We start from the raw sequence: 144,179 nt of genomic DNA, 5'->3' as shown, positions 1-144,179 counted from the left end.
CTGACCAGGGCCAACCCTGCTTAGCATCCGAGATCAGACAAGCGTGTGCAGGAAAACAGCAGGAAAACAGCACAGCGCTCGAGTGTGAACCGAGCTTGTGCTTTCAATGAAGCACTGCAACAGGGAAAATGGGTGAGAGTGAATAATCACGTTTTAATGTGAGAGTGTTTAACCCGATGGGACACCGAATTCATTGTGATGGTGGGCGCAACGCAGATCGGCCCTCTGTTTCAGTAGATCAGATGGAATGTTCTTGGGCAGGAGTGGAACTGGAGGAAAAGATAGTGTTATTGTTGTTCAGTCGTTCAGTCATGTCTGACTCTTCGTGACCCCATGGACCATAGCACGCCAGGCCTTCCTGTCCTCCGCTCTCTCCCGGAGCGTGCTCAAGTCCATATTCATTGCATCAGTGATGCTATCTAGCCATCTCATCCTCTGCTGTCCCCTTCTCCTTTTGCCTTCAATCTTTCCCAGCATCAGGGTCTTTTCCAGAGAGTTTTCTCTTCGCATTAGGTGGCCAAAATATTTGAGCTTCAGCTTCAGTATCTGTCCTTCCAGTGAGCAGTCAGGGTTGATTTCCTTTAGGATTGACTGATTTGACGTCCTTGCAGTCCAGGGGATTCGTAAGAGTCTTTTCCAGCACCACAGTTCGAAAGCATTGATTCTTCGGCGCTCAGCCTTCCTTATAGTCCAGCTCTATTCCCTTTTAACTGTGTTTTTAGGGGAAATCTGCCTCTTTTACTTGGAAAACTGTATGCATTATTATAATGGTGGATATATAATGAGCTCAATTGATGTAAATCTTTCAAGACTTCCAAGGCCTTGCACAGAGAAATTATCTTGCAGAATCGTAAGCTGTGAATAATTTTTCTCAGAATGTTTGATGGTATCCCATTCTTCCGAAGTGGAGGAGGCATGGATTCATTTTTACTGCACAGACATGCAAATTACTGTAGTTCAGTGCAAACTTTGGTAGGTATCGTGAAGATATTTTTTAGTAAGTTGTCATTGCTTGCATTAAGCAAAATCAGTGCCTGCTGTGAAGCTGCTTGATTTCCCATGCATAGATTACTACGGGTATCACTACAACTAGTTTTAAAAAGTTTTGTGTAGTGGGATACTGTTGTTCAGTTCAGGCACCACACTAAAACATGTTTAAGAGAATGTAACTGTGGTTTAGTCTCATGTCTAAATTTACAAACCATGGTTTGCAAGTGGTCAGTGAACTGAAATTAGAAACCATGATTTATCACCACCACCATCACCACTACCACTTTTAATTTTTAAACTGCTTTTTCACATAATGTGATCAAAGCAGTTCACAATACAAAACAGCAATACCAAAACAAAAATGCATATCAATAAATCAACTGGAATAATATGTCATTAAAATGAGAATGCAAGCAATTTATTTCACTAATGCCAGCCTAACATTTTAAATTAATTCCAAAATATGCAATATGAACCATTAAGACACAATATCAATTTATATTCCTCAGGAATGCATAAGCCAAAGCCAAATGCACCAGACATTTCCAATGCATTGATGCATTAAGAAACACCCAACCAATAACCACTTTCCCCAAAGTGCCAGAAGTAGGAAATAGAAACCAGGTTTCTTACCAGCTGCCACCACTAATCTCTCCCATGGCCCAATCTCTCATTCTTGTACAATTCTGAGGCCTCCAGCAGAGATCAGAGGGGGCAATGTGTAGTCGCTTCCCCTGTGCTCTGGATGTTCCTAGAAGGCCTGTGGAAGCTGCGGGGATATACCCAGCCACTCTGGAGACCAATTTCAATTTCTTAAATCAGAACTCACCCTGCAGCAGATGATCTGTTCCATGCCCTATTTAAAATGGGTTTGTAAACTACAGTTTGTGCCAGCTCTGGTTTGGTGTGCTGTCTGAATTGAGAAACCATCACTATATTTGTTGTTCAGCCTATAGAAGTTTCACTGCTGAGCAGATGGAAAATAAAATTGAACAAATCACTCTAAACCAGGAGTGGAGAACCTCTCTCAGCCTGAGCACCACATTCCATTTTGGAGATGCTCTCGGGGGCTGCATTCCAGTGGTGGGTGGGGCTGGAGGCAAAAGTAGGGCCCAAATCCCAAAAATACAAGGATATTTTTGCTTAAAGCTCTTACTCTGCCAGTAGCACAGCCTTGGGAGAGGCATTTCAACCTTTTAGAGTGGGGAAAAATGGCACAACACCGGGGAAACCACCAAAAGATTAATGGTGGGAGAAATGGGGTGCAGCCTTCTGGGGAATCCTGGAGGGTCAAATTAGTGTCCTCAGAAGGCTGGATTTGACCCTTGGGCTTAAGGATTAGAGGAGGAGTGCTGTAAACCATAGTTTGCCAGTGTATCTGGAAGCTCAGACTTGGCTTTGGGTTCTAAACTCTGGTTAGTGCGAAAACTAAGCCTGTATGTTGTGTTTTCCCATGCAAAAAAAGAGAAAAAAGAAAAGAATAATCTTAATACCTTTAAATGAGTTACTATACATTGGCCTATGAATGCAAGGTGAAATGTGTCATTCACAATTATTTAAAATAGTTAATGTGAAATTTGCAATAATTTACTGTATTTCCTTAGCTTGCCAGCTTACCCTCATCCCAAGAGATAACACTTCAAATCAAAACCCAATAACACTTACTAATTGAAATACATGTGAAAATATTCTATATTGTATCAGATAAAAATGACTCCATACCAGCTTAATGTCAATCATTAAAAGGAAGCTGAAACAAAGTTCTCAATGAATCGTAAGCTGCTTAGCTGTGGACTTTGATCAGCAAATTAAAAACGACGACAACAGCACCATATTCCACCAAGAATGGCACTCCATGGTGTCTCATTACATAGAATCACCTCAGAAGGGGAATGTTGGGAATTGTAGGACTTTTTTTCTGTCTTAACATGCATAGGATTGCATCCTAATTGTTGAAGCGTGGGGAAGTATAACTGCTGGCTTCAGATACTTTCCCATTATTTGTTACTATTTCCTTGTTGTTAACTGATACTCAGTTTTATTGAGTGAGTTTATATCACAGCTTAGGTAACAACAATATCAAGCAGAAGTGAAGAGGGAGAAGTTTTTTGAAATTTTATAATATAGGAATAGGGTGTTATCTCTAAGACAGTATTTTTAATGTCAGTGTTTGGCTTGATTTATAGCTCCTGAGGAAGGAAGTATTCCGAAATGTGTTGAGCACAATAATGATAATAAAAATTTCTTGAGCACTGGAACCTGTCAACCTCTTCTTCACCAACAACAATATCAAGCCTTTGGTTTGGTCACTAATTATTATCTACAGAAATGATGTCCATTTGCTACAAAATTCTATTATTGAGGTAGTATGCATTTTCAGATGTTGACAAAAAGACAGTTTCTCTCCCCTTTGGGATTTGCATGGTTTTGTCAGTTTGTTTGCTATGGTTTTGTCAGTTTTTCAGGTTTTATTTCTACCATACTCTAAACATGCCAAGTCTCTTCCTTCTGGATTAAAGTTATAAACTCTATTCAGTCACCCCACATGTTCAGTGTGTGTGTGTGTGTGTTTGATGGGATTGTGCCCACTGCCCACAGCCCCTGGCAGCTGTATTAATCATAGTATGAAGGGTACTTACATGTGTATATATGTACATACACAGGGTTCTTTCACACAGGTGGAAACCATGGCCAGTTAACATTCCCTATGGAGCAGGCTTTTGCATACCACTATGTGCATATAGGTCCTCTTCACATTGTGAAATGTGCAGCCACCAAGGTGATGTGTCCAGCAGGTGTGGAGTTGGGGTGTGCATAATGCATATTGAACTTAGTGCCATGGAATATATTCACTGAATGCAGAGTGAGTAAGTGTGTGTGTGTGTGTGTGTGTGTGAGAGAGAGAGAGAGAGAGGGACAGACAGACAGACAGACAGACAGACGAGAGTTACAGTGATATGGATTCAGGATAAAGGTGATATTCCTGGTGTCACTCATGCCTTTCATCAGTCTGATGATGTCAGTCAGTGTATGAATGGGATTTGTTCTACACCTGTTCCCATTAGGCCAAGTTCTGCATTAGGCCAAGTTCCCATTAGGCCAAGTTCTGCATTCTTGGGGGCCACTGCATTTGGGGCCTGGAAATGCATAATACATGTTATCTTCTTGATCAGGCTCTGTAGCTGGCATTATATATCCACATAGACTTCATAGTTATGGACCACGTGCTGTCAGGTGTAGCTAAGCACTATCTGCAAAAAAGAAAAAGGTAACCTGGTTTGAAATATTTATATATTGGTGGGGTATATAAGAGTATTCCTTCTTCTAGGTTCAATCCTGGCATCCATTTGACAAAGTATTCCTTATTTCAAGTAGCAGCAAAGTTAATTGTGTTTCAGACATTGTGACAGAAAAAAATAATTATTTTTAAAGCTTTCTATATCACCGTATTGACATAGGAGGATTCTTATAGCCTCTGAGGTTTTAATTTGATGGGGATCAATATTGGATGCTTGAAAAACATGTATGTAATAGCTCTAATGTCATGAACCTAGGTCAGTATGTCTTTTATATAGCAGGTTTCAGATTGCAGGTGTCCGCTTATAGTACAAAGTTGAATTAAAACATTGATTTTTCTTGTGTATAGACTCCATTGAATTTAGTGATGGGTGAACTCATCAGGCTTAATTTGAATTGGAGCCAACAATTAATGAAAGTGGGGAGCACTTGGGCTGGGGGAAGCCTTCCTTTCCCCCCTGTTAAGAGTTCTAAATCATTTGTGATGTAATATGGCTTAGCTGTCACTGTGCTATGAACTTCAAATATACCTACTTACCTAGTGATGTAAAAATTTCCTGAAATTTTGAAGCCATAGGGAAAAAAGCCCTGTTTTTTTTCTGGGAAAAAACTGAAATTTGGGGTGGGGGGACTGCATTAATTGGCAGCTACAGCATCTAACCAGAACAGGCCCAGAAACACGGGGAAAAGGTTTAATTTGTTATGTCTTGGCCATTTCTCTACAGATTGTTCTGCAATTTGGCCCTAGTATGTTTGCACATACTTAGCACACACAGTGACCGATTAAAATAAAGATCTAAACTTAAGTTTTCCAAACAAAGCCACATAATCTTGCATCAGTGAGAATAATATTTCCAACAGGGTTTAGAAACATATATACTATAACAAGCTTGGAGAAGGCAGATGTAACCCTGGGACCTTAATTAGGTTGTAGGCCAAAACATCTGGAAGGCCTAGGAGGATGGGGTTTCATCCAGGGTAAGCCAGATGATTTATTCATCCCCATATATCCTCAATTTTTTAAAAAAACTTTTAAAACTTGGAAATTAGGGAAGCTGCATGATGTTTCAACATTTGCTTCACTGAAATAAGAATTAAAAAACAGATCAGTAAAATGAAAGAGGCACTACTTTATGTGGGATAAAAACTGAAGTCTATCTATCTATCTATCTATCTATCTATCTATCTATCTATCTAAAATTATTTCTAGTCCACCTTTAAGGGTGTAAAACCCTTTAAAGGTGTAAAACCTGTAACAGTGAAAAACCTGTTACAAAACCCCAAAGTCCCATTCTGCGGAATCCCTCCTGAAAATTTGGATAAGGTTTATATATAGATCACTGCTTGATACGTTTGCGCAACTGTCTAGGGGTGTGTTCTCCAAACTTAGAACTTCCCCTCTGTACTGCGACCCATTGTGCAGTAGCAGTAAAAAAGAAAAGAAAAAAAAAGAAGCCAATCCGATGCCAGGGTTTATTTTGAAAGGGACTGAAAATAAAGCTGCTGGTATCATAATGCTGTTATATAAAAGTATGGTCTGACTACTGTGTGCAATTTTGGTCACTACATGTATAAAACTAATAACTCTAGAGCTGGAAAATGCTTGGAGCACTTTCCCTATACCAGGGGAAATTATAAAATTATACTGGGGGGAAATTACCGGGGGAAATTACCGGGGACTTATTAGTTTAGAAAAATAATTAATTTAGGGCACAATCCTATGGCCGCTAGTCAGTGGCTAAAGACAGCCATAGGATAGGTCAGTTCCCAGGAACTGATCTCGGAGGCAGCGCGGATCAGCCCCTCACTCCAAGCTTGTAAAAGCAGAGTGGAGCAGTGAAAACAGGGCGTTCCCAGGGGCGGGCCAGGGCGGGGAAGTCAGAAATGCCGGTATGACACATCCTATGTGTTGTCTGGCTGCCGCTTCCCACGCTCCAAGGTCCCGCAGCTAGACAGCTGAAATTGGCTGTATAGCCGTGAAAGCAGGGCAGGGGGAGCGAAGAGGGGATCCACTCCTCCCACCCTGCACTGGATAGGTGGTCGCCCCCAAGGTCGGAGGCGACCGTCGATATCAATAGGATTGCTTCCTTAGACTAATGAGGGCATGATAGGGGTTTATAAATTTATGCATGATATGGATAAAGATGTTTCTCTCATAGAGTTAGAATCTTGATACTACAAACTGAATGGTAGGAGATTCAAGACAGTCAATGCAGTGCCAGCTCCAGGTTTTTGAGGGTCCTTGGGCAAGACACTCTCAGTGGTCCCCTCCCTTAGTGAGTCTGCCTGCTCACCAATATTGTTGTCACCACCTGCTACTGCTCCTCATTTGCTTTCTCATCATTGACACCACTTGCTTGCTTGACAGGCAGGGAGCCAGTGAGCAAGTAGGCAGTGGCATCTACTGCTCCTTCTAGCTACCATCATTGTCTGGGCTGGAGTGACAGGCAGGTAAATAAACAGGTTGCATGGTAAACATGGTGAAGAGGAGGAGCAAATCCAGGGGGGTCTTTTCACTGGGCCTCTTCTGGGGAGTTAGCCCTTGGCAGGTGCCTGACCATGCCGACCATGGACCCTACTCCTGGATAAAAGCCCTGTTCAAGTGTTCTATGATGTACCATACTTACACCCACAAGCAAGGAGAGTGAGAATGCACATGCTAGCCCCATATCCCCTCTGTTCCTATTCTCATTCCCCTCCTCATGTTCAAGGTGCCATCTTCTAGCTGAGGATACTCTGCACAATGTAGAACTCTGATTTTCCAGGGTTTTAAATCATATGGAGAAGAGGCTCCCCAATTCAGAAATTTGCCCTAAACATAAGGAAGGTGATGAGAACAGAAACAGAGGGAGGTGGGTGCTAGTGTGCTCATTCTTGCTCTCCCTCTAATGTGTTGGTGTAAGTTTTAGAATGCTTGGATAGGGCCAAAAAGAAGTACTTCTCCACACAACAGATACATTCTGCATAGAATTCACTGGCTCAAGATACGGTGATGACTACTAGCTAAAATGCCTGAAAAGGGGGATTAGAAATATTTATGGTGGAAATGTCTATCAATGGCTACTGGTCATTATGACTATATGCAGCCTTCAGGTTCAGAGTCAGTATGCCTCTGAGCACCAGTTGCTGTTGCCTTTTATCTCCTGTTTGTGGGCTTCCCCAAAGCAACTGGCTGGCCACTGTGGAAAAAGGATGCTGGGTTAAATTAAGATTTGGCCTGATAACAGCACGAGTCTTTGTATGTCCTTAGATATCTGTGTCTCTGAATAAGAATCCATGTGGTTCAGGCAAATTATAACCATGTCCAAATTATAACCATGTCCAAATTATAACCATGTCCAAATTAACCATGAAAATAGAATAGAATAGAATAATGAATGGCCAACACAATTGTGTCCTTGACAACACAAATATGCCCCTGATGCACATATATCAGGCTGCAGTTCTGGTTACTGAAACCATGGATGCCATAGCTTCTATGGTTGAAAAATAACTCATCCCTAATGTTTGGGTATGGAAACAGAACCACTACAAAAGGGGAATGTGTGTAGTCGACACATAGTGCATTTCTGGAGCCCGATCCATGACACGTTTCCTCAGAAGTAGATCCCACTGTTTTTCAATGGGTCATATTCTCAAATAACTGTGCATAAGACTGCAGTCTTAAGCAGGTTATATCATGACTTTTTATTTTCTAGCTTTGAAAAGATAATGATAAAGGCCAAGTAGTTTATCACTAATTGGACCATCTTATATAAAATTGCTTCAGGAAATGAATTATGATCAAAACATTCAAGCCGTAACAGGCTCAAAACATTTCTGTGGCCAGGAGCAGAACACACACCAACAATATAATGATGAGGATGATAATCCCTCTCTTGCTCCATTAAGGGACATTTGTAGGTGCAGGAAATAAATAAACAAATAAACAAATAAATAATTGACCCATCTTTTATTCTGACAGGAATGGCTTCTCCTTCTCTATAGAGGCAGATTGCTGCACCAAGCTTTCCTTCACCTAGGCGAGAATGTTAGCAGGAGCTAATAACATCATAGATTTACACAAGTGCCTCTAGGCTTGGTACAGACCTACTGGGGAGTGGGACTACTTTGCAAATGCTTTCTTGATCTGAAGCAACTTCATGGACACCATAGTTGAAGTATTGCACATCCTTGTGGGAAAACCGTATAATTCACCACTGACATCTCTGGATTTCAGCAGCAGTTCTAAAATGTCTGACAGATTTTCCCATTTTTATGTAGCTCAAGTTTGATCAGGACAACTGTTTATGGATTTTAGTGTTTACTACTTAATGTATACAAGGAAAATTATGACAAAGCCACAAACATGAATGTTGGGCTGGTTCCCCTCTCTAAGAATTTATTGGGATTAGCAGTTTCTTAAGGTCTCTGGGCTCTAATTTTGTTATCTTTATGTAGTGTATCTAGTTCACAGTACAAGTGTGAAACAATTATAAAATCGTTATATTATGTATTTTGTTACTATAACATTAACTGAGAAGTCCTACTAGTTCTGTATGAAACTACTCTCTGAAAGATTTTAGCACATGAAAAACTTAGTTCTTAGGAATCTATAGAATCTAATAAGTTTACATTGAGCAGTGATCAGGAGCTTAGTGATTGGCTGAGCTGTTGTGATGTCAGAATGTTCACAAATATCCTGACTGTTGAAAGGGGCTGTACTTGGGAATATCAATTAACAGGACAGCTTCAGTAACAGCTGAGAAGGTTTTTCTGGTAAAATCCTAAAACAGGCCCTAGGGAGTGAGTGGGTGGACTGTGTTCTATTGCTAGGAAGAATGGAAGGAAATACAATATTCATTACGATATAGTATTACCAACTCTTTACTGCTTTTAAATGTTAGGAGAATACATTTTTGTTGTTTAGGGGGTTGCAATGCTGACACACTCACATGAGCACGAGACACTAAAATGGAAATAAAAGATTTTGAAAACTTTTATTCATAAAATTTTGTTTTGCTGAGATAAAGTGTTACAAAGCATTGGCTATACACCCTTGGGGACTGGAGCAACATTCTTTTCTAAAGTAAGAAAAACCTATTGCACAGAAGGGGGTTTTCTTCCCTTATCAGACATTCAGCTGTGGTTATTTTTCAGCGTTTCAGAAATGGATAAACAGTTCAGAAGCTCAGTTAGGCACACACATAAACTCTTCCCTTTTCAAACAATTACATTTAACTAACACGTACTTAGTGTTTTTCTAAGGACAGAGAAGCATGTGCTGCTGGTCCACCATGTCTCTTTTAGTGAACATTGGTATTTGAAGAGAATATTGTGTCTGTATACCATGAGAACAGAGAATACGCACATGCTCCTCTTCATATTTTATGGGTATGCAACAGAAGATACATAGCTGATAAACAACAAGCTCATCTGTTGCATAAAATGGGAATCAGGCAGTTCTAAGGAGTGGTGAACAGCATTCTTATGTTGAGCAGCATTCTCTGTATCTCATAATTTACTAGTAATTCTTATTTAGCTATAATTTTCTTATGGTTAAGAAACAGGATCAGTAATGTCATTGATATTCTTAATTCTTAAGTTTGGAATACAAACCTCAGCAACTTGTAATGCTTGCCTTCAGAATGAGTTGAGCATTACAGCCAAGGTTCTGCTTCAGGTCAGGAACTCTTCTTTCCCAGCACCCACTTACCCAGTTTTATGATGGCTGCTGTGGTTATGGAAGAGGCAGGGGAAGGAAGTTGGGAGGCTCTATGACACAGTAGGAGGGAGGGTGGGAAGGGATTTTCTCCCCCCGCTCCAGTTCCAGTTGCCAGGAGCCCTGAGAATTGTATTTTCTCAGGGTACCTGATGCCTATACTAACGTTAGGTGCCATGGGAAAATTGCATTTTTAGTATGAAATAGAACTGTACTTTGTTGTTTGCCTTCAGCCTAGAATGTTCAGTACCTCATACATCTGAGTTATTTTCTTCCGGGGAGGGGGGGGATGGTGGTGGTGGCCTAACAAGGATTGAAGATGTGGAATTAATCCACATTGTTATAGTTTATTTAACCCTGTGGCAGATAAGGCCCAGTGTGTAGGAAGGACATCCTGAACTCTTTTTGAGTCATTTCAAGAATCTGGTAAGATTTCTACTCCACCCTCAAATACTTTCTCCATTTTTTCTTTTCCAAAATTTTCTACCAAAATCTTCCTTCTGTCCCCAAATTAGGTTCATCTTAACATGTTATTAGAGTAATTTTTCACCCTTGATGGATAGCACAGTACTTCTAGCACAGTACTACTTTTACTGCTTGTTGCCTCGCTATCAAGCAGTATAAGGAATCAAGGTGCCATCAGATGAGTTGAGAGAGCATGTGTTTCACAACCATGAGAAAACAGAACTGTGAAAATAAGATATGCATATTTAAATCAGCTAAAATCCAGACCAACCCCCTCCCAAGAAGTTCTGTGGAAAGTTTAACAGAAAATGTGTCCTTGAATACCTGTGTTTGTTTGTTTGTTACATTTGCATCCTGCCTTTCCACTACAATTAGTGCTCAAGGCTGCTAACAATAAAATATAAAATCAAATGCAAATGCAAAATAATAATTAAAATAAAATAAATTAAAAACACAGCAGTAAAAAGAAATAACACCCAACTGTTAAAACCTACTTCAGCGAACAAATCTGCTTAAGAACCCCAAGACTGCCTCAATAAAACTATCCTTGTTGTCCTCCCACCAGCAGGCAACGATAGAATGTTAAACATGACCTTTAAACATGGTGACTGATTAAGGGCATGCAAGTTTAGACAGAAAATTCCTACAACTCCCAGCATTTCCCAGCCAGCCATGCTGGGAGTTGTAGGACTTTCCTCTGTCTAAATGTGCATAGGATTGTGTCCTAAATAAATGAGATTGGCTTTAGAGACTTCCAGCCCTTTTACCTGATCATGCTGTAGTACACATTGGTAAGGTTTCTCAATTTTGCATTTTTCTTTTTGATATTTAAATTCTTCCATGTCGTGATTCTGTAATGGAGTGTTTTGCCACTGGATATTTTCTAAACACAAAAATCATACTGGATTTAACTGTGCTTGTCTACCTATACACAAAAATTGACATATTGTCTGAATGTTCTTTGAAGTAGACAATTGGTGTTGCTGCCGTTAAAGAAAATGACAAGTTCCTGCCTGAAGAACTGCACTCTAAATAGTCAAGGCTTATGAGGAACAGGGAGGAAGGACAGAAAGAGAGGTTAGAATATGCAGTATAAATTAAAGCACTGCACTCATAAAAATGGGCAATCCAGATAACAAATACATGGAAATGACTACTGGATTAAAAATAAATTAAATTTATTTAAAAATAAATTGCCATTGTAATTAGTTCTCAGAATCAGGGAATGTAAACAGTGGAGTCGTACAAGAATCTTTAATGAAACTCTTGCTTTTTAACTTGTTCATAAATAATCTTGAATTAGGAGTGAGCAGTGAGGTGGCTGAGTTTGTTGATGTCACCAAATTATTTAAGGCGTTTAAAACAAAAAGGAGTCGTGAAAAGCTCCAAAGGGGACTTTTCAAACTGGGGGAATGGGTATTAAAATGGCTCAGTGTATGCAAGTGTAAATGATGCGCATTGGGACAAAAAATCCCAGCTTCATACATACTGAGCTAGCAGTGACTGACCAAGAAAGAGATGTTGGGGTTGTGGTGGACAGCTCGGTCAAAATGTCGACCCAGCGTGCAGTTGCTGTGAAAAAGACAAATTCCATGATGGACATAAATAGAATCATAGAATCATAGGGTTGGAAGGGGCCTACAAGACCATCAAGTCCAACCTCCTGCTCAGTGCAGGAAGCCTGATTCTGAGGCGGTCGCCCATCCAAGTACTAACCAGGGCTGACCCTGCTTAGCTTCCATAATCCCACTCAGCTATGAAGTGCCTTGTATGATCAAGGAACTGAAAACAGAACTACCAATATCATACTGCTTATACAAATCTATGATGTGATTACAATGTCTGGGACTGTTTAGCTTAGAAAAAAGATGAGTATGAAAGAAGTGTACAAAATTATGAATGGTGAGAAGAAAGATAGGGAGAAATTTTTCTCTTACCTGGGGTCATTTCATGAAGATGAATGGTGGGAGATAATTTTAGTAATTTACAGCAGGAATTATGAGTGGCTCCTTCATGGCTGGGGTAAAGTTTTTAATCAAAGCACATGGAAATGGGGACTTTTTGAACGGGACCCAACTATGGAAGTAGCAGCTTGCAGTATGGATAGTGCCAGTTTCAATGGGGAAAAAAGATAATTCATGTAATTGAGCCATTTAAAAGTTATCTCAGCTGTTCGCGAACTGGTCATGGGAAAAGAGCTCTCACATGGATAGGGTAACAAAAGAGCTCCTAAATGAAGGCTGTGCATTAGATTCTTGTATTCATTAGTAAAAAAGAATGTATAAGGAAGTCAAAAGTGTGATTTGAATTTTCATTAACAAAAGCAGAGGGGATTTCATTATCTGATGAAGCAGAGAGCAGGGAGTGGAGGGAGCAGGTATGAATGGTTCCTCTAGACATGCAAAGGAAAAGCAGAAACCCAAAGCAGCAAAGAACAATAACTGGGTGAAAGTCAAAGCATAAAAACAACAAAGCATACAGTAAATGAGAGGATTGGCAGGATTATTGAAAGAAGCTCAAGGCACTCTAGAAATGTACTGTAAATGGAGCAAAAGGAGATAGTGAACATGAAATAGCTAAGCACAGAACATCTTCCTCAAAGGCTTTTTGGGCCAGCCAGTATTAGAAGAATGACAGACTTTTTTGGAGCTGCATGTGGGAATTGTTCAAAGATTGAAGCTGCTTTACTATGTCAAAAATACCACAAGGTTACTATAAAACAGGGAATGCAAGTAGGGTTTTTAAAGGGAAGAAAATAAAAGCTGATTTTTAAATACATTTATATTTTTTACGTTTTGGATTGGTTTGATTTATTTGTACATTACTTTGGGCCATAGCAGCAAAAATAAATACAAGAACATATATTGGCATAAGCACAAAACAACACAAGATTGCTTTGTACAGAAACTGTACAAAGCAGTGCGAAATAACAAACTTGTGGTTATCTAGATCAGCGAATATACATGAAAACTCCATGTGATGGACACAGAACACAATATGTGATGCATCTTTAAACCTGGCTCCAAAGTCATATTAAAAAGCAAAACATAAGTACTGAACAAACGAAATAACCACTAAGCTGGCATTTCTTCTTACCCCTCACAAGTTTGAGAACTGGAAATTCCAGAGTTGTGATCTACAAACTTCAGTCGTATTTAAATAAATCACTAGTTCTTCACACAACAGGTTTGCTTCTTAAACTCCCCCCCCCATTTAATTATACCACTACTGATAGTGCTTGTGCTAAGGATAGCTAGAAAAGTGGTATAAGGCTAAAAGTGAAAATAAGTCCTGCTGTCATTATGGGAGGCTATATTTTGTTAACCTTAGGGGCCAGTTCACACATGTATATATAATTATTCCATCTCTCATCTCTTAATTGCAAATTCTGAACTCCAGAGCAATGTGAGCATCTGCTCTGCTCATACATTAGAATGTATTAAAACTTCTCCTTCCAGGCAGCAGGCCCCACACTCCCCAAGGAGTCCCCTCCCCATAGTCAAGGGGCTCTCCAGTGTGGCAACCCCTAAGCTTCAAGAAGCTGCTCTTAGAAGGAACTGTTTCCCCTTTCTTCATACAGGAGTGGAAGCACTTTCTGCTTGAACACAAGAGTCATATAGGAGTGGGGTTAGATTTCAGGGCTGGTCCTACCATTAGGCAGAGCGAAGCCTCAGGGAGCAGATTTTGAGTGTCATGGAAGGACAGCAAATTATTAGGTAATTTTTAAAATTAATATATATTTCCTGCCAGGACAGAGAAGAGGTGCTTGTGAGATTTTTTGTCTCAGGTGCCAAAATAACTTAGCCAGTCCAGGGTATTATGCACCTTGTCTTTAAGAAGTGGGCACCATTTGCTGTTCTGCATCAGGAAGCAAAATGTCTTGGACTGGCGCTGCTGGATCTATAGAACACTATGGTGAGGCAGTTGAATATATGAATTTTCTCCTTTGAAAAGTACTGTATTTGAAAAGATGTCTGGTGATGCTGATATGTCAGTCTGTGGCATCAGGAAAGTTTCCTCTTTCATGTTTTAATTATGAAAAATCAAGAATACATAATGTTTGGTGAAATCAATGAGCTTCCGCCATGCATTAAAAACATGGTTGTTCAGGCAGGCATTTGGGGTGGGTTAGGGTATTTTATAAAATGTTTTTACTGTAGAATTTTGTTTTAAACTGTTTTATTATATACTTTGTACATCGCCCAGAGTGGCTGGGTGACCAGCCAGATGGGCGATTAATAAATTTAATAAATAAATAAATAAATAAATAAAATAAAATCAGGGCAATTATCTTAGGTGTACATACAAAGGGAATTGAATGCAATAAAATCATTGCTGCAGGAACTGGATTCTAAGGCTGCAGTCATATATCCTCTAGCCTGGGAGTAAACCCCACTGAATAGGATTTACTTCTGATGAGACATGTATAAGATTGCACTGTAAAAGAACCGTTTAAATTCTGGTAAATTTTCCTAGCTTCTCAGGTATTAGTTTCTTGCTACTAGCGATATATATATATATACATATATATATATATATATTCAGAGCACATTAAAGATATTTCTTGGAAGCAAATTTATTGTATGAGTGCTGCTTTTTCAAAATGTTTGCTATTATACATTTCTAGTAACAGTAATTCTGAAGCACTGGAAAAGTTCTAGTATTACCTTTATTGAAACAAATTTGTGGTGAAAAAGTTGTATAACCACTGTAAGAGAAAGAATTTAAGGATAGTAAATCTGATTAAGCAGACTTTCCATTTTCTTGTGACAGGCTTTTACTTCCTGTCTATATCTGGGTTCCAAAATATATGATTTTCCTGATGTTGAGAAGGACTGAGTCATTCACAGACACCACAGTTACTTTATAAATAGATGCCCATAGATGATATTTTAAAACATTTATTAACAAGCAAATGTATTTAAGGCAATTATAGAAAGAAATTGATAACATGTTATTTGTTGAGAAAGGTTAAAACAGGAAAAGAGAACAAGATGAAGTTTAGTGCATACATTACTAACACAGCTTTCTGCTTTCTGCTAGCAGAGGTTACCCCCTGCCAGGAACGATCCCACCCTGTACCTTCCCTTTACTTTACTTGAACTTGATACTCAGCCTGTTGATTCTCTTGGACCTCTCAGTGGCTTTTGATACCATCAACCAGGGTATACTTCTGGGCTGGGATTTGGAGGTACTACACTGCAGTGCTTTCACATCTACTTGGATGGCTGATTTCAGAAGGTGATGCTGGGGAAATATTGCTCTGTCCCTTGGCAGTTATGCTATGGGGTGCCACAGGGCTCTACTTTGTCCCCCAAGTTGTTCAACGTCTACATGAAACCACTGGTGGAGGTTGCCCGGAGATATGGGCTGAGGTGTCACCAATATGCAGATGACACCCAGCTGTATCTCTCTTTTTCATCAAACCCATATGAGGCAGTGGGCATTCTGAATCAGTGCCTGGATGCGGTAATGGACTGGATAATGGCCAATAAACTAAGACTCAATCCAGACAAGACAGAGGTACTGTTAGTGGGTGGTTTGTCTGCCCCAGCTAAGTGATGTTCATCCTGTTTTGGAGGGGGTTGCACTCCTCCAAAAGGATCAGGATTGTAGTTTGGGGTTGCCCTTGGATCCATAAGTGTCACTAGAGGCACAGGTGGACTCAGTGGCAGAGAGCACCTTTTATCAGCTTAGGCTGATATACCAATTATGTCCTTATCTGGACAGAAATAGCCTAGATATAGTTATTCATGCTCTGATAACCTCTCATTTGGATTACTGCAATGCATTACATGTGGGGCTGCCTTTGAAAATGGTCTGGAAACTTCAGCTGGTCCAAAATAGGGCAGGGAGATTGTAAACAGGGACTGGCCAATATGACCATATTATCCCAGTACATTTCCATCTGCACTGTATGCCTGTCCATGTCTGGGACCGATTCAACATGCTGGTACTAACATTCAAAGCCCTAAACAGCTTGGGACCAGGTTACATGAAGAATCATCTCTTCCCATATAAACCTGCCCATACCCTATGATCTTCATCAGCAGTCCTTCTCCTGGAGCCCTCTCCAAAGGAAGTGAGGTGGGTGGCTACTAAGAAGAAGGCCTTTTTTGCTCTGGCACCCAGTTGTAGAATGAGCTTCCCAGAGTTTCATTGTGCTCTTTCCAGCGCCAGGTGAAGACCTTTTTATTTTCCCAGGCATTTTAGTTTTTCAATTTCTGTTTTATATCTGATATTGTCTTTTAAATATGTGCACTGCTGCTAGCTTCTATTTGGTTATTATTATTATTATTATACTGTAGTTTTAAATTTTTTAAACTTTGATATTGTATTTTATTGTTTTGTATTTTATGCTTTTAATTGTTGTGAACCGCTCAGACAGCTTCGGCTATTGGATGGTATAAACATGTAATAAAATAAATAAATATTGACGTGATTGCTCCTTTTAATTCTGCCTCTTCATATTTATTAATATTTGTTTGTTTTACTTGTACAGTTCTGTAAAAGTTTCCCAATGTGTTCTCTGTGGTTTAGACTTGCTTGGGGCATAAACCTTATTAAGCAAGAATTTTTTCTCATAATGTCCTCTTTTCCTCAGGTCAAGCTTCCTGCCAGTACTAGGTCAAAAACAAACTTTGGTTGAGACAGCCTTTTAAGCTAGGGCTCTTTGGCATGCCTGATATGACCTCTGCCTTAAAATTGCCTACACTACATTCAGTTGCATATCAGAATATTGTCTATTATAACATTTTTCATTATATGTCTGTGATTTTCAGCTTTTCTCCTCAGTCCTTGTCCTGGGTTGTATACGTCTGCTTAAGGACCTCAGCAACCTCAAGAGTTTTGACTTTTCTTTTCTTCCTTATTTCCACAGTGGCAATTAAAGTCCACTGTGTTTTCCTGGGTGTCAGCAAGTGGAGCCTTGGTTTCTGGGACTGGCAGTAACATATTGTCAATGTCACTATTCATCTTTGGAACACTCTTCTCTTCTGTATTCATCAAAGCAAGTATTTGGTGAGTTACAAATCATTTGGCTTTCTATTCAGTCACATTTTGGAATAGGCATTCATTTGTCCCCAGACATGTGAAGGAAGACAAGATTTAGCTTTTGAGTGTCCAGGTAACATGGCTAAACTATAAAGTACAAATTCAGTTTATAAAAGTAAAGCAGCCATCTGTGGGTTACTAACATATATCCTCTAGAACAGGGGTGGGTAACCTGTGGCCCTCCCAATATTGTTGGGCTACAACTTTCATCATCCCATTAGCCATGCTGTCTGGGGCTGATGTAGGAATGGATGGATTTGGCAATGTCATCCTGAGAGTGTCAGGGTTTGTTTGTTTTTTAATCAAGCTTGTTCTGTCCAGTTTCTGCATGAACTTAAGGTTATCTTTTAAAAAGTCCATATGGAAATTCACATGCATTTTTTGTAATGCACACATTAATGCACATATTTTTGTGCTCATTTCAAAATGTAGCATTTTTGGTCATATGTACCCATTGATTAAAACATGTCTGTGCACATTTTAGAAATGTACACATTTTCCTTCGTGGGTTTTTCAAATTTGTGCATGTTGTCAAACACAGTTTTGTTTTGTTTTGCAGAATGTATTGCCAGCTCGGAAATGTATGGATTTCTGGCTGCAAATTGCGATTGGATCTGTGTTGAAGTCTGGGAGTTGCAAATTGTGTGTATGCATAAAGAAAAAGACCTCAATGGGGTGAACTCCTAATGTATCCCTAGGCTCATGGGAGTTGGAGTCCAACAACATCTGGAGGGCCACAGGTTCCCCACCCCTGCTCTAAAATTTGCCTGCTTTCTTCCATCACCACCATTCCCTTTCGACAAATCAACTGTACTGCTCCTGAATGGTCAGGTGGTGGTAGTGGATAGGAACACCTTTGCCCAGGAAACAAAGTCCTGGGGAAGGTGGATCTGGCCTCACTGATCCATGCCTTAATCACCTCACATTTAGGTTACTGTAATCCACTCTACATGGGGCTGCCCTTTTGATAGTGCTTGGAAACTACTGTCGGTACAAAATGTGGCGAGTGGACAGATAGTTATCTTTACAGATCTTATATCAGTGGCCTTGAAACAGCTATACTGGTTTCCAGTTTGTTTCAGAGCCCCATTCAAGGTGCAAAGCCCCAAATAGCTTGAGGCAGGGATATTTGAATGACTGACTCGTCCCCTGTGAACCTGAACAAAATTGACAGTCGTAAGCTAAAGCCCTGTTGCATGTCCCACCTCCTAAAGAAGGGAAATTGGTGGGCACATGAGACAGGGCTTTTTGTGTAGCAGCATCCTGGCTGTGACACTCCCTACACAGGGAAGATATTCTAGCTCTTCCCCTATTGTCCTGTAGACTATTGGTTAATAAACATTGTTTACCTGAGCCTTTAACGGTTGATGCCATTCTTCAATTTTTAGTGATTTTATTGGATTGGTTGTCTGTTGTTTATTTATTTATTTATTTTTGCAATGTTTAAATACTTTTATTATTTATTCATTCATTCATTACATTAATCAGTTTTATACCACTTTTTATGTACATCAGCTCAAGAACACCTTGAGTACAGGTGATTAAAAATATTCCAAATAAATAATTCGTAAATATACTGTAACTTCATACACTGTAACTTTAATAGCTCCTTGCTTGAAATTCTTCTTTGGTGTATTTCAGTTCCATGTCTTAGAGATATCAATAGGCTCCCTAGAAAGACTACCAAGCTGTGTGTGTGTCACACCAGCAATGCCAAACTTTATTCAATGCTGCCCTTTGGAATTTCTTTCATTTTTGGCAGCTGCTTCCTGAATTGTCTACAGACTACAGCAGATACTAAAAGTGAAAGTCTATGCATGTTTCGACAGAAGAAAGTTCTACAAATTCAAGCATTCCAAGTTTCCAACTTATCCCAGGGCATAGCGTGAAGGCACAAGAGGCAGCCACCTTGCTGAAGATAAGCAAGTTTTGGTCTGGTCAGTGCTTGGAGGGGAGACTACCTGGGAACCACATGTAGCCACCTTGAGTTCCATGATGGAAGAAAGGTGGGATATAAATGTAATAAATAAACAAATAATAACTATTATTTTTGTATGTATGTATATATATATATATACACACACACATACACTGTGTATATATATAAATGTTATGTTACAGCATTTATATCTTGCTCTTCAACTGAGAAGATTTACAATCTTAAAAAATAAATAAATTAACATTGTATCCTAGAATAATTGCTCACATTGAAAGAGAGGGAAAAATGTGACAAATTGATAAGACAAATTTTAACCAATTTAATGTCCACACTGTAAAATTAAAGATGAATGAGTGGTATGCATAATCCTTAATTAAGGGATTCAGAAAATGGCCAAATTCCATTTCAGAAAAGCTTTTGAGGTTCACATTCCAGTGATGGGTGGAACAATACAAAAATATCAGCATATTTCTTACTGCCAGTAATAAGGCCTTAGGAGAGGCATTTCAACCTTTTAGAATGGGGAAAATACTTCATAAAATCCCAGAAACCAGCAGTTAATTGGTGGCTAGGGGAAGGGGGGCATCTAAGGTATCTCAGAGGGCAGGATTGGGACACCAGGAGGGCTACAGTGGTCCTAAGGCTGGGGCTTTGATCCCGTGCCCTAACTGTTATAGCCTAGGCCCAGAAACAGTCTTCACTGTATACCATTGGAAACTGTCCAAGTGATACCAAACTGTACAGAAGTCTTTAAGGAATAGAAAAAGTTACTTCCTGTCTTCTCCCTTCACAAAACCTTATACACAAATGCACATTTTATTTCAAGTATTTAGTGTATATTTGATACATTTTGGTAATTAATCTTGATAAGAACTTCATAGTATTTTAAAAAAATCTGTTTAGTGCAAATAAAATGAGAAAATATATAAAATACAAAAGTGTGTTAGTGATTTTTCTCATTTTTATTTCAACATATATTCTTCATTTATTTCCTAGTCTCCTAAATCCCAAATGCCAGTAGATGTTGTGTGCTGGTTGAGCTTGAAGGATATGATTCAGTGGCAAGTTTGCATAGTGAACCTGAGTTATTTTAGATTGTGTTTTACCAATAACTCCCCACAGCATACACCCAAACTGCTGCTAAGTAAAGTTGCATACGTAGGCAGTTCTCTTGCATAAATAAAGTCAGTGGACGTACAAAAATCCTATGATTTATGAGTGAGATTTCAAAAAACAGATTGCCAGGTTCCAGAAAACAGTTTTTCTCTTTCTTTTTTAAAGAGACTTATGGTGCATTATATTAACTTCCCACAAGTGTTCATATAAAAGCAGCAGTTGAAAGCATGCCAGTTAGTAGCTAACATATGCAAAGAGAAACTGAAGCTATCATAGATGGATAGATAGATAGATAGATAGATAGATAGATAGATAGATAGATAGATATATTCTGGGGAGGTAACACAAAAAAGAAGGCTGAAGCCAAGGCATTCAAGTTTCACAATAAACAATGGCTTATTATGATGGGAATGAGCCTATCCTCCCCTGGGCACATTCATGCCCTCCTTCCCTCTTCTCTTCCAGTGCAGCCATGAGGACAAGTTCAGAACCTTTTGCTTCTGATGTCAATTAACCACAGTTTAGCATTACATCCAAACACTAAACTGTGGATAAATTGTAACTATGACTTGATTAACCACAGTTTGTTGAATTCAGATGTCATGACAATCTGTGGTTAATCAAAAAGGGAAGGAAACTCCTTGTGGCTGCAACAGAGTAGTAGTAGTAGGAGTGCCTTGAAGAGGCTAGGCTCATGTCCAAATACAGCCATTCCACCCCCCCCCCAAAAAAGGTGCCTCCCTGTTCCCAGTGGAGAAGCAACAGTAATTCACAAGGATGGTTCAGTTCAGCTAATGTTTAACTGATGTTGTTTTAACCAATTAAGTGGTTTTGAATGTCATTTAAGGCAGAAAGGCAGCACAACGACCTTTCAGATAAATAATTAAAAAAATGTACATGTTATGGGTCTGTAAACTGCAGACTTTGCAAAGGATATAATGCCTGAGTCCTATTCTTTCCCGAGCTTTTATTGATGCAACATTCTCTGAAGAGTAGCAATCGTATCCAATTTACATCCTGTTCTTCCGCTAATTTTGAAATATATTAGATAATTATATCTATCACTTTATTAGAATTCTCCTCCTGCCTTTCGGCCAAGACAGTCATACATACCTTAAGCAGCTAGCCCACTTTGGATCTGCAGTTTCTATTCCAAACTGAATTAAGTCCAGGAGCAGTGGGTTCTTGCTGTTTCCAGGAAAGCCAGCTGTTTGAAGTGCTGATTGGCGGGCCTTTGTGGCAGTCACAAAGCTATTCCTCCTTTTGCTCAAAGATATGCTATGTTAAATAGATAAACATGCCAGAAAAAGCCTGGGTTGAAAAAAAAAGCCCTTTGGCTGGTACATGTGTCTACAGAGAAGCAAGAGTGGGCAGATGCAGAGTTCACCCTGCACTAGGAAACCTCCTTCTTCTCTTGGAGGGAGGTTCATCTTGGCTCTTTGTCTCTATTATCTTTCCCCCTCCCTTCATTGTACCATTCAATTGCCCTCTCTTTCCATTTTGATCCAGGCTGCAATATCATGCACCCGCAAACCACCCCTCCCTCTTGCCCCTCCCTTTCTCCACTGTCTACTCTTAAGAAGGTTTTGTTTTCTGTATCATCTTCAGAGTATTCCCACACCTTCACAAGAGGGTCATGAAAGAGAGAAATATGCCGAGCAAAATGTGTTCCCTTGTATTTTGCTCCAAAGAATTCTCTTAAATGACACAGGAAATTATACGGATTTAATTCTGCTTTCAAATGATCCAATAACTCACAGATGTGATAACATCACAAATTACCTCTCTATGGCATCTAGCATACAGCTGCCTATATTTCATTTTTAAATCAGTGAAAGAGTGGTAGCTGTGCAACAGATATCAGGGTGGATGAATAGTGATTCCTTATGAGGCATTCAGCAGAAAATGTCTGTACTTATATCTCATACCTAGCTACCCAATCTGAGTAGTCTTTTGAGACTTTCTGCTTTTTTTGTCTTATCCCCTTAATGCTTCCTTTGGCAGTTGTCCCTTATGAATGCATCGTTCAGCTTGGTCATTATATTTAAACCCAGACTCTATTTAATGGACCAAGTTTTATCCCTCAGATCTCTTTTCAAAACTCAAACATTTCCTGTGTTAAATCAACCTTGTGAACTGCATGGACTAAGAAGCAGCAAATCCCGGTAATGCTGAATGGAAGCCTGTTGAGGCTAGGATCATGCCAGTACAGCACCAAGACCACTGGAAACAAATGGCCACACTTAAAAGTTTAAGCAAATCTCAGATTTCTTAAAATGTTTTGTAATGGATGGGGCATGGCCAGTTCAAGTGAAGCAGGAAGCAACAAAGGCAGTGTCAATGACACTGCAGATAGACATCCACTTGGAAGAGGGACTCTCCAGTAGGGATTTCTGAGAAATGTGTTTGTTTTTTATCAGGATTTGCCCAGTTTGCACCTTTGGGACAAACACGAACTTGGATGCAAACTCTGGTCAAAGTCTGTACTTTGAATGTGTACTTTGAATGTGATTTGCAGATTAAAAAAAAAATGTGTTTGATAGCATGTGTACATTTGAAATATGTGCATGAAAAATGCATACTTCTGAAAAATGTGCACAAATACACTATAACCAATGGAAGAAGAATGTGTACATTTCAAAGATGCAGAAAATTGATTCATACATTTGGAAAATTATGGACAAAAATATACACAGATGTTCATGTGAAAAGAAAAGAAACAAAGCTCACTATCTGATACTCAAATTGGAATGAGATTCACAATGGAGTTCAGTGAGCTCGAGTTTCACTGATTCGCACATCCCTAATCCCCAGCAACTTAAAACCACTCAGAACAATTTTGAAATTATAGTCTCAGTTTAACTAGTTTGCTGAAATCAAGGCATCAGTGAATTTCATACTGTGGGTTGGATTCGGACTAGATTAGCCATACTTGGATTGCATTTGAAATCAATGTTAGTCATGGCTAACTTAAGAAACTAAGAACATAAGAAAAGCCATGCCAGATCAGACCAAGGGTGCATCTAGTCCAGCATTCTGTTCATACAGTTGTCAACCAACTGTCAACGGGAAACCACAAGCAGGACATGAGTGCAACATCACCCTCCCACCCATGTTCCCCAGCAACTGGTGTTCTTAGGCTCACTGCCTCTGGTACAGGAGGTAGTCCTGCTGATAGCAATGGGAACTAACTGCAACCTACTTGTGTTTTTTGAAGCTATAATTCAATTTCCTTGTCCCATAAGAAGACTATGTTGAACAGGACTTATTAGTAAAGTATATCACCACCACCTCAACTCCAAAGGGTCTTGCAGAGGCTGCTTTATTATGTACTATGTAAAGCATTTTTATCTTAAAGCCACATAAATAGGTAGGTAAGCAATTACCCATGGTTGGAACATTTTCAAGATCTGATATTTGAAATTAATGTGCTTCTTGAAATGGGAAAAAATGAACAGGAAATCCCCTTTGCCATGTCATATGCATGCATTTCCTACCTTGGTTGATACTAGAATAAGCATAAGGCTCTTTGCCTTTCCATCTCCAGAGGAAATCCTCAATTTCATAATGCTGAACAAAGAAAAGATGGAGGTAAATTCATGGAACTGAATAAAAGTCTCCCAAGTATGTCTTTGAAAGGCATGAATGTTGGTTCAGTGTGTCTTATGCAAGCTGTAGTTAACTAGGTGTTAAGTAACCATGCAAAGTTCAATTTATTTTCCTGCTTATAATAATCTCCCATGAATGCTTCTTGTTCTGTGTACTCATGAAATATCACCCACTACAATATGTAAATATGCTTGTATTTAATTGGTTAATTTGGATGAATACCAGACAAACATATTAAATTGGCTAGCAGTTCTAGTAGTTTTCTGTATACTGACATTTAAACAAATTTACATTTTAAAACAGTGTCCTATTTAACCTTTCCAATAGGTAACTGCACCTATCCTGCCATGACATTTTGTATATGTCATAAAGTAACATACTCATATTATCCACTGGGTAAAACCTACTGTAGAAACTTAATAATTTTTTTAGTCATTCAGTTTTACTGTCTTGGAGAACTATGATGCATCATATTACATCATTTGTATGCCAGAGCCTCGCAACTATACTATTATTATTAATAATATTAATATTAATAATCCCACACATCTAGATTAAAAATAAACATTAAAGTAATTTTTAAATTCCCTTTAATTTCATACATTTCATAATTTAGACATACGTTCTTTTTGTGTGTTATTTGTTCTGTGTTATTATGTAAATGGTTTTATATTTTATATAATGTATTTTAATGGTTTTAATTTTTATGAACCACCCAGAGAGCTTTGGCTATGGGGTGGTATAGAAATCTAATAAATGAATGATTTTTTTAAAAAATGAATATCACTAAATGTGACATTTTCTAATCAAGCTGTTCTGGATTAAAGCATTAAGAAAGCAGGAAAGAATCTAAGTATGGGAGGACCGTGTAAAGTCTGCTTTGTCTGTGTTTCGTGAATTGTCAGGCATGTTTTGTTCTGTTGTCAGCTCACAGACAGATAAGTCTGTCATGCAGAAAAATACGCAAATAATTACATAAGAGGTTTCATAACAATGTACATAATTTACCTTAGTATGTAATATTTAGCATATTGTCCTCCATTCCATTCAACTTTTCCTCAGCAGAAACGTTCATATTTTCCTACAAAATAATATGTGTAAATTTCAGGAAAGTAAAAAACCATTTGAAAGTCCACAGACTCCACGCAGCCTGAGGGGGTCACTCCGCAGCATATTCCGCAGGTCGTATTCCTAGAAATCCCTAAAAGAATCTAAAGAGAGGGATTCTTTTAGGGATCTCTCTAAAAGTAAAGTGTTTTTACTTTGAGAGTTTTAGTTACCACCAGCCGAAACTCTTAACAGTGCTATCCAAGGTGCCGAAAGGTGCCATCCAAGGTGCCCAATCCTACCCCCAAACTGGGCCCAGCACCTTGGATAGCACCTTTCAGTACCTTGGACAGCGCTATAAGAGTTTTAGCTGTTAGCAAATAAAACCCTGAATGGAATCACAGCCCTTCCAGAACCGGAGTCACTAGCTGCCACTGGAATGTATGGACCCTAATTTCTGAAGGGCACTACCGTGTATTTAATAACAGTGCCAAACACATGCAGTTTGTCACCTTAAACATTAAGGTTAAAAGCCACCTTGCTCTTTTATCTTCTTTCTCTTTTTCATAGTCTAACAAAACATGTCCATTTTTCTTCTTTACAGTTTTCTGCCATGTTGATTCTCCTTTAGTTTGGTTAAAATTAAAACACCAACATCTGTTAGTCTGTTCACATCGTGGTATGTGCGTGCATGCATGCGTGCGTGCATGCATTTTTAAATGTCACTGTTGTATTGGTTAACATTTTTCCCCACCTGCACACTAGTTAACATAATAAAAACCAGTCTGGATTTAGCTACACCCTTTTTACCATGTACTTTTTTTCAAGTCTCCACTTGAAAACCAATGTCTGGCTGGTAAATTCTGACATTCTGTGCCTAAACAGCGGATTGTTGAAAAATCTCTCTCCCTTTTGTGTGTCTCTCCACCCACCTCATTATCTCCTATGCTGACTCATATATTTGTTACAAAGTTTCACTGCCTGAAGCACAATACAATACAAAATTGATTAGAAGGAATTATAGTACATGCATGGACTACCTATCCGTTTAAAAAGAAAACATGACAAGTGTGGGAGATAGTTGCATTTGTTGTTTAAATAGCCCTGTCTCACGAACTTGCATTGAATCAATAGAGGTCTATGAAACAGACACATAATAAAATATTACATATGTTACAGTGAAAGGCCAGAATTGGACATAGTTGACATTCATCAGTGAACGCTGAAAATCATCTGCTCGAGATAATTTAACTAGCACTTGCAGGTAAATGTGAATTTGAAATGTTGACTTTCACTGAAACATCTCAAACTGGACATTTCAGGGGGCTTTAAAAGTATTCAGATAAGCAGACACTGATAAATAAGGGTGTAATATTAACAGAGGTTAATATTGATATCCATTCCACAGGAAAATCTAAAGTGTGGATGTGTTTTTATTTGTTCTTATTTTAAAATTAAGGAATCAACTTTCAGACCAATTTGGGTCCCCAAGGTGATTTACAATTAAAATGTGAAACAACTTTTAAACTATTTTAAAAACAATCTTTAGAACAATTTTAAAATTTACAAGAATTAAAACTTTAAAAACAATTTTTAAAGTCTAAAACATCACTGCTAGCAGAATGTAGAACAGAAAAGAATCTTAAAAATAGAGTGAGGAACTAATATATTTAAAATGCTAAAAAGCCATTCAGAACAAAAAAAAAGTTTAACAGCTCACCGAAAACTGAACAGTGGAGGGGCCAGCCTAACTTCTTTTCAGAGAGAGTTTCACAGGTGGGGTGCTACCACAGAGAAGCCAGTATCCCGTGTTCCCACCAGCTATGCTCTCTTGGTGGTAGGTCATGCAGAAGGGCATCCAAAGAATATCTTAAGCTATGGGCAGCTTCATATGGAAGGAGAGGTATTTCAGATATCCTGGCCCCAACCTATTTAGGGCTTAAGGTCCAGCACCTTGAATTATACCCAGGAACAGACTGGCAGCCTGTGCAGTTGATACAAGTTCAGTGTAATATGGTCAACAAATCACACAGCAGAAAGCATTTTGTGCTAGCTGCAGTTTCCAAACACTCTTCAAGGGCAGCTCCATGTGGAGGATGTTGCAATAATCTAAACTGAATTATGTTTTGGCATTTTATTTGTTTTTTATGATGGCCAACATCCCAGTAATGTGACTTAAATGGGCAATGTTAGGAAGGGCAATTGCTTTTGTAGATTTCTTTTGCATGTTTGCTTGTGATGGAGGAGGGGATTTTGTGGTGGATTTTTTACTTGGAGGCTGTGGTACAGTTTGTTCTTAGTGACAGTATCCTGACTAAATGAACCAGTAGTCTTGCCCAATATGGCAATTCCTGAGTTTGAATTTTGAAGGTTTCAATTGGTTGCTTATCTCAACAGCCATATGGTTTGGAGGTAGAGGAATTATTCATGGAGAAAGACACATGGAAAGCTTAAATAAGATTGCTGCACTGCTAGCTAATTTCCTGTGTCACTTTGTAAAGGAGATGAAAACTCCTAGCTAGCTTGCCGAGGTGTGGGTGGAACCACCCTTGAATGCATCAGAACCACTTCTGTTTCAATAAATAAAAAAGATAAAATCCAAACCAAGATCTCTTCTGACAAATTTTGTGGTCTGTGTTGGAACAGAAAATTAAACGAAAGATGGATGACTGAAACCAATATGGCATTTTAGCCTCCAGGGCACGGTACCAATTTTACTGTGTATTCTGTAATTAAAAGCTCAGACAACATCTCAGTGAGTGGAAAGAGAATTGTGTTAGTTTAGGAAAGAATTGTCTGGCTTGTAACTCACAACTGAAGTTAGCAAGGTCAATCAGAACTCACATCTCTACATACCTGTAGTCAAGAGTAATGTTTAATTTGAATTGCTTAAACTCTAAAGTAAATAAAAATGTACTTGTGAATGTGCTGTAACCATGGACCTGTGGAGATCCTTATACCTGAACCTTAGTATGGTGTTATATTATTTATTTTATTTACACAACACAGGTTAGTCAGAATAAAAACAAGTAAATAAAATAAAATGCAGAATCAATGAACAAATAACAATGATAGAACTAGCGTAAACACCACCAGCAACAAACATTTTAATGTGGGTTTTTAAATCCCAGTAAAACCCCAACCCCACCTGAAAGACGATGAGGTCTTGGTACTTCAGTATTAACAACGTTGCCTAACCCGCTACAGAATGTGCTATGAATTTGCTCAGAAAAATGACTGGAGTTTTTCCAGGGTCTTTTTCTGGGGAAACGTGTATAACTTTAGAAAAGTCTGGAGAGTACACCCATCTCTGTTAGCTGATCCACAATTGAAAATGAAAGAATAATGTTGTGAAGCCTCTCAAAGTAGGTGTGTTTTCCTCTGTTTCCCTTTCAATGTGCACCACTTTTTAATGTTCTTGTCAGCATCAGATGACGTCTCTGTTGACAAGAAGACTGATTGTTCTTAAATTCTCAGAACTAGAATCACTGAGAATAAGAGGACATATGTTCCTCCCAATATACTAGACTCAAACCAGAAAGGTTTAAAAGCTGCCAGAAATGAACAAAACACTTTGAACCTGAACAAGTTATATTACTTAAGAACACTGTCCAGTATATATATGGAATGTGTACATACCACTTCAAAATACATCGATGTTTTGCATAAAACCCAACAATCACTTATTCATTACCTTGGTTTCTAAGAGCTGAACTACATATTCAGAAATAGCATGTTAGCAACCTTTCCTGGATCATGTGTAGTTCCATCTTGCCTTCCATGGTATTCAAGTTGTACATAAACCTGCTGGATAAGATCATCTGGAGATTTGGGCTAGAATGTCATATGTATGCAGCTGTATTGTTGTTGTTGTTGTTGTTGTTGTTGTTGTATTTCTATTTCCTGACCTGGGTAGGCAGTGGAAGTTCCAAACTGGTGTCTGTTTTAAAGTAGATGAGGGTGAACAAACTTATGTTTAATGCAAACAAGAAGGAATTACTATTGGTTGAGGGGTTTGGAAATCTTGGGAGTAGGTGTTCAGACTGTTTTACATGGGGATGCCCTCTCCTTTAAAAATGGGGTGCTCCTAGATCTAGCAGGATGGCCAGGCAGCAGTATGGGCTAGGAGTGTCTACCTGCTTCAGGACAGCTCCTGTGTCAGCTTTATCCTTTCCTGGAGAAGCAGGACATGGCCATAGTCATTCATGCCCCAATCACTTCCAGGTTGTATTACTGTAGCGCACACTACATGGGGCTGCCTTTGAAAATAGTCTGGACTCTTCAGCTGATCCAGCCAACAATATGTTACCTGGAGGTAGCAGATCAGAACATACAATGCCAGTATTATATCATCTGTGCAGACTACCAGTCTGTTTCTTGGCTCAGTTCAAATTGCAGGTCACACACACTTTTCTATATTTGTTTGCCATTTGGATATAAAACTTGGAGATCGTTAATCCCACCAAAGGGGTTTTCCTCTCACTATTCAAATGTGTAATGGAAAACAAACTCAGTCAACACATCTATGCTAGGTTAAACATTGTTTTTATTGTTCATACCCTTGGTGTTTGGTTTCTGTTGCCAAAACACCATTCTCAATACCAGACCTGTCTACTTCACCCACTAAAATGAAAATTAAAATAGCTCCCAAGAAGCCTTGTATCCAATTACAGAATTTGCACAATGCCACCATCTGCACAGAGTTAATATATTTGGAGATGATAGATGATTGATAGATAGATAGATAGATAGATAGATTTGTTTGTTTGTTTGTTTGTTTATCGTATGGCACATTTACATCACATTACAATAAAAACATAGAGCATAATAAATATGAAATGTAAAATATAAAATATAGACAGGAATATTACAAACGTATGTCTAGGTTACAGATATAGTTTTTGACTTCTGTTGTGATAGCCAGGAAATCAGCAAAGTCTCCATTGTAGGCTCGGTTTTGACACTCTATCACTATATGTTGGATAGTTTGTTTTTCAACCCCACAATCACAATTTGATGATGTTGTTTTGCCCCATTTATAAAGGGCATCTGCACATCTACCATGACCCGTGCAAATTCGGTTCAAGGTTGTCCATATCGCATGGGGCTGGTCAAATCCAGGTAGTTTTTCCAAGATGCAGGGCAAGCTTCGGCATTGTGGAGGGCAATTTCCTAGCCACTGTTGTTTCCATGTGTTGTGGATATTGAAATCATCTTCTAGAAGAGCTTTAGCAGTAGAAATGGCTGGATGTCTCGATCTTAACCTGTTTCGCTCCAAGTAGGTTATGTCATTTAATTAATATTTGTAGCTGGAGAGTGTCAATAATCTTCCGGTATTCTTGAAGAAGGGCATTCTTTCATCTTGCATCCGGAGGTGGTATATGGCTCAAAACAGGCAGCCAATATGTGGGAGTAGATCGTATCGTCCCACTAACAATAGCATTGACTCATGCAGTTGTGTATCGATCTTTCTCGTGTGCAGACTATTAAGCCACACTGGGGCACAGTACTCTGCTGCAGAGTAAACCAGACTGAGTGTGGTCGTTCTTAGCGTATCCACTGTCGAACCCCAGCTAGTGCCGCATAGTTTGTGTAGAATGTTATTTCTGCTTCTCAGTTTGGCAGCAGTCTTCATCAAGTGTTCTTTATAGGAAAGTGTCCTATCCAGTGTGATATAATGATAGTTAGATATAACGGTGGGATAAAAATGCTGAAAATAAACAAGTAGTTGTTTGTATGCTTCCCCATGTCAAAGGCTTCCTGCCTGTGGAAAGATAGGGAGAACAATTCTGGCCTTGACGTGCTGCTAGTTTTCTGTATGCAGGAAGGGCATTCAGAGATGGGAGGTCCAGGTGGGAGGTCCAGAAAGGGCTCTCCAATGTGATGTTTTTGAACAGGCCAGTTTGGATGATGTTTCCTGGGAATGAGTGTCAGGTTCACATACTTCTCACTTGCCCTTTCCTTTCTCTGTTATCCTCATGTACTGAATACTGGATTATTATCCTGGTTAGTTAACTAATGTTACACTAGATTTCCCCAGTTCAAACATAACAGGGAACTTGAATTTAATGCAAGCCAGAAATGAAACACCATGGTTGGCTTGTGAGGAGAATAGGGAAGGGGCCAGGGAGGAGCATGTGAGCTCAGCATTGGTTCCCAGCATCATATACCATGGCTTATGTGGCTGCAAAAGATCTCTGAACTGAAACAATGTGTAGTACAGCTTTGAGTGTTCTTCAAAGTAAATGTGTTTAGAATCAGTGAGTTTATGCTTTGTTCCTTAAACAGCTGCAAACATTTAAATGTAGATGTCTGACTTATTTATGGGAGTTTATTTATCAGTATGGGCCTCCACTTTTCCTATACAGGAATTTTCAAGGTTTTCCAGATTTAACAATTCAGGGTATTTTGCAGTTAACCTTTGCAAGCGGAGATTGGTAATACAGAGATGGACACACATGCTTGGATGCAAATCGGCCCACATTTATTGGAATATCTGCAAAGGGGGAACCCAGGACAGGCACTAAACTGTGCCGGCTGCTAGCTGATGCTGAAATGGGCAAAAACATTCACAGCCTGTGGAGTGGAGCGTCCACATCACCACCCCACAGGGCTACCCCTTTGGGGGAGCTAGGCCTTCCCCTGTCACCCCCACCTGGGCCACACAACACTGGGTGGGTGAGGTGAGTTGGCCTCACAGGCAACCCTTATCCCCCCGATGGGCTGCAAAGCCCAGAGCGGGAGGCCTCAGGTGTCACCTGTCACCAGAATGGTGCCTCTGAATGCTCACCATCCCTATTCTCATCCCCATTGCCCATCCTAGCAACTACTGGGAGTGACAAGCCTATTGCTTAGTCAAACATCCCCCAACCTTGCTGAAGAACTTCTCACAGGCCCTTTGCAGATCCAACAGAAATATGTCATTACATAAATCAGACAGGTACGTGCCATCCTGTCTGTAAAGCTCCCCCCGCATCTGAATAATTTCCGGATGAGCAGTGATCCCATTGTCGTTCTGATATAGCCCTAAGGCTATCTCCCAGTTCATTTTCTGACAGGACCTTTCCATGGCCCTCTGGTTCCGAACATTCCTCCAATTAATTCTAGGAAGCAAACAAGAACACACAGTAGTTATCCCTGGCCAACGGTGCAGGATAACCTGAAAATTGGCCAAGGCCTGCAGGATGACGTCCTTCTCTTTCAAACAACCCAGGTCATTCCCCCCTAGATGCAGCACCAAAACCTACAGGGACACACACACCAAACCTCGATGGAATAATGTGGGAAGGAGGCGCTCCCACTGCATGCCACGTCTGGCAAGCCACTGACACCGGCATGCCGGGATGGTCCGAGCTGGGATCCGCAGCCTGACCTGTATGCCCTCCGACCAGCCCAGAACACCATGCTGTTTCCACAAATGAGCACACGCACAGGTTCACATCCATTCCATCGATCTAACGGAAATAAAGAGAACAGTAAGAACACGAAAGGGAGGGACTAGTCGCTGGTATCAAGGGAAAGCCTGCACATAAGGCTTGAAGGCCTTGGAGTGCCATCTACCCACCGCTTTTATCTGATCAAGTGAAAAACCCAAAGACATGGCTGTAGAAGCAGCCCTAATTTGAAATGAATGTGTACCAATTCTGTATTTACCTAGACAAAATGCATCCAATGCTAGTTTCGTAACAGCCCAAAATTGATATTTAGTTAAAGGGGACCTGTCAGAATGACAAAATAGTGGGCCATCTACCAGCGCCCTTAGGTCCAAGAAAGCTGCTAATGCCCTGACAGGGCATAACTCCTCCACTTGTGCAGGGAGGAGGGACACCATTTCACCCTGACCCAACTGGTCAGTCTTGGATCTCCTGAGTCGAATCCGGACAATATCCAAATGGGCTTGGATGTCAGAATACTTGAGGGTCCTCCCGGATACATCGCCTTTGGATGCCCATACCAGTTTGGAAATTCTGAGGCCCCAAAGAAAGCCATCAAGGCAGCCACATGAAACAATGATAAGGGGAGGCACATAATCTCTGGAGTCCTAAAAGGATATCCAGAGAAAGGAGGTGCCTGGAGTCCATTGCTGCAGGTGATAACCTGGCCCAGCCCTGAATGGTACAACACACCCTGAAATCTGTAGTATTATCAGTTACACTCTTGAATTTGGATCAGAAGGCCAACACAGCCAGCTTATTGCTTATGGTCCTGGCCGAAAGCCCCCTGTTCCTGGAATATACACAGAACTGTAAGAGGTGATCCACAGGAATGGGCCACAATTGCTGTAATTGCAGTTCACAACGAAAAGCAAGGACCTCCTTACCTGCCTTGTCATAAGCAGCTCTAGTGCTGGGAGCTATGGAGGCCATCATGGCATGTTCTGCTTCAGTCTGCCAATCTCCCATAGTGCGGCTGGCATGGGGTCTGGCAATGGACATGCCCAAGGGGCCAACTCCCGGAACCTGTTGACCTGGTTACGCGACAAAGCATCGGCATTTGGATTGTCCTGGCCAGGTATATGCTGGGTGCAGAACCAGATATTATGTCGCAGGCAATGAATCGTGAATGCTCTCACCAATGACATAACTCTGCAATTTCTGGAAGACAGGGTGTTAATGACATGGATGGCGGCCTGTCTTACCAAACATGAACTACCGCGCTGGCCATGTGGTCAGCCCAAATATCCACTGCTACGTATATAGGGAAGAACTCTAGGAAGTTTAGAACCTTTCAAATTCCATCTGCTATCCAACTTGCAGGCCACTGCCCCGTACACCAACGATCCCACCAGATGACCCCAAAGCCTAGGGACCCAGCAGCATCCAAATGAATCTGTAGGTCAGCCTCGAGGAGCAACTCACAACTCCAGAAGGATATGCCATTAAACTCCTGTAAAAACTGCAGCCAAACCCCCAGATCCCGACACATGGCAGAGGTAACCCTGGTTTGGTGATGGAGCTGCTGTAAACCCTGCATAGCCCAGCATAGCCATCTCAGAAAGGCCCGGCCTGGGGCCACCACCCTACAAGCAAAATTTAAATGCCCAACCACTTCCTGTACCGTATGTAAGGTGACTTTTCGGGAACACGTATCGCTAGAATTTTTTCACCCAGGGCAGAGAGTTTATCCTTTGGGAGCCGGCAGCACTGATTTACAGTGTCTAACTCAATTCCCAGGAATACTAGAACTGCAGATGGACCCTCTGTCTTCTTGTGGGCCAATGGAACACCGAGCTCTTCCACCAATGCACAAAATTCTGTCATCAAGTCGGTGCAAAGAGTGGAATCCCTGGGGCTGGCAAACAAAAAATTGTCCAGATAATGGACCACACTCTGCTCCCCAGTCCTATCTCTTACTGCCCACTCCAAGAAGGCACTAAACCTCTTGAACATGGCACAAGAGATGGAGCACCCCATGGGAAGGGCCCTGTCCAGATAGAACCTACCTTGGAAACAAACCCCCCAAAGGTCAAAATCCAGTGGGTTGATGGTTAAAATGTGTAAGGCAGATTTTATATCACATTTTCCCATAAGTGCCCCATGCCCGAAAGCCCAGACCTTAGCCACTGCAGCATCAAAAGAAATATAGTGCACCGAACACAAGTGGTCCGGGATCTCATCATTTACAGAACTGCCTTTGGGGAAGGAGAGGTTATGAATTAACCTGTACTCCCCCAAAGTCTTCTTAGGAAAGATACCCGGGGGGAAACCCGCAAGTTAGGAATTGGCGGAGTGGCAAACGGACCAAGGACCCTACCCATGGTTACCTCTTTATCAATTTTATCTTTTACTAACTGCTCCATGCAACAAACAGAATTCTGATTCTTAGAAAATTGGGCCCTCCGTTGACCCTGAAAAGGAATCATAAAGACTTCCAGGAAACCTTGCTCAAGGCAAATGGCCTTTTCCTTTCGCGGGTACTGCCCTAGCAGCTGCCGAAGGGGCCCAATCTTAACTGGGTTGAGTCCCTTTGGGAGGAGGCAGTTGCCTTCCCGGGGTTTCCTACCACCCTAACCATCCTGCAGTGGGCCTCGCCAGCCCTTAGTCCTGGGACAAGAGGTGCATGGGTGCTGCCTTCCACATATAGAACACTCATGGCGGAACCAGCATGGGTTTCAGGAGCAGGTACCTCTGGGAATTTTACTCCCAGCAAAGCCAGCAGTGTTGAACCTCCTGCTCCACATTAGATTAGGCCAAACAGCCAATGCGGGTAACCGTTTGGACAAGATGTGACCACTGTGAGATCTATCGCCAAATCCTGGTCTGGCTGGGGTCATGAACTGAAGCCAGAGGTCCTGATCTTTGAGGTCCTAGTGCATGGAAGCGTCAATGGCGACCCTCATATGAAAGGCATTGTCATAGGCCAGCCAAGCCCCACCCTCATATTCTGTATATGCCTGGTAAATGATATCTATATATTTGGTGAGGATCCACCCATGTTCCGGAAATTTCTGTTGCACTATACCTGAATAGATCAGGAAGCCCGGCAGCCAATTAGTCCAGGTCTGGGCAACCTTCCTCTGCCTGCCTCTATCCTGTTCTTTGTCCCCAGATGTTTTCTTGTCTTTGGAGTCTGGTTCCCGGAAAAACAAGGAGAAAACATCAGTACATTCTCCGTGGAGGATCTTATCCCTCGTGGCAGGTGTCAAATGGAAGCCTATTGGTGTGGAAGTGCCACAGGTGGGTATCGCATCCTTTGCTATGGTAGCATATGGATCTGCCTGTACGGGGGGTGGGAAAGACTGAATTCCCTTAGTGGGTCCCTCTGGGTTCTGCCAAACTGGTGCACAGGCAGCTATCGCTGTCAAGGGCTGCTGTGAGATTGTGTCAGGCAGTGAAACAGCTGACGCAGCTGCCGGTCCGGAGGGGGGGGGAGTGACAGGAGCTGATACCGCCAGAGGTGATGTCAGTCAAGGTCACTGAGGCATCTGGGGTGGGAGTGCCATGGCCACCACCCCTGGTCCCACTGCCACAACGGGTAGGCACCTCAGGTAGAGAAACGGCACTGACCGCCTTCAGGCGAAAATTCCTTATTTAGTCGCTGTAGTCTACGTAAATCTTTACGTAGACTACAGCGACCAAATAAGGAACGGGAATGGCGGCTCCCTATGGGGGCCGCCATTATCCATACGCGCTTTTTTTTTTTTTTAAGTCACCCGTGATAGGCTACGTGACGATTAACGTAGCCTATCACGGCTGACTTTGCAAATCTAGCCGTGATAGGCTACGTTAATCATCACGTAGCCTATCACGGGGGCATTTTTGTTTTGTTTTTCTTTTCTTGCAATGGCGGCGGCGGCGGCAGCCGGTCAAAAGACCGACTGCCGCTCCCGCCGCGCTCGAACACCCGCCGAACCGCCGGCCGGACCCGCTGCCGGGAGGGACATTCGGCGAAGGTAAGTCCCGTCCCGGGGGGGGTGCGGGGTGCGGGGGGGTGCGGAGGATTTCTCCCCGAAACTTGTTCAGGGGGCCGAACACGTTGGCGCTCGGCCCCCTGAAGTTTCGGGGAGAAATTCTCTGCCATCCCTACTCCTAGAAGAGACGGAACCCACAGAAAGAAACTAAACAGGAAATTTACCTCTGGCAAAACTCAACATAGTACAAACCATAAGGAAGGAGACAGATTGGTGTGTGTGTGTGTGTATTCCTTGAATAAGAAGCCATATCCAGTTAGCTTTTCGGAGTCTCTGCAGCTCTGTTTTTGTTTTTTTCCCAATTGTTATGTATTTATTTCCAGGGATTTCTTCACAGGGATAATAACATGATCCAGGTATGCTTGAATTAAAACTACCCAAAAGATTCTGTGATACTGGCTTGTTACATTATCTGTATATGGTTTTATGTGACATAATGAGATCATATTTAACATTCATAAGGAACATACTGCTTTAAAGTAACTCTAGTAAACTGCTGACATAATACTATTCAATAATTTAAAACAATACAAATACACCCCCTGTTTAGCTGAATGTGCAGGAAATGACTGAATGAAAAGAATTCAAGTATCTATATCCTGGATGTCTGCCCCAGTATTGTAAATTAGTCATTTCTTTTTCAATCAATTTGGAGGAGTGGGAATACCTTCTCACTTAATTAATTCCAGTTAATTTTTTTTTAAAACCCTAGAAATGACTATTACGGTTAATTAAAAATCAAGAATAGATATGTTGAGTGCAGAACTCAGAAATCCCAGTCTCAGGTATCCCTGACCTTTGTCTCAGGCCAATATTTGCTTGCATATTGAACCTTCATGTTAAAGAAAGTCAAGAAATAAAAGCACATTTGATAAGAGAAGGTCACAGTTGGACTGTTAATTAGGTATTGGACAATCATTCAGTGTAGAGGTGCTCAGCTATGTGAACTCCCCTCTTTGAATTGCTGCAAGCAAAATCAAAGTGGGCAGAGCCCACTTGAGCAAACCCTTCTCCCCATTTAGTTCTGCTCCTGCCCATTGTTTTGACACTGAGAGGGGGAATAACTTTTCTTCCAGATGTACCCCTATTTTTTACATGTGTTCCCCAGGATAATAATTTCTGATATTCTTGGGAAATATACTCTCTGAGTGTCTTTTCCCTTAGTGGGTGCTGGGGCCCATTAGCTCCTACAGGAAAATCAAAATGTTCTGAAAGCATAATTCCCACTCGATGGGATGTCTCTTCTGATGATGGGTGAGAAGGAGTAGAGGTGGTGGAAGGGTGTTGTTGCATCCTTTCAGCATTAAATAAATGCTGAGAACCCCCTTGAGGGTTTCTGAGGGCTTGACTTTAATATCCAAGTGTACAGTGCATTTTGGGGTCAAGCACAAAGCTACTTGCTTAATCCTGCTGCTAATATTGTAGCTAGTGTGCACATTCTAACATCTGGGAAAGAGATGCAGAAATGGCATGGCATTTCAATGAAGCCCATGTGGCCTTCAGATTGATCAACATTTGTGGCAGAACTGAAACTCAAAGCTTGCAAATATCCACAGCATTTTTAGTTGTGCGAAGTGGAAAAGGCCTTCTCTTTTAACCTTTGATCTGGCACTGCTCCATACAACACAGAACATCAGCAGAAGCAGAAGCTCTGTACCCTTCAAATGTACCTATTTCGTACGTAACATACTTATTTGCTCAATCTGTCTGCATGTTGCTGGTGTATTAAATCTTACCATGTAATGAAGCATTCCAGATACCTTGGGACATAAATGGTTGTTAGGGCTGATTCCGTAGGATCCAGTTCGCAGAACTGTGACACCCTGCAGGTTATTCCTTGCTGAACACACCTTTGTCAGCCATAAGCCTTTCCACTCACCCACCTCAGCTTTAAATGAAAAAGATATTCCTTCAACATAGCAGGTGCCTTAATGGTAGCAGGCATGGGGATAATAGTCTCTGAGGTGTCAAAGCTTTTAAACCAGCATAGAAATCGTCACAACACTAACAAATAGAAGGGATTTGTTATAATGATGTTAATTATAGGCATGCTTTGCTCTTCACATTTTCACCTTATGCGGGAGAAAGAGCATCATGCATAGCATGCATAGCGTGCGCACACACACACACAGCTCCCGAATTGACAAGAAATGAATATTGTTAAGTTGCCTTTGGAGCTCCCAGAACAACTGCCGAGTGGACTACGAGCTTTTCTACATAAAGCTGTTAATCCACTATATCCACTTATAGTTTAATCATAGGAATGAGATCTAAATACTACACAAAAAGGTGTATCTTTTCCTGCTATTCTGCCACATAACCTCTAGGTGGCATCCTGGTACAGAGGAATAGCACAATTACACAAGTGGAAAAAGCATTTTCTTTCACTTTAACAAATAGTTCTGCATTTTTCCTGCTCTGAAAAAACTCGCAGAAAGTGTTCTTTAAAAAGAGAAGTGAAACTGGAGGGTCACAATATCATTTAAAGAACCTGTAAACAACCATGACTACGAAATGATGACCACACAATAAATGCCTCATGTATAGGGAAGTCAGAGAAATCCTCTGCGGATTCAAATGAGGCCGGATTCTTTGGAATCTGGCCTCAGGAATCTGCAGCAGATCGGGACTACTTACCTCTGCTCCAGGAGGACTGGAAGCGGAATGGGACTCGGCTGCTTCTCGCCAGCTGGAGCCGTTCACCTCCTCCCTGTCCCTGCCGATTGCCATGTCTTTAAAAAAAAAGATAAAAGGGCGATCAGGAGGATGTGCCCATAGACTTATATGCAAATAGAGTCATGAATCTTGCGTATAAGTCTATGTGTCCATAGGCTTATATGCAAGATTCACAGCTCTATTTTGCGTATACGTCTATGGGCACATGCAGTCAGCAGGATGTCCCCATAGACTTATACGTAAAATAGAGCTGTGAATCTTGTGTATAAGCCTATGCATACATAGACTTATACACAAGATTCATGACTCTATTTGCGTATAAATCTATGGGCACATCCTCCCAATTGCCTTTTTTTTTTTTTTAAAGACATGGCAATCGGCAGGGACAGGGAGGAGGTGAATGGGTCTGGCTGGCAGGAGGTAAGGTAAGCGCCCCCAAGCCAGTCCCCCGCCCCTGGAGCCCAAGTGGAGTGTAACTGCTCTGGAGGATTCCAGGGGGGAGGAACAGATCGCCTCTCTCCCAATGGATTCCCCATCTGAACAGATGGTGGGGAATCCGTACACCCCTACCCGTGTAGAAAAGCTCTACATAACAAATCTATCTAGTGCAGAAGGGGCAGGCATGTGGTTCAATGCCTTGTGTAACCAGATAGCACTACAGTTAGAGTCCCTCTAGATTTGTGTGAAACCTGTGCTTATACAGTTCACGTGTTAGAAGGGCATTAAGAAAGTAATATCAAACTTTATGCACGTAATGATATCAATCTTTACAGATGAACATTTGTATCATTAGCTGATCATTAGGAAAATCATCAAAAATTCTGTTCAATCTATAAAAGATGTACTTTTATTAACATTTTTTTTCTACAAATAGGTCAAATTTAAATTAGACCCAATGTACCTGTTAGATAGGCACATTTTAATTGTGGACTTGACTTCACTCTCTCTTTCAAAATGATGTTGTTTTGGATAGATTTTTTTTAATATCCATTCAGCACTTTTGGGGATCAAATATAATGACTGTCTTGGTGTTTCTTTATATATGCAAAGATAATCTATGTTTGTTTTTGAATCACTATGAGAAATTCAACCCTCCTCACCTCTCTACATGCCTTTGCATCAGCAGCAAAATAACTCCAGTGTCAGGAATTGGATCATCCTTCCCCTTTACAATCAACACCACAAAGACACAAAGCTTCAGGCTAATATGACTTTATTTTGCTAGAGACTAGCCCTTCTACAAATGTAGATCAAGGAAGCTCTCAGACTGCCTCAGGCCCTAAATGACTAATCTAAGATCTCTAATCAGGGAAGATGAACTGGAAGGTAGTGAAGTTGCTGACAGTTTGCCCATGAACCTCATGGCCAAACTTTCTTTGCAGTGATGCCCTCCCTTAGGTTGGCTCCCTCCTATGTTGGCTTCTAAGAGTGGCTACGTTGGTGGAGCATCTAAGCCCTGTCCCTAACTTTTCCCATTTTGCTTTGTGACATGCCCCAGCATCTCTGAAGTCACACCCTTCCTCCTCCTCCTCCTTGGAAACTTGAGTTCTGTCGGTGGAGGGAGGGGACAGTGACTCAGCCTGGTCCATCTGTTTGTCAAGGCCTTTGGAGGAATCTGTCCCAGAATCTTGGGGCTCTAGGGAAGATTCTTCTCTTGGGCTCTGATCTAGCTGTTCCAATTCTGATTCAGAATCAGAGCTGACAGACATCTCAAGGGGCTTAGACTCATCCCTGACATCCAGCTGTCCCAGGCCCTGTGCAACAGTTTATCCATATGGCCTCCTTGGCTCCATTTCTTTGTTCCTTTGGCTTCCTGTTTTCTTTCTAAGACCTCTAGATTGTAGGGGTGGGTAAAAGGTAGATCTCTAGATGTTTGGGACTTCAACTCCTAGAAGCTTCTGTCAGCATGGCTAATGGGCAGGAATGCTGGAGTTGGTGTAAGAGCTTTTCTACACAAGGCATTTATTGTGCACTTGCCATTCCTCACTCACAGTTGTTTAGGGGGGCTTTTAGATGATGCTGAGGCCCTCTGGTTTTGCTTCTGTTTTTTAAAAGCACTTTTGCAGGTATGTTTAGAGTGGGGAAAAAGCAGTATTATTTGTGATAGCAAAACAGTACAATTTCCCTACTTGTATGATTGTGTTATACAGCTGTTCTGCAGTGCCACCTAGAGGTTATGTAGTAGAAAAGCAGGAAAGGAAAAGCTCTTTGTGTAGAGCTCGAACCTCAATTCTGTGATGAAAGAGAAAGTAGATACAGTGATTAACAGCCTTGTGTAGAAAAGCTCTAAACAACTGCCCTCCCCTGTGCTAGAGCACATATTTGTGTAAGCCAGTTGCATCCTCCTTTTGCTACTAGTTTCCCAGCCTCTTCCATTCTTAGGCCCTTTCCCATTCCTAGGTCATCATACACAGATTCCCAGCCAAACAGATGTTGCTCTGCTCTCTCAGCTGCTCCAGCAATTCATGGATTTCAGCACTCCAAGGCTGACTCTTTCCCCACAGCAGTTAGAATGTTTTGTGACAATTGTTGTAGTTTTATTTAGTTCATGGAGGTTTCCAGTCCTCAGTACACTTTGCCATGACTATTATCTCTACGATGCAGGAAAGCACTTTTGCATTTATATGGTTTTGGCTTATGTGGTTTGGCTTACGCTTGTTAGGACACATTTTCCTTTAGTTTGCTTCCTGGGCTGTTTTGTATAAAATGTAATGTTCTTTTCCTGTGGGTTGTTTCCAAGAAGTTATATATGTAGTTCGAGTTTGCCCATGCCCAAATCTTGCCATTTGAATGCAGTTTTGTTCAAGAAAGGATTTGTACATCGAGGGGAAATATAAACCAGGCAAGGAAAGCAAACTCACATTTGTTTACTGGTTCCATCCATATTTGACAGCTCTGATGGCAGGGCTTGGGTTTAACATGAGCTTTTTCTACAATGGTGTTCTGTTGTGCAGCAAACAGGCAGAAAATAATTTATATTATTCTTGTAACTCTGGAACTACACAGATTCCCATCTTTGGCTTGTGGATATGTCAGAAGTGAATTGTATAATCATAGAATCATAGAATAGTAGGGTTGGAAGGGGCCTACAAGGCCATCAAGTCCAACCCCCTGCTCAATGCAGGAATCCAAGTCAGAGCATCCCTGATAGCTGTCCAGCCTCGTCTTGAATGCCTCCAGTGTGGGAGATCTCACTACCTCCCTAGGTAATTGGTTCCATTGTCGTATTACTCTAACAGTCAGGAAGTTTTTCCTGATGTTCAGCTGGAATCTGGCTTCCTGTCACTTGAGCCCATTATTCCATGTCCTGCACTCTGGGATGATCGAGAAGAGATCCTGGCCTTCTTCTCTGTGACAACCTTTCAAGTACTTGAAGAGCACTATCATATATCACCCCAGTCTTCTCTTCTCAGGGCTAAACAAGGCCAGTTCATTCAGTCTCTCTTCATAGGGCTTTGTTTCCAGTCCCCTGATCATCTTCGTTGCCCTCCTCTGAACCCTCTCCAGTTTGTCTGCATCCTTCTTAAAGTGTGGTGCCCAGAACTGGACACAGTACTCCAGATGAGGCCTAACCAGTGCTGAGTAAAGGGGAACTAGTACTTCCCGGGATTTGGAAGCTATGCTTCTATTGATGCAGCCCAAAAGAGCATTTGCCTTTTTTGCAGCCACATCACATTGTTGGCTCATATTCAGCTTGTGATCGACAACAATTCCAAGATCCTTCTCACATGTAGTGTTGTTGAGCCACGTCTCCCCCATCTTCTAACTGTGCATTTGGTTTCTTTTCCCTAGGTGCAGAACTTGGCATTTGTCCCTATTAAATTTCATTCTGTTGTTTTCTGCCCAGCGCTCCAGTCTATCCAGATCACTTTGAATTTTGTTTCTGTCTTCCAAAGAATTAGCTATCCCACCAATTTTGTGTCATCTGCAAATTTGATCAGCATTCCCTGCACCTCCTCCTCCAAGTCATTAATAAAAATGTTGAAGAGCACTGAGCCCAAGACTGAGCCCTGCGGTACCCCACTCGTTACCTCTCCCCAGTTTGAGAAGGTCCCATTGATAAGCACTCCTTGAGTCCGATTCTGTAGCCAACTGTGGATCCACCGGATCGTTGTTTCATCTAGCCCACTTTGAGCTAGTTTGCTCATCAGGATATCATGGGGCACTTTGTCGAAAGCTTTGCTGAAGTCGAGGTATATTTTGTCTACTGAATTCCCACAGTCCACAAGGGAGGTGACCTGATCAGAAAATGAGATCAGGTTAGTCTGGCAGGATTTGTTCTTGACAAATCCATGTTGGCTTCGAGTCATCACTGCATTGTTTTCAAGGGGCTTCCAGATGGATTGCTTTATCATCTGTTCCAGAATTTTCCCAGGGATTGATGTCAGACTGATTGGTCTGTCATTCCCAGGTTCCTCCTTTTTAACCTTTTTGAAGATAGGGACAACATTAGCCCTCCTCCAGTCATCCGGCACTTCACCCGTCCTCCATGATTTCTCAAAGAGAATAGACAGTGGTTCTGAGAGTTCTTCTGCCAGTTCCTTTATTACTCTAGGATGCAGTTCATCTGGCCCTGGAGATTTGAACTCATTCAAAGTAATGAGGTGTTCCTTGACCATATGCCTATTGATCTCAACCTGCGTTCCTGCCCCTTCAGCCTGTACTTCGCCTTTGCCAGGGGGGTCATAGACCCTCTTTTGGGAGAAGACTGAGCCAAAGTAGGAACTGAGCATGTCTTTCTTTTCTTTGTCATCTGTTATTGTTTTGCCATCCTTATTCAATAGCTGAACCACCATTTCTTTCCTCTGCCTTTTACTGTGCACGTAGCTGAAGAAAGCCCTTTTATTGCTTTTAGCATCCCTCGCTAACCTCAGTTCGTTCTCAGCTTTAGCCTTCCTGACGCCATCCCTGCAGTTCTGTGCTACCTGCCTGTACTCTTCCTTTGTTGCTTGTCCTTCCTTCCACTTCCTACGTGTGTGGTTTTTTGTTTTCAGGTCATCTCTAAGCTTTTTGTGAAGCCACACTGGCTTCTTCTGTTGTCTTCCACCTTTTCTTCTTGTTGGAATTGTTTGTAATTGTGCCTTGAGAATTTCCTTTTCTAAAAGTTCCCACCCTTCTTGGACTCCTTTTCTTATTAGCATCGCTTGCCATGGGACCTTACTGATCATTTGTTCTGAGTTTATTAAAATCATCTTTCCTAAAATCCAGGGTACGCATTTGGCTACGCTTGGCTTTTGCTTCCCTTAGAACCAAGAACTGAAGTACAACATGGTCGCTTTCCCCCAGAGTTCCTATAACTGCTATTTTATCCACTAAGTCATCTCTATTGGTTAGGATCAAGTCAAGGATAGCCAATCCTCTAGTTCCTTCCTCTACTTTGTGTAGGAGGAAGTTATCCGCCCGCCACACAAGTCAGGAATTTCCTGGAGGGGCCATGTTTTGCAGAATTTGCCTCCCAATAAATATCAGGGAAATTGATGTCCCCCATTACTACTATATCATGCTTTCTTAAAACATTGGCTATTTGTTTTTCAAAAATTTCATCCTCGTCTTCGCCTTGATTAGGTGGCCGGTAGTAGACTCCGACCACCATGTTCCTTTTATTCTTTGCTCCATTTATTTTGATCCAGATGCTCTCAATGGGGCTACCAAGCTCATCCTCCTGTATTTCTGTGCAGAGATATGTATTTTTCACATACAGTGCAACCCCATCTCCCTTTCTGTTCCTCCTGTTCTTTTTGAACAAGTTATATCCTTCAACTGCTGTATTCCAGCCATGAGAGTCATCCCACCGAGTCGCAGTTATACTTATCAAGTCATAATTTCCCTCTTGTATTAAGAGTTCAAGTTTGTTCTGTTTGTTCTGTTTGTTTCCCATACTCTGGGCATTAGTATATAGACATCGAAGACTATGTGCTTCATAGTCTGGCTTTCTTCCTACATGTGTCTGAAGACTATTACTGGGCGCTATTAGAGCTGTTCTCTCCGTTCTCTCCCATAAATTCACATTGAATTGTGATTAGTGCACAATAAGGTTCTAGAGCAAACAAGTTCATATTTGAAAGTATGTTCAGTTTAAACTTGTTTACACTTTGTTTTAGTTAATTGACTTTCAGAAGCTGCAATGGGGAGGAGCAAATAATGTTCAGTGTCTTGAACCAATGTTTATTAAGCCAAAGTTTAGCAACTGTTATCTTACTGAGGGTCTATAAAACAGCGGAGTGTGTGGGTTTCCTAAAGTACGATTCATGAGCATACTGGAGTTGCAGACTATATCCATAGGTTTGCGAGTTTTAGGTTTCAGCCTGAAAAGAATGAACACACCAAAGGGAAGGATGAGACTCTGTACATTCATTCCAGTGTCTGCAGAGAACATAGGAAGTGGTATTATACCTGGCATCTCCAATGTGGGCACCAGAGTGGCACCTCTCTTGGTGCCCTCCTGATTTTTATTTTATTTTGTAAGGGTGCAGTCCAATGCATGTTTAGACAGGAAAAAGTCCCACAACTCCCAGCATTCTCCTGCTTTAAATGGCTGGCTTGGTCATGCTGGGAGTTGTAGGAGTTTTTTCTGTTAATCATGCATAGGATGGTGCCCTAAGATGTCTGTCTGTCTGTCTGTCTGTCTGTCTGTCTATCTAAACTGGGAGGATGTCATAGTACAAAGTGCGGTGCTGTCCTCCACCATCATATTTATTTGGGTTCAGAAAAGTGGTTGTGTGTTTTGAAGCTCAGATCCCACCTCTGCCTTGCATTTAGGTTCTTTGGCAGGTTATTTTTCTTTTAGTCTTGCCAGTTTGTGTTCTGGGAAATGACTGTTTTGGCCCACCATAGTAGCCATTTTAAAAATGGGCAAACCCTCCCATGGCAGCCATTTTGTGAGAGTGCCCACAACACTCAAACTTCCAAATGTGCCCACCGACCCCAAAAGGACCTGTGCTTATACCAAGTCTGACTATTAGTCCATCTACTTCAGCATTGTCTACAATGCACTGACAGGCAGTGGCTCTCCAGGTTTCAGACAGGGCTTTCTGACAGACCTACATGGTGATGCCAGGAACTGAACCTGGAAATGTTTTCATGAAAATCATGTGCTTTACTAAACTATGTAATGTGGGAGCTCCCTGGTGACATTCTAATGAATGCACATAGGTCAGTGGTGGGACCTGATGCAATGCTGGCTGCCACTGAACTATAGGCGTTCATTTCCCCAGTCTGAACACCTCCAAAGGGGTTCTGTCATGTAGGAAAAGAGGACTTGTTAGAGCCAAGTAGAAGGAGGAGGATTTGAGAAGGTAGTTGAAGCCGTGTGAATGGCACAGGTGTTGCTGTGCAATAAACTTTCTAAGTATACATAAATACTAATAATTTAGTTTTCATAGTCTGTTAGGCAGTGGTTTAGTTTTAAATAGACTAGAACAGGGATAAGCAACCCGGTGCCCTCTAAATGTTTTGGACTACAACTCGCATCAGACACAGCCAGATAGCCAATGGTAAGGGATTATGGGACTGGTAGTACAAAACATCTGGAGGGCACCAGATTGCCTACCCCTGGCTTAAAATTTCAACATAGCTATACACATTTCTTGAACTACATGAAGCTGAAGTATGGACTTTTAACTACTTTGTTTTTTAAAAACTGAAGTTAGGAACAAAACATATTATGGAACTTACAATGAATTCAGCATTATGTTTAACCATTCACCTGGTCACCATCGGTCAGGGGTCTCCAGCCTTTCTGGACCTGTTTGGGAATTTAAGAAACTGCTCTCAGCACCACCATAAAATGGCTCCCACAGAGGATGTGGCTAGTCACAGAATGGCTGCCATGGGAGCCTGGCTAGTCAAAGGACCAGTATCACACCCAAGAAATTGAGTGCAAGAAGAGGAAGGGTCTGAACTCCAAAGCCAATCTGCATATTAGATCCCACAGGAGCACAACAAAATACCCATTTCACAGAAGGCAAATTAGTGAGGCTGAGACACAATTCATCTCATGTCAGAGATCCTTCGCCCTACTCCACCATCCTCTCTTTCTCACCCTCACATAATTTCTGCCCTCATCTATCCCATCTGTCCTTCCTTTTGAATGATATAATCCTGTCCATGCTTACATGGAACTCAGTGGGACTTACTTCTGAGTAGGCCTACATAGGATTGCTCTGTTCATTCTGTACACACACACACACACACACACACACACCTCTTTCTTGTGCTCCAAAGGAAAGGAAAAGTTTTACCTACCTCAAACCCAGGCTCAGCCACTCCTCCTCTGCAGTCAGAGTACCCCGACCAGGAAGGTGGTGTGTCTGTGGGTAAAGAATGAGAGAAGGGTCTGGAAAGGGAGAGAAAAAGAGCAAGGTTAGTGGGGTGGGAGGAGGACAAAATAGCGAGATAAAGTGGGGAGAGAGAGAGAAAGAGGAAGGCTAGGCACTGGGGGGGGATAACGAGAGAAAGCAAGGCTAGGAGGGAGAGACACAGTGAGGTAAAGGTGTGGGGGTGGGAGAAATAGTAAGGCTAGAGACTGGGAGGGGAGAGAAATAGGTAAAGGATGAGAGGGAGAGAAAGAGCAAGGCTAGGGGCTAGAAAGGGGGAGGAAGAAGAAATGTAGGGATGGGGAAGGGAGAAAAATAGCAAGGTGAAGGGATATGGGGGAAGCTAGAGACTGGGAATGGAGAGAGAACATTCACAAAGGGAAAAGCTCTGTGTGGGTGGAAGAAGTGTGGGTGGAAGAAGTGTGGGTGGGGCCGCGAAGCTACTCTTTCCTCCTCCACAATTCTGTTCTCACTGTGGCCAAATAGATGCCTCTGGGAAGCAGGACATGAGCACAATCTCAGGAGTGTTCCCCAACAACTGGTATTGAGAGACATTCTGCCTCCAATACCAGAGGTAATACATAGTCATCATGACTCGTATCCATTGCTAGCCTTATCCTCCTTCTGTATGTCTAGTATAGGTGGGCTTGTGGTGAAGGTGTGCCTTTATTACTAGGCCAGTGCTTGTCTATGCTGGATGTACAGGATACAAAGCCTCTGCTGGTGAGTCCAGCAAAGAAATGAGTGGGATGGCAGAGGAGTGATGGAGTGCTCCACCAATCCTCCATCAACTACTCTGATGGGTAAAAAAGCAGGGGCGTAAAACTATTTGCAGTCTAAAAATGTTGGGGGCTAATTTACAATGCTGAGTTAATTCATTTACTCTGGTTCCAGTCCTGGTGAGAGCATGAGAGATGTAGGTGGATGTTTCTTTGAAGGCAGCAAGACATGGATCTGAATAAATATTAAATTTTATACAGTTAAATGATACACCTTAATATTCCATTTGTCCATTAGCAGAGGTGGCTTTTTAAAAGAATTAGAGAAATCCATAGAGGGCAGGCCTCTCAATGGTTGCGAGCCATGATAGTTTAATTGAACATCCATATTCAGAGGCAGGATACCTCCTTGGCTAAATAAACAGGGGATGCCTATCTCTATCATAACCTCTTTATAAGCTCCCTGAATTCATATAGCTCACCACTATTGAGGACAAGACACAAATGGTTGAATTCCATCAGGCAGATTTTAATCAAAGGTAGTGGGGTGCCTTTTCATATTGAATAGTTTCATATAACTCTAATTGTATTTCTTGGTTTAGCTGCAGTGTCAAAAACTGTGGCTTGTAATGCTGTAGCAATAGCCCTGTCATATGCCTGGCAAGTGAATCGCAACCAGATGGCTCTGCTCTGCTTGCCAGGAAAACTGCCCTCCCTTTTGCCAACCATTAAATATGGCTGGCATGCATTTGACTGGCCACAACAGCTCGTAAGGGTCCAAAAAGCTCCTATAATGCTGTGAAAGGAGGCCAAAATATTCCCATTCTTCCTTCCTGTGAAAGTCTGTGTAACTCCTCTTAGGGTATACAACTTAAACTGCAATAAGAGCAAGGGTGAGCTGCCTTTCCAGGCGTGCTATTTTCTGCTTCTGTACCAGTAATCAGGTTGAGGGGTCATGCACTTGTATCCACCTGAAAGATATTGGCCAAAATAGCCTGAAACTGCTGTGGATTTGAATTTTCCTTTCAAAGATGATAGAATGTTCCACTCCCCTGGGCTCTTTCCCTATATTTAGCATTTCATAGTTTTGCAAGCATGCAAAATTATCTTGCATGGCAACCATTGTTTTGAAGTGAGCACCATCAATCATATCACTGAGCATCATACTTTGCTTCTTTGTACTCCCCCCACCCTGGCTTTTAATCATCTTGAAAGCCGCACAGCTGAAAAGAGTCCAAGTCTTACAGCAGTCAGTCCTCTACCTAGAATCATAGAATAGTAGGGTTGGAAGGGGCCCACAAGACAATCGAGTCCAACCTCCTGCTCAATGCAGGAATCCCAGTTGGAGCATCCCTGACAGACAGCTCTCTAGCCTCATCTTGAATGCCTCCAGTGTGGGAGAGCCCACCACCTCCCTGGGTAATTGGTTCCACTGTCATATTGCTGTAACAGTCAGGAGGTTTTTCCTGATGTTCAGCCGGAATCTGGCTTCCTGTAACTTGAGCCCATTCTTCCGTGTCCTGCACTCTGGGATGATCGAGAAGAGGTCCTGGCCTTCCTCTCTGTGACAACCTTGCAAGTACTTGAAGAGCACTATCATATCTCCCCCCAGTCTTCTCTTCTCAAAGCTAAACATGCCCAGTTATTTCATTCTCTCCTCATAGGGCTTTGTTTCTGTCCCCTGATCACCTTCCTTGCCCTCCTCTGAACCCTCTCCAGTTTGTCTGCATCTTTCTTAAAGTGTGGTGCTTGGAACTGGACACAGTACTCCAGATGAGGCCTAACCAGTGCTGAGTAGAGGGGAACTTGTACTTCATGTGATTTGGAAGCTATGCTTCTATTAATGCAGCCCAAAAATAGCATTTGCCTTTTTTGCAGCCACATCACATTGTTGGCTCATATTTAGCTTGTGATCGACAACAATTCCAAGATCCTTCTTGCTTGTAGTATTGTTGAGCCAAGTATCTCCAATGTTGTAACTGTGCATTTGGTTTCTTAGAACTTGGCATTTATCCGTATTAAATGTCATTCTGTTGTTTTCTGCCCAGCACTTCAGCCTATCAAGGTCACTTTGAATTTTGTTTCTGTCTTCCAAAGTATTAGCTATCCTGCCCAATTTTGTGTCATCTGCAAATCTGATCAGCATTCCCTGTACCTCCTCATCCAAGTCATTAATAAAAACGTTGAACAGCACTGGACCTAGGACTGAGTCCTGTGGTACCACACTTGTTACCTCTCCCCAGTTTGAGAAGATCCCATTTATAAGCACTCTTTGAGTCCGATTCTGTAGCCAACTGTGGATCCACCTGAGAGTTGTTTCATCTCTCTTTGAGCTATTTTGCTCATCAGGATATCATGTGGCACTTTGTCGAAAGCTTTGCTGAAGTTGAGGTATATTATCTCCACAGCATTCCCACAGTCCACAGGGGAGGTGACCTGATCAAAAAATGAGATCAGATTTGTCTGGCAGGATTTGTTTTTGACAAATCCATGTTGGCTTCGAGTAATCACTGCATTGTTGATTACAATCCCTATGCTTTGGGAGGGGGGAAATGCGTACTTTCTCCCCATCTTCATGGGAAATAGTTACTGAGGATTCCTTTCAGCAACTCCTGCAGGTAGGAATGTACGAAACTCTTACCTGGCTCCACACCGGGCAATCCGCGGTGGGGGGGAGGTGCTCCGTCCCTCCCCCTGGAATCCTCCCCGGCCGGCTCCGATCTGCAGCAATTACTCAGAGCCGCCGGCCAGGGCCACCTGCAGCCAGACATCTGGCCGCTAGGCTGCACAGGGACGCAAATGGCGGCTGCCGTAGCCGCCGCCATTTGCGTCCATGTCTTTAGCCGTGATAGGCTACATAAATATATACGTAGCCTATCACGGCTAAAGACATGGACACAAATGGCGGTGGCTACGCCATTTGCGTCCCTGCCCTGAGCCGTGATAGGTTACGTAGATACTTACGTAGCCTATCACAGCTTGCCAGGGATGCAAATGGCGGCCGGCGTAGTGGTTGGAGCTGCTGGAGCTGCCGCTGCTGCCGGAGGTGCCGCCACCGCTGCCAGAGCTGCTGCCACCGGAGCCACTGCCGCTGGAGCTGCCGCCGCCGCCGGAGCTGCCGCCAGGTAGGCTCCGTTCCGCGGGGCTTTCGCGGGTTGGTGGGGCGGGTTGCTCCGTTCCGCCACTGATTCCGGGGGGCTGAATTCACTGGAATTCGGCCTCCCTGGGATCTGTGGTGGAATTCTCTAACATCTCTACCTGCAGGGCACTGACTAATTGGTGATGTGTAGGGAAAGACATTTCCATGTTCAATACCTGACAACTGAGGTGGTGCATTATTTTCCCCTCTACTGGCATATTGGTGAAAAAATGGGCTCCCATAAAATGCTTGCCTGATGGATGAAACTTGTCTTGCAGCAATGCTATTTTATTATTTCCTTTTGTGCTGGGGATCAGAAGAATCTTTCCACATCTCTGATGAGTTGAAGACTGTTTTCTTTCCTCCCAAGCTAACATGAAATAACACGTTGGAGCTTTTCAAACTTAGGGTCAGACATATATACCTCTCAGCTTATTAAGCCAAGATGTGCATGAGTTTTGTGCCAGCATGCCCCTCTTTGCCCCTTCTCTACCCTTCACAGTGTTGTGCAATGGAAGACCTTCTGGATTAATTAACCATTGTTTCCTGCTACATTCAAACTGGGAAACTGTGGTTACCAGATTCAGAACAAACCAGGATCTTAAACCAACTTCACACCATTTCCTGGAGGAGGGAAGATAGGGTGTGAAAGAGCACAGTGGCACAAGTCTTGTGGATTGCATATCTTGCCTTAAGCAGCTGAGATATGTTAGGTTCAAAATGGATGTATTTCTTGCTTCAGAAACACTTTCATCATGGTGCACCTTGCTAACTCTTTCTGCCTGATATGCACTATAAGGACTATAACACAGATTAATATGACAGGTGATACAGGTGTGACAAATTTTGCTGCACTGCTAGAGTTCAACATTTAATTCCTTAATTCTAAAATACATTATCACAGTGAAAGGAAGCCAGTGAATCAACTAGGTGTTATCATCGCCTTCTTCATCTGCTGCTGCTTCACCAAGTAAGGTCTGGGACCCTTCTTGCCTCACAGAGGCCATTAGAACCAATTTCTTTGTGAGGAGGACAAGAAGAGGAAACCAACAAGGTGAAGTGTTATCTGCTGCTGCTTTAGCAAGCTGGGATTTGGCCCTCTCCTTCCCTCACAAAAGTCCATTAGAACCAACTGCCTTGTGAGCAGGAGAATAAGAAGAGAAGTGTCATCATTGCAACTCTAAATACTCCAAGGTTTTAATCGCATGATTGTTCTAATGGTTGTTATGTTAAGCTGCTCTGAGACTCTTGTCAGCTGCAGAGCAAAATAAAAATGCTGAAGGAGATGGAGAAGAAGTAATATAGCAATAGTAATCTTTACCCTAAACAGCAGAGATTTCCTGTTGATATATAATTTCTAGTCTAACCAGTTCCTTGAAACAGGAATGCCCCTTCTAGTGATGCCCCTTCTAGCCCCTATTATTTTGTCTGTGTTCCTGTACTGTACAGTAGCTTTGCAGAAAGTGTGCACCATCTAGTGACAGTAGCTGCTTTCAGTGCAGCAGTACTGATAGATGTACCTCTGTGCAACATCATCTTGAGTGATACATGATGCAAGTGCAATGTCATGTATGAGGATGCAGTGGAGGCTTAGCGGTCATTGTGCCTGGCCCTAAATGCTGATGATTCATGGATTAGGTCATTAATTTCTTTGTCTGTAGCAATCTCCATTCCCTCTCCTGCCGTACACCCTTCCTTATTTGTGCAAATGAGAAACATTTATTCCTCAATTTCATCAAAGACGAGGAGATCTGAGGAAATGCGGGCAGAGAAAAAGGAGAGAACATTGCACTCTAGCCAGTACTTGTGCAATCATTTTACACATGTTCTTTGAGGATATGCTAGTAGTCGTTGCCAGTGGAGGTGGCTGGAAATGGTCTCCATTCTGATAACACCAGGTAATGTCAGAACGAATACTGTTACAGCCCTGAAAACTGTCATTTCATTTCCAGTGCAACAAAGAGCTGTATATACAGAGTTGTAAGAACTGGACAACAATCTCAGAACTAATATTAATGCATTTGGTTTCCTTCCCTGTGGAGTATTCTATGGCCAGAATCCAGTGAATGGGATCTGTGCATATGAAAATAAATTTGGACCTCTGGCTCCCTGCGAAACACCCCCCCCCCCGCTGTTTATATGGGGCATGTATGTGGAGAAATCCCTTCTATCTGGGTATGATCTGATGCAATAAGAATATTTATTGGTATATTGCTTTTCCTAAGTGCAAGAAGTTGTTTTCATTAATTCTCTCTGTAAACCTGACAATTCTGTGAGGTAGGATGGTATTATCCCCATATTCCAAATGGAAGAAAGGGGCTTACCTAAGGCCCATCTGTGAGTTTATGGCAGAGGCGAGATTTGAGCTTTCCAATAGACGGGTTTATCTTTTAACTGTAATAATTTTTGAGATGATTCCCATCCCTGAAGGAGAATTATTGAATCTTACATAAATTTATAAAGGGGGGGATTGGTAATATTTGTAGAAATGAAAAGAAATGAAGCCTACATTCATTATTAGCATATTAGACATTTCTACAAACCCCAGTGAAGTATGTACTTGGCCTATGTGGAAATATCATAACATAAAGGAGTCTAGTGCTTAATTCAACAGAAGATTGGCTTGAGGCCAAACATTGGATTTCCATTCGATAATCTCATTAGTACATGAAAGCTCCCAGTTCCAAATCCCAGGATCTAAGTGGTCTTCAGCTTGTAGTAATGCAAATCTCATATTCTCATCTTTTATAATTGAAAGAATGAATAGTCATTTTGGACCTATGAAAGGGATTGTGTGTGATTTGTAACTAAATGCGACGCCCATGAGGATTGGCTCAGTTAGATGTGCTTCTTCATAGCAAATGCAAAACCAGAGTAATGGGCCAACACATAAACGCAAGTGAACATTTTCTTCAGGCTGATATTAAGCCATATCAGTGCGAGGCAAGCTGCTGCCACCACTTAGTTGCCTTAGCAGCAGGACACTCTATGCCGCCAGCATCCTGTAGCTCAGGGTGCTCAGCTGCAGGAGCAGGTGCATTTGGAGGTTAATTGGCCACTTAGGAGGAAGTGACTGGGGCAAGAGGCCAGTTCCCAGTAATGGTAAGGATCTGTTTGGCAGCTGAATTCACAGATGTGAGTGAGAACCAGTCTTGGAAAACCAGGTGAAGCCAGTTTGATAGTAATGAACATAGGAGGAAGCAAGAGACACTCACTTTACCAAGCTGTTCCTGGGCCAAGCCATATTGAGCCAAGCTGCACCCAAAGCTGCTGAGAACTCAGCACTAGCTCGGAGCTCAAAGGTATCAAAAAGTATTGCCACCAGCGCTATTTAACATCTGCATGGGAAGCTGCTGGGAGAGATCATCCATAGTTAGGGAGTGCATTGTCATCAGTATGCTGATGACTCCCCGATCTCTGTTTTTGTGGATTCCGGAGCTGCTATCATAGGAACATAGGATGCTGCCTTCTACCGAGTCTGACCATTAGTCCATCTCTCTAGGTATTGTTTACACTGGCAGCAGCTCTCTGGGGTTCCAGATTTGGGGACTTTCCCTAGCCCTACCTGGAGTTGCCAGGAATTGAACCTGGAGCCTGCCACTGAACTATGGTCCTTCCCCAAGGACTGTCTATTCTCTGAGCCAGTTCATGAAGACAGTGGCCAGATGGGTGAGACTGGTTGAAGCAGAATCTAAGGAGGCAGAGGGTTAATGCCCTGGTGGGTTCTGGTTTTTCTGTGATTTGATAGGATTGTGATCTCCCTATAAGAACTGATGTAGAATCTTGGAGGGCTTCTGGAATTGGCACTGCTTTTTGATAAGCAGGTGGCTGTGGTGGCCAGAAATGCTTTTTACTAACTGCATGTATTTCATACACTCCAGATTTTCTTGGACAGTGGGAATCTTTTTTACATTGATCCAAGCGTTTAGTTCAGGCTTGATTATTTTAATGTGGTCTACATAAGACTCCCCTTGAAGATGACCTAGAAGCTTCAGCTAGTGTAAAATGTTGCATCCATGTGAGTACTGGACAGCGTAAACATATTCAGCATGTTATATTATCTGTGATGAGTGTGCAGGTAGTTTCTGGGCTCAATTCAAAGTGGCATTCCAAATACCCATGCAGCTTTTTCCACCAAATGCCTAACCACATTCTTGTTGTGGGTCAGATTAGTGAATTATAGGACATTTTTAGGATATGCTTCTGCTTTAAAGAACATATAAATCACTGGGGGGGGGGGGGCAGCCCTATCCTGTGCAAAGTTAGCTAACCTAAACCTGCTGAAATAAATGGATGTATTCATATCCAAAAAAGCTAAACTTAGATGGCAGAATGTGATGTTCATGGCCTGTTGACATGGGTACCTCCTGGCAAAATCATTGTATCATTATCACCCACCACTTCCACTGCAGCCCCCTGCTCCCTACCATACATTGTTTTGGAGGTGTATGGGAAGGATTTTGGGGAGAGCAGGAGCAGCAGTGAGGAGGGAGGGCAGGAAAGGCCCACTGCACAAGTCCTTTCCACTTGGGCAAGTTCGGAACCATGCCATAATGTCAAAAAAGGGGCCCTGAAAACTGAAGGGGGTGAGAAACATTGTTACAATGTAGGGAACTGGGAGTAGAGCCCTTAAAATAGTCTGTAAAAGAAAAGGTCTTCAAGTGCTTTATTTTAAAAAGGATGGAATGTTCTTTTGCCTATTTGGGGGTATCTAAACATGTTAAACACGCTTATTCTGGGTATATCAGTGGACCTTTTTCTTCTCTCTCTGCCACCATTTTGCAGTTAACTGCATGTGTTGAAATATTTCAGTCCAAAAGCTTTGAGTTCTATAGAAGCCCAGCAGTCTACCTCTGCAAAGTGAATTGAGATCAGTGCCTTTAAATTGCCTGTTCCTCAAAGCAGGAACTGGCTTACTTCTGTGTCTCTTGAGAATGAATACGTGGTTGGGGCTTGCTAAATATTTACTACAGTTCTCTGCATCCTATAGAATTCTGACATCCTTTTGTGGTATGTTCTCTGGCTAATGAAATGCTGAAGAAGAACTTCCTGGGGCCTGTTTCCATGAGTGATTTACTCCAAACAGGCTGCATATGGAGGTCATTAGGGATACATGACATTGTGGCCATCTAGTAGCCAGCCAGGGAAAAATGGGATTTCCTGAGACTGCTTAAAGTCTGATTCTTTTCCTCAAGTTGGGTTCTCCCCGGTATAGTTGCTGTGTGCCCCAACCCCTGCATTTACCTTGGGTATTTTTGCCCTGCCCAGGAGTGTGCCTTTCACTGTTACCTGTGTCAAGGGGTGTTTCCTGTGTGTTTCCCATCCCTGCTCAAAGCAATTAGTGTCTACTCAGAAGTAACTCCCATTGTGCTGAATGAGGCTTGCCCTCTGAATGCCCACATCAGTACTTACAGAGATCGCCCTCAACTGAAATGACACAGTTTAAAGCCCAGTTCCCTAAGTGCGGTTAAGCGCAATCTCAAGGCTCCGATTCTCCGTGGTTTGCTTTATTGCCTTAGGAAATAACTAATTCACAGTTTTGTTATAGAAATCCTGCACAGTGTTGGTTTGGTTAGAAAGGGGGCTGGTTTCCTATCCCTGTGTTCTCTCCCCCCACCTTTCCCAGCACAAGCATATGTGTGTCTACTCAGAAGTAATACCCATTGTGTTCAGTGAGGCTTGGGGCTCGTTGGGAGGCTTGTCTTACAAATGCACACAAGGGGAAGTAACTACTTGGCACCTTCCTTAGGGAGTCTGGAGTGGGGGGAGCTTCTCTTATTGGTTGAACAGCCCCTGCCACTCACATGATGTTCACTCCAACCCCCACCCTACCCAGAAGTAAGTTATGTGAAGCCACTTAGAATGGTGCAATGTACACCCTCACGGAGCCCTGCCCAGACCAAAAGCGGCTCCAACAAAAATGCGAGTGGGCCACTCAATTTCAGTTCCCAGAGAGCTAGTTTGTTTGGGTAATGTATTTTATTATGTCACTTTAAGTGCTGAGCTATTAGTAGTCTACCAATTTTTGTTGGGTGTATAATAAATGTCCCCCACTTCTTCTCATATTTAGCACCAGTGATGTGATAACAATGGAAGTACAACATGATAGCAGACCTAACTACATATAAGCGAAGCATATAGCAGCATAAGTAAAGAGGATAAAATCCTTTGATTTACTTCAAAGTTTTATAGTTGACAAGGGAACTGCTTGATATGGCAGTCTCATACCTATTAGAGTCCAAGACTAAATGCCCAGAGAAACTGCCACCCAATCCTATGGTTTTCTTTCATGTAGAATGGATGGGCCTTGCAGCTCTGAAATATTGCCTGTCAGGAAATTAAATTCAAAGCTTTGTTCCAATGAATAAATAAAACATCAAGAAAACATTTAGTTGTGAGAGACCTCAACAGCTTCATGCTTCCTCATGTTGAGGAAGTAGGCATTGTTTTCTCAGTCTGGAATGCTTTATTTCTAGCACTATTGTCACCATGCCTATTAAAAGACAGCGAATGATGTATTTTTATATTATTCCTTTTTACCACATTTACTTGACTTTCCATAAAATATGATCCAGGTGGCTAACAGTAAAATCTACAGCAAAAAACTACATAACAAATAATATCAAACTGTCAAAACACACACAAATAGAGTGTATGAAAATAGCATCCAGTTAAAACGTCATTAAATTAAAATATAAATTAAATCCTAGAGCAACAGAAATGACAAATCAGCCCTATTTATTTGTAATAGAGATACAAATAGAAATAATTTTCACTCCCCTGCCCCTGAACAAATAGCTTACCAATACTACACTGTTTATATACTATATTACATATATGACATTGTATCTTCAATACTCATCCAACTTTAGGTAGAAATCAGAATTGGCCCCATTTGGACCTTTAGTCTGAATTCTCACATATGTTCATAAAACATGTTCAGTGAGTCCAGATTTTGGAGCCTCTGCCTGTTGCTCATCATCACAGCTGCCTCACTTACTGCATTGTTTCTGTTGCTATTTTGAATTCTCTACAGTGAATTAAAAATGGAATGGAAATATGGTGGGTGTCAATGTGGTAAATGCTGAAAGTGGTAGATAGGGAAAGACTACCAGAATCCTTGTACTTGATAAATTCCTGTGGTCCTATAGGACCCATATTCTAGCTGTCATCATATTGTTTTGTTACCTAGATTTGTTCTTTCCAAAGCTAGCTATAATGGGCTCCTTCCAGATTAAGAGACAAGGATGAGATTTCAAAAGTACACAAGAAGTGGTTTATTGGGGCCCAACACATTTGGAGCTCTTCCTCAGGGGCAACTAACCCAGTTTCTTTAGAGGAGCTTCTGAAGCAGTAACCACCTTTCTGCTTTTAGACTAAAAAGATACTGAACAAAAGCTACCAAACACACATAGAGAAAGGACTTATCTGTGTTACCTTGGGTATTGCTACCTCACTCTACTACCTATTGGAAAAAGTAAGTTGTCATGGTAGATTTTTATTAATCCATTCCTCTGTGTTAATTATGTCCTTTAAAAAAAAAAAAACAACACTCCTCCATCAATTACTGTCAGTTAATATTTTAAGCCTCAAGAGTGTACTAGGATAGAAGTGACATTTCTCTGCAAGTAGTCAATGTACTTTATTAATGGTAAGAACATCATAAGAGCCCTGTTGAATTAGATCAATTGCCCACTTAGACCAACAATTCCAACAGTGTTTGAAGAAGCTCACAAGAGGGGCATGGAGGCAACAGTTCTCAACCACTGTATGTCATCACCATCTGGTATGCAGAAATATACTCCATCTGAATGTGGAAGTTCTGTTTAGTTATTATGGCTAACTGTCAGTGATCATGGCTGATGACCTATCAATAAATTTCCCGAACCCCTTTTTAAAACAAGTGCCTTGGAGACCTTCATTTCCATAAGTTGTGTGTGAAATAGAATGGGCAGTAATATCCTTTACACAAATTTATAGCAGCTTTCCCCAGCGCATCCCCTCCAGATGTGTTGAACTACAAGTCCTAGCATCTGAGAAGACCTGTTTTCCAGATGTTACACAGCGACACTCTGTTGGTTGCATAACAGCTAACAAGGCCTCCTCTGAAGATCTTATGGTTATGGTGGCCTGGGTGCATATGGGAGAAGTGGTCTGCAAGGTATTCTGGTCCCAAATTATTTAGGGCTTTGTATGTTAATAACAGAACCGTTTACATGGCTCAATAGATAATAGGCAGCAATGCAGTTCTTTTAACAGGGATAATGTGTGCATGGCTGGGTGCCCCACGGAACAACTTAGCTAGCTGCAGCTTCCAAACCAGGTGCAAGGGTCACCATAGAGGTAGCACATAGAATAGTAGGGTTGGAAGGGGCCTACAAGGCCATCAAGTCCAACCCCTGCTCAATGCAGGAATCCAAGTCAGAGCATCCCTGACAGATGGCTGTCCAGCCTTGTCTTGAAGGCCTCCAGTGTGGGAGATCCCACTACCTCCCTAGGTAATTGGTTCCATTGTCGTATTGCTCTAACAGTCAGGAAGTTTTTCCTGATGTTCAGCCGGAATCTGGCTTCCTGTCACTTGAGCCCATTATTCCATGTCCTGCACTCTGGGATGATCGAAAAGAGATCCTGGCCTTCCTCTCTGTAGCAACTTTTCAACTTCAAGTACTTGAAGAGTGCTATCATATCTCCCCTCAGTCTTCTCAAGGCTAAACATGCCCAGTTCTTTCTGTCTCTCCTCATAGGGCTTTGTTTCCAGTAAGACTCGTAAAAGTCTTCTCCAGCACAGTTCGAAAGCATCAATTCTTCGGCGCTCAGCCTTCCTTACAGTCCAGCTCTCACAGCCATACGTTGCTACTGGGAAAACCATAGCTTTGATTATACGAATCTCTGTCGGCAAGGTGATGTCTCTGCTTCTTACTATGCTGTCTAGGTTTGCCATAGTTTTCCTCCCAAGGAGAAAGCGTCTTTTAATTTCATGGCTACAGTCACTATCTGCGGTGATCTTGGAGCCCAAGAAAATAAAATCTGTCACTGCTTCCATTTCTTCCCCTTCTATATGCCAGGAAGTGATGGGGCCAGATGCCATGATCTTCGTTTTTTTAATGTTGAGTTTCAAACCAGCTTTTGCACTCTCCACTTTCACCCTCAACAAGAAGCTCTTTAGATCCTCTTCACTTTCTGTAGGGATGTACGAAAGTCATCGTACATGACTTTTCGCAGGGGTGCTTCGCGGTGGGGGGGAGGCGCTTCGCTTCTCCCCTCGAAGTTCAGGAGAGGGAGGGGAGCCGTCCCGCTTCGCCCGGCCGAAATTCAGGCTGGGGGGGGAGGCTTCCCACCTCGCCCAGCCGAAATTCAGGCCGGGGAGAAGCACCCCGTCTCCCTGGCCGCGAAACAAAAAGTAAAAAAAAAAAAACCGTGATAGGCTACGTAATGATTAACGTAGCCTATCATGGCTAGATCTCCAAAGTCAGCCGTGATAGGCTACGTAAATCGTTACATAGCCTATCACGGGTGACTTTGAAAAAAAAAAAAAAAGCGCGTACGCAAATTGCGGCGGCCTATGGGCGCCGCCATTTGCGTTCCTTATTTGGTCCCGGTAGTCTACGTAAAGATTTACGTAGACTATGCCGGTAGTCTTTACGTAGACTACCGGGACCAAATAAGGAATGCAAATGGCAGCGGCCTATGGGCGCCTACCACAGGTGACTTTGAAAAAAAAAAAAAGCGCGCACGCAAATGGCGGCGGCCTATGGGCGCCACCATTTGCGTTCCTTATTTGGTCCCGGTAGTCTACGTAAAGATTTACGTAGACTAAGCCGGTAGTCTTTACGTAGACTACCGGGACCAAATAAGGAACGCAAATGGCGGCGCCCATAGGCCGCCACCATTTGCGTACGCGCTTTTTTTTTTTTCAAAGTCACCCGTGATAGGCTACGTAACGATTTACGTAGCCTATCACGGCTGACTTTGGAGATCTAGCTGTGATAGGCTACGTTAATTGTTATGTAGCCTATCACGGGTTTGTTTTTTTTTTTAACACTTTACCTTGTAATGGAGGTGGTTGCAGCCGGTCAGAAGACCGGCTGCTGCCCCCACCCCCGACGAAAGGCCGACGAACCGCCGCCGAGACCCGCCGCCGGGAGGGACAGTCGCCAAAGGTAAGTCCCATCCAGGGGGGGCGGAGAATTTCACCGCCGATTTCGGGGGGCCGAATGCATTGGCACTCGGCCCCCTGAAGATTCGGGGAGAAATTCTCCGCCATCCCTAACTTTCTGCCATTAGGGTGGTATCGTCTGCGTATCTGAGGTTGTTGATAATTCTCCCGGCAGTCTTAATTCCAACCTGTGATTCATCCAACCTGGTGTTTCTCATGATGTACTCTGCATATAAATTAAATAAGCAGGGCGACAATATACAGCCTTATAGATTCATAGATTCATAGAATAGTAGGGTTGGAAGGGGCCTACAAGGCCATCGAGTCCAACCCCCTGCTCAATGCAGGAATCCAAGTCAGAGCATCCCTGACAAATGGCTGTCCAGCCTCGTCTTGAAGGCCTCCAGTGTGGGAGAGCCCACCACCTCCCCAGGTAATTGGTTCCATTGTCGTATTGCTCTTACAGTCAGGAAGTTTTTCCTGATGTTCAGGCGGAATCTGGCTTCCTGTCACTTGAGCCCATTATTCCGTGTCCTGCACTCTGGGATGATCAAGAAGAGATCCTGGCCTTCTTCTCTGTGACAACCTTTCAAGTACTTGAAGAACGCTATCATATCTCCCCTCAGTCTTCTCTTCTCAAGGTTAAACGTGCCCAGTTCTTCTTTCAGTCTCTCTTCATAGGGCTTTGTTTCCAGTCCCCTGATCATCTTTGTTGCCCTCCTCTGAACCCTCTCCAGTTTGTCTGCATCCTTCTTAAAGTGTGGTGCCCAGAACTGGACACAATACTCCAGATGAGGTCTAACCAGTGCTGAGTAGAGGGGAACTAGTACTTCCTGGGATTTGGAAGCGATGCTTCTATGAATGCAGCCCAAAAGAGCATTTGCCTTTTTTGCAGCCACATCACATTGTTGGCTCATATTCAGCTTGTGATCGACAACAATTCCAAGATCCTTCTCGCTTGTAGTGTGGTTGAGCCACGTATCCCCCATCTTGTAACTGTGCATTTGGTTTCTTTTTCCTAGGTGCAGAACTTGGCATTTGTCCCTATTAAATGTCATTCTGTTGTTTTCTGCCCAGTGCTCCAGTCTATCCAGATCACTTTGAATTTTGTTTCTGTCTTCCAAAGTATTAGCTATCCCTCCCAATTTTGTGTCATCTGCAAATTTGATCAGCATTCCCTGCACCTCCTCCTCCAAGTCATTAATAAAAATGTTGAAGAGCACTGGGCCCAGGACCGAGCCCTGTGGTACCCCACTCGTTACCTCTCCCCAGTTTGAGAAGGTCCCATTGATAAGCACTCTTTGAGTCCGATTCTGTAGCCAACTGTGGATCCACCGGATCGTTGTTTCATCTAGCCCACTTTGAGCTAGTTTGCTCATCAGGATATCATGGCGCACTTTGGCGAAAGCTTTGCTGAAGTTGAGGTATATGATGTCTACAGCATTCCCACGGTCTACAAGGGAGGTTACTTGATCAAAAAATGAGATCAGATTTGTCTGGCAGGACTTGTTTTTGACAAATCCATGTTGGCTTCGAGTAATCACAGCATTGTTGTCAAGGTGCTTCCAGATGGATTGCTTTATGATTTGCTCCAGAATTTTCCCAGGGATTGATGTCAGACTGACTGGTCTGTAGTTCCCAGTTTCCTCCTTTTTACCCTTTTTGAAGAAAGGGACAACATTAGCCCTCCTCCAGTCATCTGGCACTTTACCCGTCCTCTGTGATTTCTCAAAGAGAATCGACAGTGGTTCTGTCAGTTCCTTTATTACTCTAGAATGCAGTTCATCTGGCCGTGGAGATTTGAACTCATTCAGAGTAATGAGGTGTTCCTTGACCATATGCCTATCAATCTCAAACTGCAACCCTGCCCCTTCAGCCTGTACTTCACCTTTGCCGGGTGGTGGTGGTCATAGACCCTCTTTTGGGAGAAGACTGAGCCAAAGTAGGAATTGAACACCTCTGCCTTTTCTTTGTCATCTGTTAACATTTTGCCATCCTTATTTAATAGATGAACAACCATTTCTTTCCTCTGCCTTTACTATGCACGTAGCTGAAGAAAGCCTTTTTGTTGTTTTTAGCATCCCTCGCTAACCTCAGCTCGTTCTCAGCTTTAGCCTTCCTGACGCCATCCCTGCAATTCTGTGCTACCTGCCTGTACTCTCCCTTTGTTACTTGGCCTTCTTTCCACTTCCTACATGTGTCGTTTTTTTGTTTTCAGGTCATCTCTAAGCTTTTTGTGAAGCCACATTGGCTTCTTCTGTTGTCTTCCACCTTTTCTTCTTGTTGGAATTGTTTGTAATTGTGCCTTGAGAATTTCCTTTTTTAAAAGTTCCCACCCATCTTGGACTCATTTTTCTTGTTAGAGTTGCTTGCCATGGGACCTTACTGATCATTGTTCTGAATTTATTAAAATCAGCTTTCCTAAAATCCAGGGTACGCATTTGACTACACTCGGCTTTTGCTTCCCTTAGAACCAAGAACTCAAGTACAGCATGGTCGCTTTCCCCTAGAGTTCCTGTAACTGCTACTTTATCCACTAAGTCATCTCTGTTGGTTACGATCAAGTCAAGCATAGCCGATCCTCTAGTTCCTTCCTCTACTTTCTGTAGGAGGAAGTGATCCACCACACAAGTCAGGAATTTCCTGGAGGGGCAATTTTGGCAGAATTTGTCTCCCAACAAATATCGGGGAAATTGAAGTCCCCCATTACTACTACATCATGCTTCCTTAAAACATTGGCTGTTTGCTTTTCAAAAGTTTCATCCTCATCTTCTCCTTGATTGGGTGGCTGGTAGTAGACCCCGACCACTAGGTTCCTTTTATTCTTTGCTCCTTTTATTTTGATCCAGATGCTCTCAATGGGGCTACCAAGCTCATCCTCCTGTATTTCTGTGCAGAGATATGTATTTTTCACGTACAGTGCAACCTCACCTTCCTTTCTGTTCCTCCTGTTCTTTTTGAACAAGTTATATCCTTCAATTGCTGTATTCCAGTCATGAGAGTCATCCCACCAAGTCTCAGTTATACTTATCAAGTCGTAATTTCCCTCTTGTATTAAGAGTTTAAGTTGGTTCTGTTTGTTTCCCATACTCTGGGCATTAGTATATAGACATCGAAGACCATGTGCTTCACAGTCTGGCTTTCTTCCTACATGTGTCTGAAGACTATTATTGGGCGTTATTAGAACTGTTCTCTCCATTGCAGTGCATGAGCACTGTTACCCCCAGCTTTACGTCTCCCTTCCCCGTAGGATTCAGTTTAAAGCCCTCCTGATGAAGTTCTTCATGCTGTGGCCAAACACATTCTTTCCATCCTTTGTGAGGTGCAACCCATCCCTTGCCAACAGCCCATCTTCCAGGAAGTATAGCCCATGGTCCCAGAATCCAAATCTCTCTCATCGGCACCACTTTCATGGCCAGTCATTCACCGGGAGTATTGTTCTTTCCCTTTAAATTCATCTTTTAACTACCAGAAGTATGGATGAGAAAACTATCTGGGCCCCAAAGTTCTTGAGTTTCCTTCCCAAAGCTTCAAAGTCTGATGTGATTTCCTCATAGCTCTGCTTGGCAGTATCATTTGTTCCCACATGGATGAGAAGAAAGGGATACCTGTCAGTGGGCTTTATGAGTGCAAGCAACCTTTCAGTCCCCCTTCATGGATCACTGCCTTGTTGTGGCGAAGGGGCTTGCATAACTCAGTGAAGCCATAAGCTATGCCGTGCAGGGCCACCCAAGACGGACAGGTCATGGCAGAGAGTTCTGACAAAATGTGGTCCACTGGAGAAGGAAATGGCAACCCACTCCAGTATTCCTGCCAAGAAAACCCCATGGAACGTATCACAAGGCTAAAAGAGATGACGCCGGAAGATGAGCCCCTCAGGTCGGAAGGTGTCCAATATGCTACTGGGGAAGAGCAGAGGGTATTTCCAAGTAGCGCCAGAAAGAGTGAAGCGGCTGGGCCAAACCCGAAAGGACACTCAGCTGTGGATGTGTCTGGTGGTGAAAAGAAAATCCGATGCTGTAAAGAACAATATTGTTTAGGAACCTGGAATGTCAGATCAATGAATCAAGGTAAGCTGGAGGTGGTCAAACATGAGATGGCAAGATTGAACATCGACATCTTGGGAATCAGCGAACTAAAATGGACAGGCATGGGCGAATTTAATTCAGGTGACCATCATATCTACTATTGTGGGCAAGAATCCCTTAGAAGAAATGGAGTAGCACTCATAGTCAACAAAAGGGTGGGAAAAGCAGTATTGGGGTACAATCTTAAAAATGATAGAATGATCTCAGTACGAATCCAAGGCAAACCATTCAACATCACAGTAATTCAAGTCTATGCCCCAACCACTGAGGCCGAAGAAGCTGAGGTTGATCGGTTCTATGAAGACCTACAACACCTTCTAGAACTAACACCAAAAAAAGATGTCCTCTTCATCATAGGGGATTGGAATGCTAAAGTAGGAAGTCAAGAAATCACCGGGATAACAGGCAGGCATGGCCTTGGTGTACAAAATGAAGCAGGACAAAAGCTAATAGAGTTTTGCCAAGAGAACATGCTGATCATAGCAAACACTCTTTTCCAACAGCACAAGAGGCGACTCTACACATGGACGTCACCAGATGGTCAATATCGAAATCAGATTGATTATGTCCTTTGCAGCCAAAGATGGAGAAGCTCCATACAGTCAGTAAAAACAAGACCTGGAGCTGACTGTGGCTCAGATCATGAGCTGCTTCTTGCAAAATGTCGGCTGAAATTGAAGAACGTCGGGAAAACCACTAAACCGTTCAGGTATGACCTAAATCATATCCCTGATGAATATACAGTGGAGGTGAGGAATAGATTTCAGGGATTAGACCTGATAGACAGAGTGCCTGAGGAACTATGGACGGAGGTCCGTAACATTGTTCAGGAGGCAGCAACGAAATCCAACCCAAAGAAAAAGAAATGCAAGAAAGCCAAGTGGCTGTCTGATGAGGCTTTACAAGTAGCTCACGAAAGAAGGGAAGCGAAAAGCAAGGGAGAAAGGGGAAGATATACCCAACTGAATGCAGAGTTCCAGAGAATAGCAAGGAGAGACAAGAAGGCCTTCTTAAATGAACAATGCAAAGAAATGGAGGAAAACAACAGAATGGGAAAGACTAGAGATCTCTTCAAGAAAATCAGAGATCTCAAGGGAACGTTTTGTGCAAAGACGGGCATGATAAAGGACAAAGAAGGCAGGGACCTAACAGAAGCAGATGAGATTAAGAAGAGGTGGCAAGAATACACAGAAGAACTATACAGGAAAGATCTGAATGTCCCTGATAGCCATGATAGTGCGGTCACTGAACTTGAGCCGGACATCCTAGAGAGTGAAGTCAAGTGGGCCTTAGGAAGCATTACTAACAACAAAGCTAGTGGAGATGACAGTATTCCAGCCGAGCTATTTAAAATCCTAAAAGATGATGCCGTTAAAGTGCTGCATTCAATATGCCAACAAATCTGGAACACTCAACAGTGGCCACAAGACTGGAAAAGGTCAGTTTACATTCCAATTCCAAAGAAGGGCATCGCCAAAGAGTGTTCAAACTACCGCACCATTGAGCTCATTTCACATGCCAGCAAGGTGATGCTCAAAATCCTACAAGCTAGGCTTCAGCAGTATGCGAACCGAGAACTACCGGAAGTACAAGCTGGGTTTCGAAGAGGCAGAGGAACTAGAGATCAAATCGCCAACATTCGCTGCATCATGGAGAAAGCAAGAGAATTCCAGAAAAACGTCTATTTCTGCTTCATTGACTACGCTAAAGCCTTTGATTGTGTGGATCACAACAAACTGTGGCAAATTCTTAAAGTGATGGGAGTACCAGACCACCTTACCTGTCTCCTGAGAAACCTGTACGAGGGTCAAGAAGCAACAGTAAGAACCAGACATGGAACAACCGATTGGTTCAAAATTGGGAAAGGAGTACGACAAGGCTGCATATTGTCACCCTACTTATTTAACTTATATGCAGAGTACATCATGAGAAATGCTGGGTTGGATGAATCAGAGGTCGGAATTAAGATTGCTGGGAGAATTATCAACAACCTCCGATATGCAGACGATACCACCCTAATGGCAGAAAGTGAAGAGGATCTCAAGAGCCTCTTGTTGAGGGTGAAAGAGGAGAGTGCAAAAGCTGGTTTGAAACTCAACATTACAAAAACGAAGATCATGGCATCTGGCCACATCACTTCCTGGCATATAGAATGGGAAGAAATGGAAGCAGTGACAGATTTTACTTTCTTGGGCTCCAAGATCACCGCAGACGGTGACTGTAGCCCTGAAATTAAAAGACGCTTGCTCCTTGGGAGGAAAGCTATGGCCAACCTAGACAGCATAGTAAGAAGCAGAGACATCACCTTGCCGACAAAGGTCCGTCTAATCAAAGCTATGGTTTTCCCAGTAGTAATGTATGGCTGTGAGAGCTGGACTGTAAGGAAGGCTGAGCGCCGAAGAATTGATGCTTTCGAACTGTGGTGCTGGAGAAGACTCTTACGAGTCCCCTGGACTGCAAGGAGGTCAAATCAGTCCATCCTAAAGGAAATCAACCCTGAGTGCTCATTGGAAGGACAGATAATGAAGCTGAAGCTCCAATATTTTGGCCACCTAATGCGAAGAGAAAACTCCCTGGAAAAGACCCTGATGCTGGGAAAGACTGAAGGCAAAAGGAGAAGGGGACGGCAGAGGATGAGATGGCTAGATAGCATCACGGATGCAATGAATATGAACTTGAGCACGCTCTGGGAGAGAGCGCAGGACAGGAAGGCCTGGCGTGCTATGGTCCATGGGGTCACGAAGAGTCGGACACGACTGAACGACTGAACAACAACAAACCTTTCAGTCATGTCTCTAATCCGTCCGCCCAGGAGACAACATACCTGGCGAGTCCACGGGTCTTTGCGACATACTTGGGTCTCGATCCCATGCAGCAAGGAGTCTCCCACTACTACCACTCTTCTCTTCTTCTTGTTGTAGGCCTGGGTTTCATTGCCTCTGTCTGACTGACCTTCAGCCTCTTGCTCACTCTTATGTAGGTTCCCCTGTGATTCTTCCTCTACAGGCTGTCCTCCAGTCTCATCCGCAAGTACCTGGAATCGGTTCCACAGCTCCACTGCTTCCACTGGTGCAGAGTGGCGTCTAGTTCTTCTTCACCTAACTTTCACCCTTTTCCAAGGAGTATCATCTACTCCATTTTTCTTCACCTCAGCATTTCGCACTGCCTCAGCTTGCTGTTGCTCTTCAAGCTTCTGGTCTTCCCTTTGCTGCTGTAGTTCCCCCATTCTGTCCAAGAACTCTTCGTGTTCTCTGTCTTATTCCCCGGAGGGTCGACAGTCGCCGCTCCAGTCCACTTACTTTTTCTTCCAGCAGCGTGATCAACTTGCACTTGTTACAGGTGTAGGCCATGTTGTTCTCAGGCAAGAAAACAAACATTGCACACACCTTGCAGGTCTCCACCACTGGAGAGTCTTGTCCTTCCATAGCCTCTTTTCCCTTTTTGTGTCTAGCTTTGTGATTGTTCTAGACTAGCATGTGCCTGTTCCTCTACTCAGTAGAGGTTAAAAGCAGAGTCCCACTGGTGTGGAAGTGTGTGTTACAAGACAAAGGAATGGGAAAAAGTTTGTTAAAAAAGAAAAAGAAAAAAAATGTTAGGGTCCTCCCCCTTGACCTCCCCTGCCAAACTCCTCTGTCCAACTCCTGTTTGCTCCCCCTGTCTGCTTGCTCTCGTTGCTCGCTGTATGGGAGCTTGCTTGCTTCTGTAGTCCCTGGACCAGCTGGAGCAGCTTGCTCTGCTCTGCTCTGCTCAGCTGGGATGCAGGAAACAGACTGAAACTTCCTGCCCCCTCAGCTGCTGAGAGTACTCAGGCCACACACCCCCAATTCAGCTGGAGCTATGGATGCACGAAACTCTTATCGGCTCCGCACCAGGCAATCCGTGGTGGTGGGGGAGTCGCTCCGTCCCTCCCCCTGGAATCCTCCCCATCCAGCTCTGCTCTGCAGCAACTCTGCGGAGCTGCCAGCAGGGGCCGCATGCAGCCGGACATCCGGCCACTGGGCTAGGCAGGGACGCAAATGGCGGCCGCCGTAGCCACTGCCATTTGTGTCCGTGTCTTTAGCCATTATAGGCTATGTATATCTTTATGTAGCCTATCACAGCAATAGGAAGGAACGCAAATGGCGGCCACCGTAGCCGCCACCATTTGTGTCCATGTCTTTAGCCGTGATAGGCTACGTAAATATATACATAGCCTATCACGGCTAAAGACATGGACGCAAATGGCGGCGGCTACAGCAGCCGCCATTTGCATTTCTTCCTATTGCCATGATAGGCTACATATATATTTACGTAGCCTATCATGGCCTCTGCAGGGATGCAAATGGTGTCCCTGCATTAGCCGTGATAGGCTACTTAAATACTTACGTGGCCTATCACGGCCATTCGAAAGAGGCGCACTGGAACGGCCGACAAAGGTAGGCTCCGTTCTGGGCCCATTTCGCGGGGTGGCGGGGTGGGTGGTTTTGTTTTGCCATGGATTCCAGGGGGCCGAATGCGCTGGTATTTGGCCTCCCTGGAATCCGTGGCAAAATTCTCCAACATCCATAGTTGGAGCTCTCAGAAGCACCTGGTGAGCTCACAGCCACTCAGAAGGATAACGTACTACCTACATGAGGTAGTAGGTGCTTGTCAGTGACAGTAGTGTAGTTAGATAATCCTGGGCTCTGGATTTAATGGTTTAATGGGGGTCTCCTCTTTAGTAATGTGTAATAATTCACTTCAAAGTGTGATAAGCTCCTGCTCATACTGTTGAATGGTGTCCTGGACTTATGCCCTAGAGTCTTGCCCTAATGATACCACTGGATGATACTTACTTGGGCAAGATAGGCAGTTGCTGAGTGAAGTGCTGCAGTTGATTTCGCCACCGATGTGTCCACAGAAATCCTCTGCAAACTGTTTAACATTGCTTCTCTGAATTGCTGGCATGAGACTTTCTAGGAAATGGGTACTGGTAGAGTCTGGCTGACTATGCTGTACCTTTGCTTATTATGATACATCCTCACAAATTTCTCAGCTCATTTGTAAAAAAGCTAGTAGTCTAATTCTTTTTGATATTGTATTTAGTATTTTAGGTGAATAAGAATAAGAATAATATCAATTCTACTGGGGGGAAAAGCACTCCCATTTGCACATCTACATCTTGAAAAGGAAATGTTAGACGTTCTACTTCAGTACAGACCAATTGTTTCTTAATGCTATGACCATGAGTAGAGTCAAATCCACATGCATTCCCCTCCCCCACCATACACACAATGGAGGTTAAGGATTATTTTCTTTTGATATGCATAGCATTGATGGCTTCTACTGTGCTTTTCATCCTATCTTATATGTTTAACAGATGTATCCTGATCCATCCGATCTTTTCAACTTGCCTGTAAAGGGTAAAGAAGAATCATGAATGAGAGAGGCTGTGGATGGCTACCAGTTTTCCTCCCCGCACTGCTTTATCAAGTCTTCATGTGGTATGTTGAAGTAGTACAGTTCATCATGAAAGCATTTTTTCTTCCCAAGAACAGCTTGAGTGGTTGGCAGTTTGCCTTTGGTTATGATAAGAATGCTGACAGTTCTGTATCATTTCCCTGATTTGTGGAATGGGGGAATCCTTGATGAAAAATTAAAGCTGTTTTTTGTTCTTGTTTTGCTTTTAAGTAAAAGGCTGATGTGCAGTATTCATTTGAATACAACCAGTTATATCCTCTGTCCATCGTATAACTGAAATGCAGAGCTACAACAAAAATCAGCTATATGATAGGGAGAGCACATCAAGATGATTACAAAATAATTGTTAAGAAACAATGAACACAACTTCAAGAAGAACCTGCTTAAAGCTTCCATATATAATCTAAGCAGCTGCCTAGTTTAAGTCAGTGTTCATACAGCATAATGGGGAACAAGAGCTTAACTTGGTACATGCTGGATACAAATGACCAAAGATTCAAAGATACGAGCAAATACGAATACGAGCAAAGATTCGTATATTTTATAGATATTACCTGTAACTGACAAATATACAATGATGGTTCCCTTTACATTTGCAAAGTAATAATCATTATCATTTCTTATTTATAAAATCACCTAATATAGTGGGCACTGTACAGAAATAAAATGAGAGAGAAAAAAGATTACTTCTTATTTATGGCTAAAAGCTGGACAGAATTGCCCAGCCAAATGTCTAAAGGGAGAGAGTTCCAGGCAAAAGAAGCCACAAGAGAGAGCTCAGGGGAGGAGAATTAGCACAAGAGAGTGGAGGTTTAGTAAGTAAATTACTAATTAATGAATGGAGGAACCAAGGAAGAAAATAGGAAGAAAGCATTTAAATAGTGTGTTTAATTGAAAAAAAGAGAAGCAACTTCAGAGGCAGAAACTGGAGAAATTTGGAAAAGGAGGGAGGAATAAGGTCCAGGAAGATGATAGGAGGAATATTGCTACCAGAAGAAAGAAGGGTAATGAAGAATAACTAACAGAAGTTTTGCCAATTTTAAAACACTGGGCAAAACGATAAAAAATAATAATGAAGGAAATGGCAGAAGAGGGGGAAGACAAAGAAGAGAAATTAAAGTAGCATTGAGGACAAGAGAGAGAAGATTGAATAGGCTGAGAGAACTAGGACTACTTAGGAGAAAATAAAGAACATAAGAGCAGAAACAAGTATTTCTATTTAACAAAACTGGACAGAGTTAAATTTGCGCCGGAGATATTCAGTGCTTTGACAAAGGTTCAAAAATAATATAAGAAAAGAAATGACTAATGTTGAGGAAAAGGGAAATGAAGGAGAATAGAGCAGGATGAAGACAGATTCATAATCAATGTTGAAGACAGATTCATCCGCCAATTTAGTTGGCTTTTGTACATGGAATGGGAGGGGGTGCCACCTTGTCTATTGACTCTTGCAGAAAAATATTTTGGGCCAACCCTAAATGGGATCTAATTTATGAAAGAGTATAAAACAAAAAGAGGCTGCAGAATCTGGACTGCAAGATGAGAGGATTAAAAGGTTTAGGGAAAAGGGAAGCAGAGACTGTATTAGGCTCTAAAAAATTAAGATCTTGAAAATATCTGCAAGCTTGTGGAGGAGAAGTGCAAGAGATTAAAGTCAACAATTTGATTAGAACCTGGAATGGAACAGAATCAACATTATAAATGCTGCATCAAGAGAAATGATCAGGTCTGATAAGCAAAATGAGTGGGCTAAATTAAAACAATCTGAGAAAGAGAGAAAATGTACAACAGCAGATTCAGAATGCGAGCTAGCAGTCAGCAAGAATAAGAGTAGGGAGAAGAGAGGGAAAAGATAAGCCAATATTTGTGCTTTATAAGCTTTGTAAACTGCTCTGGAAATTTTTAATTGAAGGGTGATATAAAAATGTGTTAAATAGAATAAGAACAAATAAAATTAAGGACTCTGTCAGAGCAGAAAGATGATAAATCATAGCAATGTGTAAATTAAAATGAGCAAGAAAAATGAATGGCATGAACTTTAAAAAGTAGAAAGAATAATAGAAGAGAACTTTGAACTGGTGGAAAACTTGGGTTTTGCTTCTGATTGATTTCTGACTGATCGCATCATATTTGAGGCAGGGAAAGATTTTCCCCCATGGCAGTCAATTTGGCAGTGACACCCATGACTCGTTAATCTCAAGCTTCCCCTCTACCCGCCATCAGTATCTTTCATCGGCTTGCCTGCTGTCTGCCTGTTGCACACTGTGATTTGGATTTTAGGGGCTGACCTTTGGAGGACTTGTGTATAGATGGCTCTGCCTTGCAGAAGAGGGCTGGCTTAGATGATCATTTGGTCCTTTCAAATTGTATCATTGGATGATTACCAAGAAGCTCCAGATATGCTTTGCTCTATAGATGTTTTGGTTTGCTCAGACTACAAAAAGCAGAATCCAGAGGAACAGCAGAATAAGAATATCCTTATTCTTAGGATATTTTGTACATTGTACTGTTTTTGTAGAATCTAAATGTAACATATTTGCTGTGTATTTTGTGCTGTTCTAGCACTCCTTGATGCTCCTGCTGTCTCTAACACTGTTGCCAGTCACTTGTTTGAACTACACAAACATCAGCAACTGCTAAAAATAGGCTTGTGAGGTCTCCCCCCCCCCACAATTATATATTTGTTCCTAGTGCAGCGTACATTCTAATAATTCCTTTTGTGACAAGCTTTTCAGACCCTGGAGGCTGACAGTTTTATAATGATGTTCCATATACATCCTCTGGTCTCATGTTTGATCTTTTCTTCTGGTCAACATTTTGACATTTGTAACTTAAATTGAATTTTATCTGTTTCTGGCATTAACATGTAGGGTTATCATTTGACAGATGCCATCGTTGCTTGTTCTAACTGAAGGTGTCACAGGCCTTTTGTATAATGGTATCCTTTGACATTTCTTCTTGCTTTGTTTGACAACAGATGCTTTCAAACAAATGAAATAGATATTTCTATCCTTACACTGTACCTCATTGGCCTGTTCATATATCTTTACTGTCAGTAAATATTAAGTTCAACAACTTGCATGCTTTTGCGTTAAGAATATACATCTAACACAGGGCATAAGCTTTTGCATTAAGAATATACATCTAACATAGGGCATAAGCTTTTGCATTAAGAATATACATCTAACATAGAGCATAAGCTTTGGGGGTCATAATAGATCATATATATTAAACTTAAATGAGAGAAGAACTAGAAATGTGTGGATGATTTCCCAGTTCCCTCCATGAACAGAAGAAGCCCTTCCATTTTGGAGGTGCAAGTCTGGATACAGCCCAATGTTATCTTTAATGCAGTAAAATGCCTTTGTTTCCAAGAGCTTCTGTTGCCCTTCTATTCGAATGTAGCCACTGATTTCCCTTTAGAACAAGAATGCTTTAATCATGCATTCAAAAATGTTTTTGCAGTATTGAATAAATGCTTGCTCCGTCAAGGAGGTGTCAGGTTTCATTGCCAAGCTGCCCATCATGTGTTGTTTTGCTTGAATATGCCATCTGAGATGGGGTAAATCAGTTTGCTACTCTTGAGCTTTTGAGTTCCTGTCAGTTGGAAGACAGGAAGAGAGTGAGAAGAGTTCATTATACCTTAATTTGGAGCTGCTATTGCATCCCCATTCCTGCAACGGTGACAAGGATGTTCCTAAACCTGTATAGGGCTCTGTAAGTGTGTTCAGCTGAATGGGCTTACAGATGTTCTGTGTTCAGGAACTCTATTACAGAGCTCTATACAGACCTTTGAATCTACAGAGAAGCTAGGCATGTGGGGACATTGGGAGGTAAGGCTTATGTGCCCGCCACATCCTCCTACACAACTTTGCCAGACACATGAGCAGGCAAATGCCTGCATAGGGTTTTAGAGTCCGCAGAATATACTAATGCTCCTAAGCCTGCCCCAAACTGAAATTGGATTAAAACAAACAATTTCATAGCACCCCATTCACCAGTCCTAAAAGTAACTCCTTAAGGGCCTTGTAGGGAAAGTGTTTCCCATCATACCACAAAAACAGAGCTATAAAGGTGGAATCTGCAACGAACAGCAGTATGGAGTGTCCTTGATCTAGGTGCCAGCCAGCTGGCCAGCCATGTCCTCTTCCCAGACATTCCATTCCATCTCCTCTACCCCTGGTTTTCCATTTTTACCCCTCCAACAGTCAGCCAGCATTTTATGACCACTAAGCATGGTCAGTATTCATTGGGCTTTTTATGGGGTTCTCTCTTTTAGGATTTTTAAATGTTGTACTTCTGCAGGCCCTGAGATTTCCCAGAGCCTGATGATACCTCTTCTTATACACGGATGGTGCTGTTTTGACTACATAAGCATCCACACTCTGATAATTGTGTTCATTAATACTATATAGGTTGTTCCTACCCCACTTTGCATTGGTAGACCCTAAAACCCTATGAAGGCATTTGCCTGCTTGCCTGTAGGGCAAAAGTGTGTAGGGGGATGTGGGCAGGCATGTAAGCCCTGCTATCAATGTCCCCATGTGTCTGGCTTCCATATAGATGCAAAAGTCTGTATAGGGTTTTGTATCAGGGTTCCTGATCACAGAACCTATGGAAGTACATTCAGTTGAACGCACAGAGCCCCCATACCCCTGGCTTCCATGTAGACCCTCGTGTGTTGAGCACACAAAGGTCAACATGGAAGCTAGGTGTGTAGAGACATTGGGGGCAGGGCGTATGTGTGAGGCCATGTCACCCTACAAAGTTTAGCCTTGCATGCAAGCAGGTAAATGCCTGAATAGGGCTTAAGGGCATGTGCAATTGCTGTGAGGAGCTCAGATCAAATTCTGTACCTAAAGTGGCCTATCTGAGCAACCCTACCATGACTGCAGAACCAGCTCATTTTTCTGTACAGCATCAGAAAGGCTTCATGGAAAATTTGTCCTTCTCACTTACAGGTAACTTATAACTTTTCTCCAAAAATTATGGGAAAAAAGCATATTGATCCCCAGACCATTGCTTTTTATCTAAATAGGAGGGACAGGTCTAATGAAGCTCACATCCTGAATGCTTTCTTATACCTTCACCATTCTGGTCCCACAAAGGAGCTATATACCCTATAGTACAGATTATGCCAAAGTGGGTAAGTAAAAATGCAATTTGGCATGGACTCATAATATAATATTTGGGGAAATGACAAGTTATTCCAATTGCATATGTTCCTCCTTGCGCAGCTCACCTATTTCTGGTCCTTGTTTTCACCCCAGTCTTTCCCCTCAGACTTAATTTCTGGCTTCAGATAGAGCAAAATAGACAGGTCTATGTAACATACCTCCAAATCTTTTATTTTGTGACAGGGAGAAGTTGATCTCTCAGCAGAGTTGAGATTTTGACTTGAAACATTTTACACACATCTATTAAAGTATAACATGGTCATATAACAAAAAATATGCTTTCAGCCATATCTATCATACATCAGGGATCTAGGACTGACTACTGCCATACACCTGTGTTGCATCTACTGCGGTGTTTCTCATGATTGTCTTATTCTTAGTAAATAAGATATGAAGTAGGTTTTATTAATCTGAGATGATTAACTGTGCTTATCGTGACTTGGAGAAAGAAACTTCTACCTGTTCTTTCTGCAAGTGCCATGTAGTGTTAGGCTAGCTAACTTGATTTAGTATGTCAAGGCAAGAACATGATTTTTCCATACTACTCCTATGTCACCTTTAGGCATTTTTATGGCACATCCTTTGATAGGCGAGAATCTACTTCATCAGACATATAAAGTAGACATATTACACATTGGTGTTAATACTCTTTTATGACCTATTGCTAACCATCAGCAATCTGTAGTCATTTGGGAAAAAACGTCCCATTCCAATGGAACAAAATGTATTCATTAGAGCTGTGCACAAATGGCCTCTCAAAATTCTCCAGCCTGTTTGTGGGCAGAGAAATTGGGGGGACAATTTCACCAAATTTCTCCTAGAAATTCTCCAACAGTTCCCCATAGATAGGGTTCTCTATTGGCAGGGGTTGTAGCACAGGTTCTTTCTTTTTTCCTCAGAGTTTTTGGCTTATTGCATCCAAAGCTCCTGCAAGTGGCAGCAGCATCAATTGTGTTGAGGCTTCCACTTTTCTGAGGCAGAATTCTGAATTTCTTTTGGTGGTATTTTTGAGCTTTCCTAATTAGGGACGGCGGAGAATTCCTCCACGGTCTCCAATGAGGCCAGATTCTTTAGAATCCGCCCCTCTGGAGTCTGGTGGAATGGACCAACCCCCATCCGCCACCCTGCAAAGTTCGCCTGGACGGACCATACCTGCCACCAGCCGTGTCTGTGTCCGTCCACTGAGTTCGCAGCCGTCCGCTGCCGGTCTGCGGATGCAAATGGCATCCGGCGTAGCAGACGCCATTTGCGTTGCTGCTCTTTTCGTGATAGGGTACATAAATATTTACATAGCCTATCATGAAAAGAGCAGGGACACAAATGGAGTCCGCTACGCCAGACGCCATTTGTGTCCGCAGACCGGCAGCGGGCAGAAGTCCGGCTGCAGAGGGTCCCGGCCGGTGGCTCCGTGGACTTGCCATGGAGTGGAGCCAGCTGGGGAGGATTCCAGTGGGAGGAACGGATCACCTCCCCCCCCCCGCAGACCCCCAGGCGGACTGGTGAGTGGGGTTTGTACACCCCTATTCCTAATCACTGCAAGGTGGCCAAGGTGCTGTGGATGTTTTCTCTCTCCCCAGCATCAGAAGTACCCTGAAATTCATCAGAATTTCTTCACATCACCAATGGCGAGCTTTTATCCTGAGACTGAGGTTGCTCCTTCACAGAAGTTTGCGAGTTCTTTATATGACGCCATCATCATTCAAGGCGTCTCCTGCACTACATGCCCTTTGTTCCATTTTTAAATAGATCGCAGATAATGAGCTATCAAATTACCCTGTTGTGTTCCACTTCAGTTTCCTCCATGAAAAGAGGAAAAATGGCAAGAAGAGGAGTGAGATCAATGACAGATAATGGAAGACTCAGATATGGGGAGAAGGAGGGGAAGGAAGGGGGTGGGGGAAAGGAAGCAGGTGCAAAAAAGGAGTCGTCGTGATCCTGCGTTTAAAAAGGAAGCAGAAAGCCCCATTTTAAATGCAGGATTTTAGGCTGGTGTATGGATGCCCCATGTTTCCTTTTCCCTTTCTACCCTCTCTACAATGGGTTGGGACAGCCCTAACTCCCCCCCCCCCCATGTTTCAGATTTTCCCCCTATGGGCCTTTGCATCTTATATGCTCACCTTTATATTGAAGCATAAGTCATATGAGTCAGTGAGATTCATATTCAGAACCATGGACTTCTGAATTGTGGCGATGTCACCAGCAAAAAATAATTTGAATGACTGGTATGTTGGGAGATACTTGGAAACAAATTAACCTTTTTTTCATATTTGATGAAACTATCTAGCATACTTCTTCAAAGCTGGGTACCTCTCTGTTACCCTTCACTCATTGAGGCATTCTCAGGAAGTTTATCATTCCTTCTCTTACAGCATCTGCATACTGTAATTTGTTTGCTTAATTTATAGAGTTCATTTTAATGCTTGATAGCCAATAATTCGTTAAAATAACGCCCTTTTTCTCTTTTAGACAAATATATCTTGGTGCCATAGCACATGGATTTCAGGACTGCATGTGAAGAGGTAATGTCAAATTTTTGTAATGTGAAACACACACACAGGACTATTGTGTTCTGTATATTATAATGATAGATATTAGTTGAATTAATTAAGTAAGCTGTTTCAGGGAAAGCAAAATGTAGTTACCAGCTAATTTGATTTGGGGGAACAATTCTTCCCAAGTGTAGAAAACATATCAAGACCATAATACTGTCAAACCTTACAAAAAATGTATTTAGCACAGGTTCACCACATCCAATATTGTATCTCCAATTGTAACAATTTTACAGTAATCAATGAACCATGAAAATGGTGTGTGTGCACACATGTGCATTTGTTTACCATCACCCCCACTCCCGATTTTGGCCTTTGGACTATGAGTCTACAGAGGCTGTGTTCTTCAGTCTCCTGTTCATATCTTTCTACATTTCATTTACTGGTCCTTTGCAGCTAAACACCCTACCATTTCCTGCATTTTCCAGGTTCTATTTCTCATTAAGAACTAGGCAGTAGGGCATATAAAAATGTTGATAAACGCAAACACATGAATAATGAAATCATTATCACTAATTAAATGAATATTTAATCTGAGTTGGCTTTACCTTAAGGAGTTAGATGCTAATAAAATATACCTGCATAATAGAAAATATTGCATAGCTATTGGAATAAAATGGATTTGTAATTGAAAATTTCCAATGCTCTATATGTTCAATGAAACACCACCATCTAGTGGCTGAATTATAGCACAATGGTGGCATTTCACACTGCTGATATGGCACCATTGAGGTTTATTCTAGCTTATCTCTGATCTTTTTGAAAGTGGGAGAAAGGGGAGAAAGCATGGGAGGTGTCCTGGAGGTTGATGACTTTGTGTAAACGACCTGCAAACTTCCATGAGTGACCAATCATGAGCATGCAATAAATTGCTCATGTAGAGAAGCTCTAGGCACATGAAAAATAGTGAACTAGTGAAAGTGAAGGACAGCCCAATGTTACACATGTCTGCTCATACGTCCCATCCTGCCATCATGCAGAGTGAAAAGATAGCTAGAGCTGAGTAGAGAAACTAGGGCTGGGGATAAACACAGAGGCCAGGAGTTGGAGAGGCTGTGTGCTGCTGGCAGGAAAGAAGGAGGCAAAGGAAGTCATCCCCCTCCCGAGAATCACATGCACTTTTAAGAGTATAGAGATTGCTCTGTGTGTGTGTGGGGGGGGGGGAATCTGCCAAATGCAACTTTTCCAAATATTGCAGAACTATGAGAAGAAAAACCAACACCTGATAAACATCTCCCTTTGATGCATCTATTAAAGGGGGCCGGTCAGGATCTGGACACAGAAATCCCAAGAGTATAATGAGTTCAAGAGGTAGCAGTGTGTGTGACAGTGGAGAGGGGAAAGAGAGGGAGTTTTAAAATTTATTTGAATTAAGCTATTGCTGAAGGCAGGAGAAGAAGCAAATCCTAGGCAGAACTGTTCTTGGCCTTCCCCTTCCATGAAGCTGATTACTGTTGGTATGGTGGGCCCCAAGTAGTATCACCGAGCTTCCCTCCTCTCTTTATTTCTGAAGTTGAGGATTCTAGTAAAAAAACTTCTTTATTTCAGAAGTTGAGGATTCTAGTAAAAAAAGTGTAACTCAAAACGTGAAACAGAATGTATTTCAGATCAGCATGTGTTTACCTGGCTTTATTAGATCTGAATTAATTAATTAGCTGCCTTTCAGTTCTTAAAGGCAGCTGCTTTCAAGTGGGAAAGGAAGGGATGTAATTTAACTGAAAATTTAATTTAGAGATGCATTGTACAGCAGCAGTTGAAAATCATATACAACCAGGGCCTTGTTATATTTTAGCGTTTTTCAGGTAAATTAGATTTTTCTGCACATGTGCCATCAGTCACTCGTTGGCCAAGAATAGTTTGCTTTTCTCATGCTTGACTTCCTTGTTCATACTGTGAATAAACTCTGCCCATGTGCATCACAATGCTGACTTCCATTTTAATTTCATTGTGGTGCTTAATTATGTCTACTGTATGTGCCGCTTAATTCTTGCCCCCAGCATAAAGCTTCTCAGGAGATTTTATAGGGTAATCAGCCAAGTGAGAAGTGTGCAGTCAAGTAAAGCAAAATGACTATATAAACAATTTAACAATTCTCAAAAATAATTTTACCTCAGGCAGCCCTCAAATTAATTAGGAGCTATTGGGATGCTTCTAGGAATGAATCAGTAGGTGTTCCCTCCACCCGTTAAACCTTGCTTGGCTGAGAGAAGTTATAATAATAGCATGAAAATATAGCTGTTACACAGTGCTTCCAGAATTACTTTTGTTCTTCCCTTCTCCATATCTGATATTTCAAGCACTGTGGATGTCCTTTAGTCCATAAGCCAGGGAGCTGAAACTCAAAGAAACACATTTTCATTATGCTTTGGAGCACTCCTTGATTCATGTGCTTGAGCCCCAACAGTGGGGTGAAGAGACTGAAGTCAAAAGCTGGGAGTCAGTCATAGGTTTCCAACATTGGAAGCATGCCTGAGACATCAGGGATGGGTCCCACAGCCCAATATGATCTTGCTGGGGTTAAGGGATATCTGTATTTTCTCCAATGGGCTGAGGCATTGGCTATCTGTAGTAGTAGGGGCATCGGAGTCTAGATCAGAGATATGAGCCAACCGTCACTTACACCATGTGTTCCCTGGCTTGAGGAATTAGTGGCTTCCCTCAGACACTTCCACAGTTGGCTTCTTCTGCCTCTCTCTCCCAGCGATTTCTAACTCTAATGCTGGCTATGTCTCACTTGAGAAGCCAAAACCTGGGGACTGTACTTGATCAGCAGGATGGAGACTAACTGGTACATGTGTTTTATGCCATGTAGGAATGGCTGGAAAAACCGATTGAATGATGCTAGACAGTGGAGGGAGTCTTAAGTAGCTGTAGTTTGGGGCAGAGAAGTCTTTGGAGTCTGTTGGTAGGAATGAATGGGTAAACACTAGCAGCACTATCCTTCAGGGCTCAAGATTTACCGAGAGGGGCAAGCGGCAAGGGTTGAAGCCAGAGATCTTAGAACAGGGCAAGTATCTACAATACAGGTGCCTGTTCAGGATGTCTAATGAGCATGTGAACTCCGGTGCAAGGAAGGAAAGTGCCAGTGTAATAATTGGCTGAGTGTCCTTGTTGAAACCAAGTAAGAGTAAAAGGGATACCATCCTCTTGGCATTGTAAGATAGGCTTTAGGGGCAGTAGTCTGTGACCCCCATCATCCATTTCAAATTGCCATCTCTTGCCCTTGCTTGGAATCTTTCTTTCCAGATTGACTGGCTCGATTTAGACATCCTTCAGTTAATCAGTCCACAGACACAAGCTATGATCTGAAAGCCACTTGAACTGAATTTCTTTCCATGCATAGAGGAGCTATTAGATTATAGCCATAAAGCAGGATGACTGGAATCCTTCATGGTGTTTCAGTTCTCTGCTGTGATCCCAGTTAAGCTCCTGGCTCATGAGTAATCCTAATACTTCTAATTAGGTTAATCAGAGGCTGTACGATTAACATAGGCTTGCCTTGGTGACACTCTGTATTAAGCAATGTGCAAGGCTGAACTCATATGCATTGTGATGCTGGATACTGAAATACGTGCCTTGGTATTGTAAAGGGGGATTTTTGCTCAAGATGATGCTAAAACCAAGTGCTTGTTAGATTGTTAGCAGGGCTCATCATCTGTTACTGATGTACAGAACCCAGATGTGTGGGTAGATGTTATTAACTGGGTCACTCTTTGAGCCACTAAAATGTTACTACTGATCAGTGTATCCATATAATTGTTTCGATATTTCTGTTTACTTCTATTAACCATAGGAATTTCAGCCAATAAGCTGAGAGATCTGTTGAAATGTACTATCCTCCATTGATGCTTTACTGAATATTCCAGTTTAAAAACTAAAAAAAGAAGAAAAAACTTTTTGAACCTATAACATGAACAATCAGTATGCAGCTTGGTAACCAAGGAAACCTTTTTCTTTCTTCATCCATTGAAGACAAAGACAGGGATTTGTTTGCTGCAGGATGGTAACCAGGAGCCTTTCAAAGTGCGGCTGCACTTAGCCAAAGATATTTTGACAATTCAAGAGCAAGACGTGATCTGTGTGTCTGGCGAACCTTTTTATTCCGGTGTAAGTATCCTTTTCTTCCGTGGTTTCCAAAATGGGTATTATACATATTGTGCTTTCACAGTCCACTCCTGGTGTTCATTGGGATTGCCAACATATATAAAACAGGAACAAAAATAAATAAATAAATATATAAATAAAAGTGGTACAATTTCTTGAGCCAATATACTATGTTCTAGAAAGAAGCTGTGTAATACAGCTATATAGCAAACCCTGTTGTCATCTTGATGCAGTATAAATTATACAACCATCATTTGGGGGGTCAATCCAGTGAATGGTCCTTGTGAGTATTCGCGTAGCTCCTTCATTTGGAATGGATAAGTCTTCAATGCCAGCTGAGGGATCAGAGGGCAAAGAAGTGCCTGTAATTATTGTCCTTTGCTGCTGTTGATTTCATAATGCAAGACCACGTCACCAGTTAGTAGTCCGTATGAAGTGGCTAATAGGACTAATAGAACAGATGCTAAACAACAACAACCCACTGATCTTCGATGCTAATGCGATTAGAAAAACAAATACCTGTACTGAAGAAGTTATTACACCAGTATTTGGCTTTCAGTGTTCAAAGAGGAAAAAGTATGTGGGCAGTATCCAATGCAATACTACCACTAGTGTAAATCATGTTGTGCTAGTGTAAATGACCTCTGGCTCAGTGCCAGTACTGCTTGCTAGCACAATGGGTTTTCCAGGGAAACTCATTATGCCAGCCAGTGTTACTGCCCAATATATGTGTGTCCATCCTGGTCTTGTAAGGGTCACATGAGGCTCAAACCACAGTCCCATATCTTTTACCCTCTATAAATTCTCTTCCTATCTCACAGCAGGATTCCCATTCATTCTTATTTATTTTACTATTACCTTAATATGGATGACCCCTAAATCTAACTCTTACTTATGTTTAATACTGTATGTCATCATTTCAAACTGGATGTCTTTTTGGCACCTTAGCTTGAACATAGACAGTACCTAAATTTTCTAGATGAATCCTACTCCCTCCTATCCCACTTTCACTATAGTTACTATCTTCCTCCTTTAACATACTCTCAACCTTGATGTCTTCTTTGATTCATGCCTATTCTTGTGATCTCCATATCAAAACTTCCATGCCTTCTTCCAGCATTTCCAAAATTTGCCTTTTCTGTCTAAATTTGAAAAGCACATCCCATGTCAAATTCATAATGGATATGGAGCCTTAAAAAAAAAAGCTGAACGCTTTTGTTGGTTCTCAAGTCAGGTAGACTTCCTTAAAGTTCACTTGAGCAGCAAAGTCTCCTGAGCTCTGGTGTGTCCTTTAGTCCTGCCTTCTGGCTTGCTTCTTGCTCCTGACTTGCTCTTCAGTCCTGACAACTGGCTTGTCCTATGGCCCCTGGCTCATCTCAGACCACTGCCCACAGCCCAGCACTGACATGTGAAGAGGATGGAAAGAAGACTTGAAAAGTATCAAGAGGAGAGTGAATTAGGAAAAAGTAAGACACTGGGAATAAAAAGCAACACAAATGAGCTTTTGCAGGAATGAGAGTAGAGAGTAGAGTGATGGGATAATAACCATGATATCCAAACCTGATCTTCCTTCAAAATAAAGTATGAGAAACAATGGCTTGCTTAAGAAAAAAAACTGATAGAGATTAAAAGGTTGGTTAAGTAAAGATAAAAAGGTGGAGAACAAACCTGAACAGGAATCTAAAATGGGAAAAAGTCAGGAGGAGAGATTGTGCAAAATAAAGGTTGATATTAATAGCTGAACATGAACTAGACGAAAAAGAAGAGTAAGATACAGAAGATGAAAAGGAAGAAGAAGAACCGCGGAAGAAAACAATGGTAGAAAAAGATGCCAAAGAAGAACAAATAGTGAATACTTTATTAAGAAAGTATGTAGCAAAACGCTTGAAGCAAAATAGAAGGGATTAATGGAAGAGAATGTCAAAGAAAATAATTGAGGCTGCAGTCCTATTCACATTTACCTGGGAGTAAGTCCCACTGAATTCAAGTGGACTTACTTCTGAGTGGACATGTCTAGGCCTGCACTGTAAATGTAGTGAAGCTATTGTGGCTGAGAAACTAATTTACCAGAAGCAATAGAATCAAGAGAGCATAGATTTATAATAGAGGAAGCTGGGAACAAAATGGGACTTTTGCCAGAGTCACTTAGGAACTCTGATGTAAGAACAGAAACGGAAGAGCCTTGCTGGATCAGAGTAAAGACATATCTAGTCTAGCATCCTGTTCCCCACAGAGGCCAACCAGATGTTTTTGGAATGCCCATAAGCAGGACATAAGCACAATAGCACTCCCCTGTTGTTGATCCCCAGAGGCATGCTGTTGCCTGCAGGTTGCATATCGCCATCACAACCAGTAGCCATTGAAAATATCCTCCATGAATTTGTCTAACCCTCTTTTAAATGAAGAGTGACACACATGGCTATCAATGTGGAAATGGATTTCTATCAAAGGGTGAGCCCTTGATAGTCACTTGCTGGGACTCACCACTTCATAGAGCCCTTCATTAGGAAAATGTATAACAAAATGTCCTGCATAATGTACTGCCTTTAAAATCCCAAGCTGAATACTTAGTGTCCATCTCTCAAAGGCTGCTGTAGATTCAGTCTTGTGTAAGACTAATAGACCTCCAACAGGAAGATATAGTCTACAGACCAAGAGCAGCCAATTCAAGTGTGATTGTGTATATTTTCATAAGAAGTATTTAATCTAAATCAAATTGAACCTGGTTTACCTTTTCAGGAAAGAACTGTAACAATTAGAAGACAAACTGTAGGAGGATTTGGATTAAGTATAAAGGTAGTGTGTGTTTTCCCATTTCTTTATACAGTGTATTAGAAATTTATTTTATCTTATAGGGAATATATTTTATGAGATCAAAAGGTGATTGCCTGTATTGTTACCTGCACTTTCAATGAGTCCTGAATAGGGATGTATAAGAAATTCATTTTAGTTCATATTTTACCATAATTTACCCAGTTCACACTTCCCGGAAATGAATGCAGACCCAAACACAATTTGTATTCAAGATGCATATATTTCCAAGCTTGCAGTGGAATTTGTGGACCAACAAAAAATTGCATTTGAAAAATGCCTGGATTTTAAAAATGCAAATATGAAAAAATGCATGGTTTTGAAAAATGGTCTCATACACAATTTAAACTATGGAAAAAATGCATATGATTGTAAATATTCATAAAAATTAGGGTTGGATGAGAATTTCATTTCAGTTGGCAAATCACTAGAAAATGGCCCGTTTGCAAGTCTGAAAGTGAATGAGAGTGCATGTTCTCCCAAAATGTGCGCAAATTCCCAAACTTGTGTTTGCAAAATGCACAGCTTTTGAAAACTGCACAGCTTTTGGAAAAATGTACATTTTTTCCCATTTGTGAAAGAACCAAAAAGCAGGTCTCAAACAATAGTGGGAGCAAGCCAAGCTTTGAAGTAAAGTTTGAAGATAATGACAGTGCATTTGAGCATGCCTGGTTCTCCCATCTCCAACAAAAATATGCCCAAAAGTCTGTGTGAAAAGAAAAAAAGAAGCTCACAATCTGATACAGACTCAAGTCAGACTGAGCTTCAAGGTGGAATTTGGAGAACCTCAGGGAGCTCAAGTTTTGCTGATTTGTACATCCTTAGTCCTGAAAAGGTTCATTAAGTGTTTGTTTACCTTTACAACAGGCAATCAGTTCAAGCTCTTTTTTTCATAGTTAATGGGAAAGCAAGCAGAGGCAGTATCCCATTTAGATTCACTGTGTGCTTATAAGGTTTGAGGTATACATATGAAGGGCAATCAACTGCACACTCTAGTCTTTTGTTAAGCGGCACTTTAATTTTAAGTGCTTATTAATGAAGGCTAAATTACCATGGCAGGCACACCGTACAGCCATCAATAATACTGTATTAATTTTACAGTTGCTTGTTAATAAAACTGAAAATGGTAATGTTTCTCCATTGTATTTATTGTGCTATAGGTGGAACTAATCTATGTGTATGTTCTTTCCATGTATCTGTCTTTAAAAAGCTTAGGAAACTTAAAGAAAGGAAGAGAATTTCCAATGACATACCTTCACTCTGAAGCACTGTATAATGCAATGATCATCTTTTTCCTTTCTTCTAAACAAAGTTATTTATCACTGTAAGACAGCAGTGAAGAAATAATCAGATTTTACTGTCCATGAAACAAGAGCATTAATCTGTTTCCCCAAAATAACCTTATACAATATGATTTAGGAAACAAAGTAACATGCTGTTCTCTTATGCTGTCATTGGTTAGGAAATTGCTGAAAAGGAAATTTACAGTGCAATCATATACATGTCTACTCAGAAGTAAGCTCCGCAAAGCTCAGTGGGACTTGTTTCCAAGTATGTGTGTACAGGATTGCAGCATCAGTTCTTAAAATTTAAAATTAGTCTAGTGTGTTTATCATTCTCATATAAAAAACTCCCTAATTAAAGCTAAATTATGATTGGTGCACTATGGCTAAATTCCCATAAGAATAAAGTTAGAAACAAACAATATGATTGTTAGTTTAAAATTATTACATATTATTACTTTTTGATGGGTATCAACATATGGATGAAAAGTAAGAAATGAGAGGGAAGAAGCAATCATTCAGCCCTTAGACAGCATCTAGGATTCCTCGGTCTGAGGTCAGAAATAGTGCTCTGACCTCAGAGGGGGGAATCAGAGCTCCATCCCCACCTCCCTCCCCTTTGTAGCAATCTCACAAAGAACTGTGCTGGCTGGTCTCTGAGGTCAGGAGAAGGCTTCGGAGAAGGCGAGAAGGGGACGTTTGGGGGGGGGAGGGGAGGAGACTGGAGTGGCCATGAGAGGAGCAATCCAGCCTCCTTCCCTACCCCTCTGGAGCTTCCCAGCTATATTGGCAAAAAAGCCCATCTAGCGAAAAATGCAGAGCAGGAGGACTGGGTGGCAATGACCTAGGATGATCATAAGCCTCCGAGTTCAGGGGCTTATGATCATGTATTTGTACCTGAACTTGGAATCTGAAACTTCAAAAATAGGTGCTGTAATTTTTGACATTGATAAAGAATATTCAGAATTTCTAGGCAATGGAAAATAATTAAATTCTAATATTTTTGCAACAAAGGTGTCCACTGCTTTTTAAACATAAGAAGGTGGTTGCTTTGGACGAAATCCAAAAATTGCATTCTCATTTCATACGTTCAAAGTTGACTCCGTCAATTTCAAATGGCTTGCGAAATGTTCCATATACCATCCTGATGCTGTATGTCCCAAATTACTGCTCATGACTTTTAATCAGGGTTCAGAAGCATTCTTGGGTTTATTCTGACCAGTGTTAAAATAGATGGGAACAGAAGGAATTCACATGAGAGGACGGAGGGAATGTGTGATCAACTCCCAGTCTGTCAACGTCTGTGTCAGCCCATAGATGCTCTTCAAAATAATTAGTTTTTGCCATTTCTTTGTGCCTCTCTTCCTGACACCTTCTTATCAGTGCTTTCCCATTTGAATTGTGTTGTTCACACACACATTTGTGGCATTAATGTTTGGGTTCATTGAAATGTTAATATAAACTAAGAGTTGGATCCAAAATGCCATAAGAGGGTCTGGTGTACAAAGTATCACTTGAAGCTCTCTGCATTTTAGCCATGAGTTTGAAGAAAGCCCTAAGACCCCTGTTTTTATCTTTGCCTATCTCTCTCATCAGCGCTCTCTCTCTCTCTCTCTCTCTCTCTCTTTCCAATTGAGTAGAAAATGTTAATTTTCTCCCTCTGCTCCTGCCCTGCAGCCCATTTTCACTAAAGATTTGCTTCCTTCTTCCCAATAGAGTGAGAGAGAAAAACATCTCAAAAGGCAGATTGGCTCATCCTCCCCAGAGAATCAGCATGGTGTATCCAGCCTTCTGCAACCTGGTGTCCTCCAGATGTGTTTAAGTACAACTTACATCATCTGTAGCCAGCACAGCCAATGGCCAGGAGATAGGGGAGTTGCAGTCCAACACATCTGGAGCATGCCAGGTTGGGGAAGGCTGCTGTAATGGAAAAAGTGTTGGGTATCTACTGAGTCCATCTACAAACCATGACTAGGGATGGGAGAACCAGGGAAACTCGAGCTCACTGAAATCTTCTAAACTTTACTTCAAAGCTCAGTTCAGCTTTCTCCCATTCTTGTTTGTGACCTGTTTTTCAATTTGTTCAGATGGGAAAAGTTGTGCATTTTTCAAGTTGAGAAAGCTGCACATTTTTGGAAAGTTGTGCATTTTTCAAGTGCACATTTTGTGAATGCAATTGCAAGTTCAGGAATTTGAGAACATTTTCAGGGGACATGCGCTCCCATTTGCATTTGTGTTCAGGATTGCAAAGAGGACATTTTCAAGTGATCTGCAAACTGAAATGAAATTCTCATACATCTCTAACTGTGACTACTCGGCAACCTTTGGGATCACCCTAATGGTCCTCCCAGTGGTCTCCATCAAGTCCTAGCATTCCAAAGTAGTCACCTGTCTGTACATCTGTTTCCTAAGTTCCTGTCTGACTCCTCCATCTTCACTGTTCCTTAGGGCTTCCACTTGACCCATGCTTCCATTTCTAAGATTCTGGGTGCCTCAGGTCCCAAAAGTTAACTCCTTGATCTGTGAAGGGAGAGTGCTTTTGTTCAATCAAATAATACCCACCTTTCCAAACACGCAGTTACCATGCTTTACCAATCAGTTGAAACTAGTTCTACATAGGAGTAGTAACATGATAGATTCCACAGCCAAGTCCTATTGGAAAAGCTGTAAAAAACCTAGCTTGCCTTATGAATGTTGCCTGGAGAATCAGTTGGACCCACTTTGTACAGGGTAGTTCTATTTCTACATAAAGAAACTGAAAAAGCCAACAGACATTGGGAGAAAAATCATTGACTGAATACACTCAAAGCTGCTGTTAGATCTGTTCTTGTGGATCATTCTTGTGATGCTTCAGTCTGCCACCCCTTAAGTGATGAGTTTTCCTAAGAGCCTTCTGTAATGGTGACATGTCATGACGTTGCAATATGAGCAATCAATCAATCAATCGGTGTACTTCTTGGCACATGAAGTTGCAAGACCTACCTGATAAAGTAATCATGTGAATTGAAAAGTGCAATCTTGGTGTGGAAAGGACAAACAAGTCTAGGTATTTGAGTCTGTTTCTAAAGTAAGCTTATTTATACATTCAAAGGGGTCTTTTGCAGGGAGAGGGCTGGCAAGATGTATAAATGAACTGTCTAAAAATGAGGAGATCTGACTTCAGCTTATTTTGTTTCCCCCTTATTTTATTTCCTTTATGGAGCATCTGTTGTTACCTGTCTTAGAATTCTTCCTTTCTTTTGTTCCAGATTTCTTATTCATTTTCTTCTTACTGATTTTTCTGCATGTAAAAATGGGAAAAAGAGAACCCAAAAGTAACAAAGAAAACCTTCACATTCTCTTTAAACTGATGTCCAAAGGTCTTGCTTCCTGTCATATGCTTTTCTTTCTCTGTTCCTTGTCTGAGTAACAAGAAAATGATCGCAGCATGGCCTCTGTTTCAGAACTATGCCCATTTCCCCTTTTATAAAGTGGTCTTGATATTTTAATCTGTGGACAATCTTGGGGTGCCTGCCATGATTTTGCTTTCTTTTGTCAACAGTTTCTCATTGTTCTTTTCACGTCGTGCTCTGTTGATGCTGTCAACATGTTTTTTCCTCCTTAACAATAGAGTTGATTGCATTGGTATGCTTATTATTAAAATGAATTGTAGAATACACAATGTTTCCCTTGAATAATACAAAAGTAAAAAAAAAGAAGTAAAATCTTCAAAAAAATGTAATAATATTTATGAGTTTTTCATCTCAGTGAAATACAGTTATTTTCATCTCATAGGGAGGAGCAGAGCATAATATTCCAGTGGTTGTTTCCAAAATTTCCAAAGAGCAACGAGGTATGTTTCTATGCTGAACTATTTGGCCTAAAGATTAAATACAACATCTCCAGGTTTATACATTTATTTTTGGGTGACTGCATAGATTTTTTCCCCCTATTAAGAATATGACACTAAATTTGAGCGGCATTTCTTTTTTCCTCTGTGTCCTATCTCTTAGATTGTAAAGTTCTGGTCAAATGTTTTATTTATATTTTTTTAATTCTTACATTAGCCACTTTGACAGCCTTTTTGGCTGGGGGATAAAATAAGCATTTAACTTTTTTTATTTAATGTTTATTTAACATTATGTAACTTTTATTTATTTAATGTTTAATAAAAAAAACAGGCTTTCCTTTGTTAATTTTAATTTCACCTGGTTCAAAACCCTCTTAAATACAAGCTGTGTTATTGCCACTGAAACTTTTATGTGCAGCTTAGATTTTTATTGTCCATATCAACTGGTTGTGGTGGACATGGAGCATGCCAAACATTCCCCAAGTGAAGAAGAAGCTTCTGCTTTCATGGGACAGTGTCCAATGCTTCTGCCCCACTTATACCATTGGTGTAGTGCTAGTGTAAGAGATTTGCAGCGCAATGCCAGCAGTGTTAGCCGGTGTGAAGGGAAACCCGTCACACCAGCATGTGCTATTGGCTTTCCACATGAGGTTGCTTATGCTAGTGTTACATCAATTGTGTAAACAGAGTGGCAGCATTGGATGCTACCCATGGAGCGTCATATGTGCATCAAAGCACCTAGGAGTCAGGATATGCTATGTGCCAGGTCAGGCTCCTGTAAAGTTGAGGAGGAAGCAAAGGAGGAGTAAGTGGAAGGTGAACCATAGTCAGCAAGAGCAGATCTCATAGCAGTTCTCTCCTTTGGCCAGAGCAGTCTGGTAAACATTAGGCTGAATCTAGGGATGCTTGAGAAATTCAGTCTTGGCAAATTCTGAAACAAACTGACCTGATCTGTACTTCCCAGACCAGGGGTAGGCAACTTGTGGCCCTCTAGGAGTTTTGGCATAAAACTCCCATTGTCCCTCATCATTGCCTATGGGCTGATGGGAGTTGTAGGTTTAAACAACTGGGGCCACAAGTTGCCTGTCCCAGACTAATGTGTGGATCGGAACAAAGTTATCCAGCAGAGTTCACACTACTCCAGATGGTGAGATTCTGTTCTTTTGCTTCAAAAAATATCAAACTGCATTTAAAATGCACATTTTGAGAGCCGTACATTTGAAAATGTGTGTTTTGCGAGAAAACACATCCAGAGATACACATTTAAATGCAAAATTTCATCTGGATTTTTTTTTTTTTAAAGGTTAATGTGGAGACAGGACAGAAACTGGCACAGACTAGAAATAGACTGATTAGTCCATCCCCAGCTGAGACCCTACCGGACATCCCTCAGGTCATCCTTTCATGACCCACTGCAGGCTTGAATCCTGACACTATATGTAGAAAGAGATCTGTAGTACTGCATTTTCAAATGATAATTATTCTTTACATTTTTGAGATTGAAAGTATGTTATGTGAAGAAGAAATAAAATTCCTTGCTGTGTGTGTGTGTTCTTTAAAATATTTTCAGAAAATATAAAATTGGGGAAACCTGCAGTGAGTTTGCTTCTTTTTGTCAACTATTTATCCTTCTTCCATTTCATGCCCTGCTGATGCTGCCAAAGGAAAAATATAGAAAAGGTTGAAATGAAAAACATCTTCTCTCCCACCCTCCCTCTGTCTCTCTCTTATACACACATTCTCTTTCTCTCTCTCTCAGCGGAACTCTCAGGCTTGCTGTTTATCGGAGATGCAATTCTACAGGTAGGTCAACCCACTCTCTTTTGTTAGGATTTTTTCCTAGTGAAACACAAAACCTAACTTGAATGATACATATACTCAAAATATTGTTGTTACTTCTTCCTTAACAGATTAATGGAATTAATGTAAGAAAATGCAGGCATGAAGAAGTGGTGAGCTTATACTCCCTTTTCTAAACTGCTCTGGGTTTTAATGTAAATCGACATAGCTGTGTTTCTGTTACACTGTTCATCATTCTGCTCCGTAAGTCTTTCCCTCTGAGGTTGCTAAATGAGCCATCCTTTGATATCGTATGTTCTCCACTGGTTAGGTTTGCTGACCTCAGTCATGTTACAGTCGAAGTGACCATTTTATTTCTTCGGATGTAGGCATTTTTTATGTGCTCTGTCCATCTCATTTTAGCTGTTCTGTTATGCCTGGTGAAATAAGTAGAGCCTTCTTCATGTGCTAATAGTGTGGAGGGATACCACATATGTACAGAGCAGGGCTGTGCTGCTGACCCCACACTGTGGGTTGAACATGGACATCTGAAGAGGAAGCCCTACACGTGCGAAGTTGCTCACACATAGGGGCTCCATGTTACATCAGCCGTGTGACATCAGGGGCGGGGCCAGCAGCACAGCCCCACGTCTCCACCTACAGCTGAGAGCCCTCCAGATGAGTAATGAGTGAAGAGTGCTTAAGACCACTTTTTAGACATAGTTTGCTCATTGTTCCAAGTAAGTTGGAAATATTTTGCAGGGAGGGGAACTCCTTCTATTTTCTCCTGCAGATGTCACTTTTAAAATAAGCTGCTTCTTTTTTCTTTTTTTTCTTAACGTACTATTTTCTTTTGGGTTTGACTCACACTTGAAGAGTTGCAGTGGAATGCTGTCTTCTCTGCCTCTCCTCTGTCCCTTCTCTTCGTATGAATTGTAATTTTCTATCTGAAAATAGTGATAATCTGTAATTTTTAGATGAAGGGTCTCTAAGGGCCAAATTAGATGAGATGGTCTTCACACAATTATCTATCTATCTATCTATCTATCTATCTATCTATCTATCTATCTATCTATTTATTTGAAGCATCTTTAGTCAGAATAAGACCCAGAATGTCTTCTAGACATGGCACACAAAGAAAAAAATGCTGGGGAGAGAGGAGGGGAAAAGCAAGCTCAGGTGTGAACAATTTTTAAAAGATTACTTGGAGGTGCAAACCCCCTCCCCCAATAGGAATTAGAGCTAGGGATGTATGAACCCACCCCTGTCCAGGTTCTCTGGGAACCTGCCCAGCCCCTGCCCCCACTTACCAGTCCCTGGACTGTGCTCGGCCCCTCCCATGCTCGGGGAGCAGCCTGCACTCACCCCGGCAAGCTCCACGGTCACCATTTTTTGAAAAATAAAATGATGATCAAAAAAATGTGCACATTTACATATGCATGAAAATGTGCATTTTTACGAATGTGCATATTTGCATATGCGCAAAATGCATATTTTAGCAAAATGCAAATTTTGCACATATGCAAATATGCACATGTCCAAATGCACATTTTCGTATATGCAAATATGTGCATTTGCAAAATGTGCATTTTTGCACATACACAAGTATGCTCATTTTGCAATCACCATTTTATTTTTCAAAAAATGGCGACCATGGAGCTCGATGAGGCCACCGGGGTGAGTGCGGGCCACTCGCCAAGTGCGAGCAGTGGGTGACTGGGAGCAGGGGCTTGGCGAGCGGGGCTCGTGGGTGCGGGCTGGGTGAGTTCCACAGGATTTCCGAATGGAATCAGGTGTCCATGCCATCTATAACCAGAACCCTGATTTGGAGGATAGAGGCTTTAACCCCTTTTTCCCCATTGTGGTTGTGATCTAGATCATCCTACCCTCTGCTATGCTATTTACATTGGAATAGGGATGTCAGAGAATTCTGCGACGGATCTCGGTGAGGCTGAATGCACTGGCATTCGGCCCCCTGAAATCCATCACGGAACAAAGCCTCTGCCCCCCCAACCCACGAAAGGTGCACAGGACAAAGTCCCCGCCACCCCCAGCCCACGAAAGGTGTGCGAAACGGATCACTTACCTACTCCCGTCCGCGCTGCTTTGCAAATGGTGGCCGTCCTGCGGCCGCCATTCGCTTCCTCCTCTTCATAGCCGTGATAGGCTATGTAAATACTTACGTAGCCTATCACGGCTAACGCAGGGACACCATTTGCATCCCTGCGGAGGCCGTGATAGGCTACTTAAGAATTTACGTAGCCTATAATGGCGGGGGGGGGGGAACCCAGCATACGCAAATGGCGGCTCAATACAGGGACGTAAATGGTGGCGGCTATGACAGCCGCCATTTGCGTCCCTGCAGGGCTGCCCAGTGGCCGGATGTCCAGCTGTGGGCAGCCGGAGCTGGCCAGCGGCTCTGCAGCTTGGCCGCGGAGCGGAGCTGGCCAGGCAGGATTCTGGGGGGAAGGACGGAGTGCCTTCCCCTACGTCGAGGATTCCAGGGGGAGGGACAGAGCGCCTCCCCCCCACCGTGGATTGCCCGGCGCGGAGACAGGTAGGTGTTTCGTACATCCCTACATTCGAAGGCAAGCTCCCACTCACACAAGCAGGACCTGTTCTTTGAATGCAAATAGCATGTGTGGAGGTCCAAATTTTAAATAGTTTGGCATTGAAACATAGATGTCATCCATAGTTGAGTGATATAAGTATACCATTAGGATGTGGGTGCAAGGGAATTATAACTCATTTTTCAAAAAGTTACTCACAGAGATGCTTGCAATACTTTGGGCTGGCTCCGGACTAATGCTGGATCAACTGCACTGGCAGAAATGGATTTCCCCACCCCTTCTTTCTCACAGCAACCCCTCCATCCCCTTGAATCCACACTGCATCAAATGGTATTGACAACTACCACCCAGTTTCTAGGGATGTGTGAAAGTCACTTACCTTTTTGAAGGGGTGATTCGCGGTGGGGGGGAGGCGCTCTGCACCTCCCCCTGAAATCCTAACCTGGCCTGCTCCACTCTGCGGCTATTCCTCAGAGCCGCTGGCTGGATGCATTCGTAGGCGTGCAGAGCCTGCAGACGCAAATGGCGGCGGCTACGGCGGCTGCCATTTGCATTCCTGTTTTTTTGCCGTGATAGGCTATGTAAATATTTACGTAGCCTATCATGGCAAAAAAACAGTAACGCAAATGGCAGCCACTGTAGCTGCCGCCATTTGCATTCCCTTTTTTTTCTGTGATAGGCTACATAAATATTTATGTAGCCTATCATGGCCTCCGCAGGCATGCAAATGGCATCCCTGCATTAGCCATGATAGGCTACGTAAGTATTTCCATAGCCTATCATGGCAAAAATGGGGAAGCGAATGGCGGCCGCAGATGCGGCCACCATTCACAAAGCAGCGCAAACGGCACCAGGTAAGTTCTCCGTTTCATGCGCTTTTCATGGGGTGGTGGGGCAGGGGGGCTTTGTTCTGCCATGGATTTCAGAGCACTCTTGGAGGATACTGATTGCCTAGACCCATTTCAGTCTGGGTTCCAGCCTGTAATGTTGAGGACATTGCCCCTTTAAAGCCTCCATTTGCGTAAATGGGATACTTACAGAAAAGAATGTGCAGCCATTTAAGTGGCAAGGGCCAAGCAGCCTGCAAACTGCCCAGCAGCTTGCCCCACACCACTTGCCTGGGTCAGGTAAGGGCTGGGTGTTCGGTGAGCACTACGCGGTCCATCCATCCTTCTTATGGTGTTACACAAGCTTTGTTGTGGCCCAGCACGCACCCGACGAAGCTGTGGGGCTGCCCATCCTCCCTAGTGAGCCACAATTGTGGCTTGGGCGCTCCCAATTAGGTAGTGTTTCGTACTTGGTGGCTGTAAACATGCACAATGGCCGCTTGCTAGGGAGGACGGGCAGCTGCTGGTAGGGATGGCGGAGAATTCCTCCACAGACCCCAGTGAAGCCGGATTCAAAGGAATCCGGCCTCCGGAGTCTGTGGAGGAACAAAACACTTACTTCTGCCTTCCTGAGGAATCCTCACCCACCAGCCCCTCCTTGCCACCAGGCCCGTAGCACCAGCGATACGGCCGCCATTGCCGTACCACTGGCTGAGGCTGAGTGACTCTGGATGCAAATGGTGTCTGCTATACCATTTGCGGCTGTAAAGGTCTTTGATTAAGCTAAATGCAGCCGTAAATGACTGCATTTAGCTTAAAATAAGGGCTTTACGGCCACAAATGGCATCTGCGGTTTTTCACGCGATAGGCTAGTCTCTCTGGGTCAGGTAAGGACTGCTATGCCATTTGCATCCGGAGTCACCCAGCCTCAGCCAGTGGTACGGCAATGGCAGCTGTATTGCTGGTGCTACGGAGCCGGCCAGTGAGGATTCCAGGGGGAGGGACGGATCGCCTCCTCCCCCGTGGACCCCCCTCGGAATGGAAGGTGGGTCTTTCATACATCTCTAGCTGCTGGACGCTTGTGTCAAGCCGTGGAGTGTTTGGTGAGTGGGTCTGTGAGTGCCTCATGGTTCGGTGAGCAGATTCCGGGAGGGTGGGCAATGTGGCGTCTGTCAGACTCTAACCCCCACCTCCAGGACTCTCATGGCATCCCTAGGTGGGATCACCAAAAATCAGGCAGGGGAACCTTCTGCAAGCAGAGCTCTTCCTCTTAGTAGCCAGATCCTGGTTCTAACCTTTTGTACTGGATATAAATGCAAAGGAGCTCCTGGCTTCCAAAACAAACTCTTCTTCATAGTACAGTATGGTACTATATTATCGTTCTGCATTATATAATGTTCAATATAATATTGTACTATATGATGTTCAAAAAGCAATTGTATTGTTTTTCTAATCCCATTTCTTGGCGCTGTACTTCTGGTTCTGTGCTTAGTTTATATATAGCTCATCAGCTTCCATCATGTGGTTTGTTTGCAAAAGGAGCTTAATCCTTCGCTGGGTTTTTCTTGTAATATGGAGGCTATAGTTTTTACTTACAGTGTCGTTGTGCCTTGCTGTTCCAACAATGATCAGATTAGTTTAGTCAGTAGTTAAGCTAATGCACAGAATCATTCAGTGGGTGCAAAATGAGTTATTGGGGCTTCTGATGTTTTTCAGAGTGTAGTGCTATGCTGCCATGCTACTGTGTTGTTGTTTTGTGTTCTGAGCCAATGAAGCAGGATATGAAATGAAAGCTGAATTATGGCTCCCTTGTTAACCTGATTATGTTTTCTATGATTAATATTTCTTTTCAGTTTGATTTGCATAGCTTAGCCCTGGTTGTATTTTCTCCACCTCTATCTTTTTGGGTAATATCCAATGTTAGTCATATGTGCTAATTTAACTTCCATTCATTCCAGTGGGTCTACTCTATGTAGGACTAACATTGGATAGACACTACCCTTTGACATAGATGTAAAGTAGGTAGTTATTTACAAACCTTTGACAATACCTGAAAATGTTTATAGATGACTCATCATGCAAATAACCACAGCAAAGCAGATACATGATGTAAATAGAGATTAATCTAAAATAATTGCACCTAGAAACTTAGCTGAGGCAGGGGGAACTTGAGCACAAAGACCAGCAAGGGTAGCTTTAACCAATACAATCCCCTAGGCAGAGTATTACAATGGAGCTCTCCACTCCTCCTTTGCAAGATCCTGCAGTTTTTGAGCTTGGTAGGTATTCCTCTGCTATCCAACATAGGTTTGATACTTCATTGACAGTCTCTCTCACCATCGGGGTTTCACATCTGTGGACATCTGGCTGTTCACTGCTTAGACCCCTCTGTGCCTGGCCCTAGATTCAGAACAGTTGCTACTGTTCCTCTCCACAAGTGCTTTACATCTGGCAAGTACATCTTGCGGTAAACTCCGTCCTTATTAGGGATGGATGATGCTCACTCAAAAATGAATTTGGCCCCCTTGAGTGACCCAGTCAAATACTGAAAGCCCTTGAGGGGGATTTGATGTTTGTCTGGGCAATATGAAGGGGCTTAATTCCGCCCACTCCCAGATTGTGATGGGGAAAAAGTATACTTTGGAGTCCAGGTTGGGTTCGCATGTTGTAGCAGCTCCAACTAGGGATGTGCGAGCTCACCCCTGTCCAGGTACTCCAGACTCCTGCCCAGCCCCTGCCCCCGCTCGCTGGTGCCTGGACTGCGCTCAAGCCCTTCCCACTCTCAGAGAGCAGCCCGCACTCATCCTAGTGGCCTTGTTGAGCACCGGGAGTGCCATTTCTAGAAAAAAAAAATGGAGATCGCAAAAATGCACATGTTTTTGTATGCATGAAAATGTGCATTTTTGTGAAGGCACACATTAGTGTGTGTACGAAAATGTGCATTTTTCATAAAACATGCATTTTTGCGATCTCCATTTTTTTTTTTCTAGAAATGGCACTCACGGTGCTCAACAAGCATCACTGGGTTGGCAGGGGGAGAGAAGGAGAGACCACAAGTGGTCCCTCTATGTCTACATCTGTCCCATTCTAGAGGAACAAGTGCATTTTGTTGTTGTTTGTGAAGCATCGCAGAGATGTGCTGTTTGTGAGTTCAAAGAAAAGTGTATGGAACAAGGATAAACAAGTACCTAATTTCAAACATGCTGGTGTGCTCACAATATTTGCTGTGAGCAAAGGCAAGTCCTCCCATCCTCTCTCTGTCTTAATTTTCCTGACCAAGGGAGTTCTGACCCATATATAATGAGTGTATGTTAAATGACAGGCACTGTATATAGTTACAAGCTGTTGTTTTCACTGCTTTACAGAATATAAACTTTCCCCAAGCCTAGTAATTGATGGCCGTGTGAAAATATCATGTGCATTTCAATTAGTACCAAATGAAACAGTTTTTAAAAAACAAAAACCCTTCTTTTTAATGCCTTGAAACTCCCTGCTGTATTTGCTTGAGAGAAAAGCATTCAGTCCACATACACTATGCACATTATATTTACTTGTTGGGCCCTAAGAAATAGCCTTTGCCAACTAGACACAATGTTGGAAGTTCATGATTAGAATATCCTGTAAGGTGTTTTGTGTGTGTGTGTGTGTGTGTGTGTGTGTGTACTAAGTAGTAGTAGTGCTCTGGGTCAGGGTGTTTACTTAAATATCTTCATCCATTGTACCTTTTCTCCAGTACAAGTCTCTCTCCCCTGTGGGGCTACTGGCAGTGGTGGGGGGTGGGGGAGACAATTTAGGTTGGGGAAAGAGCATAGATGGGAATTAAAACATGTATTTATTTATTTATTTATTTATTTATTTAATTTATTAATTGCCCATCTGGCTGGTCACCTAGCCATTCTGGGTGATGTACAGAGTGTATAATAAAACAGTTTAAAACAATAAAATTCTACAGTAAAAACATTGTATTTCTAAAAATACCCTAACCCACCCCAAATGCCTGCCTGAACAACCACGTTTTTAATGTGTGGTGGAAGATCATTACGGAGAGGGATCCATTATGGCGGAGTTCCCTAGGGAGGGAGTTCCACAGAGTGGGGGCCACCAGAGAGAAGGCCCTCTCCCTCGTCCCCACCAGTCTAGCTATCCTGGCTGATGGGACAGGAGAAGGCCATACAAGGCTGATCTTGTTAAGCACTCTGTCTGGTGTTGCTGAAGGCACTCCTTAAGATAGGCTGGGCCAGAACCATATAGGGTTTTAAAGGTCAAAACCAACACTTTGAATTTGGCCCAGAAAATAACCTTCTTCCAGAGCACCACTTCCTCAGTATTCAAGGCCACCCCATAGAGATAATAATTAGTAAAGCAAAAACAGTCATGTCTAGTTTGCCCCTCAATTTTTCCCAATATCAGGGAGACAAGCAATCTTAGATACAGAGTCCTAAATATAGGTCCTTGTCGAGAAAGCATTTAACCAACCACTCTAACCAGTCCATTTGGCACAAAACCAATAGGCAGAACTATTAATAAAGGAAGTTTATTATACAGAAGAAGACAACAGAAACTGCATAAGGGGGGGATATAAATACTTCAAACAGATGCCTTTCTTCACTGTTTGGTTAAGTTCTCAAAACTGGTATGTTTCAAAAAGCCCTTTCTTCAGGACATTAAAAAGAATCTAGGATGGCTTTTTTGGTTGTCCAGCCTGGAACAGTGCACTTATCTCCTGTGCAGTCATCAGGTAGAACCAGCACAGAGAGAGGGAGAAAGAGAGAGAGAATGTGGGTGTGCAAGTTCTACTGGTCCTATTTTTAAACAAGAAGTGTCTACATTGATAATAAGATCATACTTCCTGGTCCCTGAGACAATTAGAGCTGGGCAAGTAATGAATAGTACTGGAGTTGATTAATGCACCTCTCATGAAGAACAAAGTAAGGACGCAATCCTAAGGAGGCAGCAACTATCCTATGCAGCATGGCTGCAGCACAGAGGACAGGATCCCCTCCGTGTTCCTGCCGCCCTGCATTCTGGGCTAGATGCACATTTTCACTCGTCTAGCTGCAGCTTCAGGGAGGGGAAAGGAAGGGGCCTGGAGACCTGACAGGAATCTGTCTAAAACAGCTTCCATGGTCTCCTCCCTTCCCTGCCCCAGGGAATACCCTGTTTTTGCCATCTGCATGCTCCATTTATGATTGCGGAGGAGGCGTCAGCATGGAAAGAACTCCGCCGACTACGAGGGGGGTGGGGCAGGGAGTGTGGTTTCTGGAAACCATAAAATCCCACACACAATCCTATGGCCACAGTGTCTAGTGGCCATAGGATTGCTCTCCCCAGTAATATTTACATAGGTACAACAACTACTTGCTTGGTGTAGTAGACTGAAAATATGTAGGAAATGAAACATATGCACATAACTGTTCAGTCTGACTGTTTGCAAGCTTTGCTGGTGGTCTTTCAAAATTAACACTGAGCCAAATTATCACTAGTGAAATTTTTAGGGACAAAATGTAAAAAATCAAAGATACCTCTTATTTTATTTTTTCATGGCTGTCAGAAGCCATAATGTTTCCCCTTCTCTGCTCCTCTTGTAGTTTCATTTTGTCTTCTCCCTCACTGCATGATCCTAGCCAATCAGTGATCATGTAGTAAACAAAATGTCATGTCACTATGTAGCCAGTTTGGCTATGTAGTGGAATGAAGAGGATGAGCGCACCCAAGTGACATTCTCCTGTCCCAGGACTGTGTTTTGAGGATGGGCAATGAAACTGCTGCAGCAAAGTGTTGTAAGAGAGGGGACACATTCTTTAGGCAATTGGGGAGCCTCACAGCAGAGCACTGAGCAAGAGGGAGCATTACCTAGTCAATGTGAGGACACATTCCTTTCCACTGGCACAATGGGGAGATCATCTCACCCTGTCCAAAGACACCCCATCGAAGCCTTGTGGAAAGTTTGGGCCCCTTTTGCAACTGACCAACAAAACCGTGAAGTCAGGTACCTGTGTCTGTGCCAACACTCTGAACTTCCTGCTCCCCTGCATCTCATAAGAGATGGCAGAGCTTCTTATGCTCCTTTTTACCTTTGGTGGTGTCCCTTGTATGCACTGGCCTTTCAGCCAAAAGTTGTGATAAATAATAAATCAGATAAGCTGTTTAAAAAGCAGCCACAGTTCCTCATCCCAGATCCATTATATTGCTAACTACCTATTTTCTCAAAGTGAAGGTCAAATTGTGATAGCTTAGCAAATATGACAATTGGTGATTTTCTTTTCTCACTGTGTTATTTCATGTCACCTGTGATTGGTAAGTCTTCGACCAGTTCTCTTCTGGGCCTGACATGAGAAAGGACAACTAATTAATTACCATGCGGTAGTTTTGTATCAGCAGCCAGCTATTTTACTTGTGATCCAGATTCCACTGATACAGTATGAGCCTTTTTGATCAATTCAAAAACAAAATATGACTAACACAAAGTTACACTTAGTCCTTCTTTGAGCCAGGAATTTTCTGACTGTTGTGAAGAATATGCCTGCTTCCTGATGAGGCTTTTATACCTAGGGATGTCAGAGAATTCTGCCACAGATCTTGGTGAGGCCGAATGCCAGTGCATTTGGCCCCCCGAAATCTGTGGCGGAACGAAGCCCCCCTGCCCTGCAAAAGGCGCACGAAACAGGACACCTACCTGCTGCTGTTCGCGCTGACTTGTGAATGGTGGCTGTGTCCATAGCCGCCATTAGCTTCCTCACTATAGCCATGATAGGCTACGTAAATACTTATGCAGCCTATCATGGCTAATGCAGGGACGCCATTTGCGTCCCTGTGGAAGCCGTGATAGGCTGTGTAAGTATTTATGTAGCCTATCACAGCAAAAAAAAGGGAACACAAATGGCGGTGGCTACGGCGGCCGCCATTCGCGTTCCTTTTTTTTTGGCCGTAATAGCCTACGAAAATATTTACGTAGGCTATTACAGCAAAAGAGGGGCGCAAATGGCGTAGTGGCTGCCATTTGCATTCCCTTCTTTTTTTTCGCCGTAAAAGGCTACGTAAATATTTATGTAACCTATCACGGCATAAAAAAAAGGGAATGCAAATGGCGGCCGCTGTAGCTGCCGCCATTTGCATTCGCTGTTTGTTTGTTTTTTTGTCGTGATAGGCTATGTAAATATTTATGTAGCCTATCACGGTAAAATACAGGGATGCAAATGGTGGCGGCTACGGCCGCCGCCATTTGCGTCCCTGCAGGCTGCCCAGCGGCCGGATGTCCGGCTGTGGGTGGCCCCGGCCGGCAGCTCTGCGGAATTTCCACGGAGTGAAGCCAGCCGGAGAGAATTTTGGGGGGAGGGACGGAGCTCCTCCCCCCCACTGCGAATGTCACCATTCAAAAAGGTAAGTGACTTTCGTACATCCCTATTTATACCATCACCCTGCTTCACTCACATTTTTACAGTCATGGGGGAGGGGGTGTCCACATTTCATCATCTTCTACTTGCAACTAGGGATGGTGCAGGTGCCTGATTCAGTCTGGGAATCCGGCAGAACCACCCTTCCTGCACCCCGGAGCCCCTGCCCCTGCTCGCCCCTTGCCTGCACTTGGCAAATGGCCTGCACTTACCCCGGTGGCCTCTTTGAGCTTTGCAGTCACCATCTTTGAGAAATAAAATGGCGAACGCAAAATGTGCACACACAAAAGTGTGCATTTTTGCAAATGCAAATATTCTTATATGCGAAAATGCACATTTTTTTTAAAAAAAACATATTTTTGGTCACACACAAATATGCACCTTCACAAAAATGCACATTTCACACATGAAAATATGTGCATTTGCACATACAAAGACATGCACACGTTTGCAATCACCATTTTATTTTTCGGGGGGAAATGGCAACTGCAGAGCTCAACAAGGCCACTGGAGTGAATGGGGGCTGCTAGCCAAGCGTGGGAGGAACTGAAGTGTGGTCCAGGGACCGGAAAGCAGGGGTAGGGGCTGGGCGGGCATCTGGAGAACCCAGGCAGGGGTAATTTAGCACATCCCTACTTTCAGCCCTCCATGTTTACTCACTGCTTCTTCCATCTTTCTTTTACCACAAAATATCTGTTAAGGAAAAAAGACAGAATTGCTGCATGATGCCCTCTGATCATGGTAGGAGCCCTCTGTCTGGAAGGACCCTGAATGCACCCTCACATCTGGAAGCTACTTGGTGCAGATCCAAGTAGCTTTTTACCAGGTAGGCTGTGAATCCTCAGCTGGTTTCCAGGTGATATCATGAATAAAATTAAATACATTAAGGGAGCAATCCTATGGCTGCTAGTCAGTGGCTAGATGGCCATAGGATATCTGGTTCCCTGAGAACCGACCTTCCCCTCCTTCTGCGATGCCTCGCAGGCAGCACGGAACATCCCCATGCTCAGCACTTGGAAGAGGAGTGCGGAGCTGCCCAAACAGAGCATTCCGGGGAGCTTTCCTGGGTGGGGAGGGTGGAAATGCCGATACGACGCGTCCTATGTGTTGTGTGGCAGCCTCCTTCCCCGCTCTGCCCTCCCACAGCTAGACAACTGATATTGGCTGTCTAGCTGCAAATGCAGGGCAGGAGGAGCATGGAGGGAACGATCCCCTCCGTGCTTCTCCTGCCCTGCATTGGATAGGCAGCTGACGCTAAGTTCAGACTTCAGAGGTGGCCGCCTATCTGCATAGGATGGCGCCCTAACAGCAATAATTGTGGCCAGCAGCCCAACTTTCAGGCATTTGGGTATATTTCAATGTTCATATAAAATCAAAGTAGTTGTTTACACTTAGTGTACAGTAAGACAAAATGTTTAAGTGTAGATTGGTGCAGAGGGTAAATTCCATGGGCACATTAATGTAGTAAAATAAAGCATAGGTTTACTATCAGGAAAATCATATTATGGGATTCAAAATATAAGATGAGATATTCCCCCACTACCACCACCTTGGGAGTAGGATCCATATTTGTCGTTACAGGATTTTAAAGAGCTTAAAATGTGTTTCCAGGGAACTGAGATCTGACCACCCATTATCCAAGGACCAAACTCAATGTTCATCAAATCACACATAGCAGAGCTCTGCATAATTGGCTTATTTACTTCAGTGGGAGTGTGCATAGACCCAATTCAGATTGGGACCAGGGCACTCTGGGAGGGAGAATTATACACCCCATTTTTGTCCGCAAAATTCTATGCACACCCCTTGGAGGGGATTAAAATGGAAAAAAAAGTAAATAAGCCAGTTGTTCATAGCTCTGCTATATATGATTTGAAGAGTTCTTAGTTTGGCCCCAAGAGTGATGAAATAAAAGCAAAAAACCGCAAATACCAACATCACTCTAACAGGAATTTTGTGCTGTAGTTAAAGTCTCTAATTGAAACAGGATCTCAACCTAAATTTAAGGATGCAGTTAGACATATCAGGAAATCCATTCATTGATCTCCTGCTCTTTTTAAAAAGTGAGATAGCAGTCAGAGGCGAAAGAAGGTGAGTCTGATTGGAACCATGGGACTGGAGAGAAATGAGTTAACCATTTTTTTCTGTCCCATGAAAATACTCTTCTCCCTGAAACTATTTGTCCCACACAATAGGGAAATATGAAGCCCCTTCCTCCTGTTTCACGGGCCCAATAAGATTTGGCTCAATAGAATCTGGCCTTATTGGGGTCCATGGAGGATTTCTCAAACATCCCTAATGCATTGGGGATTTTTTTTAGAGGTGCTGTATCCATTCAGATGTTTTGTTCTGCACATCAGATCTATAACCATTAACAGTATTATTGGCAGAGAGAGTCCAGCATCTTGTGAGCAGAACCAGGAGCAGTGTCAGCAAAGAATTGTCACATTATTCCTGTTTAAGGAATCATTCATCCCACTTCAGCTGAAACAGAAATTAGACAATCTTTTAATGGAAATATCTCCTGAATAACAACAACAACAACAACAACAATTATGCTATTTATTATTATTATTATTATTATTATTATTATTATTATTATTATTATTATTATTATTATAAAAAGGGTTACACCTAAAAATTATTTAGGTGTTTTTGGTCTTTGTCCCTCAACACCAGAGGAAAAGAAAATGGATCTAATGTATATTTCAGTACTATTTAGAACATAAGAACATAAGAAGAGCCATGCTGGATCAGACTAAGGGTCCATCTAGTCCAGCATTCTGTTCACACAGTGGCCAACCAGCTGTCCACTAGGAACCTACAAGCAGGTCACAAGCGCAATAGCACCCTCCCACCCATGTTCGCCAGCAACTGGTGTACATAAGCTCACAGCCTCTGGTACTGAAGGTAGCACATGGCCATCAAGACTAGTAGCCATTGATAGCCTTCTCCTCCAGAAATTTGTCTAACCCTCTTTTGAAGCCATCCAAATTGGTGTCCATCACTACATCCTGTAGTAGCAAATTCCATAGTTTAACTATGCACTGCGTGAAGAAGTACTTCCTTTTATCTGTCCTGAATCTCTAACCAATCAGCTTCATGGGATGACCTCAGGTATTCTGGTATTTTGAGAGAGGAAGAAAAATGTCTTCCTATCCACATTCTCCACACCATACATAATTTTGTAGACCTCTATCATGTCTCCCCTTACCCTCCTTTTTTCTCAAATTAAACAATCCCAGCTGTTGTAGCCTTCTCTCATAGGGGAGATGCTCCAGCCCTTTGATCATTTTAGTTGTCCTTTTCTGCATTTTTTCCAGCTCTACAATACCTTTTTTTAGGTGTGGTGACCAGAACTGTACACAGTGTTCCAAGCATGGTCACACCATAGATTTGTATAGGGGCAGTATGATACTGCGAGTTTTATTCTCAATTCCTTCCCTAATTGTGCCTATAAGTAAGACCACTATTCTGGTGGTGGTGGATTTGTTTTCTAAGATGGCCCATTTCATCCCCTGCTCTGGGTTGCCCACAGCCAGGGAGACGGCGGAGCTTTTTTTGGCACATGTTTTCTGGCTTCACAGATGGCCCGAGGGTCTCATTTCAGATAGGGGGGCCCAATTCACTGCCTATTTCTGGAGGGAGCTACTTGGGCTTCTCCATCTTCCCTCCGCCCACCAGCCACAGACAGACGGTCAGACCAAGCACACCAATGCGATTCTGGAGCAATATTTGCATTGATATGTCAGTTACCAGCAAGATGACTGGTTTTCCTTGCTGCCTCTCACAGAATTTGCTTATAACAATGCCTGCCATGCTTCCACCCGCCAAACTCCATTTTTTTTTGCCAATTTTGGTTACCACCCCAAGGCTTTCCCATCCAGCCTAGCTCCCTCTTCGGTGTTTGTTTATTTATTTATTTATTTCATTTCTATACCGCCCAATAGCCGAAGCTCTCTGGGCGGTTCACAAAAATTAAAACCAAACAACACACAATAAAACAATTTAAAATATATAGAACATTAAAACCACAATATAACAATACAACCACAATAAAACCTAGCAGCAGTACAGGAGTTTAAAATACAGATTTAAAACAGCAAAGATAAAAATTTAGAAAGCTAAAATGCCTGGGAAAATAAAAAGGTCTTCACCTGGCGCCGAAAAGAGTACAATGTAGGCCCCAGGCGAACCTCACTAGGGAGCTCATTCCAGAGCCGGGGTGCCACAACAGAAAAAGCCCTCCTCCTAGTAGCCACCCGCTTCACTTCCTTTGGCAGGGGCTCACAGAGAAGGGCCACTGATGATGATCTTAAGGTCTGGGCAGGCACATATGGGAGGAGGCGATCCTTCAGGTAACCTGGCCCCAAGCCGTTAAGGGCTTTGAATGTGAACACCAGCACTTTGAATCGGGCCCGGAAATGGATGGAAATGGTGTTGATGGCCCATGAGTTTTTAGAGGAGTTGCGAGCGGTAACCACCTCTTACGGGACTCCCTTGAGCAAGCCAAGACAGCCTACAAGGCCTCTGCAGACTGGCGGCACCAGCCGGGACCATCTCTGCAACTGGGGGACTGGGTTTGGTTGTCTACCCAATACCTCCCCTCTCACCCACAAGGAAGCTCACGCCTCACCGCACAGGGCCTTTCCAGATTACGGCCCAGATTAACCCGTTGCTTTTCGCCTGGCTTTCCCCTGCTTCATGAAGATCCATCCTGTTTTTCATCGGTCCTTGCTGTCCCCCCTGGTTTCTGGCAACCCTCATCGCTTGGCTGGCTCCCCCCCGCCGCCAGTGCTGGTGGAGGGGGAGGAGGAGTTTGAGGTCGCGGAGATTCTGGACTCCCGTCTTTCTCACAGCCTGGTATGGGCCAGATGAGCAATCCTGGGAACCCACTGAAAATTTGCATGCTCTGTCACTGCTGAGGCGTTTCCACCAGCTGTACCCCCACAAACCCAGGCCCGCAGGGGAGGAGCATGAGGGGGGCCTCATGGGAGTGGGGATGATGTCAGGGTGGAAACTGAGCCCATAGAGCCCCAGAGCAGTTCTGATTCTGAGGAAGAACTGCAATCCATGGGTGAGGAGCTCGCTCATCTCTCACAAGCACAGCAGCTGGCAGAGATTCCTCCTGCCAGCATTCCTGGGATAGATAGTGACCCTGGCAGTGAGAGAGCACTGGAGGGGGGCTTGCTGGACGCTCGGCGCAGATGCAGGGAGCAATGACAGATGGAGGGTGCTGAAAGGAGGCGCTCCGCTCGTTTGGCACTAAAACAACCGTCGTGTCCCGAGGACCCAAGGGCAAGAGGGAGGATCTCTCCATAGCCCATAAGTTCAGAGTCTTCCCGTGGTTCTCCTTCAAACGGGGACCAACTGCCTTACCTGGAGCTTAGGCTACTCTGCTATCTTTCCCCAGTGCTGTTCCTTGCTTAGTCGCTAGTGATTAGTATCTGAAGGAGTCATAAAGAAATAAAGGAATAAAGCCTTGGAAAGAATCCTTGTCATCTGTGTCCTGAGTTGGCTATTTATTGGAGGGGACTGCAAGAGGCAGCTAGGGTGCTCCTGACACAGTGGCACATTGTAAAATAGTGCAGTTCTTGTATGGTACCTCTTTGGCTTTTTAAGGAAAAAATAATGATCCATTCTGAATTAGTTATCAATTCTCCTTGAATAGTTTGGTTCTGAAATTCATGTACTAGTTCCAAGTATTTTAAGTCAAAAGCCTCTCCCATTGAACAATTACAATACCTGTTTCATTACTTATAGTTTGGGAATCTAGAATATTTTAATATGTATTATTTATAAAGCACCTGAAGAACTAGATGCTGTTATAATTTAATGTAGACTGTTCAAACTGTGTTTGGTTATGATTAATGGCATGAGAAGAGGCCACAGCTATAGAACATTCACAGGAAATGTAAGGTGTATGTATACCTGATCGTGACTCAAGTTCAAGCCACACAAGGTCACAGATGACTGAAATGGATATGTTCAACATGCATATGTTGGTTTCATATATCGCATTTATTTATTTTTTATTTCATTTCTATACCGCCCAATAGCCGAAGATCTCTGGGCAGTTCACAAAACTTAAAACCAAAAAGCACACAGTAAAACAATATAAAATATAAAAGCATTAAAACCACAACATTTCAACATGAGGAGTCACTCAGTATTCAGGGACTGATTTCATATTTATTGACAGGGAAGAATCTGATTTTTCAGTATAAATGTTTCAGTATCGGCATGTTTTCTAGCAATTTCCTATTGATACTGATAAGGCATACCACTTCTAAAGCTAAATGAAGATGATCTTTAGGATTTCAGCTTTATCCATGTCTCAGGACACTAGATCTTATAGCTTGTGGGATCATTTGTTGATTATTCTTGCACAACTACACAGTGAAACTTTAAATATCATGTTAGTGATTTTGTTGATATTTTGATTTTTGAAATAAAAAATGTGATTTTGTTGATATTGATTATAACAAATAATCAAACATAATTTGTTGATTATTTTGTCCAAGGGGGAAATAATCACTCAAATATTTCCATCTATAAAAGCATAGCTGTAATAGAAGTTATACCCCGATATCTAATTAACTGCTGGCAAGTATGGATTTCTCTGGGATTAAGGTCTAATTAGGATTATGACCCCTTCATGGATCACTGCCTTGTTGTGGCGAAGGGGCTTGCGTAACTCAGTGAAGCCATAAGCTATGCCGTGCAGGGCCACCCAAGACGGACAGGTCATGGCAGAGAGTTCTGACAAAATGTGGTCCACTGGAGAAGGAAATGGCAACCCACTCCAGTATTCTTGCCAAGAAAACCCCATGGAACGTATCACAAGGCTAAAAGATATGACGCCGGAAGATGAGCCCCTCAGGTCGGAAGGTGTCCAATATGCTACTGGGGAAGAGCAGAGGGTATTTCCAAGTAGCGCCAGAAAGAGTGAAGCGGCTGGGCCAAACCCGAAAGGACACTCAGCTGTGGATGTGTCTGGCGGTGAAAAGAAAATCCGATGCTGTAAAGAACAATATTGTTTAGGAACCTGGAATGTCAGATCAATCAATCAAGGTAAGCTGGAGGTGGTCAAACATGAGATGGCAAGATTGAACATCGACATTTTGGGAATCAGGGAACTAAAATGGACAGGCATGGGTGAATTTAATTCAGGTGACCATCATATCTACTATTGTGGGCAAGAATCCCTTAGAAGAAATGGAGTAGCACTCATAGTCAACAAAAGGGTGGGAAAAGCAGTACTGGGGTACAATCTTAAAAACGATAGAATGATCTCAGTACGAATCCAAGGCAAACCATTCAACATCACAGTAATTCAAGTCTATGCCCCAACCACTGAGGCCGAAGAAGCTGAGGTTGATCGGTTCTATGAAGACCTACAACACCTTCTAGAACTAACACCAAAAAAAGATGTCCTCTTCATCATAGGGGATTGGAATGCTAAAGTAGGAAGTCAAGAAATCACCGGGATAACAGGCAGGCATGGCCTTGGTGTACAAAATGAAGCAGGACAAAAGCTAATAGAGTTTTGCCAAGAGAACAGGCTGATCATAGCAAACACTCTTTTCCAACAGCACAAGAGGCGACTCTACACATGGACGTCACCAGATGGTCAATATCGAAATCAGATTGATTATGTCCTTTGCAGCCAAAGATGGAGAAGCTCCATACAGTCAGTAAAAACAAGACCTGGAGCTGACTGTGGCTCAGATCATGAGCTGCTTCTTGCAAAATTTCGGCTTAAATTGAAGAACGTCGGGAAAACCACTAAACCTTTCAGGTATGACCTAAATCATATCCCTGATGAATATACAGTGGAGGTGAGGAATAGATTTCAGGGATTAGACCTGATAGACAGAGTGCCTGAGGAACTATGGACGGAGGTCCGTAACATTGTTCAGGAGGCAGCAACGAAATCCATCCCAAAGAAAAAGAAATGCAAGAAAGCCAAGTGGCTGTCTGATGAGGCTTTACAAGTAGCTGAGGAAAGAAGGGAAGCGAAAGCAAAGGAGAAAGGGGAAGATATATCCAACTGAATGCAGAGTTTCAGAGAATAGCAAGGAGAGACAAGAAGGCCTTCTTAAATGAACAATGCAAAGAAATCGAGGAAAACAACAGAATGGGAAAGACTAGAGATCTCTTCAAGAAAATTGGAGATCTCAAGGGAACGTTTTGTGCAAAGACGGGCATGATAAAGGACAAAGAAGGCAGGGACCTAGCAGAAGCAGATGAGATTAAGAAGAGGTGGCAAGAATACACAGAAGAACTATACAGGAAAGATCTGAATGTCCCTGGTAGCCATGATAGTGCGGTCACTGAACTTGAGCCAGACATCCTAGAGAGTGAAGTCAAGTGGGCCTTAGGAAGCATTAGTAACAACAAAGCTAGCGGAGATGACAGTATTCCAGCCGAGCTATTTAAAATCCTAAAAGATGATGCTGTTAAAGTGCTGCACTCAATATGCCAACAAATTTGGAACACTCAACAGTGGCCACAAGACTAGAAAAGGTCAGTTTACATTCCAATTCCAAAGAAGGGCAACGCCAAAGAGTGTTCAAACTACCGCACAATTGCGCTCATTTCACATGCCAGCAAGGTGATGCTCAAAATCCTACAAGCTAGGCTTCAGCAGTATGCGAACCGAGAACTACCGGAAGTACAAGCTGGGTTTCGAAGAGGCAGAGGAACTAGAGATCAAATCGCCAACATTCGCTGCATCATGGAGAAAGCAAGAGAATTCCAGAAAAACGTCTATTTCTGCTTCATTGACTACGCTAAAGCCTTTGATTGTGTGGATCACAACAAACTGTGGCAAATTCTTAAAGTGATGGGAGTACCAGACCACCTTACCTGTCTCCTGAGAAACCTGTACGAGGGTAAAGAAGCAACAGTAAGAACCAGACATGGAACAACCGATTGGTTCAAAATTGGGAAAGGAGTACGACAAGGCTGCATATTGTCACCCTGCTTATTTAACTTATATGCAGAGTACATCATGAGAAATGCCGGGTTGGATGAATCAGAGGTCGGAATTAAGATTGCCGGGAGAATTATCAACAACCTCCGATATGCAGACGATACCACCCTAATGGCAGAAAGCGAAGAGGATCTCAAGAGCCTCTTGTTGAGGGTGAAAGAGGAGAGTGCAAAAGCTGGTTTGAAACTCAACATTAAAAAAACTAAGATCATGTCATCTGGCCCTATCACTTCCTGGCATATAGAAGAGGAAGAAATGGAAGCAGTGACAGATTTTACTTTCTTGGGCTCCAAGATCACCGCAGACGGTGACTGTAGCCATGAAATTAAAAGACGCTTGCTCCTTGGGAGGAAAGCTATGGCAAACCTAGACAGCATAGTAAGAAGCAGACACATCACCTTGCTGACAAAGGTCCATATAATCAAAGCTATGGTTTTCCCAGTAGTAATGTATGGCTGTGAGAGCTGGACTGTAAGGAAGGCTGAGCGCTGAAGAATTCAATTGATGCTTTCGAACTGTGGTGCTGGAGAAGACTCTTACGAGTCCCCTGGACTGCAAGGAGGTCAAATCAGTCCATCCTAAAGGAAATCAACCCTGAGTGCTCATTGGAAGGACAGATACTGAAGCTGAAGCTCCAATATTTTGGCCACCTAATGCGAAGAGAAAACTCCCTGGAAAAGACCCTGATGCTGGGAAAGACTGAAGGCAAAAGGAGAAGGGGACGGCAGAGGATGAGATGGCTAGATAGCATCACGGATGCAATGAATATGAACTTGAGCACGCTCCGGGAGAGAGCGCAGGACAGGAAGGCCTGGCGTGCTATGGTCCATGGGGTCACGAAGAGTCGGACACGACTGAACGACTGAACAACAACAACAACAACAAGGATTATGAAATGGAAGTAAAATAAAAGCTGCAATGGGACAAAATTAAAATGAATTGTGACAAGAATAATCATTTCCAGTGTGTGCAAGATATCATCCTTATGATCATCACTGAACACTATGAACACTGTAGGACAATTGTATTCCAGAGTCCTTTTTCCCTCCCAATAGCTAGGGATGCACAAAAGTCACTTACTTGGTCTCGCAGCTTGCTTGGCGGTGGGGGGAGGCGCTTCACTGCTCACCCCGAAGTTCAGGCCAGGGGGGGAGGCTTCCCTCCTCGCCCGGCCGAAATTCAGGCCGGGGGGGAGGCTTCCCACCTCACCCGGCTGAAATTCAGGCCGGGGAGAAGCACCCCGTCTCCCTGGCCACGAACTTCAAAAGAAAAAAAAAACGCCCCTGTGATAGGCTACGTAACGATTAAGGTAGCCTATCACGGCTAGATCTGCAAAGTCAGCCGTGATAGGCTACGTTAATCGTCACGTAGCCTATCACGGGTGACTTTGAAAAAAAAAAGCGAGTACGCAAATGGCGGCCCCCATAGGGAGCCGCCATTTGCGTTCCTTATTTGGTCCCTGTAGTCTACGTAAAGATTTACGTAGACTACGGTGAAAATAAGGGCAACGCTATTTGCGTTGTCCTTATTTTCACTGTAGTCTACGTAAATCTTTACGTAGACTACAGGGACCAAATAAGGAACGTGAATGGCGGCTCCCTATGGGGGCCGCCATTAGCCGTACGCGTTTTTTTTTTTAAAGTCACCCGTGATAGGCTATGTGATGATTAACGTACCCTATCACGGCTGACTTTGCAAATCTAGCCGTGATAGGCTACGTTAATCGTTACGTAGCCTATCACAGGGGCGTTGTTTTTTTTTTACTTTTCTTGTAATGACGGCGGCGGCAGCTGGTCAAAAGACCGGCTGCCGCCCCCGCCCCTAATGAAGACCTGCCGAACCGCCGCCGGGACCCGCCTCCGGGAGGGACATTTGTGAAAGGTAAGTCCCATCCTGGGCGGGGGGCGGGGGGTGGAGAATTTCTCCCCGAACAACCTTCGGAGGACCGAATGCATTGGCACTCAGCCCCCCGAAGATTCAGGGAGAAATTCTCCCCCATCCCTACCAATAGTGTGCTAGCATGCTGACCTAATTTTTTTTTCATTTTTACAGAATTGTTTATCAATCTACAAAACTAGAACTATGCTCAAAGTACTTGGAGAAAACTAGGAAGCCCTATATTTTTCGAAGAAAGAACTGAAGCTCCTTAGTGGAAGGGCTGTAGCAAGAAAAATTCATTTCAGTTCCTTTTTAAAATCAGGATGAACCCATTTCACACCTCCCCCAACCAAACACATACTCAGATGCAATCTGTCGTCAAAGTACACACATTTCCAAGCTTGCAATGTGAGTTGCAAACCAAAAAAATGTGTTCAACAGTATGCGTAGATTTGAAAATTGTGTATGAAAAATGCATACTTCTGAAAAATGCACACAATTGCTGCATATAATTCAAAGATGCACACAACTAATGCGTGCATTTGGAAAAATGCACATGAAAATCTGCATCAATTTTCATATGAAAAGAAGGAAAATAAAGATTGAAATGTGATATGGACATGAGGCAGAATGAGCTTTGAGGCTGAATTTGGAGAACTTCTGATGATCTCGAGTTTTGCTTGTATGCATAACCTAGCTCTGGCTCAGTGGTAGAGTGCATGTTTCACATGCAGAAGGTCCTAGTTCAGTCCCTGACATCTCCAGGTAGGTCTGAGAAAGACCCTATCTGAAACTGTGGAGAGCCTGTGCCATCCAGTGTACTAAACTAGAGGAAACAATGGTCTGAGAGCTTCCTGTGTTCCTAAGGCAGCTTCCTCTGTTTCTAATATAAGTATGGGCTCCCAAGAGCTCATATGTTCCATTCAACCCCAAAGTTCAGAGAACATTTTTTATTGGCCCATTAAAAGATATTATACATAAATAAGGTGTGACATGGAGACACAAGCAAATGCTAAAGAAATTACAGATCAGGTGACAGCTGATGATAGATGTTTCACATACTCCGGATATCAAATATTAGTTTCAATTATGCTGTGAACAATGGAACACATAAACTGTGCTGAATATGAACTGTAATCAGTCTGGTTTACAATGTTTAATAGATGTTTGTTTGCTTCCATTTTTTAGCAGGGGTGGGGAAATGTTTCCTCCCTAAGGGCTTTGTTCCCTTGGGGTAGCCTGTCAAGGGCTGAATGCTGGCAGGGGGTGATTCAGACTTCACAAGTGAGTGGGGTCAGAGCTAAAGTGGGTGAGGCCAGAGTTGCCCTACACATCCATTCATCCATACACGTGCACAAGTATGCATGTACACAAGCATGCACCTGGCTCATCCATCCATTCTTTTTCTCACCCTGCCCCACACAAAATCATTAACCATCCTGGATAATCTGTCTCCGATTAATTTATCCCTCCTCCCAATTAACACCCTGCCCAGAGATCCCCCTACCTTTAAAAAAAAGCCATTTGCCTCTGTTACTCCAGTCCCCTCTGTCCATTTCCATACCCTCCTCCATGCATTCTGCATTTTTGTTGACTGGAATATGGATAGTTCCAAAAACATGGACACCCTCTTCTCACTCTCTCCAGCATCCCACAACAAAAAGAAGTTGCAAGAGGGGCAGAATCAGAGAAAGCAGCCCGAATGGGGCTGACAGAGGGACAGTGGAAGATGGGGGAAAGCCCTTCAGCAAGGGCTGCCCCGCTGGAGCAATGGGTGGAAAAAGCAGCTGTGGTGCAAGGCTTTCTGTTAGAGCCTCCCTGCCACCTGCACTGCCTGGGATGCCAGGGATACAAAAAATGTGGTGACTGGTGAGCTGGGAGTCTGCGTTGGAGACCCTGGTGCTGCTATGCATAGCTACATGAGGCCTCCCTCACCCCTTCCAAAAAGCAATATGAAAACCTTTAGCCATCTTGTAAGGGGCTGAGGAGGGGAGAGGGACAAAGAGAGGGTGCATGGAAGAGATGTTGTGGGCTGGATCAGAATGCTCTGTGAGCTGGATCCAGTCTGGCATCCAGGCTGGATGTTTGATAGGGCAAGGATGGGGAATCTAAGGCCTATCTTAGTATGTAGTCTACTAAGGGCTTAACTTCAGTTTACACTGTCCTCAAGGTGGTAATTTCTGGTGGAAAGGGCAGGGAGCGGGATGGCATTTTAACAAGCCATACAAGGGATGTCACAGGTATCCGGCTCAAGGTCCGAGAAATTGCTGGCTCAGCCCCTGGACTCCAGTCTCTGGACCCCTGCTTGCCCAACTCAACGCATGCGGAGTCAGGCAAATGTGGTGATCCCTGATCTGTTGCCGAGCCACAAAATGGCAGCTCGGTCTTTTTCATAAAGAATGATTTTACAGCAAATGGTGCCTGTAAAGTGACCATTCCACAAGATTACAGGTGTAATGGCCATCTGCGTAAAAAACAGCTTTACAAAAAGGGCTGAGCCACCATTTTTAATCAAATGGTGGCTCAGTGAGGGATCGGGCAGCTGTCCCCCACTTGCCAGGTGCTCGCGGACCGCCCAGCAACTCACCACAAGCGGCAAGCAGGGGCAGCAGGCTGGTAGGGGTCCGGTGAGCGGTGCACGACCCAGAACATGGTGTTTGCCCATCCCTAGGCCATATATTGCCTGTCCTTAAAACATAATATTTTATGCCATGATCAGTACATTGTTAGCGTTTTGCCAAATAGGAATGAGGCTAAGAATGTGCCTATGTCGTTCCATGTATAGCTGAATTAGTGGCATAATTGATCGTGAAAAATGCGTGCGAGAGAAAGCAAGCACTACTTTCAGTGGTTTCACAATGTATGCATGGCGGATGCAGTGCAATTATTCATCTGCTCCTGAAAGGCTATCATTATGTGGATGGGGGGCTAAAGTAGGCAGGAAAGCAAATTTTCACATGGTTTGCAGGTGACAGACTAATTTTTGTCAGTGAAAGCATTCCCTGCAGTACAGAAATATCTTTCTCAACAGAGATTGGAAGCACAGCAGCCTACATACTAAGCTGAGATAGCCTGCAAGTATTGATCAAAAGCATTACTTCTAAAACAGATTTGTCAAAAGATTTTGCTTTGTGCCACTGTCAGGGTTCTGAAGAGCTAAGCTAGCGCTGGGAGTGTGGGAGAGCCGGTAAAAGGTCATTCAAGTTCTAAAAAGACTTTGTTCTATCCATTTAGTTACTACTAGCTGAGAATATTTTTAGTATGCAAAACTGGCTTTTATAATCATATTTGAGGGTGATTTATTATTAAAGCTGAGTAATAGGAGTAAATTTAAGGAATCCCATTTTGAGAGCGTATACCTGGTGTCAGGACTGAGCCCAGGCCCTCTGTTTTGGTTTTGGACTCTGATTCAGATTTGGAGACAGAGTTAGAAGAAGCCCAGCAGAGCCAGGGTGTGGGGGAGGAAATTTCCCAAGACTCCTCAGGAGCCAGCAAAGAACCTTCCCAGTTTATTGAAGAGAAGAGCCAGGCTCTTCCCCCCTTCCTGTGGCAACCCAGGCGCTGTTGGGGAATGAGCTTCGAGATTGATAGATGCCAGAACTCACAGATGCCAGTTAAGTGGGCGGAGTTGAGAGGAAGAGGTGGGAGGTGTCACACCAGATTGGCTGCCCATCAGAGGTTGGGTTGGTTAGATCCTCCCTGAAAGCAGAAGCTCAGAAAAATCTAGCCGAGCATGGTAGGAAACCCATCCAGATTTGAAAGGCAACTCACTTGCTTTCAGGGCCTCTCTTACCAAAAGACTGACTTTGCAAATTAAGCCTAGAAAACAGGTCTAAGCTTTTATAGTCGCTTCAGAGGTGAAGAGGTGCTACTGGCTGAATAAAAAGTGCGTGGACTGCACAGCGAGTCTCTGCTGTCTTATTACTCAGTGGGAGGGCTTAGCATCCAAGACACCATAGTGTGTTCTGCAATACAGGCTGAGTGTCCTTGTTGACATCTCTGTTAACTATTTTAAGTGTGCTCACATATAGATCATGACCCCAAGAACCCAGAAACTAGTTCCCTGAGCCCAACGGGGGCTTCATAACCAGCAGCCACTCTGTCTATGCCACAAGGCAAACCACTTTTGGAAGTGTCATAATTAGTTCCATGGAGGTCTGCTGTTTTTTAAAAAAAATCAAGTAAAATGTTGCCTGAATTGAAGCAGTTGTTTGGATCTCTCCCATAGAATCTAAAACCAGTGGCCAGAAGAATAGCAACAAAACCCTTTTTTCTCAGACTTATGGAAAATAGGTGTGCTGTGGGTAGGGACATATGGATTTTGTTAAATCCACGCCATCTGTGTTTCCTGGATTGTCTGGTGTCTTTCATTCCATCAACTGCTCATTGACTGAATCTGATGTTGTTGTTTTTTAAAAAACGAAATCCAAATCTGTCTATTGCAGTTCATGACAAGGCTGAAAAAGAAACACATACAAAATATATTTATAAAACATATAGAGCAACGAAGTATATATACACAGACTTTTAGAACAGTGTATCATCCATGTTGAGCAAATCAAAAACAGGTTAACTGAGCTCTCAACTTAACTGTAACAGAAATTTTTTTCACAACTTTTCCAATAATTACAGGAATGATGTCAGAGTAAGATACATAAAACAGATAGTCTGTGCTAGGGAACTTAGATAATAAAGATGTAATCAGTTCTCTCTTAATATCTCGATAGAAATTACAATATAATAAACATTGCAGTCTCTAAATCCCCTTAACTGCAGGGACAATAAGGTTGCAATCAAGAATTCTTATTGAATATCCTTCCTAGCAGGGCAGATGGTAGAGCATTCATATAAGCCTGTGTGAATGCAACTCAAGGATTATAAACATGAACAGTTTTTAGAAAGTTACACCCTTTGCTCCCAATTGTGAATTGAATACCAAAAATATAAGGAGAACAAAATTTAGCTGCCAATCCGTTTTACCAGAATTTTGTTCTAGTTGCACAAATTTGCTAATTAACATTACTTAGGGTGCAATCCTATGCATTTTTAGACAGAAAAAAGTCTTACAACTCCCATGCTGGCTGAGGAATGCTGGGAGTTGTAGGACTTTTTCTGTCTAAACATACATAGGATTGTACCCTTAATGTATGTATCGGTTAATGCAGATTAGTGAAAATGCCCCCCAACTTGAAAGACCAGCGTGCACATCCACAGAATCCATGTGACTCAGAAAAAGCCGGTTCACTGTGGAATCCACAGGTCAGATTCACTGAAACTCATTTGGAGTTGTTGCAGACTTCTCCAACATCACTAGCATGTGATTGCATGGAGTGCATGACTCAAAAGTGCTGTTATCTGCAAGGCGAGAGGGGCCTCTGGGCCACTCCTCCATCTCGTGAATCCCATCCCTGCACTATGAACTGAAGCACAAAATTATTGCAAAATATTTTGAATTCCCCCCCCCCTTTTTATATGTTAAACTACTAACACCAACATCAGCCCTTTGAACCAAACTGTGCATGGTGGCTTTTTGTTAATGGCAATTTTTCAGCCAGAATGCTTTCATATTCACCCAAGCAGTGTGAGCAACCTTTCTCATCACATTGGTTTGTTTGTTTGTTTCCTCCTGGACAAAAAGATTGTTCAGTACAAATAGATTATCGGGACTTCCAAGGAGCTGATGCACAATCCAGCCTCTTGCATCACACATGTGGAAATTAGACTACTCTGTCCATAGTGTTTTGTGTCCTCTGCCATTTCTGTAAATAATTTAAAGAGCTACTATTGCAAGACTTGGAGATACAGAAGGCTCTGGACAGACTATTCAGCAATTCAGAGCTGTAAGTTATGGTGGATGTCTTCAGAATACAAATAAAGTAAGTTCCCTGGTTAGAGCAGTGCTTCTCTCTCTCTGGCTGACATTTATTATGGTATCAAGCATTACTTAGAAGAAATCATGAAAAAAACTACACTAGCATTTCCAATCTTTTATTTTACAAACCTTTTATTCTTAACTTGGTGAGGTCTCTCTACCCAATTTTCAGCAACAAAAGTATGCCATCTTTAAATCAGGAAACACTACCTTTACTATGATTTCAGTTATAAAGTACGTATATATGTAGCATACTGAAGCACATGGCCTTTAAAATATTAAAGAGCTGGCTGAACAATAGGGACCTGGTCTTTTAGTTCTAGGAGACTTCTCATGTGGATTTGTCACTTTGTGACCTGAGGAAGTATAGCCAGGAGATGGGGATGTTTTGCACCCTGGCTCTGTCCTTCTGAGGAGTCTGCTTGCTCGACCACAGCTGGTGGTGCTTGGAAGTGTCATCTCTGGGTGTCATTTGACAGACCAAGAAGTTGGCAGAGCAACTTCCACCTGGCCCTGGTGTGGAGGCAGGGAAGGTGCAGTTGGCCTTGGACAGAGTTATAATGCAGCACCAGCCTTCAAAGGGGGAGGGAGACAGCTGGGGGAATAGTTTAGAGGTACTTCAGCAGCCTTTCCCAACCTGGTGGACTCCAAATGTTTTGAACTACAACTACCAGCACTCCTGACCATTGGCCATGCTGGCTAGGGCCGATGGGAGTTGAAGTCCAAAACATCTAGAGCACACAAGGTTGGGGAAGGCTGTATTAGATGAAGGGAATTGGAGCTACCAGGTCTTCCATAGGACCAGAGAGCATCTCCTTGTCAATGGTGTGGCTCAGGATATTTGCCCTAGAGATTCCTGGGGGCACCATGACTCCCTGACTCACAATGGACTGAGGAGAAGTTGCTTTATTGTTCTCCACCACCTGGGGGGACCATAGATCAACCTTCTCCATCCTGGTGCCATCAAATCTTTTGGTCTACAACCCCCAGGATTCCTGACTGTTGGCCATGCTGGCTGAAGTCCAAAGCAGGTTGGGGAAGACTGAGTAAGGCAAAGCCCTGATGTGAGTTTATTTATTTGTCGAAACCTGTGTAATATGTTCTTCAGTAAGATGCTTGTCTAGTCTATCAGTTCATTTGGGATTCTAGGGAGGTGGATGGCCTCTGCTTCAGAATATATCAAAGCCAAGTGGTTGAGTTTAGATGTGAATAGAATTCTTCAAGGTAATGGCTCAGTGGCAGAGCACCTGCTTTGCATGCAGAAGGTCCCAGGTTCAGCCCCAACATCTTCAGGTAGGGCTGGAGAAACATCTGTCTAAATCCCGGAAGAGCTGCTACCAGTCAGTGTCAACAATTCTCAGTTAGGTGGGCCAGATGTCTGACTCAGTGAATGACAGTTTTTTATGTTCCTAAGGTTATTTCTTTTCACTTTCAAGGATGTCTTCCGAAATAAATATGGCCAAAGCACTTCAGAAGTGTATCTACTTACAAATACATAGTTGCATTGATAATTATTGCTTTTGTGAATACCTTGATTCTGTCTCTCTTTGGACAATGGAATAAATGCTTCTAGCTTAACCTTTTGCACTGTGATTCGAGCACTCATATCCATCACATCAATTGTTGTGGCTCAAACCAGTTGAGATTAATCCACATGTTTTTAAATTGCTGCTTTCTTTTGAAAAATACAGGGATGGCAGTGCTGTTGCGGCAACAATCTGGGCAAGGGGCACCTGGACTGTGTCCAGGCAATGTTTCCTCTGCTACAGCTCTGGCTTCAGCTTACTACAAATAAATCCATGCACATTCTTAATCAGCTGAAGCAAATCTGGGTGCTCCATGTTAAGGGGAGAGAAGATGAAACTGTTGACCTGTTCAGTAGTCAGGGTTATTTCTCTCTGTACATTTTGTAGTTGGTATGGATACCTGCCTGGCTGCAAAATTCACATTTTTGAGCTGTACCCATTTATATTGATCTTTTCCACAGAGTAGCTTCAAATGTTCTGAAAGCATGGGGAGAAAGAATTCAACTCACTTGTTCTTCTTTGCTTGTTTAGAATGTCCAACGCAATTGCACAGCAGAGACTGAAAAAGGGAGGCAGCAGTTTAAACATACGTGAATCATTCTCAATAGATGTGAGCCACATACCTTTTGTATGGAATGTTGAACTATAAGCAGGCTGTGAAGATGATTCTCTCACTAGCTTCCTTCAGAGCAAATATCAAATGTGTGTGTTTATTTCTAGAGGCCTAGGCTTTAATGTAGGTGTGTAGGAAGGAGAGACAGACTCAGAGCAAATGGTAAGTAGAAGCTGGAAATGATAGCAGTCAACAATGTGACCTATTAAGGGTCATGTAAGGCATAGTAAAGTATTTCTGTGCTCCAAACCCTACTACCTTAAATACAAGGTGATGTGTATCACATTGACCAGACTCCACCAATATGCCTTTACTTACCAGAGAAGGCACATACTTTGAGGTATGTCACAGCAAAAACATTGTATTGTGCTCTTTTAAGTAGCAAGCCACAGGCTTTTCTCAGCATCTGCTTCAGCAGACTTGTGAAGTAGACTGAGAGCATGGTAGGTCAGTGATTCAGTGTCAAATTTGTTTTAAAGCATTGGGTTAAATTAGGACAATTTTTAATTTCTAAATTAAAAATTGGGGGAAATTCTATACTGATATGAAATGACAAAAGTATCAACAGTATGGGTTTTTAACTCGCTTATACTAGAGCTAGGTTGAACATTCTCAGGAATTTAAAAAAACATTTTTGCCATATTCATAAAAGTGGGAGGAGAGATGAAAAGAGTCTGAGGTATGAGGGGAGGTTTTCAGTTCATCTGGGATTCTAGGGAGGTGGAGGACTAACTGATAACATTTGGGATTCTGTTTCTTTTTTGCTTTAAACAGTTAAAAAAAAAACAGTTTTCCACATGCAGCGTCCTTTCTCAGACACACTGTGGGGCAAGATGGCCCCTGGTGGAGGAGGATCACTGCCATCATGGGAAAACATTGCCCAAAACTGTTTTAAAAGAAAGAGGAAAAAGTTTTAAAAGAAGAAGCCTCTGACTGCGCTGCTGTCTCTGATCACTAAAATGTAGGTCCTCTGCCCAAGGAAGAATTGAGCAGAGAAGGTGAGGAGGTTCTTTCTAACCAGCCTTCAGTGGTATGTCCAAGTTATTTTAACGTTACCATGTTTCTTATGGTTGTGAGGTAGGTAGGTGCCTGCTCTCTTACTTAAGTTTTACTACCGTTGCCTTTCCGTTGTAAACCACTCAGTGTAACCTCCAAGTAAAACCATCTTTGATATTCTCTGTGATCAAATGCGTCCTATTTTCAGAAAGGAATGCTCAGCAAAGTCTACATAACTCGCACTGTGTCAAATTACTGTGAAACATTTGCCCATATCTGTGAAAGCAGCACAGGGACAGTCAATTCATTTTTGATGGACTGTCTCACTCTTACACTAGTGAGAATAGTTCTGATAATCTGGATGAAGTGACTATCAAGAAAATTCATGTAACAGTAGAAAAACCATTGCTTTTAAGGCACAGAGTGATGAAAATTCAGTTTCTTAGTGTGAAGGTAGAAGGCAAGAGCACTGTTCGTTTATCTCTGTTGGACTAGAAAGATGTAGCTTTCCACACATTAAAATTTTTGATGCTGGTTGTCTCCATACTGAGTTACCAAATGCTATACGCTCCTTTTTCCTCATTAAAATAAGGGGCAAATGGCTGCAAATCAGAATAGGTGTCCTGCTTTTCTTTCCCCTGAAAATCAGCAAGTGCTAGAATGCTTATCTATAGAACTGAGGCAGCTGACATATAGGTTCATCCTGGTAAGTGAGGCTCCCACAACGTCATGGGTCTACCAGTTAAAGGTGTGCTGGACATGTGGCCTACAGTATTCTGTCCTCTCACTGGTCTCCGCACCAAGATGGACTTGCTAGGTTTTGCACCCAGGTTGGCAGGTTTATGTGTTCCACTGGAGACAGTTTCAGTATCTGATTATCTGTAGGTTTCTCAGAGCTTTGCTGATATTGACTCAGTGTTTGCTAGATCTTCAAATTTAGTCCCACCTCTTACCAAATTGCCAGTCTAAATTAATCTCTGCACTCCGAAGTCCTTTTTTGTGAAGGAAATGTTAACTGAGTGCTCATCAAGATATTTTGTCTATTTTCAGTGAAGAGGTTTAAGGAAGAGAGCAAAGAAGCCTAATTTTCAAACTTAAAAACACAAATCTGCTGTTATTGTCCTTTTCTTTTAATATCTGTGCAATGAGCAGCAGAGGAACTGTGAGTGAAGATCATAAGTAGGTCATAAGCATGTGTGTGTTTCTGTGCCAGTGCATGTTACATCTACTATTTTAATTTAATCCTCAGGTCCAAGTTCTTCGGAATGCTGGAGAAGAGGTGACCCTAACTGTGTCCTTTCTCAAAAGAGCACCTGCATTTCTCAAGCTGCCCCTCAATGAGGATTGTGCATGTAAGCACTAGAGATGATTTTAAGGAAAAAAAACCTTGTCATCCCTTGGAGCCTCAGGGCCAACTCACATTACTGTTTTTTAAGCCTATGCCAACAGTGAATTGATGGTTGTCAGTCAGTTTACAGGATGAGTTCAAACATTCAGTGTGTGTGTGTGTGTGTGTGTGTGCAGGGGGATAATGTAGGTGAACTGAAAAAGAGCACCCCCACTCTCACAAATGAATCTGTGAATGGACCTTCCTTTGTTAGTTTCCAGATCTGTGCAGTAGCTTTCCCCCCTGAAAATACAATCTTAGGGCATCTCTACACCAGCCTAAAATTCTGCGTTTAAAATGGGGCTTTCTGCTTCCGTTTTAAATGCAGGATCACAACTAGCTCCCTTTACACGCACTCCCTTTGCCTCCTCCCCTTTCCCCCTCCCCGTTCCCCCCTCCTTCTCCCCCTTATCTGAGTCTTCCATATGTTTCATTGATCTTGCTCCTCTTCTTCCCGCTTTGTCAGAGGAAACTGAAGTGGAACACAATAGGGTAATTTGATAGCTCATTGCCTGCAATCTATTTAAAAATGGAACAAAGGGCATTTAGTGCAGGATGGTCACGGCAGGGACACTGCACCATGTAAAGAGCCCGCAAACTTCCGTGAAGGAGCAGTCTCAATCACAGAATAAAAGCCCAGTGTGAAGGAGCCCTTAGTGTCAACTTCTCACTGTCACAGAAGCTCTATTAGCATTCAGTTTTAACCTTTGCTTTAGAAATAGTGCTACACCCTCAACCAAGTACAACTTGCTTTGAGTGCTGCTATTACGTTTATTTGACTTAACAATAATTTGTCCAGAATATTTATATTTCATCTTTCATTCAACACATAATAGCAGGCAGATGGAGAAGGGTTGTCTTCCCCTGTCCCTAACTTGGCAACTGAGAGTAAGTGTATGTATCTTGAGGACATTTCAGTTTGAATTGCAGTCATGGGCTTTACCAGATAGGTTCGTTTAAGTGAAGATTAATAGAGTCCATAGTTATCAGTATTTTGTTTTAGTTCAACAATTCAAGTTGATTAGTCTCACTGGGAAATAGCAGAAATAGGGAGATAGCTGTTTTCCTCATATTTTTTTAATAAATTATGGGTGTACCATGTTTAGACAGAAAAAGTGCTACACCTCCCAGCATTTCCCAGTTAGCTAAGCTGGTTGGAAAATATTTGGTGTTATAGGACTTTTTCTGTCTGAACATGCATAGGATTGCACCTTGACACTGTTAGTGCACAGTCTCAACTGCAGCACAACTGTCTACATGTTATAGTTGCCCTGTTCAGAATCTTCAGATTATCTTCAGGATCCCTCTGTTTTTTTTATTGGGAAAAATACAATGAAGTTGTTTGTAGAAATATGCTTTTGAAATTAATTTGCGTACCTCAACCCCATTAGGTAATTTCTGATCTGTTGTATTCATTTGGTTCCAAAATGTTGATTTACATGTTGGAAATATACTTTTTATTCCTATTGTTACAACAGTTGCTCATTCATTTACACTAAGGCGGATCTCTTATATTCATTTGATATTGTCAAAGCAATGCTATCGTTGATAACTCCTTTCAAAAATAGAACTCCCACTCCTGCTCCTTTTAGAATCACAAGACCACAAGACTATTTAGAAAAAGCTGTACCCTTGGATTACCACATTCATTTTGTACAATATTTTTCTTCATTGAAAATCTAAATACAAATATAGTGATGCTTAAGGTAGATGATTTTTTTTTTCTGTAGAGGGAACCAGAAACTTCTTAACAATTGTTATTTGCAAATTAAAAAAATCATAATGAAAGTATTAACTTCCATTATATGTCCTCACAAATGATAATCACTTGAAATTTGTTTTTGTAGTGTTTCAGATACCTCTGCTGATAATAGAAAATATAATTAAATACTTTGGTTAATCAAAATTTTAATTAGTATTCTATTTTTTGTGCAAATTCCTTGTCATCACATGTCATAATCAACAAAGAATGACATCTCAACAACTCGGGTCTGTTGTTGTTTTACTCATAGCAGCTGTGTTCAGATGTAATACTAACCCATGATTTAGTGTTACAAGAACAAGTCACAGCAAGCTTTGCATTTGTGTGCTGCCCCATTCTCTCTCCTCTAGGATGGTCATGAAGAGTAGATTGGAAGCTTCCTCTTCCATTTTAAATTAACTGCATGGTTCCTGAGACATTTTGGCTCAGCTGTAGTTGTCATTCTTGGGTTCAGCACCTTCCCAGGGTCTCCCAAACATTAAATTTCTGAGTGGTGATTGTGGATGCATCTTGTCTCTAATGCAGATGCTTGTAACATCACTTCTTCCATGCAAATCCTGTAGTGGGCATGTGTGCGGGGGATAGTATTCTGTCCAGCACTGGGGAAGAGGTGGAGCTAGTGCTGTGCCAAAACTGTCCTTCAGTTTCCTGAAAGTTTTTTTTTTGCCCCTCATGAAAGCGGCTGATGTGTTTCTGCTTCATTCTCAGGGCCCTTTATAAATTGTTTGTCAGATCCTTTTGTGGCAGTTTTGAGTTTACCTTATCATTGTGGGGTGCCTGGGGGTGCTATGGGTTTGTTTTCTCTTTATTACACATCTTGCCATTATTCTGCAGCCTCCCTCGATGCCCCTGCTTCCTGATCTGAAAAAAAAAAAAAACCTGTGGGGGAGCAGTTATGCCATGATGTCCTCCCCTGGGCTTTAATGTGGGAAGCCAGGGAGGTTGGTGGAGAGTAGGGATGCTGGAGAAATTCAAGATGGACTAAAATGAGCTCGGATTTCTAAGAATCCAACCTGTGGCATCCTCTGTGGAGTGACTTCCTCAGACTGCACGGAGTCTGTGGACCTTGGGGTGATTTTTTTTTTTTACTTACCCAAAATGTACGCATATTTATTCATAGGAAAATACGCAAGTTTCTGCTGAGGAAAAGTTGAATGGATGGGGGAATAATGTGTTAAATGTTATGTACTAAGGTAAATTGTGCAAATTCTTATGCAATCTCTTACGTAATTATTTGCACATTTTTCCGCATGCCGGGGGGAAAAATGCATCCGTCTGTGAGCGGGCGATGGGACAAAAGGTGCCTGACATTCCACGAAATGCAGATGGAGTGGATTTTGCACAGTCCGTCCATCCCTACTGGAGAGATGAATGTACAATGAAAGACGGGACACTCCCCATTTGTCAGATAAGCACAAGAACCCCGAACCCCAGCCATGAGAACTTCTCTAAAATTCTCTTCTGAACATCTTTTAAAAAGCAATGTCTTTTCTCTATCAAACTGAATGAGAATGGGTGAAAAAAAAGGAGGAAGAAATTTTCAGCACAGCGCAAGTTAAACCACCCAGTGGAGTAGAGGCAACATACATGTTTCACATGTATGGCTGAGTTCTAACCATGACCAAAAAAGGTGTCACTTTTGACTATGACGGGTTTGTAGCTCAACAAGCCGTGATACTCTTTTATATGCATTTATATTTTTATTAGGCATCCCTAGTGATCAGAGTAGTGGCACATCATCACCTCTGTGTGACAGTGGTTTACATCTTAACTACCATCCCAATAATACGGTAAGAGCATTTTTTTTAACTGTCAAAGAGCTGAAAATGTTCCATGCAGGGCTGTTGGGGAGAAGTATGCACAATCTAAGAGAATGTCAGCATTGTACATTAGAAGAGCTGATGCTGTCAGTTACTCCATTTAAGAATAACATTTCAAATGTATTTTATCTTACTGATTCTACTGTTAAAACTGTGCAGTGCTGAAAGTATGCAATGAAACAGCAAATGGCTAGTTTCATCAGTGCAATCCTGTACATGTTTGCCCAGAATTGAGTTCAGTGGGACTTGCTCCCAGGTAAGTGTGTGCAGGACTGCAGGCTAAATGTTTCTGTTCAGAATATGCCAAGTTCTGTCATAGATATGATATAAACAAAGCACACGCCTAACAACCTTTTCTCATGATGCTGCTATAGGTGGGAAAACATCATGATAGCTTTTAGCTTACTAGTGGAATAAATCCACCACAAGATTAGAACTGCCCAGTGCATTTATTTTGGTCCCATTTCAGAGCTGATATAAAGTCTGTGGACTTTAAAAATGAGGCCAACAATTTGTAAAGGGCCTTTAGGCCTCAGTGTGACTTGATCAGGGATGCACTAGGAGCATAGAGAGCTTGGAGCTTTCAGTGACCTCCTGGCACAAATTGGGGTCTCCCCTTGGGTGACCAAGTGGTGGGTTTAACAGGGACTAGCTCCTGTGCAAGGCATCTGAAGCATGTCAGAGGGTTTGGCCCTTAAAGGTGGCCTAAAAATAATTTTTAAAAGTAAAATAAAAATAAATTTGGATCTCATGGGGATTGCAATGCTCATACTACCTGGATGCTTCAAACACGCTGCACATAATTAAAACTTTGGCCTGAATGGGACTCCTTCTGCTGCCCCTTTCCTCTAGCAAGTAATGCAAAGTGAAATTATCTTGTGGGGGGTGATGGTCCCATCCAGTATGGGAGGGGCACCAGTACCACCATGTTCTCAGTGATGTTATGAGCCTCATTCATTGATTTAGAGTTGATCCATTTTTGAAAAAGGGCTGATATTGGATGTCCAACAGTTATCCATTAAACTGATTTATCTTCCCCCACTCAGTTCAATTCTATATTGGGCATAGGGTAGAAGCTGTTTTCCTATCTCTGTTTTGGTGTGCAATCCAAATTACATGCCCACACTAAATTTCAACTATATTTTTCTTCCTGTACATTCAATTTTCCTGTGGCATCCAGGCCTGAACTAGGTCCTTAAGAAATTATTTCACCAAACTATCAAATCATTTGGGAAAAAAGTTCCTATGTTGTATAAATGGTATCAGCACCCAGTCTCATGGAAGAGAGTTTTCTTCATGCTTCTCCTGAATGTCATTTGGCAGTATATCATCAGTACTGACAGACCCAGAGGCTCAAATAAACACCTGAAATGTTGCAGCATTATTCTGTAGAACCCTGCCTCCAGAACTGGCTAGAAGGATTCAATCAAGAATATTTTGACACTTCTTTCTTCTGTGTAGGCTAGAAATACTTCACTAATAGCTTTTCCCAAGACTCTTGTAATATTTTCCCCCCTTCACGTCTGCTGGATCTCAGAAGAAAATGGTTGAAATGAAAATGTTATTTCAAATGTCAGGATATTTTGGTGTGGTGGTGGTGATTGTTTTTGTTTCTGCAGGGTTGTCTGTATCTCCCCTTAGTATCTGGACAACTGAAAATATGAATTAATTTTTAGGGCAGCTCATGGATAAAAATGGAGGACATAATCCAGACTTCCGAGTGGTAGTATTTTCCATTATCAGTGATGTGAAACAGAGCTTTGTGCACGAATGAAGCACTTTGCAGTTCCTTTGCTAACAATAGTGAAGGAGCCTTATGCAGAAAGAGGATATGATTACAGAATATAGGGTGGAACTAGGAACAGGCTTGGTTCTCAGTGGCTTTAGGGCAGGGAATAGATTTAGCCTTTACCACAATTATGCACCCCTTCACTTTTTCCTACCTGAGCGAATGGTGTCCATTCACTCCTGCGAGGGAAACAGAAGGCACTGAATGAAATCTACTTTCCCCCACGGACACTTGGCTGCCTGGCCCTAGCTTACAGGGGGCCCTCAGAAGGTGGCGTATATGATTATCTCTTTTCTGCAGAATGCACAGAGATTAATTCCACCCTCCCCAGGGGTCTTTGCAGTATAAAAGCTTACCTGCAATACACATCCTTCCCATCATAACAATGAGCATCTGGTAAATATCCAATCCTGAAGATAATTTTAAAGCCCAAGAGTCTGGCCTGCTTGAGCATCACACAAAGAAACAGAGTTCAGAATGGGAATATGTGGAAGAAGAGGTGGAGTATGCAGATGGAGGCTGAATCAGCCCTCACTGACTCCCTGCATTGCAGTCAGTGGGGCAAAGTAAATAGCTTTGAACTGGGATACAGTTGAATTGGCCATACTTCCCTATCACCATGGCAATGGATTCACCAGAGGCAGGTTTAGCCTCAACCCAAGTATCTCCATGAGTGCTTCTGTCAACTATCTGGTAAGATTTACTCTTTGTAGGGAGATTTCGTATAGCCATTTAGAATTTAGAAATTGATCCAGGAATCTACTCTCTCTTCCTTCCAGGGCAAGGCTGGGGATCCTGTGGTTCTCCTCGTATTGTTGGAATACAGTTCCCGTAATACCTGACCATTGGCCATGCTGACTGGGGCTGATGAGAGTTGTAGTCCAACAACATGACTCGATGGTTGGACTTGATGGTCTTATAGGCCCCTTTCAACCCTACTATTCTATGATTCTATGAACATCTGGCAGGCCACAAGTTCCCCAGCTATGTTCTAGGGATTGTCCTTATAATATCACATTTTTGGCCCATGACAAATTTAGGTTGTAGATTCAGTAGGACAAGTTAAAGTCTTTATATTATATATACAATTAAATAAATGTTTACATCATGACTACTCAGTTTTAGCTCCAGTATGAAAACAGCATAAAATACTGGAAAAGAAAAGAAAAATAGTACGTTTATAAAGATCCCCTTTTCTTTCTATTTCTCTGTTTCTTTTTTATTTTAAAGACAGCTTCCTTCATCTCAATAACTAGGCTGATTCTCTCTCAGCCCAACCTACCTCACAGGGTTGTTGTTGTGAGGATAAAAGGGAGAGGAGGAGGCTCATGTAAGCTGCCTTGGATTCCTTGCAAGAGGAAAAAAGGAGGGATATAAATGCAATAAATAAATAAATAAATAAATAAATAAATTTCAAGAACTCCCCTATTTCTATTCCTAACCCTCCCCCTCACTATAGGGTTGTTGTTGTTGTTTTACAAGCAGTTAACACCTCTTAACTGATGGGATTATTTAGTAATGACACCCCCTGTTAGAAAGGCAATTAGCAGAGAAAAACAAAAAAGGCAAAACAGAATGCGTGTTTACCAGTCCCACATGCACACAAGGCTAAAAAAGGAGACCACACCCTTCTTCAATGAAGGAAAGAAAAGCAGTTTTACTGACATAGTATTCTTGCATATATAATGCAGGTACGGCATAGAGTTTCAAATCAGAGTTTGTTCAGTCCATTTTACATTCCATTACACAGGCAGAAGGGAAAGAGCAAACATGTGTTTTCCCAGCAATGAAGGAGGTCAGAGAAAGAGAGAGGAAGGGGAAGGAAGGGAGGAGCAAAAGGAAGAAATCACAGGAAGCCACATTGTAGGCTATAGAGATCCTGGGGCTAGCTGGGGTCAAAATTCCCATGAACTAACTAACTACAACACTGTCCCCTTCCAGTAACTTGCAGACAAGGGCCTGATCCACACCTTGTGTCATATCATTGTGATCCCATCATGGCAACGCTATATTCCTCTTGCGCATTTATACCTTGTCGGACACACAGTGACATTTGTTGCGGTATTTTGGATAATGTGGAATAGAAAGCAGGAAATAACACTACAAAAGCAGTATATCAAATGTGTAATGTGCCCCAACAGTTATCAGTGCACCTCAATACTGCTATAAAGAGGCCAGAGCACAAAAACAGACTGACCTTCTCTTCACCCTCAGAAACTGAATGATGGATCATTGGATGAGGCCTCAGGAAGGTAGTGTTGGGAATACTGCAACCTTGGCTAGACCTATACTTTCCCAAGTCATAACAGCTGAACTGTTATGAATTGGCTTGCAGTACCAATTCTATAATTTTCTAAGTAGAGTCTTTTTATGAGACTAGCATTTGTTAACCATTCCACAGTGAGATATTATCAGGAAGCTGTTCCTCCTTAGTTCCTTTGGAAAAAAATACAATGGAAAGCAAGCATAGCATCCTAAACACCAGATGACAGCACCTGACAAAATAGCACTGTAATGAAGAGGAAAATCTGATTGGTTTAAATAGGCAAGAATAATGAAAGAGAAGAATCTCCATTTATTGTGAGTGTTGATGGTAAAACAAAAATATCTAAGGTGTTTGCAATCTTTTTCAGGACACACTTTCATGTTCATCATGGCCTACATCTCCAGGCCTTAGGTGGGAGAAGAGGTGGTGTGATCTCCGGTTAATTCCACTCCTTCACTCCCGGTTTTCCCAGTATCTCCCAGGTTCAGATATGTGCAGGTAAGTAGATATAAGATATGTTCTCTATATGCAACAGCATGCCAATTGTACGCTTTGGAGTTAAGGGTCTGAGAAGGATAAGTGATGCCACCACTGGATCATTTCTTACCATTATTCTGGAAACTAAAAGATTTTTTAATAAGGAAAGAATTCTGTATGGTAGTTGGGCCTATAAAAATAAGATTTTAATGAAAGAATAGAATATAATAGATATGCTGAGTTACAATATATTTCTCTGAGATTCTGGATATTGGAGAAGCAAAGACATTTTAATTTTTTTAAAAAAAGCTACTTTACATAGTATTAAGTAGAATGATATTGCCTATTAGCTAATTCTAAATTTAAATATATATTTGAGCTCGGGCAGAACATGTTGTCTTTCTCAAGTTGTGGAATAAGCCAAAGAATATGATGGAAAGATTTCAACAAGCATGTGATATGGCATGGGCTTCTCACATGACTACACAATCCGTATAAAGCGTGTGGAGCGATTGCTTGAAAGTGCTCCACATCCACATTTCCTTGCATGTAGGAAGCTAACATATAAGGAAGGAAGTCTTGCCACAGTCAACCATAATACGTTCCTCATCAACATGGGGAAGCTCTAAATTGTTCCTGAACAGGCACCCAGTCTTCTACTGTACTCTGCTCTCAGTGACTAGGCGGGGCTGTGTGAGTGTGTTTAGTTGGCTCAGGAAGAAAAGTAAGGGAGAATGGGCCAAATTCAAACCACTGCATGTTTATGTGGTACTGCCAATGGCCAGGAAATCAGAAATCATCATGCTGATATCTCTCTCCATCTACATATTTCCAATAATAGTTCCATAAAAAGGTGCACCAGCGTGCCTAATTTGCAGTCTTTTCAGTGCTTTTCACTTTTATTTACACAGGTGTTTTAATTGGTATAATCTCTTAGACTGCCTTGAAATGTTAATCTGCTGTCTTTTATCATGCTTGTTAATATTATTGTTTATTGTATTAGGATTGTAAAAAATTAATGATCTACAATCCTAATACAAGAAGGATGCACACCACCCTGAAATCTGATCTGAAGATGGGAGGTAGAGAAACGTAATAAAGAAATAATAAATATTTGCCCTCTAATCTGAGCAACCAGCTTCTGCCCCATAGTGCCCTGCTAAGAAAGAAGTAGGAGGACTGTTACACCTAATGCAAATTGTACTGGACTGTTTCTTTCCAAATTCCAAATTTCATAGAAGCTCTCGGGGGCTGTATTCCAGTGGTGGGCAGGGCTGAAGGCAAAAGGAGCATGGCCAAAATAGTAAAAATACCAGCATAGTTTAGCTTCAAGCCCTTACTACCAGCAACTAAGCCTTGGGAGAGGCATTTCAATGTTTTAGAATGGGAAAAAACATGCACAAAACTCGGAAAACTGCCAAGTGATTGGTGGTCACGAGAAGAGGGTGGTGCCTGGGGAAGTGAGTGTGGCCATTTGGGGAATCCCAGAGGGATGGATTGGGACCCAGGAGGGCTGGAGTTGGTCCTGTGGCTGGCGGTTCTACACCCCTGCACTAGACCCCCATAGGCCAGGGCACATTATATTCTTTGTATTTTAAAAACTAAAAGTGTTTTCAGATCAGTTACCTGGAGATGTCAACAATGTATATGTCTTAAGTGTGGTCCAGCTGTGATGGATAGTGGATTGACTTTGAATGATGATCCATTACCATTTCTAAATGTCCTGTGCCTAATTCTGAGCCATAAATTCCCCATGAAAGAATGGGCTTGTTCCACAATTTCCAGCCTCGCAGACTCAGAGTTGTGTTTAGGTCATGAAATACTGTCCTGTTCTTGTGACTCTTAAGCCACTCAGACTCATGAACTTTCTTTAGGCTGTGTGCCAAAAAGACTATTAGTGAAGAAATTGGGCCTTACAGCTTCAGCGTCCAAAGATTTTCTGTAGGTTTCATAATTACCTGTCATTCGAAGGCAGTAAATCAGTCCACAGTGCATTATGGCAGGCAATGTAGATGTGCAGAACAACACTGACCCAGAATGCTTGGATGGCTTCCCCTTATATTGATGGATGCATCACACACTTTCATTTTATTTAGTTTATGTCCAAATGCCGGAAAAGTGCAATGTGAAAATCATTAAAGCTATGGGGATCAATTCTCAGTTCTCGAGCCCTTCCCCTAAGTAATTTTTGAAGCAGATCATCTTTGAAACAAAAAATCTGTAATTTAGTAGAACAGCCAATATGGAACATTATGCTTTAGTCAGAGTGCATTGGGGTGGAATATTTGGGGCAGCGGGAGAGAGAATTCTTATCTAATATGATCTATGTCTTTTGATCTAGTTTATTACCAAGACTTGCTTATTTTGCATTATACAAGAAATATAAATGATTTTTAATTATTTTTATCATAAATAATTTCTTAAAATTGCCTTTTTTTAAAAAAAAATACTATAGCTAAAAATTCTAAATAGTTATTATTTGAATGGTGTTTTTCTAGGGACAGACAAATCAGCCTCTTTCTGGTCTGTGTCACTTTTGCATCTGTTCACCTGTACCTCAGTTCTGTTTTATTTCTGCTCCTCCCCACCCCCCGCTTTAAAGCCATACAAAAATTGCATTTAAATACACATTTCTAAACCTATTTTCACTCAAAGTACACATTAAAAAAACATGTTGATTTTTTCTTTTTTTTGAGCTGAGAACTGCACTGAAACATTTGGAGAGTGTAAAAGCTACTAGAGCACTAACTTTAGAACTGTACATTAGTCCAGGAGATTCAGATGAGATCAGTTTGTAGTGGACTTCAAGAACAAATTGCTTAAGCATGCCTAGGTTTTTCAGCCAGTGGTATATCCACCTAGGGCACAACATACCACTGTCAGAGTTCAGATGACCACATGGAACTCTGCGGGCGGTACCCAACTAAGTCCTTCTGATGGTGGAACTGCTTCTGTGATCAGAATAGGGAGGGCTGCAGTTCCCCTGGACTCTCCAGAGCAGCGGCCCCCAACCTTTTTGGCATCAGGGACCGGGTCCTTGTAGAAAACAATTTTTCCATGGACCGGGGTGGGGGGTCCATTTGCGTCCATGTTCTTTGCAGTAATAGGCTACGTAAAGATTTACGTAGCCTATTACTTGAAGAACAGGGACGCAAATGGCATCCGTTACGTGGACACCATTTGTGTCCCAGTGGCCAGAAGTCCACCAGCGGCTGGAGCCAGCCGACAGCTGCTCGGACTCGCCGTGGAGAAGAGCCGGCCAGGGCCGGCGAGGATTCCGGGGGGGAGGGACAGATCGCCTCCCCCCCCGTGGACCCCGCAGACCCAAGGTAAGGAGGTTTCACACACCCCTATGCTCACCTCCTGCTGTACGGCCCGGTTCCTAACAGTCCATGGACCGGTACTGGTCCGTGGCCCAGGGGTTGGGAACTCCTGCTCCAGAGCATATTTGAGGTGTGGCAGGAGTGTAGAAGAAGAGGAGAAAGTCTTGTCACATAAGTTGGATGACAAGGAAGTTGGATTTTGCCTGTGTATGCATGTATATAGTATGCTGTACTCTCCCTTATGGACCAGTCTAGGTAAATAGCTTGTCAAATGGCAAAACTGTTCCTGGACATTGCTACTTCAAGCTGCAGGGCTGTGTGTCAAGTGTCTCAAGATTGTGAATAGTGTGAATACTAGGCCACATCACTTCTATGAAACATTTCATCTTTGTGAAATAAGAGAAACAAAGTGATTGTCTATAATAAATAAAACTATTAGCAATTTTCAAGCAATAGATCCACTTAGGGCACAATCCTATGGGGATAGGCGGCCGCCTCCGAACTCAGAGGTGACTGCCTATCCAATGCAGGGCAGAAGAAGCACGGAGGGGATCATTCCCTCTGCGCTTTTCCTGCCCTGCATTTGCAGCTAGACAGCCGATTTCAGCTATCTAGCCACAGGAAGGCAGAGCAGGGGAGGAGACTGCCGGACGACACATAGGATGTGTCGTACCAGCATTTCTGCCTTCCCCGCCCTATAATGCCCCCCAGAAGGCCCCGTTTTGGCTGCTCCATGCTTCTCTTGGGAGCACGGAGCTGTTCCGTGCTGCCTACAAGGCAGCACAGAAGGGGGGAGGTCAGTTCTTCGGGAAACGACCTCAGGGCACAGGCTCCGAGGTCACTTCCCGGAAAACCAGATATCCTATGGCCATCTAGCCACTGTCTAGAGGCCATAGGATTGCTCCCTTAGTCAACATATTTTTCCTACACATGTTAGGAGGCTGCAAAAATGGCCTCTTTGTGCTCCAAATGCTTCATTTAAACAGAATAAATGATTGTCCGTCTCATAGGAACATATTACATTATTTTCCTGTTTTGTCTGGTTCTGTTTAATTCTTTTAGCATTGTGTTTTTAATTGTGTTTTTGATTTTTTTATGCTATGTCTAAATTAAGATTTTGTTAACCTAGATATTATTGCTAGCCACCTTGAGTGCCATTTTTTTGACAGAAAGGTTGGACAGCAATTAAATAAATCATAAATAAATACCATGGGTGTGATCTTGGATGCATCGATTCCCCAAAGGTGAAAATATGGTATCAGTCATATTTGAACTTCGCGTAGTAGAAATATATTAAAACCTTTATTTATTAATTAATTTATTAGCTGTCTATTCTGCCCGACTGGAAAATGCTATCGGGATAGTTTACAATTATAATACCAAAACAACAATAACAGCATAACAAAATAATACTAATACAGCAATGTAAGTATCAAAATAATGCAATATTAAACATTAAAAATGTTAACAAATATTAAAAACATTGAGGAGCCAGCAGTACAATTAATAATCAAAGCATCCGATTAAAGGTTAAACATCTGCTTAAAGAGGAAGGTCTTAACTTGGCATCTAAACATATTCAGAAATCATGGGCAAAGGTATTGCCAACCCTGGTTTTCAGTCTCAGTTTGACTGAGCGAGATTTTATTTTATTTTCCAGTTTAAACTGCACTTACTCCCTCAGTCTTTTACCAACTCTCCGAAATGTTCAGGTTATGTAAAACAGACATTTCTTTCTGGCACATGTAAATTTCAGGAAGATTGGATAAACCACACTAATTCTATGAATGTTAGAATTACCCCCCCCCCCAATTACCCCTTTATAATGGTTGCAACATGCTTAAACAGATCAGCCTTATCATAACAGCCATGACTATGGCTGGTATAATACAGTGAAGACACCATGTGGATCTAGGGATGTTGCGAGTGCCTGCCTGGGTCCAGGAGTATGATGGACACTCCTACATCTGCCCCCCAGGCCCCACTCACCAAGCTGTGGGGCGCTCATGAACCCAGTCGCTGAGCGCACTGGGACCCCGTCTACATGGCACTGCTTTCACTCTTCACTCCATTGCAATTGTGCAGCATTTCAGCTTCAAATTAGCTTCTGCTGGGATCCACTCGTGATTTGCTGTGGGCTACCCTAACAGACTCCGCTGTGCCCCTTTTTTTGGCCATTATACTTTAATGCACAGCTGTGCAGTCCTGTGAGCATGGGGGTGTGACACTTCAGTGGCTGTTTTGTATTTTAGGTGTTCTGTTGTGTCCTTCCGTCCCTTGTTAGGTAAAAAGTGGGTGTTCTGTGCTCCTTCAATTCCACGCCTGTTTGTCAGTTCCCCAGTCTGAGGCTCTTGTGATGGTTTGCACTCACAAGCATGAGTGGTACATGCGAACCCATCGTTCCAAAATGGTGGCCGGAGTGAAGCTGGTCCTCCCCCAAGACCATCCCCCCAGCCCTTGGGCACTGAGTCCAAAAGCAACCGTTGCGAAGATATGAACCTGCAAAAATGTGTGGAAGTGTGATTAAATAAATGAAAACGCCTCTCTGTGCCTCTGTAACTGTGCAGCTATGAAGGGATGGAGGGGGAAGGGGGCATCACAGAATGACACAAGCACTACGCATGCCTACAACATGCCCATTGTAAAATCTGACGTCAGTTGGGGGAAGGGAGAGACGGCTCGCAACCGTGGGGAAACCCGCAGCAAACCAAAAACATTGCAGCAAAACGCCTCCCTGGAAATCCAAATTTTCTGAGAGAAAAGCATGGATGGCTGCGAAGTAGCAACTGCGTCTGTCTGTCCCGAGGGACCTTGACTTGCAGCTGCCCCAGAGTAAAAGGCTTGTGTAGATGGGCCCTGGCTCTCCAAGAGTGGCCGGGAGCAGCCCACCTTCATTGTGCGCCATGGCGGCCTCCAGAGTCCCCGTCACCATGCACCAACTGCTCACTCCTGTCCTCATTGCAAGGGGGAAAGGGGCGAGTGGTTGGCGCACGGCGACAGGGACTCTGGCAGCCACTGACTATGAAGCCCTCTGGGTCTCCTTCTTTGCAAGGGGTCCCATCACTGCGCACTAACCACTAATCGTCCTCTCCTCCTTGCAAGGAGGAGAGGATGGTGAGTTGCTGGTGCACAGCGATGGGGACTCTGGCAGCCTCTGGCTCTGAAGCCCTCTGGGTCTCCTTCCTTTCTCTGGTAGCCACCCATCACACCATTTGGGGCAGCAGCATCTATAGAGAAGCCTCCAAAGACATTCTTGGCAATCTGACAGGAACATATGGGAGAAGCTGCTCCTTCAGGCAGGCTGATCTTCAGCTGTTTAGGGCTTTAAAGGTCACCAGCAACACTTTGAATTGGGCCTAGAAACTGACTGCCAACCAGTGCAGTATAACTAACCATTATACACCACATGATTATACACCACGGTTTGCAAGGATAGATCTAAATATGTTTCTGGCAGCCAGATTATAGGCTGGAAAATCTAGAAATAGATTTTTAGGTCATTGACAATGCAGTAATGTGACATAAAGTTCACAAATTTTGAACCACTTTTTTCTTTTTCTTTTTGAAGGGAAAGGGCATGTGACCTTGTGGCAGCACAAGAGCAGTGATTTTAAGATACCACACTGTGTTACTCCAACAGCTACATGATCCACATATGTCTTGGCAAGAAAGACCGCAGAATAGATTTAGGAGAACTGAATGTTAGAAATAGAATTAGAAGAACCTAAGTGTAGCAATGCACTGTAATGGATCCACCACTAACCTGGGAGTAAAGTTCACTGAATTCAATAGGGCTTACTTCTGAGTAAACATGTGTACGATCACACTGTTGTAGTTGCTTCGTGCCACCAATTGTGTGCATTTGCCAGTACCTCAATTCTTTTCAGTGTATTAAATGTTTTTTTTTACATCACTGAAGCATAATGTTCGAATGTGTTTGTTTATTATAGGTGTTTTTTATATCACCTTTCACTCAGTCCCCAGGGCAGTTTACATAACATGCAATAAATGAATAAAAACAAATATATTATTGACATTATAAATACAAACACACTCTTCATCAACCGTATTTCATTCTTGTTTAATGAGCAACTTCATTTGTTGGAAGGTTGCAGAAATGAACACAGAAATGAACACTTTGTTCTCCACCAAGTTCCACTGGAACACACAAATTATTATCCTAAATAATGGCTCTTTTTTGATGTTGCAGTGGAGACCATGGACACCACACTAAAAACATGAAATGCCCCAAGGGTAACAAGGATGACAACAATCCAGAATCAGTATGGTCAAAATATTCAGAAACTGCCGAAAAGCATAATACACCAGAAATTGCAGCTTCTACAGTCTGCCAGACTACTATGTTCACAAGCTTTGTGCCATTAGAAAATCGTCCAGTGTGAGAAATCTATGTTTAGTTGGTTCTGCGAGTTTTGCCAAGACTTATCTGGAGATGTGCCACATACAAAAGCTAAATATAGAGAGGAATGAATCATAAAATAGGAAGAGCAGAAAGACTTTTAAGGAGGGGGGCGGCGGTGGCGGCGATTCTGAAGTCTTTCTACAAATATTGTTAACTTGGTAATGTTGGAGAAGATGCACTTCTCTCCTGACCTGATATATTATGATGTTTCTATAGGCAAAATGCATTCCAAGTAATTGCTGTGGATGGCATTTGCAGTGGAATAATTCAGTGTCTCTCTTCTGAAGACTGTATCGACTGGCTGCAAGCGATAGCAACGAATATTTCCAACCTCACAAAGCACAATGTAAGTATGCAATTGAGTAGTTCATCAGATTTTCCAGTTACATTTGATCCCAACTGTCATAAAGGCCTCATGGGTTTAAGCATATAATTATCTGTGCATAAACTATGCTTGAAGCTTCCCTAGAGAAGTCAACTCAAGTCTATGATCAGCTCAAGTTTTTTGAAAGCTTGTTGAAAGGAAAACAAATTTTTCCCATGGTTATATAGTCGGTTTCATAGTATTATTGTCTTTTTATGATACCAGGAAAACAGAGCTGGAAATAAGGCTAGATCAGGCATAGTTCTTCTAAGATATATAGGCATAGGAGAACATGTTAGTACTAAACATGTTCTTTGAAGTGGACCACAAAAATTCACATTGTGGGTTTTCACATTTTTTCCTTGGTTTGCAAAGTACAGTTTGGAATACTGGACTGAATCTAGGAGGTGCTCCAAATGGGGGCCATTTCAGTACTCCAGAATCTGCAGTTCCACTTTCTCTCATTACCCAATAATCCACTTAACCTCAGTCTCTGGGACAGTCCTTTCCCCAACCTCCTTCTTTACCAACCTGCCCAGTCACTGAGGTCATCATAGGGCATGTGCCTGGTGGTTCCACATGGACCTGTGGCCCAGTTGGAGTCCACCAGGAAAAGAGCCTTCAGCATGGTGGCCCCCTTCCTGTGGAATTCCCTGCCTTTGGAGGTCAGGCTGGTGCCAATGTTGTGTTCCTTCTGGTGCCTCCTGCAGACGTTATTTCGAGAGGTCTTCCTTGCGTGACCAGCTGCAGTTTATTAAATTCGATCTGATTGGAATTCGTCTTAAAAAAAAAACATTTTAACTGTTTTAACCTGAAGTTTTATTCTTTTATCTTTGTTTGTTCACCACTATGAAATCTTCTGATGTGGAGTGGTATATCAATATTGTAAATAAATAAAAAATAAACCCTTCTTGACCCTCTGCCACAGTAGGTCTTGCCCCAGATTCAAAAACCTCAATCTTAGACTGAACAAAACCTGTGAAATATTTCTTTGGTACTGGTTTTATTCTTTAGATCAAGGGTAGGCAACCTTTTTGAGCTGTGGGCACAAAAGTGCCTGCAGGCACCACCACAAATTGCTGTCAGAAGGGCGCACCTTCCCCAGCCTTTGTCTTCCTGACCACTGCTGCTGCTTTCCCCTCCTCCTCCTCCCCTCTGAATTTTCCTGCTCCTTCCCCCCACCACTGCTGTGCTCATCTTCCTCCTCTCACCTGAGATTTCCTGCTCCTTCCCCCCACTGTCATTGCAACTGCTGTGCTCACCTCTTTTTGCTTACTCCTTCCTTGTTAGGGTGGTGGGGAGAGGAAATCATCAGTGGCATTGACATTGGCAAGTGGAGGAAATCAGTGGTGGTGGTGCATGTGGGGGTAGGAAATAAGCCTCAGTGGTGGTGGGGGGGGGAAGGAAAGTCAAAGGAGTTCTGGTGGGCACACCTGGGGGTCCTCGTGGGTGTGGGGTTGCCTCCCCTTGCTATAGATATAGTCTTGGGCTTTTAAAAATAATAATAATACAGTCCTCTATCTCACTCTAAACTACTCCTAGTTGGGTTTCCTGACTGGTATTATTCTATGATTATGTTCCCATGTACTCTGTATCCTGTACAGAGTACAAATCCTGTACTCCTCCATTTGCTTCTTCCATTGTTGTGGAGCCATGGCCCTGGGAACACACTGAAGAACTGTGTAACTTGTGGAGATTTATATCCAGTTAGAGAATCATTGCAGCTGGTGTAAATACAGCTGCAATGTATTTACAGACTTCCTGTGGGATAAGTTCATCCTAAGTGAAATTAAATTAAATTCTACCAAAGTATTATTTGCCCTACTTTGGTTTAGTTTTGATAGCATATTGAGATCTTTAATTGGCAATGTCCTCCACATGCATCTAAAATTAATTTCATGTCCAGTCCTGGGGGATGTCTCCATGAGTGATTTACTCCGAGCTGGCTGCGTGTTGAAGTCGTTAGGGATACAAGACATCGTGGACACCCAGCAGCCACCCCAGAGCTTATCAGGGAAAAAACAGATTTCCTGAGACTGCTTAAAGTCCAATTCCTTTCCTTAAGTCAGGTTCTCCCCAGTATAGTTGCTGTGTGCCCCAACCCCTGCATATACCTCAGGTATGCTTGCCCTGCCCAGGGGTGTGCCTTTCACCGTGACCCCAGTCAAGGAGTGTTTCCTGTGTGTTCTCCGTCCATGCAAAGATCAATTAGTGTCTAATTGTAACTTCCATTGTGGTCAATGAGGCTTCTCCCCTGAATGTCCACATCAGAACTTACAGAGAACCCCTCAATTGAAATGACACAATTTAAAGCCCAATTCCCTAAGTGCGGTAAGCTCCGGCTCTCAAGGCTCCGATTCTCCATCGTTTGCTTTATTGCCTTAGGAAGTAACTAATTCATAGAGATTATAGAATTAGTATCTTCGTTATAGAGATCCTGAGGGTTAAAATGGGGGCTGGTTTCTGACTTTGTGTTTACCACTCTCTTTCCCACAACAAACCCATTACTGTCTCCTCAGGAATAACTCCCATTGTGCTAAATGAGGCTTGCCCTCTGAATGCCCACATCAGAATTTACAGAGATCCCCCTGAATTGAATACAGAGTTTAAAGCACGGATTCCCTGAAGCTTGTGATTTTCCGTGGCTTGGTTTATTGCCTTGGGAATAACTACTTCACACCTTCGTTATAGAGATCGTGTAGTTAGAAAGGGGGCTGGTTTCCCATTCCTGTGCCCCTCCTTCCCAGCACAAGTATATATGTGTCTACTCAGAAGTAACTTCTGTTGTGCTCAGTGAGGCTTGCTCCTGAAATGCAGGTGCATCTGGACTTTCAGGGGAAAGGAGAAAGAGGAGGAGAGCGGGGAGCCTCTCTTATTGGTTGAGCAGCCCCTGACAGTCAGATGACGTTCAATCCAACCCCCAACCCCACCAGGAACTATGTTGTGTGAAGCAATTTTTACTGGTGCAGAGCACTTGCTTGTGAAGCCCTGCATGGACCAAAGTGTAGCAAAGCTGATTCCTTTAAAAAAAATCCTGTACTCCTCCATTTGCTTCTTCCATTGTTGTGGAGCCATGGCCCTGGGAACACACTGAAGAACTGTGTAACTTGTGGAGATTTATATCCAGTTAGAGAATCATTGCAGCTGGTGTAAATACTGGAAATTCAGTGTGTTAGAAGAAACATGACAGACATGCTTCTGTC

General features: G+C 42.5%; 1 protein-coding gene across 1 annotated transcript; it reads left to right on the top strand.

The window, feature by feature from the left end:
- Window positions 1-78,802: 78,802 nt before the first annotated feature.
- LOC146346984 (gamma-1-syntrophin-like) lies at window positions 78,803-130,108 on the top strand. Its single transcript, XM_084851457.1, has 8 exons — window positions 78,803-78,855; window positions 82,858-82,992; window positions 85,729-85,785; window positions 90,858-90,915; window positions 92,672-92,715; window positions 92,823-92,864; window positions 124,615-124,717; window positions 130,011-130,108. The coding sequence occupies exons 1-8, from the start codon at window positions 78,829-78,831 to the stop codon at window positions 130,106-130,108; spliced, it is 564 nt and encodes a 187-aa protein (XP_084707583.1). The 5' UTR covers window positions 78,803-78,828.
- The last annotated feature ends 14,071 nt before the right edge of the window (window positions 130,109-144,179 follow it).

Source organism: Heloderma suspectum, chromosome 4, assembly GCF_057233095.1.
Source record: "Heloderma suspectum isolate Gila_16-S chromosome 4, 16-S_ref, whole genome shotgun sequence".
Classification (NCBI taxonomy): Eukaryota; Metazoa; Chordata; class Lepidosauria; order Squamata; family Helodermatidae; genus Heloderma; species Heloderma suspectum.
The sequence above is the reverse complement of the archived record's forward strand: the minus strand, read 5'-3'. Positions and strand labels throughout refer to the sequence as shown.

Bases quoted from the DNA above. Each gene is read 5' to 3' on its own strand.
- LOC146346984 (XM_084851457.1), top strand. From the start codon at position 78,829: ATGGATTTCAGGACTGCATGTGAAGAG. The intron at 82,993-85,728 runs GTAAGTATCCTT...TTACCTTTTCAG, and splicing joins GCGAACCTTTTTATTCCGGT to GAAAGAACTGTAACAATTAG. The intron at 92,865-124,614 runs GTGAGCTTATAC...TTTAATCCTCAG, and splicing joins AATGCAGGCATGAAGAAGTG to GTCCAAGTTCTTCGGAATGC.